Genomic DNA, 121,896 nt, shown 5'->3' with positions numbered 1-121,896 from the left:
GGAAGCCAATGGACTCATTTGTGCACCATGACCCAGAAGTTCGTCACAGGAAGAGCGACGGGCTTCCAGGGTGAAGAAAAGTACTGTTTACCCTGACCCGGAAGGAATAAGGACTTGTGGAACTGTTGGGCAGAAACACTTCCGGGTCAGGAGGAATAAAAGGACTCTGGGAACTCCCAGACAACGAGCTGAGCTGGGTGGTAGGAGGGCAACGCATCTGGGAGTGGAGGATTGTGATTATTATTGATTATTGTGATTTATGAATATAGTGGAGTGGAGGGTGCTTGGTGCACATTATTATAATAAATATAATTATTGTGGCAATTTTACCAGGTGTTTTGCGTGGTACCTGAGGGTTCAAGGGAGCGCTACTGCCCCCTACTGCGACACTGCATAATGACTGCCTTCTCTAGAATTTTACTTAAGAAGGGCAGGTTAGAGATGGGTCTAAAATTTTCTAATATCATTAATTTTTTGATTGAAGAATACAGCAATGTTCTCACAGGTTTCATTGGAAGTATTTTGGGGGCATTCCTTTGTGTTACCTGGGTTTAGCAGACGATCAATCGTAAAAAATAAGACTCTGGGATTACTAGCATTGTTATTTATAATCTTAGAGAAATAGCAGCATCTCTCAAGACGGACTGTGTTATTGTATTCTGTTATTTTAACCTTCAATATCTCATAATGGATAGTTAGTTTAGTTTTCCTCCATTTACGATCAGCTCTACGACATGTTCTTTTTAAATCAGACACTCTTTGGGTCTTCCATGGAATAACAATGGTAGAAGATTTTTTAACTGTATTTTCAGGTGCAACTATGTCAACAGCAGCTCTTACTTTAGAATTAAAATTTTCCACCTTACTATTTACATTATCCTCGCTATTATAGTTGGCACTATAAATGGACTGATTGCTTAGAATGTTTGTAAGTTTTAAAGCTGCTGATGAGTCAAAGAAGCGTTTTTTAACAATATGGTTCTGATGAATGTTTTCTATCATTATTTCTATATTAAATAGTAGAAGAAAGTGGTCTGATAGACCAATATTAATGATCTGCTTCACATCAACTTTTAGTCCTTTGGTAATTACTAAGTCTAACGTATTACCTGCTTTATGTGTAGGTTGATTAACGAACTGTCTCAAATCAGAAGAGCCCAGGAGGTTCATGAATTCCTTTACTTTTAGGTCACACTGATTATCAATATGAAAGTTAAAGTCGCTGACTATTAATAGTGTGTCATAGTTTGTAATTAAAATTGACATTAAGTCTGAACATTCCTCAAAGAAAGACACATTAAATTTAGGAGGCCTATACACAGATAAAACTAGAACGTGAGAATCTCCACGAATAACAACGGCGAGATACTCAAAGGACTTAAATTTATCAAAACTAACATTTTGAAACTTTAACCGGCTCAAGTAAATGTTTGGTGGTCTGCATGAGTAAAACTGTAATCCTGAGGCGCAGATTCGATTAAAACAGCCGCGCCGTCTGAGTTAAGCCACGTTTCACGTAGTGCAATAAAATCAATTTTTCTATCTATACTAATAAAAGGCAAAGCCCTCACTCACTCACTCACTCACTCACTCACTCACTCATCACTAATTCTCCAACTTCCTGTGTAGGTAGAAGGCTGAAATTTGGCAGGCTTATTCCTTACAGCTTACTTACAAAAGTTAAGCAGGTTTAATTTCGAAATTCTACGCATAACGGTCATAATGATCAACAACATCCGCCATGTTGAACTTTCTTATTCATGGCCCCATCTTCACGAAATTTGGTAGGTGGCTTCCCTGCGCTAACCGAAACCAATGTACATACTTATTTCGGTGGTATGACGCCACTGTCGGCTGCCATATTGAACATTTCAACGGTCTTTGTTACATATGGGCCCATCTTCGAAAAATTTGGTACACGGGTTCCCAACAATAACTGAATCCTACTTACGTACATATATACGTCCATAGCCTGCAGCTCGGTCACTGTGTGAGGCGGCGTTGGGACCCCCATCCCAACGCCTCCCACGTTGTTGGCTGCCTGCTTATATAAGGCCATCCATCGCTCCGGTCTCTACATTCCCTTCCTTGCTTTGCCACGGGATTCACGTCTCCCTGCTGATAACTACAGCCTTTTTATTTAATCCACGGCTTCTCCGCTGTTTTATTGTTCATTTATTACGATTATAGTTATTGTGTAGGTATTTTAGACTTACTTTACATTGTTCAGGTACCCATTTCCTTTATCATTTCAACCGTACCCCCATTAACATGTCTATCGAGGTGATCACCATCGATCAACGAACTGTCACTTACCGATTGGTTTCCATGCCCAGAGATGGCACCTACCTTTTCCATTCTCTTTGTTACATATTGCACGGCCATATCAGGCTCACTCTTATATCCGGAGGAACATTGTGTCTTATGTATTGAATGACTGGGACAGGTTCAAGGTGTGGACTGATGATGGTACAGGAGATAATTATACTACACAGGAGCACTAGAAGAGTGAAATGCTTAAGCCCTTCACCTATGGATCTACATGTGAATTGTTCAGTTGTCACTTTCAAGTGTACCGAAATGGCCAAATATTTTACACCTTTCGACAACCGCCAATGCCTCTTAAACATCTTAGATTGACAGGTGACGATTTCAGTAGTGGACACTTTGATGTTTATGAATGTTTAAACTCTCAAAAGCTGGATGTAAAGTTATCGATGAAACAGGTTGTATACTTACAACGCTTGACAGATGCCGAATGTCTCTTCAACACAAGTCCTACAAATACTGTCTTAATTGAAACAAACCATGAAACTCAAACCGATTATGACAGCAGCAATCCAAGCTGTGAGATTTGAAACAAGATTACTGTTCACATGGCCAACTGTACGTTGCATGCTCAAGAGTAAGCTCAGCGCACAGCTTTGTCATATTACAACTGGAGGGCCGAACTCATAATGTGGTATACAAAGAGATCCTTAACAAATAATTATTGGTATATTTTCCCTCAGTTTAAAAAGGTTTAATTTTCTTCTTAATAAAAATTTTAAGGCAGTACTTTGCCGCTGAGAAGCGCGGGTATTTTGCTAGTCACTAATAAGATCATTGATAAAAAACGTCTTGTTAGTTAAAGCTCTAACATTTAAAAGTGCCATATTTAATGTTTCGGAGGGGCAGAGCTGAATTCTATGCATGTTATTGGTATTTGGAACAGAAACTGTTATTTTTGTTATCACCGCTCTGTGTGTATTTTTTATGTAATCTACAATCTGTTTTTATAGATTGTATAACAAAAATGTAATATCTTGGAGACTCGATTTCAATCACTATAAAATGGAACTATGCCACAATTTACTATTTATATTTTCCACCTTGAACATACATATTCATTCAGAGGTACTCAATGTTTTAATGCATGTATGTGTAGTTTAAAATGCAGAGTATATGTTGGATCTGTTGAAGATTCTGTTTTTACTATTGTGGCAGACCGCCGGGGCCCTTACCTTATTCCAGACACTATCTCCCCCAGAACACTGGAGGGCAGCCCCCTAGCATGTACCAGGGCATGGGTTTGGAGCATGAAAGCTCAACCCTGCTGGGGCCTGTGAACACCTCCCGGAGGCGCCTGAACCTTTCTCAGGACCTATGTAGCAGGAGTTCTGCCACACCTGGTAGTGCTTCCAGAAGAAACTCATTGGACACTTAAAAGGAGCCAGCCACCAATACTCGGGGACCCGGAGTCTGGAGGAGGTGGACGAAGTTTGCCGGGAAAGGAGTGGAGGCAGAGAAAGAAGGAGAAGAAAAGGATTTTGTATTGGATTGTGCATTTGGTGCTTTGTGTACTGTGCTGTGGGGAGCAGAGGAAATGGGCTTCCCCCGGTGAATAAACGTGTGCTGTGTGGCAAACTCGTGTCTCTGCCTGTATGTGTCGGGTTAGGGTGGCTGTACGTGCCTCTGAGGTCCACACTATATTTTATGCGCTATTCACGGGACACTTTAAATTTCGTTGTAAAGGGTGGTACAGATCTAATTATGTAATTTTCATTACGCTATAACATTTTAAATTGATTACATAGAAAATCACCTGAAAAATCCCAGACCATCGAGAAGTGTGTGAAGTGACGACATGAAGAACTGTCTTTGCGCCGAACTGGAATCATTCCCACATAAATCAAAGTCATCCAGACAATCTGGATCTATATAATTAGAACTGGACCACCCTGTACATTTGTGCAATTACAATAAAAGGCATTCTATTCTATTCTACCCTATTCTATGTTTTAAGCACCCTTTGATGACAACAGGAAATCTATGACTGGCTTAATAAGTCATTGGCGAGTGGTAAGGCTTTGGTATTCGCTTTTAGTTTTAGAAGGGAAAGCCGACTGATGGCTGAAATGACTAATGAAATGCAGATTCTGATATCATTAGTGAGGGGCACCTTCACACAAATCAGTGCACTTCTCTAAATTAATATCACAATTGTGGGGTTTTAAATAATATTTTAAAAAATACACACTTGCAAATACATTGTGCACTTAAGCTAGTGTGTAGAAAATCAAAATTAAAATAAAATTCTTTTTGCTTTTATTTTTAGTTTATAAAATGATTATTTTTTCATTAACATCATGTTTTGTTTTAGTTTTTGTTAAAGGGAATAACACTGCTTTCAGGACTGGCTTAAATCATCCTAAATGTCTTGTCTCTTGCAACTTCCAACAGTCTTATTACATCGTCTTTTTGACAGCTATGCAAAGCTCCATATACTTTTTTTTACCTTTATTTGATCAAATGCAGTCCTTCTCTTAATTTATCTTCTATTTTCCAATAACTTTAGTGTCTCACTGCTTGTTCATTTTTTTTCCTTTATTTCCTTGCTTCTATCATTCCTTCTTCCCCTTTGTCCAGCACCTCTGATCCCCTTTCTTGGCCTTTCTACCAGACTTAGAGTTTCCTTAATTTCCAGGCTTTCTTCAATGTGTTTTGTCACCTCTTCTTTTTCCTCTAGAAAATCCCTGCTCTTCCACCATGCTTTACTACTTCTTTCTCTTCATCTGCATCTTGATATTGCATAGCCCTAGTAGATGATTGAATACAATGTCTGCACTTGGAATGTTCTGTTACCATCTTATTATCTGGTGGCTTCCATGTCTACTTTCCTGTGTCATCGAACTTGGTGTTCGCCACTTATAAACCATTTTCTTTGCAAATTCAAGGAGCCTCTCACCCCTTACATTCCTCTATTTTCTCAACTTTGCATTCCAATCTCCAATAAAGAATTTCACATCTTCTTGGGTATGTTTTTCATTGCCTCTTAAACTTTCATGTAGAAGTGTTCTAGGTCACTGTCACTATTTGGTGAATATGGAATGATCAGTGTCATGTTCCTTAAGTACCCTCGGAATCTGGCTTACAGCTGATTTTACCCCTTCAATGACTCCATTGCTCTTTCTCCTAGTACCATTCCAATTCCAAGTGCATACTTATGTCCACCTGATCGTTTTTCATTACAGCATAATTTCTAGTCCGGTACAGTTTCTTCATACTCCATTCTTCCTCTATCATTTATTTTCATCATTTTCAGTTTCTTTTTCCCTTCTCCCCTTTGGGACTCAGTATGACAATAACCACTACAGGCCCTAACCCAGAACACAATACTTATTAAGTTTCACCCAGTATATTGGTCTTTGTTTTCTACTGCCACCATTACTTTTTCACACATTTTGCATGGCACATGAATGACCTACAGCCAACCCTACTCCTTTATCACGGCTTCACATTAGAAATTAATCTACCTGACAGTAAGATTGAGGTGCATAATAACTGACCTTCCGAAAAATAATGCTAACTAGCAATGAGGCAGCAGAGGCAAATTACTATAAACAAAAAATACTTAATGATTCAAATAAAATCTTAACATAAAACAAACCAAATGACTCAAGTAAAATTCTGACATGAAAAGATTTAAAAGACACACATAAAAATATAACAACTATAAACTTTTGATAGATTCCATCAGTATAGCACTTAGAAAATTCATGAGAACAAGTGAAAGGATTGGCACACCATTTTCAATACCTTCACTAAGGCAAAAGTGATCAGCATTGATGCAATGCTCATGTAGAAACAACTATACAGGGTAGACCAATTCATTGCGAATAACCCCTATCTCCTCACACAAGTCATCCTGCTGAGTTAAGAACAGATAACCAGGATGGCCAGACGACATTGATAAATATACATCTGCATTAAGTAATTTGCCTGGACATTCCAGTCGCAAACTTAATCTCCTGCCCCTACTGTCCCAAGGTGTCTTGGCTTAAGCAGACACATGTAACCTTAATAAGAAGAGGTATGTGGTGAATAATCTATTGCTTACTAAATTTAAAGAAAACACTGCTTTTTTGCATTCTGTTTATAAAGTCTATTTTGCTTCAAGTCTTGCTGTAGACATTTGAGATCAAGGCGATTAAACAATCTCTGTATAAAGCTGACTCATCTGTAACAGGCATTCCCACCATATTGAATTCTTTAAGACTGAATATAGGCAGCATCCAAATTAAGGCTAAAATGAGAATAGAAACAAACAACAGTCATTGGGTCAAATGAGCCAAGCACAACTCCTTCCAAGTCTCCTCAGCTCCTTACCCATCACTTGCTCAGCTGGCATTTGCCAGACAGCTTGTGGTGGGTTGTCCTCTTGTCATCCTTCTGGCTTACAAAGTAGTTCCTTGGATCCCTGAAGAGGACACCATCTTTAGCGCTCCCACTCTGCTGCACAATCAGTGGTGGCCATCCATCCACAGAGCAATGATCCTTTGCTCCATCGTGGAACCACTGACCGCGCTGTCTTTTCTCACTCTGTCACTCTCTGCCCCAATTACGCACTCTTGCTTTACATGCCTTTTTCTCTGTTTGTTTTCCTCCTGTCCCTTCTTTTGTTTGTCCTTCTCCTCCCTGTGCTGGCCCGTACTTATACAGCTCCATGGGGACAGCATCTCAATCATGCACTGAAGGAAACCAATGAAGCAATTGAGAAAGATCACACCCTCATGTGCAGGTGTGCCTCACCCCAATTACTTCACCAACTCCCCGCAGTGCGCCCACGGAGACTGACACGGCCAATGGAATATTTAAGGACACTGTCATTCTTTCAGAGCCCTGCTATACCACAGTGACTGCAACAGGCAGGGCAATAGACAGGGCCACATGGGTACAGGCATGAGGAAAACTTCACAAAATGACAGTATATCATCTTCTGAATTGGCACTGCAGTAATATCACTTAATTGGTTGACCTATTTGTAATTAGTATTTTAAGGAAATTATTATATTTTTTTACTTGGAGAGCTTAGCTTTAAAATTTAGAGTGAGAATAAACAAAGCTTTCAGAGGATGCTTGCAATTCTCTGCTTTTTCTTTGATTCTATCAGGTTGTAAACTCTATATTCAGTATTGGTTGGTACATCAGTTGCTATTCAAGATCCATGACAAATCATGATCAGTGATGTGTCCTAATGTGCCTCTTTTACAACCACTGTCATACTCGGCTCTTAGTTGATTGATTGTAACCTATTTACTGCTGCCCACAAGTCATGCCATCCTCTGCCTTATCCTTTAATCAATTATCTATTTCTGACCATTGGACCAAAAAAGGTTTGGTGTTTTTTGGTGAAATAGTCCTTCTTCATTCCACTTATGAATCAGTCTTGCAAAACAAAAAGTTAGTTGGCTTGCTATTGTTCATCCCAGTGTAACCTGGCTGTCACTACCATCATGACACATTTTAAAGTCACATATATCTGTCGCCTTGACCATTCTCCCCCTAAATTACACCCACACAAAATCTGATGGTATCTTCCTCCCAGCATTAAATAGCAGGGACAGCATATACAATGTTGTCACTGGCTGAGCAGTCAATTATCTGGAAAGGACAAGAGTAACTGCAGCAGACTCTTGTTTGTGTGAATTTCACTTCCCTCCATTGCTCTTTTGCTTAAAGATGTTTAGATTAACTCCTGGTGCACAATTAGAAATATAGGCTAGTTTGGTGAGAAGCATTAGCAATATGCCCTGATTTGGTTTAATATGTGGCAGAAATTTATCAGTGATTGTTTCAATAAAGTAGCCTAAAGAGCACAATTTGTGTTTTTAATTTCTTTCTTTGTTTTTTTTTATTTGCAGGATTCTTGTACTTGCTCCTTTTGTAGACTATGTCTTAACACTCTTTTGTGCTCGAACTTAATTCTATAAACTCAAAATCATAGTGGTTTACCAGCCTTATAATGCAGATAATATTAAATTGTCACTACATGTACATTTATTATTTCAATTTCTTATTTAGAATATTTCACACAAGATAAATAGAAAAAAAGAAGAAAGTATTAAACATTTGTTAACAGTGTAAGATTCCTTTAAATAGCAACATTATGCAGAGCACTTGTCTTTGTTTATGGCTGACAAATTTGTTGAAATGTTGCAAAAATATTAAATAGAATAAGCATTATATAGGATTTACTTTTTACCCTGTCAGGTCGCTGCTCATTATAATGAAGATGCATGCCACAGGCTTGGCAACCAATCACAGGATCCATGGGTAACATTAGCATAGATAATACTTCAGAATGGCAACTAAATAACCAAGGAGACAAACTTAGAGCAGCTATTTGAGGATTACTGCACATTAGTAAACTGTGAACGAAGGAAAAAAACAAACCTCAAAGTAGTAAGTACCCTTTACCTGTACAATAATAAAATTCAGATTAATTTTCCATTTCCATTTTTCAAAGATTTTCCTTACTGAAAAAAAAGAAATTATTATCACAGCCTGCTGTATGTTACCAAGTAAGCTGAGTTTACCAAGAACACAGCCTTTAATACAGCAGAATAGTTTTTGCATTTCTTAATCCAACTCAGTTTATTTGTTACCTTCTTCAATAAGAGGAAGATATAAGAATTATAAACATGCATGCAGTAAGTGAAACTTTTTTTTTCTTTTCCTGACATGGGATTCCATGAAGAATGCTTAAAGTGAATAGAAGAGAATGAAATCATGGTGGTCCAGTCTTTGAAAGGCTTTAGAGAAGGACTCTGTCAGCCTGGATAATTAGATAGCTGTGTGAGAGAGTTTTAAATGTGAAATACAGACTTCCTCTGTGCACAGCCTAGAGGATATTTGCATGGACTGAAAGACAGACCACAAAAAAGGTAAATACAGTTAAAGACTGTTTTAAGTAACATAAATAATGAAAGCTATCTACATGAGTATTATCCTCAAATGTTTCATATACTGTACACAGTATGTTCTTATTTCCAAAACACATTAATGTTAACTTCAATATAATAATTTATTTTAAAAAATTATGTTCATTTAGTAATGTTGATTAGTATTCAACATAAACAAATAAATATTCTGTTATTTAATACACATATTTATTGATGAGTGGTGAGAATTCAAAATGTCCAGAAATTCGTAAAATAAATTTTTGCCATGTGTCCATATACCAAAGATATCATCAAAATATCTAAGACATATGTATGTTAAAATTTGCATTACTAAAAAACTAAAGTTGGGGTGAATTTTTACCCATTGCTGCGCCATGAGTTAGTAAATAGATTTTATTATTAAATTCAAAATCATTGCAAGTTAAACTGAGCTGTAAAAATTGGACGAGATATAAATCGGGCCAATTTCGACAAGTGAATTTTTGAAGGATAGTTTTGACTGCTTCCAAGCCTAATTGCGTTATATATGGAGTATATAGAGATTTGACCTCCAGGGTAAAAAGGAAGGACTGTGAAGAGATAGAAATATTTTAATGATTTGTAAAAAGACGATATGTTTATTTAATATAACTAATATGTTTTTGTGAAAGTGGATTAATGTACTGATTATTAAATTCTGCTATTGTATACAATTCAGATCCACAGTCAGAGACAATAGGTCTACCTGGTGCTCTCTCAAATGGAACCATCCATAATTCTGGAGATTTATGTATTTTGGGTAATAGATATAACTTTTGAGAAGAAGGATTAGCTACTGCGGTGGACTGGCGCCCTGCCCGGAGTTTGTTTCCTGTCTTGCGCCCTGTGTTGGCTGGGATTGGCTCCAGCAGACCCCCGTGACCCTGTAGTTAGGATATAGCGGGTTGGATAATAAATGGATAGATGGATTAGCCAGTCCAGATTAATATTTTCTTTGTTTTGAATTAATGTAGCTGTCATTATAGAATTTTGAACTAATGGAATTAATTTTTGTATTATAGATTTCTTTTAAGATAAGTGATGTTGTGTTGCTGTTTAATTGACATGCAACTTCAAATGTGTATTGGGCTTTATTTAGGATTACTATGATAAGCCCTTATCTTCTGGTTTAATTATAATATTTTATTGTTTTAAGTTGTTTTAGTGATAATCTTTTGGACTGTGTTAAATTATCAACGATACTATTAGAAAATGACAACTAGATTATTGTATTAAAATCTTTTTTTATTAAATCTAAAATGAATTGAAATCTTTTTTCTGAAGGAGGGAACCAAACTGATTGGTCCACAAATTGTCTAGACTGTACCTCTGTTATCATAATAGTCTAGTAATTTTAACTTTCTGTTGTATTTATACATGTCCCTTGTCAGCTCATCCAAATTCACCCCAGATGGATAGAAATAAAAGATAGTCCTTTTTGGAGAAGAGAGAAGTAGAGAGACTGTAAATGTTTACGTCACGGGCGAAATAGTATTTTCTTGTTCCATCAATAGGTTTAACTGCTCCACCCGATTATCAAATAATGCAAAAGCTGCTTGTTTATCACAGTGGACACCATCGGTTAAGTCTGAGTAGTATATATATATATATATATATATATATATATATATATATATATATATATATATATATATATATATATATATATATATATGCATATGAGCTGAGGGAAGGGTGTTTTTTCCTATATATATTTCTTTTGTTTACTATCATGTCTAATTTTTATAAATTTAATTTCAGTTTGATTAAAGCATAATCTATTTAGAGAAGTGTGATCAGATAGGGATTCAATATGACACATAAACCAATTGAATCTAACAAAATTTTAGTACTCTCTTTAATTTCTTACTGCTTCTAAATTTTAATCAAAATTAAACTTCACTGTCTTAGTTTTTGAATATGCACTTTGCCAAAACACTAAGAAATGTATTAAATTATGGTCACTGATTGTAAAGTTTCATTACATCCAAGAGCTCTTGTTCTTATACTCTGCTATTTGTATGGCTCACTCAGTTAATATTGGGGTAAATAGCATTCACCATTCCTATAATATTCCCCTCAAAACCTCCCTTTTAAGTATTAATTAAAATATGTAAATTAAATGAATTGTTTGCATTAGTGAAATCCAAACATCCCCACTAAGTTGTGGGCTCACCGTCTAATTAAAGCCTCTTTCATTTAAATCCTGTAGTCCTAGGGTGTTGTACCATGTTAGCCATTATGGCTGGAAAGAGAAGTCAAGCAATATGACAGCTTTTATTGGCTAACTTAACCAATTACAATATGCAAGCTTTGGGGCAACTCAGGCCCCTTCTTCATGTAGTTTGTAACACATAAACTGGATTTCTATTTGTTTATATAGACATTAGGACAGAGACACCATTGGGACACCTTTAAGTGGGTCATCTTCAATGTCAGAAATTAAAAAACTTCTCCAGCCTAAGATTTACTTAGCAGGAGAGGAGAACAATGTATAGTCAAGATCTTTTGATAAGATCTTGAAAAATCTTAAGTCTTTTGAAGATTTTGGTGAATCTATACTAATAAAAGGCAAAGCAGTACGAGTGATCACTTCCATGAATCAAACCTGTTCAAAAAACGCAATTACACAATTGACAAGGTAGGAAAAGAATATGCTCCGAGTTGAGCTCCACAGCTAACGCGGTCTTGCGGAAGCAACTTCGTCACGCTGCCACCAAATACTCACAGAAAAATCCACAAGTTAATACACACGCTGTCTCTAGAGTTTCTCCACACTCAATGTATTCCTCGCATCCCCATTATACCCTCTGATCTCCCATTTCAATTCAAATCGCTTCGCGTAATACAAGTAATAAGTCTCAGGGACAGACCCTACAAAAAGTTGCCATTGATTTGAGGCAAGATTGCTTTTCTCCTGGACAACTATACATTGCATTCTCAAGAGTAAGCTCGCACAGCTTCGTCATATTACAACCGGAGTGCTGAACTGACAACATGCTATACAAAGAGAACTATAACAATCGTAATAAATGAAACAATAAAACAGTACAGAACCGCGAAACAAGGAGAAACGATGGCCTTATATGGTGTTTGTTTATAAAACAGCGGAGAAGCTGTGTAAAGGCAGCTTCACAAAAAAACAGCAGAGCGCCACACTCTGAATGTATTCCTCGCATCACTGTTATACCCTCTGATCTCCCATTTCAATTCAAATGCCTACAATTTCCAGTAAGGCTCTGCTTCGCGATGACAATTAATAAGTCTCAGGGACACACCCTACAAAAGGTTGCCATTGATTTGAGGCAACATTGCTTTTCTCCTGGACAACTATACATTGCATTCTCAAAAGTAAGCTCAGTGCACAGCTTGGTCATATTACAAAGGGAGTGCTGAACTGACAATGTGGTATACAAAGAGATCCTTAACAAATAGTTATTGGTATATTTTACCTCAGTTTAAAAAAATTTTCTTTTCTTCTTAATAAAATTTTGCTATATACAGTATATATATATGTAGATATGTATATATATATATGTATGTTGTCACACACGTGTGCATGGGAAGCAGCTGAAGGGCTTAGAAAATACTGTTTATACATCTGCCCGGGGGGGTGCACTGACGCTCTTTCTGAGTTCTCTGCAGGTCTTACCCGGGAAATCCCACCAGGAGCAGCCATTTTCAGGAAGGACACATCACTTCCGGTTCCGGCCCCAAGAATGAGGTCACTTCGGTTCCGCCCCAAGGATGATGTCACTTCCAGTTCCGGCCCAGAGGACGACATCATTTCCGCCCTCTGTGCTATAAAGCTCACTGCCTTTGCTTAGGCAGGCAGTTCTGTTGTGGACTCTGTTGTGTAAACAACCGTTTAAATATGCCTCAAAGACTTTTGCAGCCGGGAAACCGCATTAAACGGGTGGCTGCCCCAAACCTTTCTATGTCTCTGGTCTCCTCTTCTTACAGTAGCGTAGCCGGCAGGATGGTGTCCCCGATGAACCCGGGACACGAACATTCATGGAACCAGGTGGGTGAGTACCGGGGCCGAGTTTCAGGGCAGGGAGTGCGCCGGAGGGTCAGGAAGGACGCGGTGCAGGCTCTGCTCCATGAGCATAACCCGGGGTTGACCACCCATCTCGTGGAGAAGGTAGAGGGGACCCACAGGCGTGGGCTGGCTTCTGGGGAACACACACGAGTGGCTCAGTATGCTCTCCTTGGCAGGAAAGCCGAGCTGCCCATCGGGACCAAGGTCCCTGTTAACGATGGGTTGTCCCCAGGCTGGCAGGTGAAGGAAATAATAAACTGGGAGTTTAACCCAAACAAAGGGCTGTCAGAGCAGGCTATGGCTCTCTGGCAACAGGTGGGTGAGTGGCTACGGCCATTGAGTTGACCCCTTACAAATAGTGCAGCAAGTGGCCTGTTTTTGCTGCTAAAAATACCCCAGGATTTTGCCCAGCCGGCCTGGGGCGAATTCCATTCTATGGACGAGCTGCTACACCTTGCAAACCCAGAGGCCGGCTGTGAAACCTGGGAGGCAGAACAGCCGCTCTGTGGACTACCCGGAGCTATGTCCTACTAAAGCAGTCCCTTCCACGCAATCCAGAGCCTGTTCCGAAGTCGCCGGGCCGTCTGGCTTGCGACCTGTCGGGGACAAGGCGGACCGTAGGGGACAATGGCGGGTTGTTTGTGTGCCCTTAGCAATCCCTGGCGGATAAACATACGGGAGCTTCTTATTAATGGACATAAATAACAGCGCTGTTCGATTCCGGCAGTAACGTGTCTGTCGTTGCTCGCCGCTTTATTCTACCGCAACAGTGGATTAAAAGAAGACCAGTCTAAAATGTATACACGGAGATATCCGCACATACAATACCGCCCGGTGTTACGTATGTCTCGGAGGAACCCTTCGACAGCTTACCGTGGCGGTGCATCCGGATCCTCCGCTTTCCCGTAATCCTCGGGCGAGACTGGTCTGATAGTAACGGCGGTAGTTTAGAAAGCATTCCCCGAAAACTTATGGCCTCGTTATAGATGACAACGATTCATCTCAAGCTGCTTCCACACCGTGTAATCAGCCGACAGGGAGTGGGGCGGTAGGCCAAGAGAGTGACGAAGACACTCCCGGACCGTCGCGGGCTACTACGTCATCCACTAGCGCCCGGCAGCGAGGAGGAATCTCCGCCCCTTGAGGTCAGACCGACCCTCTCTCTGAGTTGCACTTTCAGTTTAGAGCAACACCGGCTTCTTTCAAGAGAGAACAGTGGAATGACGACTCTCTGAAACACATAAAGAATGCAGTGGTTCTCGTTAACGCCAACCACGCATTTGCCCATGCCACAGGGACCTCACTTTGTCATTGATAATGAATTGTTGTATCGGGTCGCTGAACATGAGGGGAAGGTCCGGAAGTTGTTGCTAATTCCGCGGACCTACCGGCGGCAGGTTTGCGAGTTAGCACACTCCCACCTTCTTGGAGGCCATCTCGGCTCCGATAAAACATTAGAGCGAATTAAGCTCCGTTTTTTCTGGCCGGGATTAATGAGGAGGTTCGCGCTTTTGCATTTCCTGTCCGGAATGTCAACTGCGGCAAATTCCTAGGAGGACCGTGCTCCTCTGGTTCCCCTTCCCCTTATTGACGTTCCTTTGATAGGATTGGGGTTGATATAGTAGGACCCCTAGAACCCTCAGCCCGAGGACATAAATATATACTCGTCCTCGTGGATTATGCTACCCGATTCCCTGAAGCCGTTCCGTTGCTCGGCTACCACAAAAAATATTGCACGGGAACTAGTAGGAGTCTTTTCGCGAGTAGGCATTCCTAGAGAAGTCCTGACGGACCAAGGAACGCCTTTTACCTCGGAAACGCTCAAGGAGACTGCAGTTACTGAAAATAAAGCATTTAAAACCTCGTGTATCATCCTCAAACCGATGGGCTAGTGGAGAGATTTAATCAAACTCTCAAGCAAATGCTACGTAAGGTAGTCAGCAAGGATGGGAGGAATTGGGACCAACTCCTCCCCCTTGTCCTCTTTGCATATCGGGAAGTTCCTCAAGCCTCTACGGGGTTCTCTCCATTTGAATTACTGTACGGAAGACAACCCCGGGGTTTATTAGATATTTTAAAAGAGGGCTGGGAAGGGAAGGCACAGCCCTCCACTTATATTTTGGAATATATCCCCAATTGCGCGATAGATTTGATGCAATAAGACCGATTCTAAAAAGTCATATAGAGGAGGCGCAATCAGCACAGGCCCGCTTTATGACCGTGGCACGACTCTCCGGAGTTCCAACCGGGGGATCGCGTCATGGTATTGGTACCAACTTCTCACTCTAAACTGCTTGCACATTGGCTAGGCCCCTACGAAATTAAGGAAAGGAAGGGATTGGTTGACTATTTGGTGAAACAGCCCAATCGCCGACCAGCTGAGCGAGTATATCATGTAAACCTGCTGAAACCGTGGAAGGAGAGGGATCCCGATCCCTCCTCCGACAGCCCTTCTCTCTTCGCTGAAGTAAGTTCCCTTAATTTCGGCGAGCAGCTATCCCCCAGACAGAAACAAGAGCTCGAAGCAGCTATCCGCTCTGTCCCAGAGGTGGTAAGTGAAAAACCCGGTCGGACCTCTCTGATTGCGCACGACATATTGACTGACCCGGGGGTGATCGTCCGTGAGCGACCCTACAGACTCCCGGAGGCAAAGAAAGTAGAAGTGGAACTGGAAATCAAGCGAATGCTGGCACTAGGAGTAATCGAGGAAAGTAGTAGTCCCTGGTCCAGTCCCATCGTCTTGATTGCTAAGCCTGACGGCAGTTGGAGGTTTTGCAATGACTTCCGTCGGCTTAACCAAGTTTCCAGATTGATGCTTATCCCATGCCTCGTGGATGACCTCCTCGAGAGACTGGGACCAGCCAAATTCTTGACTACACTTGACATGACAAAGGGGTACTGGCAGGTTCCTTTAACGGAGTCCGAAGGAAAAAACCGCGTTTAGCACTCTGGCAGTATCGTGTCCTTCCATTCGGGTTACACGGGGCGCCTGCGACTTTTCAGCGTCTGGTGGACAAAGTGCTCCGGCCCCATAACTCGCTCTGTGCTGCCTATCTGGATGACGTCGTCATCTATTCCAGCACCTGGAAGGAACACATACAGCAGGTCACAGCAGTATTACGGACACTGGGAGAGGCCGGGCTCCGAATCAACCCCAAGAAATGTTTCTTTGGATTGAGGGAAGCCAAATATTTGGGCTACCTAGTGGGCCGGGGTACTGTGAGGCCACAGTGTTCCAAGTTGCAAGCCATAATGGCCTGGCCCGTCCGCAAACCAAGCGGCAAGTCCAATCCTTTCTCGGTTTGGCGGGTACTACCGCCGGTTTGTGCCTCGCTTCTCGAGAGAGCGCGCCTTGACCGACTTGACAAAGAAAAGAGCTCCTAATACGGTGGTATGGTCTGATAAAGCGGGAGCTGCATTCAGTGACTTAAAAAGGGCTCTGACTTCAGCACCTATCTTAATCTCCCCTAACTTCTCTCTCCTTTTGTCCTCCAGACGGACGCCGGACACAGGCTTGGGAGCCGTGTTGAGCCAAAGCGCCGACGGTGTTGAACACCCGTTATGTACCTGAGCCGGAAACTGTTGGACAGGGAGACCAGGTACGCGGCAGTGGAGAAAGAGGCTCTGGCGATCAAATGGGCGGTAACTCAGCTGCGGTACTACCTCTTGGGTCGTGTGTTCACTCTGGTGACGGATCATGCACCTCTGAAGTGGATGGGCCCTTCACAGGGAGTCAATCCACGGGTCACGAGGTGGTTTCTTGACCTGCAGCAGTACAAGTATACGCTTCGTTCATCGACAGGGGTCTCTTCATGCCAACGCCGATGCCCTCTCCCGGCCCACGACCTCTCGGTGCAGGTCGCCCGACCCGACGGGTCTGGGCTGAGGGGAGTCTTGTCACACACATGTGCATGGGAAGCAGCTGAAGGGCTTAGAAAATACTGTTTATACATCTGCCCGGGGGGGGGCGGGTGCACTGACGCTCTTTCTGAGTTCTCTGCAGGTCTTACCCGGGAAATCCCACCATCACTTCCGGTTCCGGCCCCAAGAATGAGGTCACTTCCGGTTCCGGCCCCAAGGATGATGTCACTTCCAGTTCCGGCCCAGAGGACGACATCATTTCCGCCCTCTGTGCTATAAAGCTCACTGCCTTTGCTTAGGCAGGCAGTTCTGTTGTGGACTCTGTTGTGTAAACAACCGTTTAAATATGCCTCAAAGACTTTTGCAGCCGGGAAACCGCATTAAACGGGTGGCTGCCCCAAACCTTTCTACGTCTCTGGTCTCCTCTTCTTACAATGTATGTGTATATATATATGTGTATATATATGTAGATATGTATATATATTGTGGAACGGCACCCGGACACAGACAAACGGACAACTGTTTATCACCCAGCACACTCATTTATTCAATATATACAAACAGTTCAGTGCACGTCCCAGTGCCTCTTTTCTGCCTTTCTTCTGGCCGCCTCCAGTCCTCTCTCCAGCTCCGTCCTCTTTCACCCGACTTCCGCTCTCGAATTAAGGGAGGCGGCCCCTTTTATCACACCCCGGATGGGTTCCAGCTGTTTCCCGGCATTCCTCCGCAGACACGCCCCAGTGTGGCGGAAGTGCCGGCTGCACACCCGGAAGCCCTCCGGGTGTCCCCTGTTTTCTTCCCCCCAGCACTTCCTGGTGTGGCGGAAGTGCTGGGCTCCAGGTTTCTTCAGGCACCGGGGCACGGCCTGGCGGTGGCCACAGGCCCCTACAGGGTTGGGCTTCCAAGCCCCTTACCCGAGGCCACCAACAAAACCAGGTGGTCGCCCCCTCGTGGTCGGGAGGAGGCACCAGCCCTCCTCCGGTCCCCTCGGGCGTCCCAGCTGGGCTCCACCCCCAGCCGCCTGTGACAATATGTAGATATGTATATATATGTATATATATGTGTCTGTGTGTATGTATGTATATATGTGTTTATATATATGTATGTGTATGTGTATGTATGTATATATGTGTTTATATATATGTATATGTGTGTGTGTATGTGTATGTGTATATATATGTTGATATGTGTATATATGTGTATATGTAGATATGTATATATATGTATATATGTACTGTATATGTATATATATGTTTATATGTTTGTGTGTGTGTGTGTGTATATATATATATATATATATAACAGCAACACTCATAACAGTGACAAAACAATTACATTTACAATCATGTTACGTTATTTTTAAAATGTTTCCTTTTCTTTTTCATAATTTCTTTAACACACTACTTCTCTGCTGCAAAGCGCGTGTATTTTGATAGTTTTTCATAAATGTTTTACATTAATGGCGACTTCTCCACCTTTCTGGTTTTGCCTTCCTTTCCTAAATAATTTGTACCTTCCTATGTTATCATTTGAATATTTGCTATTCCATCTGTCCTGGGTATGACGTTAATCTGCATCTAGCTCTGCATGTATGCCCTCCATTCTGCAGGGAAAAATCCTTGGGGTTGGTGGCAGAATTGGCACTCTAGCCACCATAAACAACCTCACATTGGTTCCATTCTATCTGATCTAGTGTGGTGCTGAGGTGTCACCTGTTGTATGGCTGTACTCGGGTCTTAATCTGGAATCCTGAGCTGGTTTGTCATGTGGTGGGTGTGGCAATGCGCTGTATCAGGGTGTGTTCCTAACCTCTCTCTCCTCCATGTTACCCTCCTGCCCATCTCAATTATTTACCCAGGATTCTGCTATTTTTATTAGGCTTTTGTTATTGAATTACAGAAAAAGTTGCACTAAACAGCACAACATGGTCTGAACTGACTGTAAAACTTTACAATACGTAGTACAGCTTAAAGTTATGGGGACCCCAGTCTCTGGCAACATTAAAGACGCCCTATTAGTCTTAGAATTTAATCAAGACAGGGGATTCATTCATTTGGTATCTTGTTAGAACATTTGGAGGTTTCTCATATTAGGTTTCAGTAATTGTGTCAGTCATTCTCATTAGATAGATGGATTATTTTACTTTTTTTTCTTTAACATTCTGTAGTGTTATTTAGAAGCACTGGCATTTAAATCAAGATATATCCCGTCTCACATAGAAAGAATATATTATTATTACTAATAGACCCAACATCAGGTCAGGCCTTTATTGCATCTTGATAAATCCATTGACATTGGAATAAACCATAATACAGTATGTCATTTGCTATTTGTAACTCTCAGAAGTTCATGGAGGTTTGTGGTATCTAGAAAAATGTCATGAGTATTGCATTTTAATGCTTCTGGTTTATTGGATTCTTTGCTTCTGCCTTTGTTTACTGATTTCAGTAAAGTTGTTGTATTGGACTTGTTTGCCTTGGATTGCCTTTCCAGGTATACCTTTTTGCTTTAGTTTTGCCTTTGCCATATTTTTGTGCTTCCTTTTATTTATGTTTGCCTTTTTCTTCTCAAGCCTGATGTTTGTGGTCATCCACCCCTTTGAAGGTAATTTTTATGTATTTGGGACATATAAAACTATTTTAAAATTTTATGGCCTGAAACCCATTTTGTAGGCCTCTAATTATAGCTTTTGAGTTCGGGTCAGGCTGCTTAAAGTTGTCTCTTAAAGTTCTTTTTTATTATTTTGTGCTGCAGCTTCATAACGCAAAGAGGAAACCAAGGATGTATGTCCATAAAGTCACTGTGGGAAAGTAGAGCTGTCAATTAACCTAACATGAATGTCTTTGGTATGTGAAAGGAAACCAGACTATCCAGTAAATTTCTAAACAATCCCAGTGAGAAACTACAAATGCCAAACAGTAGCAATGTTGGTTTTCAGCCCTTACATCCAGGGTTGTATGGTAGCAGTTCTAACCACTCCTACACCATTCAATCTCTCGATTAATAAAGTGTTATGATGCCTCCTATGTAATATATGGAAGAATAAAAATAATTTGTTTAAAAATTAAACACTATATACTGTATGTTCTTAGAGCTTATCAATTTGCAAGACTAACATGTAAGCTGCAGATGCACCACCTTTGTGCCACATTCTCAAGTTTTATTTTACAATTTACATTTTGCTTTTTACATTTTTAACGGCTTTTTAATTTATTTATCTTTCATAATACAGTAACTTGATTTACAGTTTGATGTTAGGTATTTTAGGTATTTCTTCATCTCATACTCATGTGCATTTTTAGAAAGAGTATGTTGATATGTTCCATTTAAAAAGTCCATATATATATATATGTAACAAAGAAAAAATATTGATTGACTGATTGGCTGACAATACCAAAGATAGGCTCTTATTGATTGAAAGAGTTGCTGCTTTAGCTGTACAGATCTAGAAAGGTTAAATTTATTTGGCACTGGAGAAAATCTCTTTCTTGTTTAAATCTAATCCTAAACTGTGAGTAGTTATATAACAACGTGCAGAAGTCTATTAACTGGTGACCTCAGGTCAGCATACGTCTTATGTGAAGGCAGACACACAGTGAGAACATTAATTATTCCAAGCTGTTTGATATTGCTCTTAGGCCCAGGTCATCATAACCTACTTGAAGTCTAACACAGTGTTTTATTGATTTTTAACATAAGTGCACTTAAAAGACCACATATCTTTCCTGAAGTATTCTGTAGTTAATGATAAGCCATGCTTTTCACTTGATTTATGTTGCTTCATTGGCATATAGATATTGTTTAAGTGCTGTAATAAAAACAGTCAGTTCTGTCAATATGTTGGACTGGCCAAGGGGATAAATTATCTGTTTTTTAACCTTTAATTACAATGTTGCTCAACATACGTTGAAAAGAGGTGAGACAATGTTTAAGACTAAGAACATTTATTTCAGTTTCAATTGTTTTTTAGTCTTGAAAAACGGAAAGCAAAAATAAAAATATGTTTATAACATTCATTGTGGAGAGCAGTGAATTATTGTCCCTGCCTTCCCCTGCCCAAACAAGCTGTGACTCTAAAGTGGATTCAGTGGGTTCACACAACTGATGAAAAAATGCATTTAATGTTTATTGAATAAATAACTGAATTTAGTTGCAGTGATCTTGTGCAAATCTGGAGTAACAGTATTTGTACAAGGAAACATTTAACTATAACTGAAACAAAATGAAATGATAATACTGAATCTTTTTACAGGTTATAGTAAGTTTCAATTTGATTTATTATTATTTTAGTTCTGTTTACTAGGCAGTGTTGTATAAAGTAACCTGCAGCCATCTTTCCATAAAAGCAGAGATACCAGCCATCCAAACGTTCTTATTCTGAATAGGGTTGCAAGGAAGCTGGAGCCAATCCCAGCTAGCCTCAGAGGCAAGATATGAATAATCCCTAGATAGAAGAACAGTCCATTGCAGTAAAAGTAGACTTTCCTTACTGGAAAATGACTCAAGTGAAAGTAGAAGTTTTAACATATTAGATATCGTGTGTACTTAAGTATAAAAGGTACAAATAACTGTAGGACCATTTCTTCTTTTATTATTGTCAAAAAAAAGTTCTTACAGACGTATTATTATTCTTCTTATTAGCACTAAAATATGAGCCAAGAAAGTGACTTCACTTGAAAGTGAAGAACTGATAATTCAGTTCAAGATGGACATCTTAATAATTGTGTTCTAATTCAATGGGGAAGGCACTAACTGGAAAGACATACAGGTTTCCACACTTTATAAACTAATCTATTCCTGAAAACTTCTTTGTAAGGGAAACTTTTGTATCACAGACACTTCCTTGTTGTTAATGTGAATGTTGAAAAAATGTAAGAATTTGTGGGTCTCATTTTTGTTCACTTAACACCAAAATACATGAAAACTGGCAGAATTAGTTTAATAATGACATTAGTCAACAAAACAAACCATAATAAGACATTACCCTTTATTAAATTAATACTCCACCCAAAATGATATTTTTGTGTGTTACTTACCCCATATACTTTGTACTGGTGGCTGAGAAAAAAATTTAAAAAGCCTCATTCAAATGACTGTTAAGACCCAAAATTCATTGCTAAAGAGTCCTGTCTTCCATTAATAAAGTCATTGATTACCTGTTTAATGTTTTTTCAACTTCTGTGATTAGTGAATACTGCACCCTAGCCATCATGGGCCTAGCTGCCTGGACGCTGAGATTTGTTCCTGGACGATTTGCCTATGTCTTTGGTTGTGATGTTGTTGCCCTGTTTGGGCCTACTGTTCCTACTGTCTGTCTTGTGCCTGAGCTTTAAGTAGCTCATGGAGAAAGTGCTTTCAGATTTCCTGCTGGCCTCATCTACCCCTCTGCTGTCCGAGTGTTGCTTGGAGGTCTCCACTACCCCACTGCTTGAGAGGGCCGAGTCATCCTCATTATCAATGGGCCCTAACAGTAAAGAGGCGAGTATCTGTCCTATAAACTCACCTTATGTTTATTGTTGTTTATGAATTGTCATTTTTCATGTTTTTATGTATTTTCTGTGATGTTTGTAATTATGTACTGCTCCTTTAAATGTCCTGATATTCTTTGACCTTTGTGGTTGGAGCCCCATGATATGGAGCCTCCTTGATGTCACTGTTCCTGAGCCCTCCATCTGGCTATTTATCCAGAGCACAGCAGGTTCAGTAGTAGGAATACATTGTTGGTAAAAGAGTTTATAAGCTCTGTTATTTTCTTTGGATTTTTGTTTTCTTGAATTATTTTGCTTCTTCCCTTGGTTTCCTATTCTGGAGTGTGGATTTGGATTTGTTTGCTTTATGACTGCCTTTTACACAGCTCCTTGCCTATTTTTGCTCTTTTGAGCATTTACCTTGTATTTGGCTGTTTTTTTTCTATTAAATCCTTTATTTATGAAGATTCTTTGGTTGGGTTTCAGTCATCCTTGCAATTTTGGGACTTTTACTATATTTTGGGTTTTTCTTGTAATTTTGCCAGCTTGACTTGTTTAGAGTTTGCTTGTCCAGGTACCTGCAGTTAGCATTTTTGAAGCTAACAGAATCTGGGTTTGGTTAAGTTACAGTCCATTTTTCTATGTTTGATGCTCCAAATCATAACAGAAATATTATCAAAACAATCTCAGGTATAGTAACAAAGTATGTTTACTTCATTGCTCTAAATTGCTAATTGTTGTTCTTAATTTACAGTGTTAAAATGTATCTAGGATAATACTATACATGTAAGAAATGCCCGCATTCCTTGGCCTAATGTTTCTGCTCAATCTCAACTTATTCCCTACTGGAAAACAATCTTTACCTGTGTATACAGTATATACAATAGCTCCTTATCCTCTACTAGCTCTCTTCTGTGTGACACCAGGTGGAATGTCATTGTGCTAATACTCCTTTTGACTATTACCTTGCCATCTCACTTTGATTAACTGGAAGAATCCTAACCCACATAAAATTTTTGTACTGTACTATTTAAAACAAAAAAAAAGTCAAATTAACTAGAAAGGGAATGACTCAGAAATTCTTAAGTATATGAGAGCTATTTATAAACACAGTCTTTAGCTAACACACCTTAAACTAAGGGCAGATTATACTCAATAGAATGAAACTTTCCGTCCAGCCTCTATAATACTGTATATTACTTTTCTTTTCTTTTTTGGATCAGAATAAGGGATTTGAAGTCGACTATAAAAATATATTGATATTTATAGAACAAAATGTATTTTAAACATATGATAATGCAACCCGGCTTGGTCTTTCAGATAAAGAATGAGATAAATAACTAAATAACTAAATTAAGGTCATGTCACTTTACATTACTTTTCCAGCAATCTTCAGTTGTAGTTCAATTCAGTTCAGAAGGCATGGTGTGCTATTGTGACTGCTAGTTGTAGGGGGTGAGCTTTTTGTGCATGAGAGCTAACAACTAATGAGTGCAGAGCCAGATGTACAATTAATTCAATTCAGATATGAGGAGTAAAGAACACAAATGTTTTGGACCTTGGAAACAGAGGAATGGCTCATCTGTCTGATGGCTTGTGTTTTATGTACCACAACAGAATGGAAAAGGAAAAAAGAAGGCAGAGATTGCAGCTGAACTCTCTGTCTCTGTAATGCATTCATACTACACGGGTTCTGTCATTCAGCATATTATTGGCTGTCAGAAAAAGGGCATAGCACACAATTCTTTAGAATTATGAACCTGTACTGGAAAATCATTACATAGTCGGGTAATTAGACATGCCCAGTGATCTCTAATCTAAATTAACATATTTAGGTGAAGAGATCAGCAACTGCAGGTGACAGGTTTGACATTCTTTCCAACTAGAATTCATGTAATGTGACATCAGCTTTGGTGACTTTCTACTTGTGACTTTACGGTGTAGGAAGATAAGTAAATAAAATCAAGGTAAATAACATTCAATCTGGCTTTTATATAATTAACATATAAATGTTTCTTATGTAAAGACCATCACAAAACATAATCACAAACAGGACTTTGCATGATTGCGGTGGGCTGGCGCCCTGCCCGGGGTTTGTTTCCTGCCCTGCGCTCTGTGTTGGCTGGGATTGGCTCCAGCAGACCCCCGTGACTCTGTAGTTAGAATATAGCGGGTTGGATAATGGATGGATGGGTGGACTTTGCATGATATGTTGGCTAGTTTTGTAAGCTGTGCTGCTTCGTTGGAGGAAAATTGTGGGGCAGACCAACTGGCAGAATGACGCCCGACCTCTGGGTGTATTCAAATGGTGCCATCTTTTGCCTTTACGCATGGTACAGCTGCGTTGTTCTTATATGTGAGTGGACGTTTCTTGTGGTGAGGGCTTCTGTTCTCTTTCTCCGATGTAGAACCCTCGTCCTCATCCAAGTTCACCTCTGTTATAGAACGTCTTTATATAAAAATGAACAGTGTCAGATCGGGAGGAGCTTGAATGCGACTGAGAGAATAAAAGTGAATAAAAAGAAATGCTAACCTTTACAAGTACCAGACATTTACACCGGCTGTTACAGACTCAAATCAAATGTATGTTTTTCTTGTACAATAGCATCATTAAGAGCAGCTCACTGCTCAAAACATTTATTTTGAGATGCGAGGAGGTTCAAACCAGCGACCCTTTAAATAGGAGCCAGCGGCTCTTACTGCTGTACTACCAAAAAAGTGGTTACAATGGCCCACACTAACCTGTTTTCTTTTTCTTCTGTTATACTCTTGAATACAAGCACACTTGTTCTGTTATATTTATACCTTTTGTGAAAGTGCTGATTTGATATTTGGACTTCAGTCCTCACTTATTATACACTTCATATCAACATTTTGTCGTTACTACTAAAACATGGAAAAAGTTTGTCTTTTAGGTATGATCTTTGTAGACACGGAAAACACATAAAATACATGTGTTCCAAATAATGATATATTTTTTAGCCTATACAGCTCTAGGTACTACCTCACTCGCTGATAAACAAGGCTTGAACTGGGAGAGGTTTTTGTAGTTTTTGCAGTGGTGGGAGGATGGGATAGTAGACTGCTTGGGCTTATCGACACATTTACAAGACAAAAGACGCTGACGGAGAGGTGTAAGCAGATTTAAAGTGGGATGGATTTACAAGTTTCTTCGTAAGCTTTGGTAATTCTAGTGTTAAACAGGTTTCTGCCTTAACCGGGTTACTCACCTTATCCCGGTATTCTGCGCACATGTAAAGACACTCACTGTCTTCAGATGACTAGATAAAGATGCAGATTAATTGGCTGTTAGCCAACTCAAGGCAGAGACCTCTGGAGAAACAGCATAAAATAAGCCTCACAATAAAAGATGTTCATTCATCATTGATCCAGAGCATGGAATAGAGCAGAAGAGTGCAACAAGAAGTATCCAAGGAGCAACACATCAAGTAATGTGAACATTAATAATGTTAGTCTGTAGGACAACTATTCTGAGAACAGCGCAGGGCATAGAACTCACTAGTTGCTTTCCATTCATTTTCTCCATCAAACCATGAATTGTAACATACAAAGAATTTTATATATGGTAAATAACACAGCACATTGTACTTTTTTTTGCTTAATTCAAAATAAGAATTACTTTCTGAGAAGCAAAACGAATGGGCATGAAGGTAAGGGCACATAACTTGCTTCTCACATACAGTGCAACATTGTAAAAATCACACAAAGTAATAAAACTATGGAAGGCAAAAATACCCTATTTTATCATGAAAATGAATCAACCTTATCTACCTTATTCCTGACAAAATAAAGGGCATCTATTAGTAGCTTCATACTTCCACTTGCAGACAGAAGCATTCATCATTCAAGGCTAGAAACCAGCAATGAGCTACCAAAATCCACCATTATTGTTTTGGTTAGTGGATTCTACAATAAATGGAAAAAGGAAATCTAATCTTGTGCCACAAGGTTTTATGGTGATCAGAATGTTGCTGCCAAGCACCTTTTGATCTTTACTCACAACTGAAACATGAGGATGGCTGCCATCTCTGGCTGAAGTTTTACATTTGACAAAGCCACCAAAGCAGCCATACATGTGTTCCTTTCACTTTACGGAAAAGAAGCCAGCAGGGGTCCACCCCTGCTTAGAAGAGTGTCTTGGCTACAGTGCCCCAGTTTTTAAGAAACACAAGTTACTAATTAGAAAAAAGAAAAATGTGTGTAGTTTGGTTCTGTTTGTATGGTTGGCCAGCCTCATTGTATTTGCAAGCTGGTATCGGTTTAGTAATGCTACTGCACAGCCACAGAATCCTAGGTTTGAATCCTATTGTGTGTGGCTTCACACGTTCATCCTATATTGGTGCTGGTTTTGCTTTCACATTCCAAAGCCATAAGTATTACGTTTATTGGTAATTCTTTAATGGTTAGACTGATTTTTGGTATGTACTCTGCAATGGACAGGCACTCCATCCAGAGTTAGTTCACACCATGTGCATGCACAGCGTATATAAACAGCCAGCCACAAGCATTTAGCAACATTTTGAATTTTTTAAATCAATTTAATTTGCTTTATGCCACATGTCTACCTTTATTTAAACTGTATGCAACATGAACACATATTAAAACTCAGAACATTCAAAGCTCTCCAAAATACTCACAAAATACATATAGGCACTTTGGTGCAATTTTTTCAGGATTTCATAGGTAATTCATTTCCTTAGGCAGCCAGTGGCTGTAAAGCTTACATTTTATATTACATTTGTATTGCTATATTTCAAAGGATTGCAAAGTCAGAGGAAATCACAATGATTTGATATAAACAAAGGCAGACCACCAGCATTTCCTGATGCCCAGGCCACAGCTATTCCAATAATGTACCTATAAATGGGGCTACCTACCACAGATAAGTTCATTGTAGCAACAAAGACAAACCATTTGCAGATCAAATATGTACAATGTACAACCTGCAAATGCTGCAATCAAGTTCCAGCCTCACTGGGTCACATGTTTCGGGCCTCGACCAAATTAACATCATTCTGGACCAAAATTTTTAAATGCCTGTCAGACAGTCTTGGGGTCCCAATCCCTCTTAACCTATTAACAGTTGTGTTTGGTGTACTTCCACGTGGGCTTAAAGTGGAGAAACAAACTGTAATTGCCTTTACTACACTATTAGCACGTAGACTTACCTTGCTCAACTGGAAGAATCCTAACTCACCTATACTAAGTCAGTGGGTAACTGATGTGATATACGGAAAAAATCAAATTCTCACTTGGAGGATCTGTGCAGAACTTTTTCAAAACCTGGCAGGATCTAATCAATAACATTATAGAATAAACATTTAAAGCACTGAGGAAGCAGATTCTCCCACCATTTATTTTTCTTCTCCATTTATCTTTATTCACTTATTAATTCATCTATTTACTTATTTTTACTAGCTTTAAGTTTTACTCTGCTGGCCATGCACTCTTTCTCAGGAGTGAGGATTGATTTTTTTCCGATCCTATTTTTGTAAAAAATGATCTATTTGTGTGGAATGTTGTGTGATTTCAATAAAATCAGTAAAATTAAAAAAAAATCTATACAATGTATTTTTAATACCATTTTACAATGCTGGTTCCAAGCTACTTGTAATGGATTAAATTCTGCTGACCCTCCTCAAGCTTAGCCTGCATTTGCTCCCAGCTGATCTTAGAGGAATTTTGTGATCCAGAAAGAATGGTACATCATTTTGAGAGTAACTTTGAGAAAATGGAAACAGTGGAGAATATTATTGATAAAATGTGAGAGTTAAATAAAAAAAAAGTAATTAGATGAGTAAAATGAAGAACAATTTCATTTTGTTTGGTGTTCAACTCAATGATATGAAACATAAGTTAACATCTTGTGTGGAACAGCTGAAACATATAGTGGGTTTTATTGAAGAAAGTCTAATGGCTTTAGAAAATGTATTTGAATTTCTTTAAAATAAATAAATAAGGTGAATAGGAAGACACAGCAATAATAAAAGATCTTAATCTTCTTGTGATACCTGAAGGTTTAAATAATGCATCTGGTACCACCTACAAATTTATATCTCATATCAAAACTTGAACAGGATCAGATGGAATGGACTTGAAATGTAGTTACTGCTAAGTTTGCAAGTCCATCCATTATCCAACCCACTATATCCTAACTACAGGGTCACAGGGGTCTGCTGGAGCCAATCCCAGCCAACACAGGGCGCAAGGCAGGGCGCCAGCCCACCACAGGGCGCACACAATAGGGACAATTTAGAATCACCAATGCACCTAACCTGCATGTCTTTGGACTGTGGGGGGAAACTGGAGTACCCGGAGGAAACCCACTCAGACACGAGGACAGCATGCAGACTCCACGCAGGGTGGACCCGGGAAGCGAACCCGGGTGTTCTAACTGCGAGGCAGCAGTGGTACCCACTGCGCCACTGTGCCGCCCAGTTTGCAAGTCTTTAACTGATATAACAGGTTAATCTGTAAAATTATGTGCAGAATTAGAAAGCAAATGAGAAAAATACTGTATATTGTATTGAAATGTAAATTCTGGATATACATTTCATGCTTAAGCAACATTTTAATATTAATGTTTATGTATCTCTTTCTTTATTATTCCCGTCCTTTTTTATTTTACATAACATTTTATTAGTCCTGAATTTTGAATACTAAGCTATTAATTAGGGTTTCAATCTCAATATTTACAGTATCTAACAACATATTAATATTTGTTTGCTATTATTATTTGCTTGCTGTTATTATTTTCATTCCCTTTTTATAATTATTTAACTATTTTTTTTTAATATTTACCTTTTCTCTTTTAACTTTGTGCTCTTTTCATGTTATAAGTGCACAGGTTGTTATACTGAAACTTTTCTCGTGCCATGTATTACATTTTTTTCTTTTTTCTCTTTTTATTTGCAAATATGAAGTGTGATCAAAAAATATGGCAAACGTTTATTGCAGTAAAAGATTTACAACTACTAGTCACATTCAAAATATTCTTCTCCTCGAATGCATTTATCCCATTGCTCCTGCCACTTTCTGAAGCAGTTCTGGAATTTTTCTTTCGAGAGTGTCTTTAGTTGTGCTGTCGTGGCTGCCTGGATGTCCTCAATGGATTGAAATCATTTGCCTTTCATGTTCATTTTCAATTTAGGGTACAGCCAGAAGTCACACAGTCTCAGATCCAGCGAATAAGGTGGATGCGGACGGTGCATAATGTTTTTATTCGACAAAAATTGTTGTACTAGAAGGAATGTGTGACAAGGAGCGTTGTCATGATGATGAATGAAACCATTTCAATATTTTCCTGATATTGATGTTGAAGGACGTCCTGATCTTTTCTCGTCTTCAACCGAGTCAGATCCATTACTAAATCGATAATAGCACTTGTAAACAGTCTTAATTGTCAGTGCAGTGTCGCCATAAACCGATTTTAACATCTGATGGGTTTCCTGAGCTTTCTGAAATTTGAAACAAAATTTCATGTTAATGCATTGCTCGATTTCCATTATTAACGACAAACTTGAAAAACACACTTGAACTCAACAGTGGCTCACAAACGACTGACAGTATCACACAAGTTGAAACTTGTCACAAACCAGACTCTAGGATGGTCATGTCAGTAAGCTGCATTGAATTGGGTTGCGTTACTCTTGGATGGTGCTCTGCATCAACATTCACCGTATTTTTTGATCACACCACATGGGTTGTATTGAGTTAAACAACCTATGTTTCACATGTAGTTTCATTAAGTTGCTCCTTAAATAGTTTTTGCATGTGATATTTATGAAACATGACACTCACTGAAAAGATGATAGAGGGTTTGGGGAGTTAAAGTTGTTTCTCTAAGGATCATTGTGTTGCTCGGCCCTCCAACAACTCCTGATGTTCCACAGCTCTTTCCATGTGGTTCCACACACTCTCATCTGCCTCATGCACTACTTGCCTGCATTGCACATTCATGCCTCTGACCTGAAATGAAGGGTGCAAGCAGGGATCCTTTTAGAGACTCACTGGAGTCTACACACCCAGGCCAGTCTGTTTTACCAGAGAAGAGGTACCCCCAAAAATGTATGAAGGTGTGTGTTCTGTATGAAAACACCTCCTTTTCGATGCTCTGCAGTAGAATAAAACACAATATGGTTTTGCATATAGAGAAAAAGGCATGGTGAGAGAAATCGCAATGGCATTGTGTGTGCAGCAATCTAAATGCAGTTCTACAGAGATACAACTAAAAAAATGAGGAACCTTGCTGCAAATAAAAACATTGTTCAAAGAAGTCTGTGGCTTATAGTTCAAACCACTTAAAGTACAAAATAAATATAATACAGTATACATTATTTCTTCTAATCTTTTTGGTTTATATTTACAAACCATTTCACAAATACTTTTTTAAATAATACTTAATTTTTCAAAATACAGTAGTAACAAAGAAACATTAATTTAATTATATGCATAGTTACATTATTTATGTTGTTTATTTTGGAACTTGTTTGGGGAGTCAGGATTATTGTGGGTGGGGCCGGGAGGGAGAGAGACCAATCTGTACTCATCCCTTTAAAGTCCATATTGCAACTGTATGAGCAGTCATTTTTTTCTGTTCCATTATAGGAAGATGAATTCTAGAAATTAAACACCACATAATATTGATTTAAAGCATATATAAGCATACAAATAATTTCATACAGTATATCTCTCACGTAAAATAAATTGCAAATTAGACAGATATTAGAAGTCTTTGAAATTTCCAACATTGCTAAAGAACATGGCATGCAAATTTATTTAATGGCTTGCTGTATAAAAAGGTTGTCACCACAAACAGAATTTATTTTTCTACCTGTAAGACAAACATAGTAATTAATCTTTAAATCACTCTACTCCTATTATGATCATTGAGAAAAACTAAAAAAAAGTTAGCTCAACAAGTACATAAAAAGCCAGTGCAAAACAGATTATCAGAGAGTAAAAGGTAGATGGGACAAAATTCAGTGAACATAAAGTAGAAAGTAATATATTTAAAGAATAGTAAAAGTCTCTTTACACATCAGAGTGTAATGATGTAGAAACCCATGGTAATGCCTATCTTGATAAATTACAACTGCTACAGCTCAATGCATTCCTCATAGAGGAAGTGGACAAATCACTGAGGCTCACTGAAATTCAAGATGCTATAAATTCCTTTCAAAGCAGGGAAGCTGCAGCTCCAGATGGTTAGCCGGCAGAACATTTGATAAGGATATCTGCTAAATTAGGCCTGTTAATGCTATCGGTGTTTGAAAAAGTTAAAGATGACAATAGTATGCCCAACACATCATGCCAGATATTGATTACTGGCTTACAAGAAAGAATAAAGACCCTTTGGAATGTTCATCTTATAGCCAAATCTCATTACTGAACAATGATATCCTGATATTGACAAAATCTCCAGCAAAATTAATTGATTACGCATTCCATATGTTACTATCACAGGGTCAAACTGGATTCATTAAAGGGAGACTGCTATCATCAAATGTCCGCTGCTTGTTTGATGTACTAAATGATTTCTTAGCAACTAAGCTTCCAAAAGTCTTATTGTCTATGGACACAGGAAAAACTGTTCAGGGTATAAGGGATATATTTTTACTGTACTGTGCAAATTTGGCTTTGGTTAACTTATTTGTGCCTGGGTCAAGTTAGTTTTCTCAAGCTCAGTGGCCACCATATAAGTAAACAATATAAATTTTAATTATTTCATATTAGATCACTGAACTCAACTGTGAAAGAAACTTCTCTATGGATATCTCAAATAAGGGTTGGTATTCAGTTCTTCTTAACATTCAGTCTTTATCAACTTGTGCAGAACATGCTCCAGATTATTTTAAAATTATACAACAGATACACCTCTTCAAATTAAGGTCATATGTTTTGGGAATGTCCTCAATTAAAACATTTTTAGACAAATGTATTTTCTTATTTGTAGAAGTCAACAGCCCTATAATCATCCCAAATCCTCGTACAATAATGTTTGAAGCTATTTTAGATAGGATTAGATTGTCTAGTGACAAACTCACCATGATTTCCTACAATAATTTTAGCATGCTGACTAATCTTGTTCCAATGGGGGAATCCTGGATGCAAACTTTATTATTCAATGGAGGGAACACAACACAAACAAAATTTTAAAAACCTTTCTGCAGAGCTTTGCAAAGGTTCTTTAGAATCTGGTAAGAATTCATTAATGATCATTTACAACAAGTCCACTGGGCAACAGTTTACATTTCTGCTTAAATCCTCTTGTTTTACCCAATATGAGAAGGTATAATATATAAAGTATACAGTGACAGACAGTTTGCTACTAATTATTTCTCTGCGTTGGGTCAGGTTGGATTTTACTGGTAAAAATTGTCTAATATTTTATCTTGTATTTATAGCAGTGTGAGTTTGTTGTATTACAACTATTCTCTTGTAATATGTATATCTGCAAAAAATCTGAAATTTCTTAACAAAAATGGAATTCTTGCTTGGGGAATAATACATTTTTTATGATGTTACAGAATTAGGGAAGAAACAGATGCAGGTTCATTCGTGTTTCTTCCAAAGTATGCTGTACAGAGAATATGCAGCCATGGATGACAGCATAAAATGAAAGTAAATACAACCTTTCTGGATATGTCTTGTATAAAAATTGCCAAGATAGGAGGGCAGGGATACAATTTTCCTTCAGTTTCCTACACATGCTTTCTTTAGTCCATAATCATAAGAGGCCAGGGCCTTTTTGGTATCAGTTGACTTAAGGCCAGAACCAAACTTAAACAGGATCTCTTCCTGTTGCAAAAACTCTCAAGCTTCAAACTTGTGCAAATATGAAGAAAATGTCCAAGCCAAATATAAAAGCCACAACAGTGTAAGCAACAGGCTGGAATAATATTCGGGATAAATAATTCAGAAAAATGAGGAAGGAAAAGAACTTTAAAGTGGTAGAAATATTTCAAATGACTAATAATGGTTTTTCACCCACTTATGTGACTCAGACTGTTAGTAATATTTATATATACAGTATATGATCATTATTTAGGGAGGGAATATTATATTCCTGAAAGTATTCTTTGGTGGTGAATGAAAATTTGGATGTGCATTACACTGTCCCTTAAGTATTTACAATATTATATATAAGTTTAAGGAAAATTCATTTGGGGTATTACAACACTGATTGTTTAATAAAAATGAAATAGAATGAGCACTTTACAAGAAATGCCAATAAAAGTTTAACTTTATCTTAAAAGGAAAGGGATGAGAAAAGATTATTACTGTCTGAAAATGTCTTATACATCTCTTTTAACATTAGAATTACTAGAGCCTACGAAAAAACTCATAGATCCTTCAAACCTTAAATTACTTTGCACCTCTCCATCAGTGTCTTTTGTCCTGTAAATGTGTCGATAAGCAGCAAGCAGTCTACTATCACATCCCCCAACCACTGCACAGTTTTCTTAGCTAAAGTCTGTTTACCGGCGTGTCAGTTGCTTAGAGTTGTATAGAGTGAGAAGTCAAGCAAAATGACACCTTTTATAAATACTATATGGTTATTTGGAACACATGCATTTCATGTGTGTTCCGTGTCTACAACAATCTATATAAACACATCGTTAAAACAGAAACGTTTTTCATGTTTTAGTAATAATTGACAAAATGTAGACATGAAGTGCTTAATGTGTGAAGCCTGAAGTCCAAATATCAAATAAACACTTTTCACAAAAGGTACCAATATAACAGAACAAGTGCGCTTCTGTTCAAGAATATAACTGCAGAAAAAGAACCAGCGATAGGGTCCAACATTCACACCCCTTTGATGTGATTCGGTGGAACAACGGTATCAACTGTTAAGTGGTAAACAAAACTTCATGGGTTCGACCTCGGACGACTCCGTTTTGAGAAGTGAGCTGCTCTTATTCTTACTATTTTTGAATAAAAACATATATTTGATTCCAGTCTGCAACAGCCGCTGTAAATTTATGATACTTGTACAGGTTAGCTTTTTTTTAATTCAGTTTTATTCTCTCAGTTGCGTTCACAATCCCATCCCCTGATCTGACACAGCTGTTTGCACATAAAGACACGCTATAACAGAGGTGAACTCAGATGATGACGACGGTTCTACATCGGAGAAAGAATGCACATCACACTTTTGCCGTCGCCGTACTTTGTATATGTACACGGGAAGCTCTGCAGTCTACTTGTCACTTTATGCTGTCGCAAATGCCACAAAAATGCAGCCTCAAAAATGACCCCAGAATTGAATCAACACCTGTGTGGCATAGTCGACAGAAAAACAGTGTGTAGTGATCTTCAGAAACCTGAAATTTATTGTATTAGTGGCATTCAGAAACTGCTTGTGTCCAAAGCTAACGCACAAAAATGCATAACCTGGTGTAAGCAGCATAGAACCTAGACCCCTGCACAAAAACATGGAGTAAAATGACCTGAAGTATCACCTTAACTGTATGTCCTACATATGAGCTGATTTATGTTGGAAAAAGGTAAATGATGCTTTCAATGCAAATTATCTCATGCCAACTGTCACTAGAGCCAATGTTTGCTAGGCATGGCTGTAAAACAGCCAAGGAATACAAGGCCATTATACAAGACCAAGTGCACCCTATTGCGTATTCCAGGATGATAATGCCCCAAATCACAATATTAAATTAATTTAAGTGTGTTTTATTTAATGTTAAGATGAGGTCAAACACTCTCCCATAGCATCCTCAATCCACAGATCTAATCATCTTTTTAATCTGTACAAGAACTTCTGGAGTGCGGAGCACCCAGTTTATTTCCACTTCTTTAATTTCTCAAAAAACTGGGGGCTTTTCTCCTTGATGAGTGGTACAACATCCCAAAACCACATTCCAAGAAGGACTGAAGCTGTTCTGAGGAGAAACAGTGGCTCTAGCCCCTGTTAGGTCCTTCATATATTGTTACGTGTTTTGGTTATTTTCTCCCACTCTTTTAGGTGGCACTGCTCCTTTTTTTGCTTAAGTGCCCTCAGTTTTATTTCTGTTCTCTTTACTATCTGTTATGAGTGGATGTGATCTTTCAGTGTATGAGGGGGTTGTTTTGTCACTAATCAGATTTCCTCCCAAATCAAAGATGCTAGTGTCTAACTCTGAGAAATAATGTCGACTGTGCCCTAAACTGAGATGACATCCTATCCATGGCTGATCTCTGTTTTACACACTGTTGCCAGGATAGATTTCAGCCTCCTTTAACCCTGTAAAATGGTGTGTTGTTAAGTTTTTGTCATCATTTGTCAAAACTACCAAAAAAATTCACTTTCACTGAACATTTTTCTATAATTACTAACCACATTATATTTAATTCTGTTTTGTACCAGCAATTATTTGTGAATTTCTTGCTTCTTAATTTTTAATGAATATCAGTAAAACCATATGTCATGAAAGCCCTCTATTTATCTCAGTGAAATATGTGTCCATTATTTGCAAACATGTCCTGAAGTGGCAGGCTCCAGCTAGCTAGATGATTGTTTTAAATCATGTCTATAAAAAGTGTTGTGAAGGAAAAAAAAAAGTGTTATTAAAATAACTTAACTTCAAACACCTCATCTGTTCTTTCCTCGATTTAAAAGGAAGTGTCAAAATAAAACTGCCTAAGGGAATCTGAATAATGCTGTCTGTCATACATTTCTGAAAACACAGCTATCTTTTAAATATACTCAAGTGAATAAGGTTCTGAGAATCTCGCTCTATACCATACTAATGATCAGTTTATGATATTGTTCTAGAAATGTTGTTACTGATAAAAATGTAGCACAATTATTTTAGAGGGCTATGCATTTTGCACAATATTTTCATTTAAGGGTACACCAAGTCTGTCCCTAACTGTATACTGTGACTGATATTAATGTTGTCTTTATTTTTATTTCTTTTTACAAAACTGTAAAGTTTTGAAACATTTCCACCTAGCCATTCTAGACTGGATTTCCCAGCTGCCTGTTGTTGGGCAAAAGCTACAGTACCAGCCAAAAGCAATGTTGTCTGAAACAACTGGGGATCTGTTGTGGCGGATGGCCGGGACTCTTGCCCAACCGACTGTGGGACCCTATTCGGAGTGTAACATGGCTTCATGGGAGCTGGAGTTGGTTACAGCCCTGTTGGGATCTGGGGGTGCCACCAAGGGGTGCTGCAACAGCTGCTGAGCCCTCTTGGGTGGTTTTTCCGCCATATCCGACAGTGCTGCCAGAAGTAGATTAACAAGCAAATGGAGCACTTCCGGGGGTGTTATAAAAGGAGCCAGCAGTCATTACTCCGGGAGCCAGAGTCAGGAGGAGGAGGACAAAGCTTGCCAGAGGGAGAGTGGAGGAGAAAGAAAGAAGGAAAAGGAAAAAGGATTTGTTTAAAGTGTGTTTGTGCTTAAGACTGTGTTGTGCTTGTGGGAACGACGAAGGTGTTGCCCACAAGTGAAGAAAAAGAAAATAAAGTGCTTGTGTGCGCTGATCCTGTGTCCTATGCCTGTCTGTGTCAGGGCTGGCCTTTACACTGTGCATTCACCATATTTATCTACAACACATCCATTCATTCATTGTCTGTCCTCATATTTTCTACTCCTGTTATTATTAGGCACAGAACCTACAGTATCTTAGCAGGGTCAAGTAAAATTTTAAGTAGCCTAGACTGGGATACAGCACTACAGTGTGTGGTCACCCTCATTTAAAGTGGTCACTGTTACACATGCCTTTGGCATTTGAAAAGAAGCACTATACTCAATGTGGACAATTAGGGGCACTCTCAAACTGACCTTGAACCCAACTAATGCCAAAGTGGCCTCAGTAAATAAAAGAAAAAGGGTTTTATTACAAAATAATAATAATAAACAGGATGGTACATGGTATTGCTTTTTGATACATGCAGCAAGTGAAGCACAAGAAGCCTGCTCACCTCTTTGGGAGTTATTTTATATATTTTGCTCTACTTTCCCCTATTGTATTAATAATATGTAGCCTTAGAATGCCTAATCTCACAGACTTACCACTGTTTATAATGTATTATTGTATATATCTTAACCCCACCTTCCCTTCTATATCTATAACCTCCGGCAATTAGATGTAGTAAAAAGACAAGCAGGAGTTAAGTTACACATAAAATAATGTAATACTAATAATATTCATAAATAATAACCAAATGCAAAGTACATTTGAATATTGGCAACCATACAACCTGATCAAATGGTGATGTGTAATTCAGGTGGCACACAGACTTGTAGTTACTTAATGTCTCTAATTAAGGCATCATTGGTGCTCAGCTTTTAGCCACATGTCTGTTCAAAATGGGTGAAGCTGTGCTCTTCATTGTGTTGTCTTCGGTTCATGGTGTGATGGTCTTCTTCAGTTGTTAGAAAGAGAAAAATACTTATACATCATCACAGGTTAGTAAGAGAGAGATTGTGAGGTTAAGCACGTACATTTATAGATGTTCTGTCCAACCCCTACAGCCAATAGGACATCATGGTACTTAAAGGCCTCTAAGACAAGCCAACTCCAAACAGCCATACCTGAGGCCAATGGGGGAAATAGAACATCTTACCACCTGCAACCCCTCCAAGACCATATGTTAAACTAACCTGGCTTTGTGTGGGGGATGAGAGAAATACTCTAACTAGTTTAAGACACATCCCCAAATCCTGTCGTAAAATTACAAAGAAACTTAGTTGTAAATGGGGGAGCAAACATGAATGCCTCTCACCAAAGTAACACTAAATTACATTGCTTTGCCTAAATTACAAATAAAGACATACAAAACATTTATCAAGTTATATGCAACATCTCACATCACAACAGGAGTCAAAAACGGTTTTGATCTTTCCTTAAAAGGCTGGATTAGAATGGTTTAAATTAACACCACAGTGAGATTGGGTGAATTTATAATAAAATGGGAGGAACATTTAAGTCTAAGAAAAGATCAGTAGACAAGAGAATAAGAGATCAGCTATCAAAACAACAAAATTAGATGGGCTCAAATAACAACAATTAAGTCAAAGTGAAAAGTCAAAATCTCCATAAAAAGAAGTTGTCAAAGAAACTAGCTTTTTTCGACTAATGGACTTTAGTTTATGGCAGCAAAGTTCGGAAGACGTAACCTGTCCTTAAAGAAAATGGCTACCATTATGTCACATGCATGCATTCACAGCACATGTAGTGACTCAATAGCATCTTTGCAATTATGTTTCTAAGGAGGTGATAAATGTATGATGGCAAAACAACAAAGATGGCAATAAAAACTGAAAACAGAAATATAAATATTAAGAATCACACCTGAACCATGATCTGGGCCTAATTAAACATCTATGAGAAATATATCTGAAAAAAGTTTTAGATTTATAAAAACAGATATTTTATCTCAAGAAATCCTTTATTACTTTCACATGTAAATTCCATCTTGGGTAGTCCTCTGTTTTGTGATTATGGTGTAAAACAGAGGCCACAAAGGAATTTGCCAAAACACTTCTGTTTATTTAGCTGTGAAAAAACTATGCCTATGATTAAAGATACATATAGAGTGCTATCACCTGCACATCCAAATTCAAAGTGAATGTATTAAAATAATACATTTTGTTAAATTAACAAATGAAAGAAATGCTATGTGGAACAAGATGGCTAACCCTCACCTCACAGCAGCTATTACAGAACTGAGAGCACACTCAAACGCACATGCCAGTTTCCCTTAGGAAAGTTCACTTTACTTGGCAGGGGTGTCGTGTTAATTACTTCTCAGTTCTGTAATGACATTGTTCCTACAGAAATGAAACAGAATATCCCTGGCCTTTATGCTTCACAATTTAATTAAACTATCAAAAAATAATACTGGCTGGTGTAATTGGAAAGAGACATAGCAGCACTTGAAGCTGTGCAGGGGACAGCAACCAAGTGCATTCCAGGACTTAAGGACATGACCTACTCTGACTGACTCATAGAATTAAACCTGTGCATTCTCAAGCACAGGAGACTGTGTGGGGACCTAATCCAGGTATTTAAAATCCTCAAAGGTGCTGATAAAGTATATCCAGTAACATTTTTTCAATTTAAGGATGAATCTGGTACTCAAGGACATTACTGGAAATTAAGGGTAAGAGCATTTAGGACTAAAGCTAGAAAGCACCTTTTTACGCAAAGAGTTGTGGGACTATGGAACAAACTACTTAGACATGTAGTTGAAGCAGAACACTTGACAACCTTTAAGACTGGTAGCTGGTTGAGATATTGGGACAGCTTGGCCATTAGTTAAACAAGCAAATATGATGGACTGAATAGTCTGCTCTAATTTGTTAAATTCCTTATGTTCTTATGTTCCATTACACATACAATTACTTGTGAAGAATTCTGTCTGTTATTCCAAAAATCAAAATGGTCTATTTAGAAGTTGAAGTTGGCACAGAGATGCAGTGATCAGAGCTCTTTTCTTACATCTCAAAAAGACTGGGTTCAGATTACAGCCTGGCTAACTTTTTTGCACAGTCTGTTTATGAAGGTGTGGACTTTTCAACCACTTCCCATATGTGAGGGTATATCAAGTCAATGGGCAGCTGTCAACTGTCCCTATCAAAGATACTGAAATTACACTGTCAGTTTAGTGGAAGTTGTATTTTCTAACATTACTTTATTGTATTTTCGAGCACTATTTGATTGTAAATTGGACTAAACTGTTTGTTGCTGTTTGTGTTTAACTCTTTTAATTAAAAAAGTCACTACAAGCATGTGTGAATATATAATAGACTGGCACTCTGTCCAGCACTACTGAGGTAGGCTCTCTATAACCCTGAATTGGATTAACCAGATTTGAAAATGCATGAAGGGGTGACTGAAGAAAGTTGCATCACTGATTGCAGAAACAAGCCACACAGCTTACTGAAATGTTCCTTTGAAACGAATGAAGAAAACTGTTAACAGCAAAAACCTGCAGCTACAGCGGTCCTTAAAGAAGGGTGTTTTGTATAAATGATGCTTGAACAGTTTTACATTTATTCAAGGCAACACTTACATTTGGCACACTAGCAGGTTAGTTGACTTATGCAGTGTCACATAAGGTGTCAGAGTCTGGAGTGAAGCATCAGCCCTTTAGCATGCAGACTAACTCCTTAACTGCTAGGCTACCCAGCCCTTTTATATATCCATTTTTCTCCCATGTTGCAAATTGTGAAGTGATCATTCATCCTACAGTCCAGCACAGTCATTTCTCCTGTTTTCACACCTAGAGGTCACTTGAGATAGTGTTATGAATATAAACCATACATTTCAGCTATCTGCATAATATTTAACAAGTGAAAAAATGTTTTTAACACTGTACATGTTGTTTAAAAAGTGTGAGGTCCTTCTGATTATTGTGTTATTTCCTTAAAAGAGTTTGCATAGAATACAATGTTTGTTATTTTTAAAGGTAAATGGTTATAAAAATGAACAAAAAATATATGTATTTTTTACCTTGGCATTTTTCTTCCTCAATGCGAAAAAAATGGGATATGCTGAGCATGTGAAAGCTCCCTAAAGTGTGAGAAGAATAATAAAGGATAAGTGTTTCAAGGGCAACAAGTAAGAAACCATATCTAACAACAGAACACTTGCCAAAGTGATTACATTTTTTTTTCAAGACAAATAAGGCAATGGTGAAAAGACATTTCATGGTCTAATGGAAAGGTTAATATATGGAGGAGGAAATGCAAGGTTTTAACTGCTAAATATAGAAGAAATTGTAGCCTGGAGAGGTGTTATTTTTCTTGCTAATGTGACAGAGACCAGTATTTCATTAATTGTATGAAAACGAGCACTGTGAAAAGGTGCTTCTGTCCCCAAAACATAAACTTGTTTCAAAAACCTGCAATATTCACAAGATGAATAGCAACATATACACAAAAGTATAAAGGAAAAATGAATGTCTTTGTTTTTTAGTACAACCCCAATTCCAATGAAGTTGGGACATTGTGTAAAACGTAAATAAAAACAGAATACAATGATTTGCAAATCCTTTTCAACCTATATTCAATTGAATACACTACAAAGACATTGTATCAAATGTTCATACAGATAAACTTTATTGTTGTTTTGCAAATCTTCACTCATTTTGAATTTGATGCCTGCAACACGTTCCAAAAAAGCTGAGACAGGGGCATGTTTACCACCGTGTTATATCACCTTTCCTTTTAACAACACTCAATAAGTGTTTGGGAACTGAGGACACTAATTGTTGAAGCTCTGTAGGTGGAATTCTTTCCCATTCTTGCTTGATGTACAACTTCAGTTGCTCAAAAGTCCGGGGTCTCCGTTGTCATATTTGGTGCTTCATAATGCGCCACACATTTTCAATGGGAGACAGGTCTGGACTGCAGGCAGGCCAGTCTAGTACCCGCACTCTTTTACTATGAAGCCATGCTGTTGTAACACATGCAGAATGTGGCTTCGCAATGTCCTGCTGAAATAAGCAGGGACTTCCCTGAAAAAGATGTTGCTTGGATGGCAGCATATGTTGGTCCAAAACCTGTATGTACCTTTCAGCATTAATGGTGCCTTCACAGATGCGTAAGTTACCCATGCCATGGACACTAACACACCCCCATACCATCACAGATGCTGGCTTTTGAACTTTAAGCTGATAACAATCCGGATGGTCCTTTTCCTCTTTGGCGCGAAGGACACGACGTTCATGATTTCCAAAAACAATTTGAAATGTGGACTCCTCAGACCACAGCACACTTTTCCACTTTGCGTCAGTCCATCTCAGATGAGCTTGGGTCCAGAGAAGCCAGCGGCGTTTCTGGGTGTTGTTGATATATGGCTTTCGCTTTGCATGGTAGAGTTTTAACTTGCACTTGTAGATGTAGTGACGAATTGTGTTAACTGACTATGGTTTTCTGAAGTATTCCTGAGCCCACATGATAATATCCTTTACTGAATGATTTCGGTTTTTAATGCAGTGCCGCCTGAGGGATCGAAGGTCACGGTTTTCCAGAGTTAGTATTTGGCCTTGCCGCTTACATGAAGAGATTTCTCCAGATTCTCTGAATCTTTTGATGATGTTATGGACAGTAGATGATGAAATCCCTAGATTCCTTGCACTTGTACGTTGAGAAACGTTGTTCTTAAAAATGCTGGACTATTTGTCCACACAGTTGTTCAGAAAGTGGTGAACCTCGCCCCATCCTTGCTTGTGAATGACTGAGCCTTTTGGGGATGCTCCTTTTATACCCAATCATGGCAAACACCTGTTTCCAATTAACCTGTTCACCTGTGGAATGTTCAAAACAGGTGTTTTTTGAACATTCCTTAACTTTCCCAGTCTTTTGATGCCCCTGTCCCAGCTTTTTTGGAACATGTTGCAGGCATCAAATTCAAAATGAGTGAAGATTTGCAAAACAACAATAAAGTTTATCAGTTTGAACATTCGACATCTTGTCTTCGTAGTGTATTCAATTGAATATAGGTTGAAAAGGATTTGCAAATCATTGTATTCTGTTTTTATTTACGTTTTACACAACGTCCCAACTTCATTGGAAATGGGGTTGTATTACTATGATGTAATAGCCTAACGGGGATCTGCTTAAATTAAGGATACTACAGTATAATTAATATATTGTTCAAATGGGTTGCACAGTACCCTCATAACTGAGATTTAACTCTGTTTGGATCTTTGTTTGTGCAAAGTTTTTTATGCTCTTCATGTTTCTTTTTGAGTCTCCTCTGGGTACATTTGTTTCTTCCTACATGCATGTTAGGCTGATAGGTGGTGCTATAATGTGCAGATGTGTACAGGCCCCTATTGATATACTGACGTGCCATCCATATTTTCTTTCTGTCTTAGCTCCAAATGCTGCTGGGATAAGCTCTAACACACTTACTGATCATCATAATATTCTGAGCAATAGCATCAGAAGCCCAATTAGGAAGTAATACTCAATTCTAGTCCTGGGGAGTTCAGTGGCAGACTCTATCCCGATTTTAACTGGGATTCACTGCAATTAACAAAAAATAACTTTCTCAAAATGTTACCTTCACCTCAATGCTGCAGTTTATCTCCTTTTCTATTTATGTTGGAAACAGCTGCTGGAAATTATATAAAGAAAGGTATATCTTAAAATCTGCCAATGCCACTTCATTGTTAGTCTTTTACATAATATGGAAGACCTTCATGAACCTATTGTTCATGACAGCAATAAGTGACATTATAATTCAATTGATCTGTACTGTAAATTTTAGATGATTCACTCCTCACGGAGTAATGAAACTCTATTAATATTTATGGACAATCACTGAAAACATCTTTTTCTTCTTCTTTCGGCTGCTTCCGTTAGGGGTTGCCACAGCGGATCATCTTGTTCCATATCTTCCTGTGCTCTACATCTTGCTCTGTCACACCCATCACCTGCATGTCTTCTCTCACCACATCAATAAACCTTCTCTTAGGCCTTCTTATTTCCACTTGCCTGGCAGCTCTATTCTTAGCATCCTTTTCCCAATATATCCAGTACCTCTCCTCTGCACATGTCAAAACCAATGCAATTTTGCCTCTCTGACTTTGTCTCCCAACTTTCCAACCTGAGCCAACCCTCTAATGTACTCATTTCTAATCATGTCCATCCTCGTCACACCCAATGCAAATCTTAGCATCTTTAACTCTGCCACCTCTAGCTCTGTCTCCTGCTTTCTGGTCAGTGCCACCCTCTCCAACCCATATAACAAAGCTGGTCTCATTACTGTCCAGTAGACCTTCCCTTATTATTCTTGCCGATAACCGTCTGTCACAAATTACTCTTGACACTCATTTCCACCCATTCTGTCCTGCCTGCACTCACTTTTTCACCTCTTTTCCACAATCCCCGTTATTCTATACTGTTGATCCCAAGTATTTAAGCTCATCCACCTTCGCCAACTCTACTCCCTCCATCCTCACCATTCCACTGACCTTCCTCTCATTCACACACATGTATTCTGTCTTGTTTCTACTGACCTTCATTCCTCTCCTCTCTAGAGCATATCTTCACTTCTCCAGGGTCTCCTCAATCTGCTCCCCACTCTTGATACAGATCACAATGTCATCAGCAAACATTATAGTCCTAGAGGACTCCTGTCTAATCTCATCTGTCAACCTGTCATATGCTTTCTCCAGGTCCACAAAGACACAATACAACTCCTTCTGGTCTTCTATATACTTCTCCATCAACACCCTCAGAGCAAACATCGCATCTGAGGTGCTCTTTTTTGGCATGAAACCATACTGCTACTTACTAATCATCACCTCACTTCTTAACCTAGCTTCCACTACTCTTTACCATAACTTCATGCTGTGGCTCATCAATTTTATCCCCCTGTAGTTACTACAGTCCTGCACATCCCATTTATTCTTAAATATCGGCACCAGTACACTTCTTTTCCGCTCCTCGGGCATCCTCTCACTTTCCAAGATTCCATTAAACAATCTGGTTAAAAACTCCACTTCTATCTCTCCTAAACACCTCCATGCTTCCACAGGTTTGTTATCTGGTCCAACAGCCTTTCCATTCTTCGTCCTCTTCAAAGCAGTCTTTACTTCCTCCTTGCCAATCAGTTGCACTTCCTGATTCACTATCTCCACATCATCCAACCTTCTCTCTCTCTCATTCTCTGCATTCATCAGCCTCTCAAAGTGATCTTTCCATCTTCTCAACACACCCAACTTGCTTGTGAGTATGTTCCCATCTTTATCCTTTATGACCCTAAACTGCTGTACATCTTTCCCAGCTCAGCCCCTCTGTCTAGTCAATCTGTACAGATCCTTTTCTACCTCCTTAGTGTCCAACCTCTCATACAACTCATCATACACCTTTTCTTCAGCCTTCACCACCTCTCTCTTCACCTTGTGCTTTATCTCCTTGCACTGTTGTCTACTTTCTGCATCTCTCTGACTATCCCACTTCTTCTTCACCATCATCTTTCTCTGTATACTCTCCTGTACCTCCATATTCCACCACCAGGTTTCCTTTTCCTCCTTCCTCAGTCCATATGTCACACCACGCACCCTTCTAGCTGTCATCCTTACTACTTTTGTTGTAGTTGCCCAGCTGTCTGGTAACTCTTCACTGCCACCCAATGCCTGTTTTACCTCCTCCCTAAACTCAACCTTGCAATCTTCTCTTTTCAACTTCCACCATTTGATCCTTGACTCTGCCTTTACTCTCCTCCTCTTCTTGATCTCCAGTGTCATCCTACAGACCACCATCATATGCTGTCTAACTACACTTTCCCCTGCCACCACTTTGCTGTCTTTAATCTCCTTCAGATTGGCTCTTCTGCATAAAATATAATCTACCTGTGTGCATTTTTCTCCACTCTTGTATATCACCCTATGTTCCTCCCTCTTCTTCAAACATGTATTCACCACAGCCATATCCATTCTTTTCACAAAATCCACTATCATCTGACCTTCTTCATTCTTCTTCATGACACCATACCTACCCAACACCTCCTCGTCTCTTCTGTTTCCTTCACCAAGATGTCCATTGAAATCTGCTCCAATCACCACTTTCTGTTCCTTGGGTACACTGTCCATCACTTCATCCAACTCACTCCAGAAATCTTCTTTCTCATCCATCGCACACCCAACTTGCGGGGCATATGCACTAACAACATTCATCATCACACTTCCAATTTCCAGCTACATAACCATTACTCTGTTTGACACCTTTTCACTTCCACAACACTCGACATATAGTTCTTTCAGAATAGCCCTTACCCAGTTTCTCCTCCCATCCACATTATGACAGAACAATTTGAATCCACCTCCGATCCACCTGGCCTTACTCCCATTCTATTTAGTCTCTTGAATGCACAATATATCAACCTTCCTTCTCTCCATCATATCGGCTAACTCTCTCTGCTTACCAGTCATACTGCCAACATTCAAAGTTCCTACCCTCAGTTCCATTCTCTTTACCTTCCTCCTCTCCTCTTTCCTCCGGACAAGTACCACCCCTCTTCTTCTCTTTCTTCGGCCAACAGTAGCCCAATTTCCACCAACACCCTGGTGGCTAACAGTACTGGTGGTGGGCCATTGTTAACCTAGGACTCGACCAATCCATTATGGAAATTTGTACTGTTGTCTGCATGTTCATTTGGCAGAATTTTACACTGGATGCCCATCCTGATGTAACCCTTCCCATTTATCTGGGCTTGGAACCAGCATGAAGAAACACAGTGGTTTGTGCATCCCATGTGACTTGGTTGCAATCACTGATAACATGCTGACCTTTAATCTGAATGCAGTACAAATCAGTAAGAAGTAAATTGTTTTAAAGTGTAAAAACTATAATGTTACTCATTTGTAAGTCTTTTATTAAACATTTTGATACATTTGATTTCTTTTGTTGGCTTGAACATCTCATCATTAAAACTGTCTTAATATAATTATGAAATTTACGTAGTTGTAAAATTATTTGTCTGTAGCATTATGCTCTTGCTGAAATATATTATAAACAGGTCAGAACAAAGACCAAATCAATTGTGTCAGACAACAGGCATCCTTTTTTTCCAAAGTTACAATATTTGTCATCAGTATCAGGTTGATGATTTTGGATCCTAAAGTCAGTGTCACAATTCATGATTTCTAGTCATGGGATATATTAGATTGCTGACAAAGTTGCTGATCTCATTGCTGGAACATTTCAATTTCAATGACTGAAAATAGCTGTGCACACTTAATCATCACAGTCTAACGCTAAGTCAATTAAACTTCAGAGATATCAATCTGTCCAGTTAGGAAGCATAAGCGAATGTGAATCAACTTCACATGCTTTGGTGGAAATGAAAGTCACAATAGGTGCACTGGAGAGGGAACAGCAAGATACCCCCCGAAAAGGGAATAGTTTTTGTAGGAGGTGGCCACAGACGATTGATCTCTCCTTATCTTTCCTGACTTATTGGTTTCTAGTTTTTCATTTTGCTATTGTCTTTGTCACTACTGGTAGCATGAAGCAGTACCTGCATCCTATTCAATTTGCACAGGTAGTCCAACTCCTCTAGGATGGAACATCCATACATGCCATCACAATATTTGCTGTGTCTCCCAGCACAGTCTCAAGAACATTAAGGAGACACTAGGAGATGGGCCATTACATGAGGAGAGTTATGCAGGGAAATAGAAGGGCATCAACTCAGCAGCAGGACCAATATCTACTCCTTTGTACAAGGAGAAACAGGAGGAGCACTACCAGAGCCTTATAAAATGACTCCAGATGGCTTCTGATGTGTTTGGTTCTGACCAAACTGTCAGAAACAGACTCCATGAAGGTGGCATGAGGGCTTGAGGTCCTCTAGTGGAACTTGTGCTCACAGCCAGTCACCGTGAAGCTCATTAGGCATTCGCTAGAGAACACCACAATTGGCAACTCTAGCAATGGCACCCCATTCTCTTCACAGATCTGACCAAGTTCACACTGAGCACATGTGACATATGTGAAAGAGTCTGGAGACACCATGATGAATGTTATGCAGCCTGCAACATCATCCAACATGACTGTTTTGGGTCAGTGATGATTTGAGGAGGCATATACTTGGAGGGTCGTACAGACCTCTACTTGCTAGCAACAGTAGCCTGACTGGTGGTAGGTACCAGGATGAAATCCTCAAAGTCATTGTCAGACCTGGTTCTAGAGCAATGGGGCCTGGGCTGCTCCTGATGCAGGACAATGCCCTACCTCATGTGACCAGAGTGTGTAGGCAGTTCCTGGATGATGAAGGCATTGATGCCATTGACTGGCCTGCACATTCCCCAGACCCTGATCCAACTCAGAACATTTGGGACATTATGTATCAGTGCATCCAATGCTGCCAGGTAGCACCACAGACTGTCCAGGAGCTCAGTGATGCCATGATCCAGGTCTGTGAGGAGATCCCCTAGTACACCATCTGTGCTATAAACATTGTACATGTAGTGGTTGTAGTGGCACTGATGAACAATATATTTTTACATTGTACTGTAAGATTTTAACATTATTAATAAGTAGGATCCTAGATGTATGTTCTAATTGTAAAAAATGGATATCCTCTCTTGTCTCTTGGATTCTTTCTTGCAACTGTAGAACAGTGGTTTGTGTGTGTATATCCAAGCTGTGATAATAAAGTCTATGTATCCTAATGTAACCTAACATAGCAATTAATGTTTGCTGCTTCAAATGAAACTTCTTGTTTGATAATCTGGGTTTTTCGGCTCTCACTCTGTAGTTAAAAACACACGGCAGTGCTCTTTTTGTATTTGTATTGTGTATTTTAATATGCAGCTGTCTTTTTCATTTTTCATCTTTGCAACTCATTTTTAATGTACTGCTTGCTTGTTTAATTGTATTCAAATAACAACTGTTAACAAAGAACTAACCCAGGTGCAAATGAATGCTAAAGTGGGGCAGCCAATTAATTATTACTTTCACTTGTCTCATCATTTGCCAGCAACAGTTTCAATAACCATGATATTTTAATTGTACTTGTTAAATTACAATAAAAGTGTGGATAGACCTTGATGTGAAAATTTGGATTAATACAATAAAGGTATGAACTGTGATTTAAACCATGTGTTCAACTGAAACATAAGTCCAAATAAAAGCAAAAATTGACTAGAAGATAAACCTGCAGCCACTCAAGGCCTTCAAGACCAGGACAAAACACCTTTAGCCAGTAGGAGATTGACTAATTCTTTAGATGTTGGTCTAATAACTATCTTGGGATTTGTGCCACATAGACACAATTGTACCCTTTTTTCTATTAACTATAGATATTTTCTCAGAATGCAGGATATTTTTGCATTCACAGAAAGTAAACTTGGCACAAACACAGCTGCATTTATTGAATCCGTGTGAATTTTCCACACATGTTAATGCCTGTTATGCCAATGAAAGAAATATTTAAAGCTGTTCTCAAGTTATGTCAAATCAATTTGAATGAATAAAATGAAAAGTGCCATAAATATTAAACTAACAGGGTGGTACAATGTCACAGTGGTAGCACTGCTGCCTTAAAATAAGACTTTAGTTCATGTCCCATGTGCTCCCTGCACAGAGCTTCTACAGTACTGTATGTTCTTCCTGTGTCTCTGTGGGTTTCCTCCCTCAGACCAAAGGCATGCAGATTAGCTGGACTGGCAAAGTTAAATTGGCTTATGATTTGTCTGTGGGTGTGTGTATGTGTGCTTGTGTGTATGCTCAAACTGAGATGGACTGTTGCCCTATCCAGGGGCTATTCCTGCCTTGCACCTGATGATTTTTGGGATACGCTCCAGCTTCCCACTTTGGGTACGTGAGCTAAAAAAATGGATGGGTTAAACTAGTAGAAAAATGCCATTTAGTTTTATTAAGGAAATAATTGTCTTTCTATATTACAATGAAAAAATTAACCTCAATAAATATTGTTCAAGCTGAGAGAAGATATAAACAGTTTCCTCTTTTAATCAATTATTTATTTTATTTTATATTTTGCTTTTAAATTCCTACAAAGGTACTGTAGCAGCTGTTTCCGCAATTTATCTGCATCAGCAGTTGTGTAGAAAGATAATTTGAAATAGATTTTTTTTTCAGTTTAACTTATATTTGAACTTTCCATAGCCTTCAAGACTATATATTAAATCTGCTGAGCAAAATTGTCTTTCAGAAAAATGTGAACAGGCTCTGTGAATTTTGAAAAGGTCTCTGCCTTCCTACCATGAATATAAAAAAATTCTAAAGTAAACCAGAGTGAATACTCAATTGTGTTTTACCTACTTATATATGTAGCGATTTTTACAGATTCTCTGAACAATAAATACATAAAGAAAGAAAGAAATACAGGAACCAAAGAGACAAAAAATTAAGAATCCTGTGCTTTTTTCAATAATTTATTTCATCAGCACTTTCATGTATTAGCAAAGCACAGAAATTAAACTTTGTTGGTGACTACAGGCATTGTTTAGCCAATGTAATTTTTGATTTATCCAATAATAACACAAATTGCATACCACATCAGAAGAAATTATTGTTAAACATGATGTGATCTATGTGGTCATGGTAATTAATATTTTAGTGTAGACAGAACGTGTTTGTGGGCTTACATAGATGGATGAGTAGATAATGCCTCCAATTAATGCAATAGCATTATCTTAAAGAAAAAAAACAAGTGAAAGACAAATTTTCTTTCAATGAAACTGTAGAATTGGTGCCTGAAGTAAAATACAGGGACGTCCAGTTTATTTCTCTTATTAAAAGAAGAACTTTTTGGTTGTTGTGTGGCAGCGGAATACTTTGACCTCATACTGTGAATAAGCAGCCTAATAATATTTTGCGTTCTCTCAGACTTTGAACAGTTCAGATCTTTACCATGTTCATTTTAACAGAGGATATTATGCTCTTCAATAGGAAAGACAGTCAATTCAACAAACATAGTCAGACAAACACAAAGTATTGTAAATGAACTAGCCGCTTTTTAATCTAAAAGATGATACGTTTTTTTTTTCTTTTAAAATAGTGATATAAATTTATTCTCTCATACTGTTTGTATGCCAATATGCTAATTTGAAAATTAGCTCATGTGATACCCATCTGGTGGAGATCTTCTAGGCATTTTGAATTCAAAGTGTCCAACGTTGTAGACTGCCAAGAGGGGCACCCAGAGAATACTGTGGCAGAATACTGGCACATCTGTGAGATATGCAGGCAGTGAAACAGTGACATTTTTTGTCTTCTAAATGTCATATAAAGCTGTGGCACAAAAAGATAGCTCAAAAGCAACCAATGCAGACATTGTATGGATGTTGCAGATTAAAAATAAGTTACAAAACGTATGCATGAGGTAACATTAAGGTGTTTTGGGGTGTTAAGGTACAATATTTTGAAAGCTGAAGGTTTTTTTTTAAATTTACTTCATGAAAAATACAGATACCACATTTTTGTTAATGAAATATTTTAGTAATAATGAATCATAGCCAAAAATAACTTCAGAAATTATAATTTAATACTACATATTAGTAGCATAAGTAAAATACATGATTTTGTGATTGCATTTTGCAGTATTTTACAGTTAACAAGCAGGAGTACTGTTTTGAATACCATTGTACATTTTTTAAAACTGGACCCTGTATGGGTTTGCGTTGGCCCAAATAGAATTAACATACAGCAGATTCCAAATTACGTGATGTAAAAATTCTGCTGTTAGTTGTTGGCTGTGAAGGGTCTTTGTCTAATTGTAGTTCACAATTCTTAAATATAACAATTCTGAAAAAACTATGCATTTGCAAAGTATATTCTATGTTGAAGTCTCAAGCCAAAATTCTGGTTCACAACAAACCACGATGAACAGCTGGCCATTGTATTGTCTTAACAGTAAATTATTGAAGTAACATTGAGTCATTATAATATGTTCATAATTTAGGCAAGAGATTTAGTTTTTAGTTTAACATAAATACCATTTATTTACTGTATGTATAACAAGTTATTGAGCCATGTTGAGGAAGTTTGTTTCTTCTTATTTCAGGATAAATTAAGTTGTTTGCATGTTTTACTTATTTGGTCATGTAACTTAGTTGATAAAATTTCAGGCAGGAGATGTGAACTGGTGAGATAAAGTTTCATGCATGCTGCTGCTGCCACTTCTACATGTGACATCAGGCACAAAGTGATGCCATATGTCCATCTCAAAGGGCATTTCACTAACTTGAATTAGGAATCTGTTTTGCTGTCTACTAGATAAATAAGAAAATAAAAATATTAAAAATCTGAAGTAACTGCCCTCAAGGTAGATTTGAAACAGAAACCTAACCTGTGATTAAAGTAACACAGAATATTTTATCATAGATTATCTGTCCCCTGTGGCTCCACCCACGTAGTAGTGAATCAGAACAAACTTTTAAAAATAAATAAAAAAAATAATAATTCTGGCCAAGTGGACATCAAATGTTGGCACTGTATCTGATCGTGTTCATCTCTGACAGGAAAGCGTCAGAAAAGCACGTGACTGTGATATCTCTGGGAATCAGGAGCTACCCTCTAAAACGCACGTAGCTCTAATCTGTCTCTCAAAAACATCAAATGTTACTTCTTAACAATGTGTAGATGATAATGTCTGTTGAACAAACAGGTATTGCTAGCTAAGCGGTTGCAAGGTATGCTCCGACACGTGGTGAGATGTAGACCGTCTCGAACGGAGGCAGCGCGTGAGTGAGGAGGGCCCCGCCCCAATTCCTTCAGCCCGCAGCCTCTCTCTCGGTTTCTTGCAAATAAGAAATCACTAAATCAACCGGAATGTTCAAGGAAATTATAGAAAAAACCCAATCTTTATCTGTTAAGTAGTTCTCTTGTGAAAAGCAGACAGACATACATTTTCAGGTTTATCCTTCTATATAAAAGCGGTCGGGATTGTCCTTCCGTCCCGTGAGTGCTACGCAGGCGCGGAGTTTCACACGCGCCCGTCCATTTTGCAATGCACGATGGGATTTGTAGTTTCGTTTTTCCAGGTAAAAGATGATTTTCTACTCCAGACTGTGCGATATATTCTTCTTCTTTCTTACTATATAAAAGCGGTCGGGATTGTCCTTCCATCCCGTGAGTGGAAAGCATAGCGGTATTCCGCTTATCACAGACTTACTACTTGCAGCTTGCGGTACGAAGCGACATGATGTGAGCAGAGTTCTGGTGCTCCCATCGTTCCCTTGCTTTTGTGTGCGATGCGCTGGAAAAATAGACAAAATTATGTCTCTGGAAATAATTAATGTTGATGGAGTACAAATACCTCACCGCATAGTAAATATCAGGGGGGTTCAAAAGAGTGACCTCAATATAGAAAAAAAGTTTAAATTTCATCACAAAAATAACAGAACTATGAGTATTAAAGTAATACCGCTCAAATGCTATATAACCAAATTAATGAGTTTGTATAAAATATCAAATTGATCTACATATTGAATTGCCTTAAGAAGTGGTCAACTTAAAAGTCGGTCACCTTAAAAGGCGGGTCAGCCTTGTATATATATATATATATATATAAAGAGTTTATATATGAGTTAATAACACAAATTGTGAACTCCTTATTCATGAATTGTTTGCATCTTTCATTATCTGGCTTGTGATGGCTGAAAATTTGATTGATTAATGTACTGTTAATAGTTGATTGTTGTAGAAAATGTATGGCTAATTGTACTTCATATTTCAACATAAAATATGTATGTGAGAGGTAACATCTAAGTTGTAGTCTCAAGCTAAAAATGTTGACTATGAAAGACCATGATGAATAGCAGGTCAGTGCTTACAGTGCCAGACTGCAATACTGAACTATTATTTTGTGCAAGTAATGCAATCGTGAGTGTGTTATTAAATAACATAATGTAAATATTGGGTAAATTAATATTCACCATATGTGTTACAGCTTACTCAGTCTTGCTAAAGGAGTTCCCTTCCTTTTCAAGTATGTTCTAAATAAGTTAAGTACATTTCTTTCTTTCCTTGCTTGATTTTTTATTTTTATGATTACTCAGAACATTTAACTTAACAGGTACAACTTCAGAAACATAAAATGTGAGTTGATAGACATGGGTCTATCAAGAATGATTCTGGTAAATAACAGTAATTACTCTTTTCATTCTACATACTGTAAGGAATTACTCACCACTAATAGTAACAGAATATACTGCAGCTGAAATGTGTATCTCACAATATTGTAATCGTAACACTCGATATATATGTATATCAAACATGGAAATTGCCAATGAAATCATGATACTGTAACAATAATTGATAATTGAATTAAATTCATTCCAAAAATAGTGTCAGTATATTACACTAATAAGAATTAGATAATTATAGATAATTACCTTTAGATAATTACCTTCAATGGTTGAAATATATTTCAAGAATCTCAGCAGTCTTCACATTCAGAAAAGTATGTCCGTACATAAGATGCAGACAAATTGGCACACATTATTTAAATTTGGTTATGAGTCTTTTAAAATATTATTTGACTATGTACAAACATGCTCTTAAAATTATTGGAGATACAGATGTACATTACCATAAGCTATACCTGAATACATTATTTAAATAAATCATTAAACTTTAATACTAAATAAAACATGTTGAACACTATTCACTTCCATGTTAATTTGTAAAGGAAAAATTTACTTCAAACAGAACATTTCTTGTTGGCTTCTATAGCTGCCAAACACAGTTTAGCTTCAAAATGGAAATTGTCCAAATTGGGCATAGTTCCACTTTGTGGTCTGTAACTCTTTAAATTAAGCCAATTAGAATGATCCACACCAAAATTAATAAACCAGCTTTAAAACTTCTATAATTCTGTATAATGGCAGTAAGCTTCTTCAAATCATCTATATCACAGGATGAAGATATTTCTTTGAACTCTTCTCCTTCTTTGTGGGGCATTGCTCTGATACTGTCGACTATTATTATACAATTATTAGGATAGGGGTAAAGGGTGAATTCTTGGGTGGGTTGGGGCACATGAAATGAATGGAATTGAGGGTGGAATTTGGCAAACAGAAAGTTATCATTTAACCTTAGCGTCTTTTACTGTTGTCAATTCACCTATGATACTTTATATACTTGTTACAATCTTTATATATAATACGCTACCGTGGCTTTTCGTTTGTCTGTCCAGGATTTTAAATCACCTGTAACTCGCAAACCGTTTGACCTATTGACCTGACATTTGGTACACATACACTACGTGATGTCTACTATCCACTTTCGGGGTGATGATTGACCTCCAAGGTTATTCCTCTTTTTATTTTATTGTAAAATCAGCTCTCGGCAGTGGCCAGGAGGGCAGCAGTGCGGCACATGTTTATGGGTGCTGCTCCCATCCTTACCACCTTCACTGTCACTTCCCCTATCTGTTCATATCTTAAATCATTCTTGAGGCAGATTGCAGACTTAAGTGCCAACTTAAGAGAAAAATTAAAGAAAACGTACTAAGTAATTGCAACACAAACACTGACTTCATCAGTTTTAACATGAAAAGATGCCAATGAAAGAAAACAAGAAGCAGGCCACTAGTGTGGAGAAAAGAAGAGCTGCTCAGCAAACAGCAAGTGCATCAACCTCTGAGAAAACAAATGCTAAATGTACAGATAAAGAGTATGAAAACTAGGAATGATCAAGTCAAGTGTATTCACTACGCGTTATCGTGCAGAGTGCAATTACTGGTTTATAAATATTTATTTTAAAAACTTATCCTGCTGTGGATACATGAGTTTGAAAACAGATGGATGCAGTTATACATTTTTAAAACCACTCAGCAATACGGTACAATTGTATTTGCTCAGACCCGACAGACCAGGATAAACCACTGCAGGAGCTCATACAAGATTTCATCAGACAAGGTTATACCCCCAAAACAACAAACACTCAAATAAGAAGAGCTACTGCCATACCCAGAGACAATCTTCTGGAAGATAAAAATAAAGACAACAAGAACCGCATCCCCCTTGTTGTCACCTACAACCCACATCTTGAAGCACTTCAGAAAATTATAAAAGAACTTCAGCCAATGCTAAACAATGACCTAACGCTGAAAAATGTATTTCCTGAACCTCCCCTCCTGGCACACAGACAACCACCAAATCTTCAGCAACTAATTGTCCGAAGCTCCCCAAGTGAACCAACAGAAAATGGCACATCTCCCAGCCTACAGAAAAGATGTAAAACATGTGCTCACATTTATAATACAGACCATATAGTTATACCACACTGCCGACTAGAATATCACATAAAGGGATCATTTTCCTGCAGATCATCTAATGTGGTCTACCTAATTCTCTGCATGAAATGTCCTGACACTGCACTCTACGTGGGAGAAACTGGACAAACACTCCGTCAGAGAATGAATTTACACAGATTCCACATTAACGTGGCCACACAGATTTTCCTGTAGCAGCCCACTTCAACAGCCATGGACACTGTGAGAGGGACTTTAAAGTCACAGTGCTTATGGGCAACTTCAAAACACAGCAAGAGAGAAAAGAATGGGAAGTTAAACTCATGTTAAAATGTAATACATTACAACATGGCTTGAATAAAGACAAAAGTTTTATGGCCAGGTATGAGGATTTTTTGCATCTCTCAGACTGACACAGACAACCTGACTACAGATCCACATTGTATTGAAAAACTCATTAGAAACTTCAAAAGACTTTGTTGGACAGTTATCTTATCCAAAGATCTTGACCATACATTGTTCTTCTCTCTTGTTAAATGAACCCTAGCCTGAAGGAGTCTATTAATTTTTTACATTTAAGATTTCTCACTTAAAGATTTATCAATGTTGTTTCTTGTCCTAGTGTGTATATAAACACAGGGTACTCCAGTTTCTGTATTACATCTTGCCTGAAGAAGGGGCCTGAGTTGCCTCGAAAGGATGCATATTATAATCTTTTTAGTTAGCCAATAAAAGGTGCCATTTTGCTTGACTTTTCACTACGTTCATAATGGCTAACACAGTATAACACCATAGTACTAAAAACCACTCAGGCTAATTCAGGTTCAAGGGTTGATGCATTTCAGACTTTCTAATACCTGAAATACATTTAAGATATCAAGAAAACTCTGGATCATTTCCTAAAACATGCACTATATTTTTAAAATTCCATACATCAAAACATAATAGGAAATTGGTCATTTTCAAATTTCTCACTATGTACTTCAATGTACTTAAGAATATCTAGGCTCTCAAACTGAATTTTAGGTCTCCTGAAATGTAGGTATTCTGAAACTCATTTTATGATAGTTTGATAGTGTTAAACATAGATTTGCACAATTTGATGCTATCTGGGGAAAATGAAAGCATGTGATATGAAGAGCAATATGTTAGTATTTCACTTTTTTTATGCTGCTATTGAGAAAAATAAAAGAGTAATAAACATATAAGACTTAATTACATGAGTTTTAAAATAAAACATTTATTATATACATATTGAACAATACTTAAAGTACTGCTCCTTACAAACAGTAACATGGATATTCATTCACTAACCCACTGAATCCGAATACAGGGTCACTGGGTTCTGTTGGAGCCAATCCCAGATAACACAGGGCACAAGGCAGGAACCAATCCTGGGCAGGGTGCCAAGCCACCACAGGACACACACAAACACTAGGGCCAATTTAGAATCACCAGTCCACCTAACCTGCATGTCTTTGGATTGTGGGAGGAAACCCACGCAGACACGGGGAGAACATGCAAACTCCATGGAGGGAGGACCCGGGAAGTGAACCCGGGTCTCCTAACTGCGAGGCAGCAGCGCTACCACTGCGCCACCGTGCCGCCCTAACATGGATATTACCGCTTACAATATAACAGACAAATGTTGCTGTGTTCTTTATAGGAACATTCTATTCCTTCCAGATGATTTAAAAAATGTCTTAAACTTTAAATTTTGTAAGACCCTTATCATGGAATTTGGTATGTATAATGTTTAATACAAAAGTATGACACATTATTTTTGGCCAGACAGAATGTTCCAGTAAATTATCATTCTAATTCACACAATGTGTATTCATCACACCTTGCATTTACAATGTAGTTGGCAATGTACACTACGACATGTACCATTGTGCCATTTTGAAGGCAACCAGTGAGGCCACTGTACTCATAAAAGATGACAAATTAGGTGTGCTTATGGCTAATCATAAGACACTGACTTTGTTACAAAGACTGTTACAAACTAAATTAAGTTTGCACTTGGTCATGTTGTGAAGGGGGATGAGTCAGTTTGTGAATATGTTTCACAATTTACAGTACATCCTTAAAATGTCCCATTTCACATATTTCAGTTCTGGACTTTGGGGTTTCAAAAGATTTTCTATTGCAGGATCTAGTCTGTCGCAGGGGCACATTTGCACACATACACTTATTTTAATTTACAACTTACTCATTATATACCCTGTCCACAAATCTTTCTAGTTTGCAGTTTTTTTATATTCTAGTAGTAGATGACAAAATGTAGGCATAAACTATATAATGTATGAAGCCTGAAGTCCAAATATCAAAGAAACAAATAGAATATAAAAAACGTTTCTGTTTTAACAATGTGTTTACACAGATTACTGTAGAAACGGAACAGACATGAAATGCGCGTGTTCCAAATAACGATCTATTATTTCCACTCTAAAACTTCACTTCACTCCCAGATACTCAATCAAGGCATGAGCTGAGAGAAGTTCGTGCACGTTCTAAATTGGTGGGGGGGATGGAATAGCCGGCTTCTTCTATCTTCTTTTATCAGCACATTTAGAGGACAAAGGACGCTGGCGGAGAGGTGTGAAGGGATTTAAGAAGATTTAAGGTGGGACGGATTTACAAGTTTTTTCGTAGGCTCTGGTAATTCTAGTGTTAAGAAATGACAAAGAGGTGAGATGAGGGTGGCAGCTGACAATAACATTAACTCTGTTATACTTTCATAATAGAGTTTTAGCAAATATACACCATATATTCTGACCATTTACTGCAAGACAAAACCTTCACATTGTAACAACAAACAACAGTCTGGAAAAGAAATTACCACCCAAGCAGCATATCCTAAAAAAAACATGCAAATGGGGTTTCTAAGAGAGCTATGGAGAAGGGCAGGTAAAGGAGCCTCATCGGCTAATCTTAAATAAAGCAGCAACTGGGATTTTGGGGGCGGGGGTCGTGAGACGTTGTTGAGGAAGTTCTATTTTTTTTTTGGTAAAGAAAAAAAGAGGTTCGATGTGGTGTAATGAGTCTGAGAAGTTTTTGACACGTGGTTATTCTTCATCTGTTTTTTTGGTTATTTTCGGGCATTGTCCAGTTTAAATTAGAAGAGGATTAAAAACCTTTGTTTTTCGACTGCATCAACAACTTGCCTGTGTGGTTTACTTCTCCCACCTGGAAATGGACATTACCATATCATTTTTCATCCATTTGCTAGCCCACTTTCATTCATTCATTCATTTTCTAACCCACTGCTAGCCCACTTATTCAGCTTAATGTGAAGGGGGCCAGAGCCTATCCTGAAAGCATTCAACACAATGCAGAAAACAACTCTCTATGCAGTACCATTCCACCACAGGTCAATATGGGGTCAACAAATGATGTAACGGACACTGATTTGAAATGGGTTTGCAAAAACCCAAGAACCCAATGGAAAACCTGCGGCTGGTCATTATGTGAGTTTTCCTTTCATAGTCCCAAAGATGTGCTAACTGGTGTGTCTAAAATGGCTATAGCAGGAGTGTTTTTGGGTGTGCATACCTGTGTCCTGCCTTACAGCCAGTAGTGCCGCAATAGGCTCCAAAGCCTGTCTCACTGAATTGAATCAGCTTTTTTTGGAAATTTTATATTATGTATATTTCTATTTATTCAGCAATTTTCCACTGACATTCAAATAGTCATTTAGCAGGATATATTTCATCTGTGTGTTATGTGAATTTACTGCAAGATTTTATTAAGGGATTTAAAAAAAACAGGCATGCCAATGTAGATCATTTTACTGACTTATAAATTTAACATGTCTTGCCTCAGCATTGTCAAGGCAATAACAGTGTATTCTAGGAGCACACCTCACTAGCTTACAGAAATGAGGTATAAATTGTTTTCATGGCTCCTTTCAGCAATCAAGATGCCATCTATGACATGTGCTGATGAATTGCTTGGCCACATATCCCACCCACTTCTGCCATGGTATCTATCAAATGGCTATGTATTTTGTACAGAATATTAGTCTTGTAGATTCACTGTCACTTAAATCTGACATCAGAAACAAACACTAATATTTTGACAACCCTGCGGCCCTACAACTTACAATTTTTTTTTCTAGTGGTCTCTCTTGTTAGTGCATTTAAAGGCACTGAATTAAACAGATTGGACTATAACAGTACAATATTAGTTTAAAATTGTTAATTTTTTCTGCTATCCAGAAAATAGCCATCATAGTTTATATAAATGTAATATCATTGAGGAAAAACTGACATGATTTGTGGAATGCAATAACCTTTTTTGAAAAACACCTCTTATGTAAATGCTTATTTAATTGTCTTCTAGAAAACACCCTTTGTTAACTATATTATATGAGTCATTGTAATATTCATTACTGAAGATTTTTTATTGTACTTCTCTTGTTATTTCCGAGACGCTAAATCTAAACTGGAGAAGTAACAGGGCACATTAAAAAAAAAACAAAAACAGCCAAACAGTGGAAATTAAAATCAAGGTCTTAGTATTAATATCAAGATGACAGAATTGCATCTGAAAACACCCATTATGTTACCTTGGACCCCAAAGGAGCCATGTGAGGTGGAACCAGCAGTGTGAATGTGTAAGCAGCCATTTTATGAGATAGTTGAAGCATGTGGAGCCTCATAGAAGGTGCCATGGAAGATCAGCTTTGAGTTGGAGGGTGACTGAAGCAGATGAATACAATTACCCTGAGGATGCAATATCCCCTGTTTTCCATCCCAAAACAGCATAGCTGATATTGTAGAAAAATCATGTGTAAAAAGAATTTTAGGGGCAATTTCACAAAACTGTCATGAGATGAAACTCTGTTGTATCACTCATCACTCATTTGGAGTTTTTAGTTTTCTTGGAATCCACAAATCTGTACAGTACCCATCCACCCATCCATTCATTTATATATTGAGTAAGCACCGTTATTACATGTACGTCACTTGTAACAGGAGTGATTTTTTACACATTTTAGTTTTGTTGTTCATTTTTATTTCCACATTAAACTATTTAATCATTTTCACTTGAATATTTTAAAACATCAATCAACCTGCCTTTTCAAAATTACGTTTTTCCCGCATGAAAATAAAATGTTTATAAACTGTATAAGAATGAAATGTTTAGATTTTAATCAATCAATCAATGAATCAACATTTATTTATATAGCACATATTCATACAAAAAAATGTAGCTCAAAGTGCTTTACAAAATGAATAGAAAAATAGAAGACACAATAAAAAATAAACATAAGTCAACATTAATTAACATAGAATAAGAGTAAGGTCCGATGGCCAGGGTGGACAGAAAAAACAAAAACAACTCCAAAGGCTGGAGAAAAAATAAAATCTGTAGGGGTTCCAGACCAAGAGACCGCCCAGTCCCCTCTGGGCAATCTATCTAACATAAGTCAAACAGTCCTCTTTGTATTTAGGGTTTTCATGGAAGGACCTGATGATGATGGTCACGTAGACTTCTGGCTTTCAGTCCATCAATGTTGGTGCATCATGATGCTTTGAGTGGGAAAAAAGAAACCGGAAAAAGAAACAGAAGAGAGAGTAGGGGTCAGTATGGATTTTGGAGCCACTGTGAATAGTTATTATGAAGAATTGAACATACAGAGTATCAGTATTAAGTTAAAGTGAAGTTATAAAAAGGCCATGTTAAAGTAATGTGTTTTCAGCAGTGTTTTAAAGTGCTCTAATGTATTTGCCTGCCGAATTCCTATTGGCAGGCTATTCCAGATTTTAGGTGCAAAACAGCAGAAGGCCGCCTCACCACTTATTTTAGGTTTAGCTTTTGGAATTATAAGGAGACACTCATTTGAAGATCTAAGGTTACGATTTGGAATATAAGGTGTCAGACATTCCGATATATAAGATGGAGCGAGATTATTTAAGGCTTTATAAACCATAAGTAGTATTTTAAAGTCAATCCTGAATGACACAGGCAACCAGTGTAGTGACATCAAAACTGGAGAAATGTGTCAGATTTTCTTTTCCCAGTTAGGATTCTAGCAGCTGCATTCTGCACTCGTTGCAAATGATTTATGTCTTTTTTGGGTAGTCCTGAGAGGAGAGCATTACAGTAATCTAGTCGACTGAAAACAAAAGCGTGAATTAATTTCTCCGCATCTTTCAATGATATAAGAGGTCTAACTTTAGCTATGTTTCTTAAGTGAAAAAATGCTGTCCTAGTGGTCTGATGAATATGCGATTTAAAATTCAGATTACAGTCAACGGTTACCTCTAAATTTTTTACTTCCGTCTTAACTTCTAATCCTAGTGCATCAAGTTTATTTCTGATAACCTCACTGAATCCATTATTGCCAATTACTAAAATTTCAGTTTTCTATTTATTTAGTTTGAGAAAATTACTATTCATCCATTCAGAAATACAAGTCAGACATTGTGTTAATGAATCAAGAGAATCGGGGTCATCAGGTGCTATTGATAAGTACAGCTGTGTGTCATCAGCATAGCTGTGGTAACTCACGTTGTAACCTGAGATAATCTGACCTAACAGAAGCATGTAGACACACAACACAACACAATTTAAACACACAACTTGCTGTGTCATGTCAAGTGCTCCATGAGAATGCTTTTATGCCTTTGGTGTTCTTTTCTGACTACTTAAAGGCGTTGCAATTTTTGATTGAAGTTATTCTGGTAGCATGCAACATTTGTTCTAGGTATAAATTAGTTTTTATTACACTTACTCAAACCCCAGATTTTCTGAATTTTTTTTTGTCTTTTCATTGTATTTAAAAATAAATATGTAAATAATTCAATTAAATTGTTTATTGTGAAGTACCATATACAGTGAAATGCTTATTTGCATGTGCAGCTGCAGACAAGAAACAAACACCATAGAAAAAATAAATATACAATAAATACAAAACGTGACAGTGAGTGCATGTGCAAGGCAACAGTAGTAGAAGCAATGGAGGTAGTAATAATAATAATAATAATACATTTTATTTATACAAGGCGCCTTTCAGAGAACTCAAGGACACCGAACAAACAATAAATAAATAAATAAATAAATACAAAACACAATTATAAACAACTTAAAACATTAGAAAATCTAAAAATTAAAACCAAACAAAACCACTATAATTAGGAGGAAGAAGAAAAAGCCATTTTAAACAAATGTGTTTTAAGTTTACATTTGAAAGATGAATATGATTTGATATTTCGGAGATCCGCAGGTAATGAGTTCCAGTGCTTGGGAGCAGAACGGCTGAAAGCTCTGCTCCCCATGGTGGTTAGACGGGAAGGAGGAATGGTCAGATGGATGGAAGAAGAGGATCTAAGGTTACGGGATGGAATGGCAACATGCAGAAGGTCAGACAGATATGGAGGTGCGAGGTTATGGATGGCCTTAAAAGTTAGTAGCAGAATCTTAAAATCAATACGAAACTTGATCGGGAGCCAATGAAGCTGCTGCAAGACCGGAGTAATATGGTGAAAAGATGGGATTCCAGTGATGATACGTGCTGCAGAATTCTGGACTAACTGAAGCTTGTGAAGAGATTTATTAGGGAGACCAAAGAGGAGTGAATTGCAGTAGTCCAGCCGAGAAGTAACAAGACTATGAACAAGAATGGCAGTAGTATGAGGAGTGAGGGAGGGACGAATGCGATTAATATTACGTAAGTGGAAGTAAGCAGACCGGATGATGTTATTAATGTGACATTGGAAAGATAGAGTACTGTCGAGGATGACACCCAGACTCTTGACCTGAGATGATGGGGAGACAACAGAGTTATCAATAATAAAAGAAAGATTATTGGTTTTGGATAATGATGATTTTGAACCAATGAGGAGAACCTCAGTTTTGTCACTGTTTAATTTAAGAAAATTTGAAGAGAACCAGGATTTAATTTCAGAAATGCAGTCAATAAGCGAGGGTGGTGGAAAAGAGGAGGTGGGTTTACCAGCTAGGTAGAGCTGGGTGTCATCAGCATAACAGTGAAAATTAATGTTATATTTGCGAAAAATATTGCCAAGGGGAAGAAGGTAAATAACAAAAAGAAGAGGCCCCAGGACAGAGCCTTGGGGCACACCAGAAGTAACAGCGGTGGGTTGGGATATGAAAGTTTTAAGCTGTATGAACTGAGGTGACAAGATTACTGGTTGTTCATGAGTCTAATTGTAATTGAGTAAAAACTGTTCATGAATTTGGAGGTGCAAGTACGTATAGACTTTAAATGCTTCCCAGTTGGGAGGAGGGTGAAAAGTGGCAGTGCAGGATGGCTGGAGTCCCACCTGATACTGTGTACCTTTCTAAGTCAGCATGTGGTGTGGATGTCATGGATCGCAGGGAGCTGAGTGCCTGTGATCTGCTCTGCTGTTTTCACCAAATACTGCAAAGCTCTGTGATCCTGAACTGAGCAACTACTGTATCAGGATGTAATGTATACTGAGAGGATGTATTCCACAGCACACCTATAGAATATGCACAGGATTGTGGGTGATATCCAGGCCTTCCTCAGTTTCCTGAGGAAGTAAATGCATTGTTGAGCTTTCTTTACTCCTGCTGCAGTGTAACATGACCATTTAAGGTCAGCAGTGTGGGTCACCCCAAGGAACCTGAAGCTGCTACTCTGCTCCACAGCCTCTCCTCCAATGTAAATGGGTCAACGTTCTCTCATCTGCTTATGGAAATCCATGATCAGTTCCTTAGTTTTGCTAGCATTGGTGGTGAGATAATTGTCCTGGCACCATTCTGCCAGGAATCTGATCTGCTCTAGTCATCTTGTCATCCTTGCTGATCAGACAGATTATGGTGGTGTCATCTGCTAACTTAAACTGCATGCCACACAGTCATCAGTACAGCAGGGAACTCCTGCTGGGGGCCAGTGCTGTTGATGATGAGATGGATGAAGTTTTTCCACCATTATGCACATGCTGAGGTTTGCCAGTAAGGAAGTGCAGGACCCAGTTACACAGTGATGAGCTCAGCCTCAGATCCATGACTTTAGCAATGAGCTGGGATAGGATGACTGTACTGAATGCAGAATTGTATTTCACTAACAGCATCCTAACATAACAGTTCTTGTTCTCTAGGTGAGACAGAATAGTTTAAAGTGCCATGGAAATGACATCCTTAGTAGACCTGTTGCAACGGTAGGCAAACTGGAGGGGATACAAACTGCCAGAGAAGATATAATAAGTAAGGTGTGATATGATGTACAATGTACAGTACACATCTGCAAATGTCTATGTCCTTCTTAATATGGTCTTGGTCCCCTGGCTGTCAGGAAGAAAGTAAGGGACCAGGATAGTAAGCATAGTCAACACCTTTGCTCTAAGGTTTCTTTATTCATAGGGCTAATTGTGTTGGTCTCTGACTTTGCACCTGCTTGAAGTGTACTACAAAATAAGGAAAATCCTAAAGTATTTGATTTATATGGATTAATTTCACATACAGTAGCATTCTCAGTCACTTGTAATCCATTTCAGGGATACAGGAGGTCATCCATTTAAAGTTTTTAGAATGTCATAACTAATGCAATTAACAGCCTGCTTTTTTGATTACAAACAGTACATTGTTAAAGGAGAGATGGGGTGCAGGATGAGGAAAGAATTAACCAATTAAAAAAATAAAGTAAGGTAAATAAGGCAATCATCTGTCATATAGAGTGGTGGTAATGTAGGTTCTATAATCTATACTAATAAAAGGCAAAGCCCTCACTGACTCACTCACTGACTGACTGACTCATCACTAATTCTCCAACTTCCCGTGTAGGTAGAAGGCTGAAATTTGGTAGGGTTATTCCTTACAGATTCCTTACAAAAATTGGGCAGGTTTCATTTCGAAATTCTACGCATAATGGTCATAACTGGAAGCTGTTTTTCTCCATTTACTGTAATGGAGATGAGCTTGAAACCCGTGGGGGCGGAGTTTCGTGTGACATCATCACGCCTTCCACTTAATCACGCAGTACGTATTAAACCAGGAAGAGGCCCAAAAAGCGCTGAAGAAAACATGCATTATATAATTGAGAAGGCAGCGAAACAATAAGAAGCGAGCGAGTGACATATACAACCATATTCATGAGTTCTGCTACTTGGAAACAAAGCACGATGTAAACCTAAACTTTAAATTAAGTTCATAGACAGGCTGCCGCTGGCGTTTGTAATTTAGTGCCTACCCATATAAGGCCATCCGTCAGCGGCAATCCAATAGCAAACTGCCACGGGTAAATATTCACAGGTGAAGGACTGTCCTTATGCAGAGGAAAATGAGATGGTCAGGGTGGTGTTTGGCACAAACTCAGCGAAACTGCGAGAGAAAGTTTTAAGTGCCGGGAGTTCGGTAACATTAGATACAGCCATGGACATAGCACGACATGGCACCAACACAGCTGGGAAACTTCGATGCATGTACACCGAGCGCCTCACGTGAACTGACGCAGTGCGCAGACAAAAGCAACAGTTCCAAAGAGCTGAACAAAAACGAATTACACAATTGAAAAGGCAGCAAAAAATATGAAGCGTCTGATACATACAAGCATATTCATAAATGCAGCTACTGTGGAAACAAAGCACACGGTGGAAAAAGTCAATGTCCCGCTAAAGGAAGACAGTGTAAAAAAAAAAAACCCGTGCATGCAGTGTGTTGGGTCTCAGATAAAGAAGAAGACGAGCTGTTTATTGATGCAGTAAGAAACGAATCGATGAATGAAACCTGTCATCTTTACAACGATTGACAAACACGGAATGTAACTTGAACACAACACATCCTACAAATACGAACCTGATTGAAAGAAATAATGATAATCAAATCCTTGATGACAGCAACACTCAGTAAAACTCACAAAACAATTACTGTATATTGACAGTCATGTTACGTTATTTTTAAAATGTTCCCTTTTCTTTTTCATAGCCTCTTTAACACACTACATCTCCGCTGCGATACGCGGGTATATATATATGTATATATATACCCGATCTACATACTCGAATAATGGATACTTTATTCGCCATCAATGATTGTTTTGGTAAAGCCATACTCAGTGTATTCATTAGATGAACGGTAAAAAAGTAAGAGCGAGGGGAGGATGACTTATTGAGGCATGCAAGCAAAACCACAATAGCACGCTGGCTCGATGTACAAAAAATATATCTTTTCAAGTTCTATTTACTCCATATGTGTCAAACCAAGGCCCGAGGCAACATCCGCCCGGCGTGTAATTATATCCGCCCGAGATCATTTTATATACTGTATTATTGTTATTAATGGCCAGGGGATATGAAGCACTGGTAACACAATAAACTACAGATCCCATAATGCAGCGCTTCAGCTGCCTTGTAACACTTACCGCCCCCGCTGTCTCTTCAGTCGTTTCCTTACTTTGCGAAGGAAGCAGCTTTCTCAGAGCTTCTGCACTGTTTTATAAACGAACGATATATAAGAAAGTCCTTTTTCCTTGCTTCACCAACGAAGCAGCCTTTTTATTTAATCCACGGGTTCTCCGCTGTTTCATTGTTCATTTATTATGATTTTTTATAGTTATTGTGTAGGTTTTATTTAATCCACGGGTTCTCTTCTGTGTTCACTGCGGTGTCTTCTTTCGTTTACGAGCTTCGCCAAGAAAGCAGCTTTCTCACAGCTTCTGCACTGTTTTAAAACGAACGACATATAAGAAAGTCCTTTTCCTTGCTTCACCAACGAAGCAACCTTTTTATTTAATTCACGGGTTCTCTTCTATTTTATTGTTCATTTGTTACGATTCTTACAGTTATTGTGTAGGTTTTATTTAATCCACGGGTTCTCTTCTGTGTTCACTGCGGTGTCTTCTTTCGTTTACGACCTTCGCCAAGGAAGCAGAAACTTACAACCACTGAAACTTTGTAACGGCACAAGACTTCAGGTTACATCTCTACAAAACAACCTAATTGAAGCAACTATATGTACTGACATCGCACGAGATGGCACCAGCACAGCTGGGAACCTTCGATGCATGTACACCGAGTGGCTCACGTGAACTGACGCAGTGCACAGACAAAAAGCAACAGTTCCAAAGAGTGCTGAACAAAAACCGAATTACGCAATTGAGAAGGCAGCAAAAAAATATGAAGCGTGTGACACATACAAGCATATTCATAAGTGCAGCTACTGCGGAAACAAAGCACACGGTGAAAAAAGTCAATGTCCCGCTAAACGAAGACAGTGTAAAAAAAAACCCGTGCATGCAGTGTGTCACGTCTAAGATAAAGAGGAAGATGAGCTGTTTATTTATGCAGTAAGAAACGAATCGATGAATGAAACCTGTTATCTTTACAGCGATTGACAAACACAGAATGTAACTTGAACACAACACATCCTACAAATACGAACCTGATTGAAAGAAATAATGATAATCAAATCCTTGATGACAGCAACACTCATAACACTCACAAAACAATTACTGCATATTGACAATCATGTTATGTTATTTTAAAAATGTTCCCTTTTCTTTTTCATAACTTCTTTAACACACTACTTCTCCGCTGCGAAGCACGGGTGTATATACACTGTATATATATATATATATATATATATATATATATATATATACCCCGATCTACATACTCTCAAATAGACAAACCACACGCCGTGGCGCAATGGAAGAGGCTTCGGCTCTAGTGCTGAGGTTCGATTCCCGAGAGGGGGTGCACTGAGTATGTACGCCTGATGACCCCAAAATTAGGGCGAAACATGTGATGTGTACTCTTTGCATTATTTCACAGTAAAACTATTTCAATATATATATACATACATATATATACACACACATACATATATATCAGCGCTTCCCGATTCATTTTACCCTCGCATCCCCTTCGTTTGAGACGTATGAAAAAATATGCAGTTAACGCAGAAAGACAGATCACCAATTGAAGCTTTATGAATAATGGATACTTTATTCGCCATCACTGATTGTTTTGGTAAAGCCATACTCAGTGTATTCATTAGATGAACGGTAAAAAAGTAAGAGCGAGGGGAGGGTGACTTATTGAGGCACGCAGGCGAAACCACAATAGCACGCGAGCTCGATGTAGTGCGTGTCAACTCGATCTGAATTGTGCGATCACATTCAAAAAAATATATCTTTTCAAGTTCTATTTAGTCGACACAAATATCTTTGGTTAGAATGTAAGGCGAATTTACTCTTTACATTTGTATGGTGAAGAAAAATGTATGCAATGATGCCTACATTTAACTTACATTCCTACCAAAGACATTTCTGTCGACTAAATAAAAATTCCTTCTATTTAAAATTTAAATAGAACTTGAACAGAAACGAATAGTTCATAATATCCACGCAGACTTTCACGTAAGAGCGGGAGTCATCTGTTTCAACAAGCAGCGTATTGCACTGATACGAAATAGCCTGCCCATTTAATTATTTAGGAATGGATAAATAAATTAAGATTTTGTACAAATAATGTTTTTCATTTTTCTTCCTTCATGGATTCTGGCACCCCCAGCAACAGCTGCTCGCACCCCAAAGAGTGTGTACATATATATATATATATATATATAAATACTAAATTGAATTTGGCACACTCCAAAACCTTTACAAAACTCAAGAAAAATTGAAAATAAAGACAAAGATGGCAGCAAACTAAAATAAAAAACTTCAAATTAATGATACAGATAATTAATTAGAAATTGAATGGAAAATGGTTTCTTTTTCACTTTAGGAGCCAAAATGATGAATGGAACACAACTGAGAGGGGGGCATTCATTGAAGAGTGAAACTTATTATCAGCTGACAACAATAAATATTATTACAGGGTAAGTAAAAATAATTTGACAATTTAATTCACATCAATGTAAAGAGAAGCTCAGTATTATGTTACATATATTCCATTCCTCATTTCTTCCTTCCATTTCTCTCTGTGCTATAGCAACTGCCTTAACATTTCTGTTAATTATGATATTGCTTGTAGTTTTCCATTTCATTTTCAAAAACAGCAAACTCCACAGGTAGTTGCCTGGCATACTCTGGCTAAGAGTAAATTGGACAGCCATGTTACACAAGCAAGTCACCACAATGCAAGTTATGATCAGACTGATTAGGGATTAACTCTGTATATCTAAAGTTAAACAATGTAGTGAGATATTGCAGGGTTAATAACTCATACAGCATATCACCTATTTATATGGCATTCATCTGAAATAGCATCCTGTAAAACAGAATATTTTTCATATGTTTGCTTGGATTTTAAGCAATTTTAATAAGATGTAAGGAATTGCATTTGCATTTTGCAAATACTTTTATGGTTTTAGACTCTGTGTAAAAAAGTGTCAATATTTGAAGAAAATAAAACAATGTTTGATGAATAAAATGAAAACATCAATCAATTGGTGACTTAAAATTAGGCATTAAATTTCAATGGCAAATTTAATAACTTTGTTAATACAGGGTGGAGCAGGGAAACAGGAAATTTTGGAGCTAGGTGTTGGCAACCCTGGAGCATCGGCAGTTGTTTGGGACAATTGTGACCTCATTTAGAACCCCTTGCCATTAGTTGTAATGAAGCAATGGAGTGATGCGCAATAAGCATTTGCTGTGAAAGCCTTTTATAAGAATGGTGATAGTGTGACTGTGTGTTTACCAGCTAGGACATCATGATCATGTCCTGTCTGCTCATGTGATATCAAAAACATGTGGTTTGAATTGGATGGAGCCACTTCACATACTGCCCGACAATCGATGGCAGCTATTCGACGATTGTTTGGAAGGCACGACATTTCACGCAACGGTGACATTCCATGGCCTCCGAGATCACCAGGTCTCACTGTTAATGATTTTTTTTCTGTTTTGTTCATCTTAAAAGCCACATGTAATGCACACGTCCTGCAACCATTGCTCACCTAAAAAGGAGCATTGAATAGGAAATTGCTGGCATTCCTCTTGACATACTCTGACAAGCAATATAGAATTTCCACAACAGACTGTCAAAATGTGTAGGGAGAAATAGACAATACCTTCATGATGCTTTCTTCAAAACATGAATATTGAAGGAATATTGATTACCATTAATTGCATATCCTGTACAATGCATTTCATCATTAAATGTGTTTGAAACTTTCATGTTTACTTGAGCCACCTACAAATAGAACAATCAGACACATTGCAACAAAATTTAACATGAGTCTTCCAAATGTTTTAATGTGCCCCTTTGTGTAGTATAAAATGAAAGATTTATGTCTTCATTGGTTTGATCAGAATTAGCTTATTATAGGCAGGGTGGCAATAACTCCTTTGATTATTATAGATACAGATATATTATAGACTAGCAAAATACCCGCGCTTCGCAGCGGAGAAGTAGTGTGTTAAAGAAGCAATGAAAAGAAAAGGAAACATTTTGAAAATAACGTAACCTGATTGTCAATGTAATTGTTTTGTCACTGTTGTGAGTGATGAGTGTTGTTGTCATATATATATATTTACACACACACACATAAACATATATATATATACATATCTATACATATACACATATATACATACATATATATATCTACATATATACACACACATATATACACACACATACATACATACACACACATATATACACAGAAATACATATATATATATATACATACATACACACACACATATATAAACATATATATACATATACATACATATCTACATATATACACACACAGCTATTTCGTATCAGTGCAATACGCTGTTTGTTAAAACGGTTGACTCCGCTCTTACGTGCAATAAAAAATCAAATCATTCAGTTGTCTTTGCTCATATGTCATTTTAGAGCTGGACGCCTGCCATCTTTTTTTGGCCACAAGTTCGTTTCTGTTTGGTGTGAGGTTCTGTGTTGTGGAGATTCTCAGGATGGATTGCAGGTGCTCATCAGTGAGGCGACTCCTGTGTGCTGTTTTGTTAGTCTTTATCACTGAGAAGAGCTTCTCACACAGATATGTGCTACCAAACATGCACAAGGTTCGAGCCGCATGTAGACGGACTTTTTTTGTTCTTCAAAGTCACCAAAGCGCCGTGCAAACTCAGTGCGCAATAACTCTAGCTTCGCAATAACTTGCAGCATCATAAGGTAGACTTGATTAACGCGGTAAATGTTCAGCAAGGCAGCTGAAGCGCTGCATTATGGGATCTGTAGTTTATTGTGTTACCAGCGCTTCATATACCCGGGCCATTAATAACAATAATACAGTATATAAAATGATCTCGGGCGGATATAATTACGCCGGGCGGATGTGGCCCGCGCCCTTGAGTTTGACACATATGGACTAAATAGAACTTGAAAAGATATATTTTTCAAATGTGATCGCGCAATTCAGATAGAGTTGACGCACTACAGCCTGCATGCCTCAATGAGTCATCCTCCCTGCTCTTACTTTTTACCGCTCATCTAATGAATACACTGAGTATGGCTTTACCAAAACAATCATTGATGGCGAATAAAGTATCCATTATTCGAGTATGTAGATCGGTATATATATATACATATATATATACCCGCGTATCGCAGCGAGAAGTAGTGTGTTAAAAAGGTAGAAAAGAAAAGGGAACATTTTAAAAATAACGTAACATGACTGTCAATATACAGTATTTGTTTTGTGAGTGTTACTGAGTGTTGCTGTCATCAAGGATTTGATTATCATTATTTCTTTCAATCAGGTTCGTATTTGTAGGATGTGTTGTGTTCAAGTTACATTCCGTGTTTGTCAATCGCTGTAAAGATGACAGGTTTCATTCATCGATTCGCTTCTTACTGCATCAATAAACAGCTCGTCTTCTTCTTTATCTGAGACCTGACACACTGCATGCATGGGTTTTTTACACTGTCTTCCTTTAGCGGACATTGACTTTTTCCACCGTGTGCTTTGTTTCCGCAGTAGCTGGATTTATGAATATGCTTATCAGACGCTTCATATTTTTGCTGCCTTTTCAATTGTGTAATTCGGTTTTGTTCAGCTCTTTGGAACTGTTGCTTTTATCTGTGCACTGCGTCAGTTCACGTGAGCCACTCGGTGTACATGCATCGAAGGTTCCCAGCTGTGCTGGTGCCATCTCGTGCTATGTCCATGGCTGTATTTAATGTTACCTTAGTCCTGGCACTTAAAACTTTCTCTCGCAGTTTCGCTGAGTTTGTGTCAAACACCACCCTGACCATCTCATCTTCCTCTCCATAAGCACAGTCCTTCACCCGTGAATATTTACCCGTGGCAGTTTGCTATTGGATTGCCGCTGACGGACGGCCTTATATGGGCAGGCACTAAATTACAAACGCCAGCGCAGCCTGTCTATGAACTTAATTTAAAGTGTAGGTTTACATCGTGCTTTGTTTCCGAAGTAGCAGAACTCATGAATATGGTTGTATATGTCACTCGCTCGCTTCTTATTGTTTCGCTGCCTTCTCAATTATATAATGCATGTTTTCTTAAGCGCTTTTTTGAGGTCTTCCTGGTTTTCTATGTACTGCGTGATTACGTGGGAGGCGTGATGATGTCACACGAAACTCCGCCCCCACGGCGTTGAAGCTCATCTCCATTACAGTAAATGGAGAAAAACTGCTTCCAGTTATGACCATTACGCGTAGAATTTCGATATAAAACCTGCCCAACTTTTGTAAGGAAGCTGTAAGGAATGAACCTGCCAAATTTCAGCCTTCCACCCACACGGGAAGTTGGAGAATTAGTGATGAGTGAGTGAGTGAGTGAGTGAGTGAGTGAGGGCTTTGCCTTTTATTAGTATAGATAATATATCACCTCTATATATTGTTTAAATCATATTGGGCAAAAATGTGGTAGACTGGGCTTTTTACATTGGTGTAATGCAATAAAGATAGATTATATTGTATATTTAAGAGAAAAATAACTGGAGAGGGACTAGTGTGAAACCTGACATGCTTTTGTATCAACCAGATGAGATTTGTATTGCTTCTTCTATACTTGAAGATCAACTTTAAAAATTATTGGACTGATTTTATTTGCATATCATATTGAAAATTGATGGGAACTGGGGAGTAATTAAGGATGAATCTCGCCTCCTCTTGCCTTACAAGGAAAAAAAACAAGAAAACTGCAACCTTTGCCTCAATTTCATGTCATTAGTTATACAGAATAGGACTATGTGGCTTTTTACTGTTTTGTAAAACTTTCGTTTAACTTTAGTTAATTACATAACTCTGAAGCTCCAACATGCTCCAGTACGGAGTTTGTTACACTTTGGACACCTGTATCACATTATTATCTGCTGGGTCTGACAAAGAAGCATCAATATGCACACACAAATGAGTTTATAAATAATTAAATACAAGGTGAGCAGATCTGCAAGGGTAAAAAACAGTGGATATATTTTCAAATTAATTCCTATAAATAGTCTTTCTTAATGTGCAAGTACAGAGAGAATAAATGTCTCCTTAAGACATTTTCATAGTATTCTTTGAAAATATCAATCAAGAGGAATATTAATTTAGTTTTTCCTAGGACCACAAGAAAAGACACACTGACACTGAGTTGCAGAGTAACAACTTGACCTACAGTCACTCACACAATGGTTAGCCAACAGTCAGGAGCAGAAGACAATTTGATATCTAGACTTCATCATTCTCTTCAGGAGTATTAGTAGTAGGTTGTTGTACCATGTTAGTCACTATGGATGCAATGAGAATTCAAGCAAAATGACACCTTTTACTGGCTAACTGAACAGATTACAATATGCAAGCATTCAGGACAACTCAGGCCCCTTCTTCAGGTAAGATGTAATCAAGAAGAAGGAACATGCGCTGCCTTGAAAACTTGCATATTGTAATCTGCAAGGTATCATTTTGCTTTACTTCTCAAGGATGAATGCCCAGACCGGAATTTCACTTAAGTAGATGGCCCCAAAATGAAATCTTCAAAGATAAATAATAATAATTGTTAGAGGGACTATTTTTGGACTGTTTTAGGCAGGCAGTAATAATATGAATGCAGGCATTTATCTGGAGATTTGTCTGTTTCACCTGTTGAGGAAGAAAGGCTGCAATAGTTGTTCTTTCAGGCCCTTGTGTCACATGTTTGAAAGTAACAACAGGAGCAAAAAAATTGAAGGCAGTCCCTATAGAAGGGGCAAAACAGACTAAAGAAAACATAAGAAAGGGAAAGAAACATGAAAGATAAAATCATCAATGACTTGATTTGTAATGATTTTTAGCATCCTGAGATTAATATTTGCACAATTGTGCTGTTTAAATAATCTTTGGGTTATGCTTTGTTCCTATCGTTATGACAATTACATCATCCATTGCCATTTTAGAATGAGTTTTCCTTGTGGGCACACCCTTTTTGCTCTTTTTGCATAGCCAGAGCCATTTTAATTTATGACTACAGTATAAGTAGCTAACCACATGCAAGTGTGGCATCAACACTCCATCACTATTTAAGGCAGCAGCACAGTAAGATTATAATCCAAGCTCTAGAAAATTGTTGTGATTGTACAATCATTTTACTTTGGTTGGAAAAGTAAAATGTACTTGGAAAAGTAGACCTGCCTTAAAACAATGATTAGCCTGCTCCTTTAAACTAGGTTATCTTACCAGCTTCATAGGCCCCCGGGCAATGTAGTATACTGGAGACCCTGTTTTGATAGCAAAGCAAAAACATACATAAGCATCAGAAACATCATGGTTCCCTATTCTCCTGGAGGCCCTGGCCAGTGCCCATTGTGCCCATACATTAAGATGACCCTGCCTTTAAATTGTTTTCATCTCCCAGCCATTTCTCAGTATCTAACTACTCCTTTCTTCCAAAGTGTGAACATCCGATATAGGTTTACAATATCATAATTTAGGGTAGATCCCTAGAGAATCATCATAGGGCTTTAAAATGCCTATCACCACAATAGCATCTACCTCATCTACCTTTAGCGAGGATGCAAGGTGAATTGATCAATGTGTTTTATCTACAGTTCAGCTGAAATAGTTTAGTTATCACTGACGCACTCAGCAATTCACAAAACTCAAAGATTTTCTGATTTTCCTTTAGAAAGGAAATAAAATGAGAAATTAAGTGGGCACCTGGAAGCTGTATAAAAGCATATTACCATCCTATTTTGAAAAACTTGGAACAAACTACAACTGAGGAAGACTCTCCTTTAGAAAAAGCTAACCATACCATGCTGGTAAAACTTACAGATTTGGGAAATTAACAGCATAAAAAAAAACCAGAGAATTATGGGATCCCAAAGAGAATAGAAACTGGACATTCAGTTATATCCATGTTAGAGGAGTTCACCACAATCTCAGAAAATACTAATAAAAAACAGGAAATTGAAATAGAATATTGCATATCTAGCAGCCATAAGAGTTTTCATCTTCAGATTTAATCATCTTTTATACTTAATAAATGAGGTATGGATTAGTCATACATAAATCAGTAGATCAAATTCTTGTGCCGGAAGGAGAAAGGAATTGATTTATTTGTCAGATATCAGCTTCCTTGACTTACATGTTTTAGACGTTTTCTCAGTGTATACACCATTGGAACAACATTTTGACTTATTTATCACACAGTTATTAGATCACACTAATTCCAAATCATCTGACAAATCTGAACTGTCTATTGTGTCGGCATTCATTGTATGTCTAGTATGCCATTTTATAAACTGGAAGAATTAAAACTTGCCTATCATAACAAACTGATAAAGGATATCTCATTTTAATTACAAAAGTTAAATTCATTTTATCACCAACAACTTAAATGTTTCTTATTTTTTAATTTGGAAGAGTTTATAAATGTTCTTCTGTATTAGTCTAAAATGCTGAACCACTATCAACTGGACATTTTTTATTTGTTCTGCTTTGTATTAGATCTTTTTCTTTTTTTACTTTCTGGACTGTTTTTTAATGTGTATTTTAAGGAATATTTGAATAAATTAAAATAATATAACAGAGAAAAGCTACTGATTAAGTCCATCATATCCAGTTCCGCAGCACTAGGAGATTCTAGTTGTGGTATCTCTTATGAATCAAGAAACGTATTAGATTGTGTCTTGTCTTCTTTGAACTGAGGAGAATATAAGGACTTATAGTACTCTCTAAACGTGTATGTTTTATTTTTATGGCCAATAATTTTATCTGTGGTATTAATTGCTGTTATTGCATTATGGGTCTCTTTGCGGATTTATTGGGCTAAGATCTTTTTGGCCTTTTCCCTGTGTTCATAATAATGATGTTGCGATTTAAAGATAAACTGTTCTGGTTTTTTAGTAGTCAAGAGGTTAAATTGTAATTGCAAAACATCTCTTTTCCTATAGAGTGCCTCATTTGGAAACATGGCATATTCTAGATCCATTCTGGTAATTTCACTAATTAACTCAGACACCTTTGTTTCCAGAGTATACCTGCTGAGACCTCTGAGGATGAATTTGTCTCAAGAAAATAATCAATTTGCTTGGAGATTAATTCTGTACAGTTCTCATCAGCTGATAGCAGGGAGTTAAGATGCCAGCAACGAGAAAAGTGTGTAGAACGCAATAATTTACGCAATGATCAGAGTGGCATGGTCAGAGATAACAAATTGTCATACTTACAAGATCTGATAGTGGGCAAGAAAAATATTATCTACGAGGAAATAATCAATTCTTGAGTAACAATCATGTATGGGTGAGAAGAAGGAGCATGCTATTAGATTAGAATTTATGAACCTCCATGGGTCAGATAAGTTATGATCTGTTGCAAACTGTGTAATTATCTTTGCAGTATTAGATATTATCGGCGTTGTATCTGAGGATCTATACAGGTCTGGATTTAAAACACAATTAAAGCATCCGGCCATTATAATTTTGTGAGTGCTCACATTAGGGATAGATGAAAATACATTTTGGAAGAAAACTATGTTATCTTGCATTAGGTACATAGATATTAATCAAAATCATTTTAGTATTAGATAAACTACCCGTCACCGTGACATATCGCCCTTCAAAATCAGATATTGCATCTTATGCTTCTAATGGTATAGTTCTGTGCATTAAGATTTCAATACACCTGGTTTTCTTTGTATAGCTAGAGTGAACAATTTGGCTGGACCACTCACTGGTCTTTGCTTAATAAGTGAGTCACCTGTAAAAATACTATCATGGCATTTAGACTTGTTAAATGCGAGAATACTTTCTTTCTCTTTACTTCATGGATGAGACCCTTGACATTCCAGCTCATGAAGTTCACTATTTGGTCATGGAAATATTTCTTCTGAACTTTTGTTGACATTTTGTAGTCTTAGGGTAAGGTAGTGCATTTTACATACAATATCTTTGACCAATTTCATGTTATTGCCAAGTATAACAGCTATAGAGCTGTATTGTTATGTTGTCATTAATGGTTATTAATGTATAAGGGATAAAATAGAAAGAGCATTGCTTTCTTTCTCTCCATGCCCTAATCCAAACCATTCCCCCAACAAACCATTGTGCCTCTGCAATTGAGACAAGCCACACTTTGCAAAGTTCCAGTCCTCTGACATGCCAAGAGAAGGAACACATCTAGAGCAAAATGAACCCCCGAACAGCAGTGTGAAGAAGATACAGTCCAAATACAATAAACTAATGATATAATCAGGGTACAAGAGGCTGTATCTGATTTCAGCTCAATGTAGGCACTGTTTAATGATGTAAAATGTGGTACATTTAGCAGCTGTTGCAGGTGAAAAATCTAGGAAAATACAAATACGGATATTTTAAATAATAGTCTCATCTCTCTGTCTGAGAAAGAATATGAAATTTTGTTTGGCCTGTAGTTTCTTCAAATGGACAGTTAGTCTTTTTGGTTTGGAAGCATTAGATCCACATATATGGTAGGCTGCAGAGATCACAATGTCTGATTTAAAGTCCTCTCCAGTTATTTTAGAGAATATTTCAGCTATAAATTTCATAGGTTTGGACATTCCCATTTTTCAAGAAGACCTTCAATTCTGATGTTGTTTTTCCTTCTATACCTACCTTCTAGTGCTGCCAGTTTGTCCATGAGCACTTTGCATTCTGATTTTGTAGCCGTTGCTTTTTCATCTACGGCGGCAGCCGGTTGTTCAGCTATTTCAATATGGTTTGTAAACGTTTGCTTAACATCTTCAAAATGAGCAGCATCTACTTTAATTCTATTCTCCAACTTATTTGTATTTTTCTGTATCTTTTCCTCAATTTTTTGTAGCATTTCTGTAAAGGTTATAGTTAACTCAGTACTTAAACATTGCTCCAGGTCTTTTGTATCCTGATGCAGTTTCTCATTTTTCTCATTTAGGACTTTTATTTCATTCTTTACTTCTCTATTGTTCTTCTTGGCATCTTGCCTTATATCATTTATGTTCCTTCCGGCGATCATTACCTTCAGCTTGGAAAGTATGTTTAGATCTTCCCCATTCTGCGTAGGCAGAGTTGTGAGTTCAGTTGAAGATGATGTGGCAGACACTTGGGGGGAATTTGCTCAAGTTGACAGTGGAGATAAGGCGATGCTGGGCTCCAACGATCCTCCTGGAATCACCGAATACTCCTTGCCTGCCTTCCTCGCAGTTTTGCTCCCTCTAACACTCTCAACTGGATTAGATGCTGCCATGTCAGGTCCTAGCAGGTCTATATCTTTGCTTGTCTGTTCAAGGTCAGTCTCTTGGAGGCCGTGCTGTGAACTTGAGGTCGGTTTAGACTTTAATGGGGCTTTTGCTGTCTTATCGTTTTCCTTTTGAGTCATTTGTTTGCTACTCATGCTTATTTGTCCTTGCATAGTATTATTAAATCCCCTTGGGATGAATAAACACAGAATATCTCAAAATGATATATAAAAAACGTTAAAATAACACTGTTGCTAATGGAGCTCCCCCCTGCACATCCATCTCCAACAACAGACAAGAGCAAAATGCCACTTGTTTTATAAATGCTACTACTGGTTCTCACCCTAAGTACTATTTAGATTTCTAAAGTTTTGTTCTTTTTTAGATGAATTGACTTATAGTTTGCATTTTTGGTTTGATCCATGCCCTGATCTTTAGTGCCAAGCCCTTAAACTATCAGTCCTGGATTTACATGAACAATAACAGCAAGCTCCTGATCTTCTTGCCCACAAAAAATCCTGTCCTTTCCAAGGTCTTACTTACTTATATAATTTTATACTTATATAATTACTGTATTTTAACATTAATAGCTAGATGGGGAAGGTATTTCAGTTCCTTTTCTCCTTTCAGGAGCATATTGGTTAATTTTGATATTGATTATATACTAGTATTGGTCATTTTGTATTAACAGATGTTTTCAATTGCTAATTATTGTAAACTAGTATATTGTATATACTTTTAAAAATGTTATGTTTAAGAAAATTGAATAACAATTAGTCACAGACCCTCAACCATTAAAATACATTTTAACATCGACTGAATCACTGTCTGCTGTGTATGAAACTTATTGAGCCACCACAAACCCATTTTTGGTCCATTTTGAAGTCCATTGTAAAATGCTGTAATTACACATTTTTGCTAATACTTATGAATATGGCTCATTGTTGCAAAACAATTTAATAAGCAAAAATGCAATAACTGACTCATGGATGGAGCAAATTAAAAGTGTGAAATGCACCAACCTCTTATATTAGCTTAGTTGCCAAATGTTAACTTAATTGCTGAATGCACCTGAATGTCATGCCATATGAACATTGTCTAAATTGTTCTTCTTGTATTCTGTACTTAGAGATTAGAGATACAATAGTATGATATTTACATTCATAAGAAATGAAGAAGTATTGTATTTTTCACATAGCTTTAAGTTCTTTGCTCTCTATTCATTACTGTTAATTTTCTGTGGTGTTTGTTTCCCTTAATTGTATCCCAATAATGACAACTAAAAAACAAATGAAGTAGATCCTGGGTAAATGATACAGAAAGATGAGGTAAAATTGCACTTTACAGCCATAGGAATCCCCAGGACCTGGACTGGAAATGAGTGGTATAAGCTTGGCTCTTCTCAGTATGGCAACTAAACTATTATTGAAAATAAAATACTCTTTTTTTTAATGTTCTTAGGAGAGGTATCTTCTTCTGCTCTGACAATTCAATAGTGATAATTATGAGCAATATTGCCCCTCTACTTGTTGAAATGAATTAGGCATTAGGCAGTGGAAGCAGCATCCAGCTAAGCAGAATCCATAACAGAACAATTATTTCAGATTTTACTGGGCATCTATTGAACTCAAATTGTATACTATACAATTGTTATTTTTCCTAAGCCATTTCAAGACCCCATTAACATGCTATATATCAGTGAAAATACAAAAATGAATTAATACACAAATCGCATGGTGATCGTGACAAAGCTACAGTATGACTTGAGCAATAGGATGTTCACCGGGCATGCACTGGCACTCATTGTACCCTGTTGCTGTTCTGAATTTAGTCTTCTCCCCTGAAGTACAATTGAGACTGTGAGTTCTCTTCACATTCAGTATTCTAAGAAAGAAGAAATTGTCTCACTTGGCTCTGAAAGAGTGTCTTCTGAATGTATGTGCATTTTAAGGCACATTTCCAACTAAAGAATTGGTAAGGGCTTCACAAAATACAACATTAAAATGTATTGATATTCAAAATTATACTTGTAAATTTTAATGCTATACTATTTGCATAATATTCATGTCATATCCTAAATAATGTAAATACGGATTTAAAAAAGCAAATAAGTGGAATTTTCTCACAATTAAATTATATTTTAACAGTTATATGGGGTCTTTTGAAATAAATTCAAATTTCAGATTATGTATTTAAATATTAAAACCAAGTTATTCCTAACGTCTGTTCCTTTTGTATTTTTCCTGCGCATCTTGTAATGTTAAGATTTGTAATGCAATGAGAATACAGTAAATTATTCATGTTCTCTCAAGCTGCATTGCCGTCAGTGAGACTTGCTTGAAACTTTTTTGTTTTTTAATTGTTTCTGTTGTCTTTGACATGACTGTTTATCACAACAAATGAATCCACTGGGCAAAATGAATTTCTAGTGCCTTAATAGTTTGGGGATAATAACTGGATGTTTTAAAATGGAAAATGCTTTATTTATTTTCTGCTCTGTGTTTGTCTGGTTCTGAGATTTTATTTTGGTATGCTTGGTACGTTGATTCTATTGTATGCTTACTACTCTTTTTTCTTAAGTGAGTTAGAGACCCTTTCATTTTTATGTAAGTCAAAAGTAACTCAATCTTCTTTGTTTGAATAAGCAACACAATATTATAAGTAATATTATTTTATTTTAAACAGAAGGGACTACAAATACAGAAGCACAACAGAAGCATTTTCTCAAACCCATTTAATCCAATTCAGGGTCATGGCAACAAGAGACTGTATTCATAATATTATGTCATTCACAGCACAACAATTACTATGGCCAATGCTCTAGAGATTACCCTCTCTCTCTGTCTCTCCCTTGCTCTGTAAAATGAATCTTCATTAAAAAATTGATTGCTGTGTAAAAATGAAACAGACAAGAACATTTAAGATGATTTTTGCCTGCCAGAAGATATCCTGTATTGTCATTGGTAAGGCTAGTTGTTAAAGCAATATAAAGTCATTAGCAAGAAACAATATCAGGAGTCCCAATCCAGCACCTTGATGACTGTGGGTGCAAAATGAAAAATGACTTCCTTGGAGGAGGTTGGAGTGAAAATCAAAACTATTGGTCCTTATCTTTAACTCTGGAGGTGGGAAAGAAGATACAGGGCATAAGTGGCAGTGTCACATACAAATCTGTCTACTGGTCTACCCTTGAAATTAGGCCTAAGTCACAGCACACTCACATTTTTTCTTTTATTTTTTGATAGCTCTTTTGTCAGTACTAGTCTGTGTAAAGTCACAGGAAGAGTCATTGAGGATAAGCCATCTTGAAACTTTCTCACTGTAGGGGGTTTGCATATTAGGGAGTAGATAGACTTTTCTGTATTTATTGAATTTGGAAAAGCAAAGCTAGCAGACTAACTTCAAAGACACATGTTAATTCTTTCTGTTACAAAAATACCTCAAATCAGAAACAATACTTTCTGATACATTATCTAAACATTTGCTTATGGCACTATGTTTTAGCAAAACTCACACATTAGTTTATTAGAAATGCTCCACATGTATGTATGCCATGCTTGCCATCATCTTATTAGTTGAATGGTTCATGGAACTGAAGGCGCAGCGGTGTTGATGTAACTGTTAGCCCATTTTAATATATATTCACCTTTTAGTTTTTTCACTTTGTTGCACTCTGTATATACCTAAATTCATTAAAATTTCAAGAAAGGTATTCTCAATGATAACTTTAAAATTCTCTGATCTCTTTTATTTGGCAGAAGGAAATTGCTTAGTAGGTTAGAAGTGGGTTGCCCTTTATCTTACATGCATTCAGTGTTCCTTTTACCCTCTGATAGATGGACATCCATGCATAATTAACTTGTTCAATGTTCTTCCCAATAGAAAGATTTTGCTGAGTTTTTTCTGGCCACTTACCACTTAGAAAAGGTAGTATCACTGCTCTCAATCAAACCAACAAAGGAACTAATAGCAGTTGTTGTCCACCTCACCCTCATCACATACAAGATGAAGGAGATGATAGTGGACATGAGGAAGGAGAGGAGAGGAGCATTAAATACCTGGGCATCTACATCAGTGAGGACCTCACTTGGACACTTAACACCACACAGCTGGTCAAGAGGGCTCAACAGCGGCTGTACTTTCTGAGGAGGCTGAGGAAGTTTGGTATGTCGACTACGAGCCTCGGCAACTTCTACAGCTGAATTTTTGAGAGCATCTTGACCAGCTGCATCACAGTGTGGTACGGCAACACTACTGCTATGGACCGCAAACGCCTGCAGAGCGTGGTAAATACTGTTGAGAAGATTACCAGAACCACACCGCCCTCTCTGCAGAGCATCTAGAACTGCAGAGTCTGCAGGAGAACTGCCTCGAGCCTCAGGGTGGACCCCACCCTCCCTCAACACGAACTGTTCACACTTCTACCCTCAGGCAGGAGGTATAGAAGTATGAAATGCAAGACTTCCAGGGTAAAGAACTCCTTCTTTCCCAAGGCCATTAGACTCCTAAACAACTGACTGGAGTTTATAACCATGGGCCATCTCATTCTATCTACCTCACACAACTGTTTTTGACTCGTCCATCACACACCTACCTGCACATTACACTTTTTACTTCTATTCTGTTTTTATACTTTATGCTGCCTCTGTTACTTATTATCTATCTGCTACTTATTATTTATGTTTATATTTATACGTTGGTTTTGTCATTTGGTGTGGACAGCAAAGAAAGAATTTCATTGTACAGGGAAACGTGTTTCCTTACTGTGCATATGACAATAAACGTTGAACTTTAGAAAGATCTGAATAAAACAACAGCATTAACAAATTACAAAATTGCTCTTTAAATGATTATCTTTGGAGGATGCATCAAATTTAAGTATTGTGGGGAACCAAGTAACATGTGAACTCACCCAGGGAAAACCTGATGTGAGTCATATACCGGTGAACCAATTGTTGCCTAGGACAGAACCGCTCCACTTCTCTGGGCTAGCACAGTACATTTAGTGCTGCCAAGAACCTACAGATTTATGGTTGTATGTTATGGGCCTCTCTCAACCAATGATACTTGGCTGCGCATGTTATTGTTAATATACTATGTAATCAGTATGCCTTAATATCAGAGTGCTGTGAGTCTCTGGGTAAGGAGAGGTCATCATTGGGCAGATTTGATTACAACTGGAACATCCACTGAGACTTACATGATCTGAGTGCCAGCGTCCCCTACACACAATACACTGTTATTAGATGGTCTGTGAGTTAAATATCCACTTCTTAGGGTTAAGGTTAAGGTTTCTGTATTTACCATTTGTGCATAAAACCGACAGTCAAAGCACATTGGAATTCTTGTGCAGAGCTTTTTTAGAGTCATCATAATAAACATTTAAAAAAAAAGTAAACAATAAAACAATATAAATACATAATATGAATTATACCAACACTATACAAAATGGTGGTGATATCTACACGAGTATATTGCATACACAGATATTGCACAGTTAAAATACTTCACATTTATCACTTGTCATTTACATGACAAGTGAAGTGAGGTAATGTGGGGTTATTTCACATGTTTAGTAATTTTGTTTTTCCATGTCTGATTGTGGCAGGAAAAAAACTATTGAAAAACCTTGTTCTGTGAGTAATGATGTTGTCCGCTCTGCTGTGTCTCAGATTGTACATACAGTTTTTGTGCCTGAGCAGAGAGTGAGCTAGATGGAATGAATCCCTGATATAAATACTCTAATAATATTTAATAAACATGTAAGAAAGGGCATTTTAGCTTAATTAATAAGTTCATTCTTAGATGAAAGCCTGTCTTAGTTCCCTGGTATTTGTAATATGAATGCATCAAGTTGCCCATGACTCAAGTCCTCCACCAGGAAGCTCTCATTTTTTCAGCTCGTCCAACAATTAAGTCAAGATATCGCTAAGTATACTCTCCAAAAGCAAACTTCTGCTGTGATGTAGTTTTCAAAATGTTTCAAGATCTCCTTTGAAATGCCAAAGAAATAAAAAAAAACAATGCCAGCTTGGTTCTGCAATGTGCAGTAAATAAAGCATTTATTCTAACAGAACAGCTGGTCAAAAGCCATAATTTAGCAATGTGAAATACAGGAGTTCTGCTAGCAAATATTTCTGCCAACACTGATTTGCAGTGTGAACGTGTGTCCACTATGCAGTGCTAACATGGATTTGCCAATGTGCCAGTGGTGTTTTTTTTTTGTAATTAGCTGTAAGATGCTGCCTGCTCTAACCTCTCCATTCCTCCTCCCTAAGACACCATCACAACCATTCATCCATCAATCTATTACCTTTTTAATCTAATTCTGGGTTGTAAGGGTAACAAAAATATTTCTACTTAAAAATAGCAAAAGAGAGCATTAACTTTAAATAAGGTACTGGGATTTTGGATTGAAAATTGAACATTATTTTACTGTTAGTATATCATGTTGAAACACTGAGTAGCACTGCCATTAAAAAGATCCTGCATCCTGTTCATGTGGAGTCAATACAATTTGCATGTATTTTACTCCAATTCTTATCCCACATTCCCAAGGATGTGTTGGTTTGGCTAATTGGCAGCATCAAACTGGCCCTGCTTGAGTGGGCATTGGTGTGCCTGTGATAGTATAATGACATCCTGTCTAGAGCTGTTTTCTACATTGTGTCCAGTGTTGCTGGGATAGCTTCTGGTTCCCCTGGCCCTGAATTGGAAACACACTTTATAATATATTATGTTACATTAGGATCATTGTTTTGTACATTTTCTTTTTTAATTGTGCAGCTGGGATCGTAAGAATAGAGCATCTTGATGATAAAATCCTGCATAACTGCACAGCTTAAATGCCAAATAATTTAGGATAACCAGGCAGTAATTTAAGTTATTTGAATTGTGGGTATCTTAAACTTACAATGGAAAATATTTTATGCCTCTACTGACATCTGTGCTAAGTGATGCTAATGCTGCAGTAATGGGGTTAACCAGCATTTTTATACTGCTCTGTGAAAATTGTTCATCTCTGTATTAGTAGTGCTGGGGCTTTGCATCTCCCTTAGCAGCTGTTTTGGATCATGCCAAAATCTCTTCTTGCACAGCATTACCTATATAAATCTCTGATTGTTTAACCAAAAAATGTAATATAATTAATATTTTGATTTTTCTCAGCACTTAAAATAACATTCTGGCTAACACATAAAGTAAAAATCTAAGATAATTGTTATGCCCTGGGCATTGTAACATTTAAAGGAGAATCACTTTTACAGAATCTACATTTAGTAATGCAGCTGGTGGAGAGGCCCAACTGTATTGCATCCCTTACATTAAAAAGCACTACCAAGGTACCTAACAGAAACACATATTGGTACAGCAGCTCAGTGGAACACATTCTGACACTCAAATAGAGCACTTCAAAATAATAGCTGTATACATTACAGTAATTGAAATTACATATTTATAGTACATCAGAAAATTATTCATGAATCTTTTTAAGTTTATGTGATCTGTTTTTAACACTTGGACTGTAGAATAAACCACAGTTTGTGAAAATGTGCACCATTTGCCAATCTGATTTGTAAGCCTGAAGATATTCTTTATGAGTATGTCAAGATAAATTTGCACTGTATATTTGACCTAAGTCACACACGTGCGCATGGGAGGCAGCTAAAGGGCTTGAGTGAAGGCAGTTCTGAGGCATGCCGGGATGTGGCAGAGTGCACTGACTCTTTGTCTCCCTTTCCTGTAGACCATTCCCGGGAGATTCCACCTGGCTCTCTTGATGTCTCTTCCGGGACCGAACCAATGGAAGTAGACCTTACAAGCTCCGGCCCCTCTGATGACACGTCCGGTGTGATCCAATGATTGAAGACCACGTGCCTGATCCTTATGACCTCACTTCCTGTCTTCCCCTTTAAAAGCCTGCCCCTTTCCCTTTTTCCTCAGTTCTGTATTGGACTTGGTTTTGAGCACAGTGCTGCCATTTAAAAAAGACGATTTGCAGCCAGGATACCAGATTATACGGGTGGCTGCCCAAACCTTGATATGTCTCATTGTGTGCTTTGTGACACCTACAAACTTGTCTCCCTTAAACAGAAACATTCTTTATTTTCATTGTTGTTAATACTATATAATCAGTTATAGAATTGGAATGGAAGTGACTATTCAAAGCTTCCAAGTTGAAGAATGATGCACTATTAGAAAGAGGATCTACGAAGAGTTACCAAGAGGTAAAGAAGCTATCATAAATTATATAAAGAACCTGCTACCATAAATTTAAGTACAGGAGCATGCCTATAATTGATTTATAATTGCTTAATGTTGATGGGCAATTTTAATAATGACATACATTTGTAAACAGACACCATAAGCAAATGTTTTACACTCTCATTAAAATATTTGTAAATAAAAGGCCATCTCACTCTCATAATCATAATATTAGATCTAATGATTACCTATGCTGTTGACATTCAAGGTATAATTATTAGTCAGCTAAATGTCATTAGTTCTGATTACAACTAAATGATATTTGACTTTTTAATTAATAATACAATCACAAATTTAATACAGGAAGACCAGTGCATCATCTGGACTTCACCATAACATCTAAATTAACATCTTTACAAAACCCAAGCTTAATGCAGAACACAATACAGATTAATTGATATTTGACTATAGATATTATAGTTCCTCTGAAAAAAAACAAAGAAAGTAATCATTACTTCATGATTGCAGTTGTGCTCTTAAATTAGAATGGCATAAACAACAGCATACAGGAAGATCAATTAAATACAAAATAAATAAATAACTCCAATGCACTGTTGTAAAAAGCTGGTAATCGGCAACATGACATGCCTGAATTGCTATACAAAAACCCAATAAATGAGCAGCACAGATTTTATTAATTTCATTAAAGATACAAAAAGTATAATATCCAAAATGTCAATTTCATTTGAAAGATTTAATGTAATAAAACTTTCTATAACCCCTTCTCTCCTTGTGGACACAGAGATTATGTTCATTTCACACATTAATAAAAGATCAGGGTGAGAAGTTCTAACTTTAATTTCTAAACTGTAATCCATTTATCATTTAAACTCAGACCCAACAATGCTGGTTGTTAGAAAGTTGCCAGGAAAATTTAAGCAAACAAACCAAAACCTGTACGCGAATGATACTGAGAAACCTAAACCTAACCTAAAACTGATCCAAGAATTGAGAGTCAATAGTATGCTAAAGTATTTTCCCTGAACTTTTAGTAAAATTCTTCTAAACAACACAAATGTCTTGGTATGTTATCCATGACGTTGGATAGTTACTGATAGTAAAATGCTGGTTTAAATACCTTACCCCGCTGACATCATTCCATGTGACTTCTGGGCACTGCCCCTTAGCAACCCATGGTCTCATCCTAACAACAGTATCACAAAACTGCAACAATCACACTAAAAAATGGTGACACAAGATAGATTCTAAATAATTATTATACAGTATATAGTTTAACTTCTAAGACTTTCTCTATTTACAGTACATTTTACCTGCAGGCAAATAACCACTTAATTGATGCTTTGTATATGATAGTAGGACCTAGAAGAAGCCTTTGTTAAGGTCTTGTTTCACAATAGATAATAGTATCATGATATCAGTGATAGAGGTATTTTGTAGTCCGTAAACAATACAAAAATTAAACTGAATTGATGTGAAACATCATCAGTTGTGCAAATTAATGGGTGCCATTCATCATCTCTTGGTTGTTTATTGTAGTTGTATTTGATGAAATAAACAATAAGCAGATAACAGCTTTTTCCAAATGTTGCTGTGTGAGTCCTAACTTGGTCCTGACAAAACAACCACAATGCTCCCCTTTGTCCTCAAATACCATGTAACATTTGTAACGTCTCCACAGTTATATGCATATGAAAAAAGATTACTTATTAATTTATTTGATTCTTAGGATAACCAACTCAATCAATTATATAAAATATGCTTTACAGTGGTGTGAAAAACTATTTGCCCCCTTCATGATTTCTTATTCTTTTGCATGTTTGTCATTCACACAAAATGTTTCTGATCATCAAACACATTTAACCATTAGTCAAATATAACACAAGTAAACACAAAATGCAATTTTTAAATGATGGTTTTTATTATTTAGGAGAAAAAATCCAAACCTACATGGCCCTGTGTGAAAAAGTAATTGCCCCCTTGTTAAAAAATAACCTAACTGTGGTGTATCACACCTGAGTTCAATTTCCGTAGCCACCCCCAGGCCTGATTACTGCTACACCTGTTTCAATCAAGAAATCACTTAAATAGGAGCTGCTTGACACAGAGAAGTAGACCAAAAGCACCTCAAAAGCTAGACATCATGCCAAGATCCAAAGAAATTCAGGAACAAATGAGAACAGAAGTAATTGAGATCTATCAGTCTGGTAAAGGTTATAAAGCCATTTCTAAAGCTTTGGGACTCCAGCGAACCACAGTGAGAGCCATTATCCACAAATGGTAAAAACATGGAACAGTGGTGAACCTTCCCAGGAGTGGCCGACCAACCAAAATTACCCCAAGAGCGCAGAGACGACTCATCCGAGAGGTCACAAAAGACCCCAGGACAACGTCTAAAGAACTGCAGGCCTCACTTGCCTCAATTAAGGTCAGTGTTCACGACTCCACCATAAGAAAGAGACTGGGCAAAAATGGCCTGCATGACAGATTTCCAAGACGCAAACCACTGTTAAGCAAAAAGAACATTAGGGCTCGTCTCAATTTTGCTAAGAAACATCTCAATGATTGCCAAGACTTTTGGGAATATACCTTGTGGACTGATGAGACAAAAGTTGAACTTTTTGGAAGGCAAATGTCCCGTTACATCTGGCGTAAAAGGAACACAGCATTTCAGAAAAAGAACATCATACCAACAGTAAAATATGGTGGTGGTAGTGTGATGGTCTGGGGTTGTTTTGCTGCTTCAGGACCTGGAAGGCTTGCTGTGAAAGATGGAACCATGAATTCTACTGTCTACCAAAAAATCCTGAAGGAGAATGTCCGGCCATCTGTTCGTCAACTCAAGCTGAAGCGATCTTGGGTGCTGCAACAGGACAATGACCCAAAACATACCAGGAAATCCACTTCTGAATGGCTGAAGAAAAACAAAATGAAGACATTGGAGTGGCCTAGTCAAAGTCCTGACCTGAATCCAATTGAGATGCTATGGCATGACCTTAAAAAGGCGGTTCATGCTAGAAAACCCTCAAATAAAGCTGAATTACAACAATTCTGCAAAGATGAGTGGGCCAAAATTCCTCCAGAGCGCTGTAAAAGACTCATTGCAGTTATTGCTGCTAAGGGTGGCCCAACCAGTTACTAGGTTCAGGGGGCAATTACTTTTTCACACAGGGTAGGTTTGGATTTTTTTTTCTCCCTAAATAATAAAAACCATCATTTAAAAACTGCATTTTGTGTTTACCTGTGTTATATTTGACTACTGGTTAAATGTGTTTGATGATCAGAAACATTTTGTGTGACAAACATGCAAAAGAATAAGAAATCAGGAAGGGGGCAAATAGTTTTTCACACCACTGTATATTGCAGCTATGTGAAAACCAATTTAGAATGTCAGCAGACCATAGCAGAGTACTTTATATGGGACTTTTGTATTCTCATTGGTAACCTAATGAGTTAATTTATTATTTGCCACTCTTTTCTATTCCATGTCATTATTATATATCTGAATTTTGATTAAAGCCTAAAAAGACATACTGTAGGTCAGTCATGGTTTCTCTGAGAAAGAATTATTACACTGGGTTAAAATGTGTCTTGTTTATTCAAAGTACAGTATTCTGTGTTTGAGTGAATGGAAGGTGAAATGCAGGCAAAATGTGAGATTTAGATCTTCAATTATAAAAGTGCAGCAAAAGCTTAGTAGTTCACCAGCTTAGTTGTTGTATAACTTTTGGTGTTTCAAGGCAAGACAAAATATATGTCACAAAGTGTATTAATTGCCTGGAAAAATTATGAAGTCAGCACTAGGACTTATCTGTATTTCTTGAGGTTGTCATATTACTTAAAGTCACCACAGACTGGCATTGTTTTTGGGGTCTTTTGCTTCTTTTGTCAGCGAATATACATATCATAACATGGCTTTCTCAACCCCAGTTAATCCTTTGGTTTGTAGGGACCAGAGATTTTGGCCTGGCAGTAAATAGGTTGGTCCGAGACCATTCTTGCACTCTCCAGCACTCAGCCTCACTCAGGGCAATTTTAGACTTGTCTATCATCTTAACCTTTTGAGGATGTGAGAGTGAAAACTTGACTACCTCAAGGAAATACTCACACAGACTCAGGCTAACATACAAAATCCACATAGACAACATGTGAGTATTGAATTCAAACTTTGGATTTGTGGATCTGTGATACAGTAGCGCTATCCACTGTGCCACCAGTATGCATAGATACATTTGAAGAAATAGCAGGGCCTCTGTAACCCAGAAAATGGCATTTAACTTTAAAAGACAGTTCTGTGTGTCTTGATTTTCTTTATATTATTATTATCTTCTGTCAAGGTGAACACAGAACATGGTATGATCTTATTAGCTGAAAAACATTAAATATATTTAAACATAACAGAATATCAGCACTTATATGCTCATATGCAATACATCTCATGAATACATTCTGCTAGCAATATAAAAATAAGGATAATAGATTGTTTTGGTTTTTTTTTTACAAAAAAGACACATAAACACACTGAAAACATTTAAACCTGTAGACCAGTAAGACATTCAACTGATTTGCAGAAGCAAGAGTAAGTACAAAAATTTGAACAGCTATGTCTGTTGCATATGAATTATGTTTTAGAGAACAAAGCATTTTTGCACAAAGGCAACTTGCTGTAGATATAGTAAAAGGATGAAAGCTTAACTCCATTAAAAAACCAGAAGCCAGCAAGAGATTCATACTCAAATAACACAGAAAGAAAAACTTTTTAAAGCTTTGCTATTTGTATGAAGCTTTAATAAGGATGAGTACCACTATATGTCACCTTTTGTTACAGCCTTGCACCAGCACAGCTTGACTCTTTTTTTCTGACTTACATTTTTTCTGTATAAATTAGTCATTCTGCCAGAGAATGATTGCAACACTAAATCCATCATGCTGTCAATCATTATTCTATCGAGTGTAATTGACACCAACAATTTTTCATTTTATTGGAAATTTTATTAGGTACATACATGTTCTCAGTGGAGAAATTCCCCACTTGTGATATTATAGCTGTCATATATTCGTTGCCAGTTAAATTTGAAATATGTCAAGTTGGCATGCCCCTGTTTTGCATGTTCACTCTTTTCATTTCCTTTTGAAGTATATCCTCTTTTGGGTTATAAAAAACATTGAGACAGCTGAATGTATATACTCTTACTAATAAAAGTCTGTTTTTGTTGTTAAAATTTTTGATCATATTACTTCAATACTTCATATTACTGTAAAAAAAAATATATTTCACCCAAGAAAATGAATCTATGTGATATACAATTATCAAAAGAGTATGTCTTTTTATGTATCAGGAAATATAAATGAATCCAATTGCCCATGTACTGTACATAAATTACAGTACAAATTGTGTAAATCTACATTTGTTTCATTATTGTATTTGTACACAATATTTATTTGCAACTTTGTGTACTTGTTCAGATGTTTAAGGGATCATGGGAATCTTGCCTTAAAGCGCAAAGAAAACTTTATGACAATTTACACTGTAGTACCATATGGAAGTTGCTTCAAGTGTATGGGGTTTAGAGCCTGCTGATGCATGACATTTGGTCCATCTATTTGTGTGATGAGAGTTGTGTTCATTCTTAGCATACAGTTTGCTCAGTATGGCCATTAGACACTATCCTGGATACATTTTGTCTCCTTTCTTGTTTATAATTGTCATGGGCAGGATATAAAGATACAGCAAAGGATTGAAGAGTATCCAGTTTTGCAACCTATGGGTTAAGCCTGTATTGTTTGCAAATGTTCTCATGGCCTTGTCAGACAGTGATCTCCAACAGAGACTGGAAAAATTCACAACTAAGTGTGATGTGTTTGGAATGAGAATCAGCACCTCCAAATCTGCAGTCATCATCCTATCCTGAGAAAAAAAGTGGTGTATTCTATTTGAGTGAGGAATGAGCAGCGGCTCCAAGTGGAGGAGTTCAAGTACCTTGCAGTCTTTTTCACAAGTAAGCGGTGAAGTGATTGTGAAGTTGTCAATGAATCAGTGCGTGATAGTAAAGATAGAGCTAAGCCCTTGGAAAAAGTTTTTGATTTAGGAGCCTGTGTACCTCTCCATCCTCAACTATTCTCATGAACTCTGTGTATGACCAATAGAATAGTACTGTGAGTACAAGCAGCTGAAATGAGGTTCCACTACAGAGTTGCTGGCATTAACATCCTTCAGAGGGTGAGGAGCTCAAAATTACAGGAGGATATTGTAATAAAACTGTGGATTCTCCAGATTGAAAGGAGCCAGTTGTGATTTAGACATGATGTTAGAGTACCACTGGGCAATTTCCTTAGGAAGGGTAAAAGGCACAGCTCTCAGAATAAAGACCAAGTCCTATACCCAGGGCACATTAGAGGTATTATATTTCTTGAGTCATCCAAGAACATCTGAACATTCACTTGGAGAGCCTGGAGAAATCTGTTGTGGATTGGGTCTTCTTATTAGCCTATATCAGCATGTTGTGAAAAGGAAAAGCTGAACAAAAATATTCATATAAAAAAGTATGGAAAGAAAAGCTCCATGGAACACTTGTCCAAATTGTAAACTTTATGCCCTGTTTTGACAAGATGCCATTTCAAAGCTAACTCAAAGTCTAGTTTCAAGACCCTGTCTTAGTACCAAGTCTACATTCAGCCTGTGGTATGAAATGCTTGTCCCCCGGCCACATTACCTAAAAGTGCTATCAAGTGCTTCTCTGTATCATAGAGCTTTTGTCTGAATGCAAATATAGAATTAACCAGAAATATTCTTGAAAAGTTAATAGCCAGCAATTCAAAGTAAACCATCTTAAAAGTCAATACTATGATGTCCACAACATTTCCATTTGCATCATGATTTTTCTTTGTCAGGGATGTGGTCATATTTTGTTTCTAACATTTGTTACTGTTGTTATATGCTATTTTATATTACTAATTGTTGACTTTTTTGTGTAAATTTGTTAATATTATCATGTGTATTTTTTTCATGGATGCCACCATTTTGCTTCTTTGGACACAATATACTGCTATACAGGAGATATGTGCATGTTATAGATGATGCACTTAACAACATCCAGACTTTAAGAAAATATCCTTAGTAAGGCTTTGTAAGAAAGTAAAAAAAAAATAGTGCTGATTCTGTCTTTAATATAGTTTGGCTTTTCACCTTCAAGTTTAGCATATTACTTTTACAATGGTAAATGGTAATTTGTATTAAATTTAGCGTGCCAACCTTTGCTAATGAATTTAACTATTCTCCTACTAACTATTCTCCTACGAACACACATACACAGGTCCAGTTTCAAATAAAACGGGTTTTATTACATAAATACCCTGTATAACAATTAAACAGTGTTTCTTCTACAATTCCCAGCATTCCCTGGTGGTGTCCAAATGGGTATCGATATCCAGGGCTGCTGCCATCTAGCATCCTGGGGGAATAAACAGCCCCTAGAGACAGTCCTTCCCAGTCATTCTCTTGTATCCCAGCCGGGAAAGGTATTGTGAATATATCTGGTTGGGACGTCTGTCCATCCACTTGGGGCTTCCCTTCCAGGCAAGGAACCTTCCTCTTTCTGAACCAGGGTATCCGTCCATCTACCTGGAGCCCCCCATCCAGGCAAGGAACCTTCCACTCTCCAGGTTGGGATGCCCGTTCAACCCATATGGCTTATAACTGAAAATGTCCATCAATGGAAAAGTGGCAAAAACACATAGTGATGAATTACTTATTTTACAGAAAAAGTTTCACATTTTTAATAAATAGACAGGGAAGACTTATTACGATACTTTAAAGCAGAAAACATAAACAATTTAAACTAAAATGAGCCATATGTATATACAATATGTTGACCTTAGGCTTAAATCTTCTACAAGTTTTGATAATGTAATATCTCATTGAGTTGGAAAAGGAAAATCGATGGCACAAAAACTGGCTATTGTGCAGCAGAGATGTTCTGTATTTCCTGAGGGATTGCTAAGAGTGTTACCTCCTCCTCCTCCTCCCACAGCTGTGAAATGTACTTAGGACTGGGAATTACAAGTAGTGGGCTCTACTGCTCCAGGTAAATAGCAGACTAATGATCAAACTGCAAAACAGTGACTGATCTTACTGCATGGCTGCACATGTTGCTGGTGATATGTGCATGAAAATGCATAATGATTGAAAATGCTGAAAAGTCTGTAGTGTACATTATTATCCCTCTATGTTAGTGACAGGTCCTACAGATTCAACTGTGTCAAAACTAATTTGCTTCCTTTGTAAATGAAAAAAATATCGGTCATATAAAGAAAAAGAAAATGCATGCATGGTGTCGGGTATACTGTTAAGGGGTTTTTATTCATACCTGCAAATTTGCTGTAATTCAAGACCTGCCTGTAGTTTTCAGCATGGTGACAACAAATAACACAAACTGATAAAGGTATTGTCACAGGCTTTAGAAGTGTTCTAAACAAACAGCAACAACAACATTTATTTATAAAGCACTATGACAGATAGGGGGCGCTATCGCTCCCTTGAACCCCTGTCCACGACTCCAGACACCTGGTAAAAGTCAAATAATTGGCTTTATTAATTTGCCACAGTGCACAAAGCACCCTCTCCTCCACTATACTCATACAAATCAATACTCAATCACAAATAAACAATTCTCCAACTTCCGGGTGTGTTGCCACCCTTCCACCCAGCTCAGCTCCCCGTCTGGGAGCTCTCATAATCCTTTTATATTCCCTGACCTGGAAGTGTTCCCAATCCCCAGTCCATGTGATCTTGTATCACTTCCGGGTCAGGTAAAAAGTCCTTTTCTTCACCCCGGAAGTGCGTCAGAGGAAAGGTTATAGGGCACAAAGGACTCCTTGGTCCTCCCTGCAGCTCCCTCTTGTGGCCCCTGTGGTATCCAGCAGGGCTGAGGATAAAAACTACATAGTCCATGAGTCCCTGCTGGTCTTTGGGGCACCTGCATACTGCAGTGAGGGCTCCATCTGGCGGCCTGGGGGTAATGGCCGGGAGGACAAGCCGGCCAAAGATCACAGCACATTTTCATGCAAGTGGTATAGCTCAAAGTTCTTTACAAGATGAAGAATGAATGTTTATAAAAAATAAAAATATCATTAGGCAATACTGAATAACAAAGAATAAAGTAAGCTCTAATGACTGGGAAGACAGAAAAAACAGGGGTAAAAAGAGGTCTGGAGAAAAAAAATATCTGCAGGGGCTCCAAGGCCACAAGACCACCCAGCCCCCACTGGGCATTCTACCCAACATAAATGATCTAAATCAGTCCTCATGGTTTTCTGGCTCCACATGAAAGAATTAGATGATGATGGTCATGTGGACATCTGGAGTACTGCCTTCTAGCCATCAATGTAGAGACTGCATGGTACCTTGATCAGGTGATGATGGCGCAGATCGTTACCACAGTAAAACTGGAAAAAGAATAGCAGGCAATGTGAAGTCTTGCATAAGGCTAAAATACATTACCAGTGAAATTAGAAATAAATGCAGTGGAAAGATCTTCAGAGGCAATTTCCAATGGTCAGTAAAGTCTTAATGAACTGGAAATGTATGTAAACGTGTGGAAGTCATACAGATTTTGCACAATGCGGAGATATCTAAAATATAAGATACTCATAAACTGCTAAGTGTGATAACACAGATTGAACAGCACAGATTGGCAGATAAATCCAGAAGGACATAGATTGCAGGAAATAAACTATCTTTGGTTAATCTTTAGATTTGGCTGCTTAAAACCTGGGATCAAACTCTTAAACATGACACCTACGTGTGAAATCAGAAAATTGGCCATCTGTTTCAAAACTGGTTCTAAGGAATACAGATTACTCCTTCAGATTTGAATATAAATGAATTTAATGACAAATTTGGAATAAGCTTTTGCAAGAGTCTGCTGAAATGAATGCCATTTTATTTACAATAAATTGTTTTCAATGGAAATTGTAAATGCAACATTTAGTTAGTATGACTTTAAAGAAACGGAACCCTTTTGTTTTCGCCTGATAATTTTTAGAATTGCTTTTTTTATGCAAATATTGCACATCTCAAAGCTTCTAAAGATTTTACAACAAAATTGACTCAGATCATGGTGGAGTCTCTGACTCCTGGCTGATTTGTACTTTAGTTTTCAGGTTTGTTGTGGTAAGCGTGCTACAAGATGACATACCTAACAAATAAGACAGATAATAAACATGTCAGCTCATCCACTTCAATGCTAGTTTGGAGATAAGCTCAATGAAAAGCACAAACACATAATAACAACTATGCATCCAATATAGACTTACTAGATAAATGACTAATTGCCTTGCATGCATGGGGATGTTTCCCCACTTAATGGTTTTTGGTGCAATGCCCATCTTAAACAGACATATTTCTCTTGCCTTAATGTTCAAATGTTGAAATTGCTGAAGTGAAATTATTAATGAAGTGAAGTGTATCTATGTAAGTTCATGTTAGAATCACAGGTTAAACCCAAAGGCTTGTGAATTCTGAAAGGTGTTGTCAATTGTCAGAATGGAAGATCCATTGCAGTAAGACAATATACAAATGAACAAACCATCAGTCGACAATAACAATTACCTGTCCTTGTATGCATGCTTTGGTATCACGAGTAGGTTTTGCTGGTTTTCCTTCTTTGTTCAAAAAAGACTATGCTAGTAATATCCTCATGGTATAATGACCTACTAGAAGTGTCCGTTTACATTGGCAGAGGGGATCAGCCTCATACAGTGCATTTCTGGGACTGCAGGTAGGAAGAACCTGTAGAATACAGAATTAATAAAAATAAATCATTAGCTTTCATTTAGTGGTCACTCATTACATGCAGTCAGTACTGGGAACAAAAACATTCACCAATCTAGTCGTTTTTTGTGCTGTATTGAATTTCAGCAATATGATTACTCCCATACCAATTTGAATTCTATCACCTGTTATAAAAGTTGGATTAATTTTTTACTTGCAACAGTGAACTGTTGACCAATAGAAATACACTTTTTGTTCACATAATATTCCGCAAATTTAAATAAGACAAAATAATATAACATGTTGTGACCACCATGAGGAGCCAGAAAGCCCCAAATCTAAGTCACAATATAATACCACATGTTATATGAATGAAATAAAATTTTAAACAAGTACCTTTAAAGATACTTGATACCCCGGGAGGGGCTCAGAGTAGAGCCATTGTTCCTCCGCATCGAGAGGTCAGATGAGGTGGCTCGGGCATCTGATCAGGATGCCTCCTGGACGCCTCCCTGGTGAGGTGTTCCGGGCACGTCCAACTGGGAGAAAGCCCCGGGGAAGACCCAGGACACGCTGGAGGGACTATGTCTCCCAGCTGTCCTGAGAACGCCTTGGGATTCTCCCGGAAGAGCTGGAAGAAGTGGCCAGGGAGAGGGAAGTCTGGGCCTCTCTGCTTAAGCTGCTACCCCCCGTGACCCAACCCTGCATAAGCGGAAGAGGATGGATGGATGGATGGACGGACCTTTAAAGATAATCCTTTCTCCAGTAATAAGCCACAATATACAGAAATTCAACAATACTAATACTTCTTCCTCCTCTCTTCCTCTGCTGAGTGTTGCTCGTGGCCTCCCGACTCTGATTCAAGTGAGGCAGCAGACTCCTTTTATGTTGGATCCAGGAATGCTTCAGGTGTTTCACCATGTCATTCAGGAAGCTCTTACGGGCCATATAAAAAGTAGGGAAGTCCTTGCCCTGATAGCGCTCTATAATGGTAGCCAAGGACCCCAACAGGGCTGCACTTCCAGATTCCAAGTCCCAAGCATTCCTGCAGGTGTCCTGACTGGGCTCCCATACAAGACCTACTGCCACCTAACATATGGGGAATAGAACAGCTCCCAATTCACAGCTTCTGCTGGTCTATCTATTATTTTATACCAGCCGCAAATCCATCTGCCATTCCTCTTTGTCTTTCGGGTAATAAACTATAATCCTCCCTGGCTGAGATGCCCTTTCTTATCCTACAATGTACAAACATTAAAAAGTTATTGAAAAGGCAGATAATTCGAGTTATGTGAAAATGTTTGTCTATCCAAAAGCGGGCAGACAGAAAACATTGTAAAAATGTAAACAACACTGAATTAAAATGAAGATTCTCTTTTTTCCAGTTTTTCAGGAGCAACATATAATAATATTCAGTATACGATTACACTCATAATGACTATGAAGAATATTGTGGCTAAAGAACTGGTACTCATATTTAGAAGAAATGTCCATGAATGAAATAATCTCAGTAGTCCAGATTTTTCTTTTTCAATTTAATGAAATTCCAAGCACTGAATATAAAGACTATTGAGGGTGGGCATCCACCAGTTAAATTTAAGACACTGCTGCTGTAGCTAAAGTCTTGATTTATGTCACTGAATGAAATGAAATCTTAATAGCTAATGTACTTGCTAGTGACCATTTCTCTGCTTATGCATGGTGCCAGCCCAAATGAAATTGCCTCAGACTTTTCATCAGACCTTTTGGAAACACATTATGAAGAGAGTGCTGTATAGTTTCACCCTTCAATGATGCTCTGAAATTTTCCAACTTCTCTTTATTTTTTTTGAATGCTTGGTGCATATAATATACCCATTTTATTTTAAATGTGAGAATATCCATCCATCCATTATCCAACCCACTATATCCTAACTACAGGGTCACAAGGGTCCGCTGGAGCCAATTCCAGCCAACACAGGGCACAAGGCAGGAAACAAACCCCGGGCAGGGCGCCCACACACACCCCTGAACACTAGGGACTATTTAGGATCGCCAATGCACCTAACCTGCAGGTCTTTGGACTGTGGGAGGAAACCGGGGCACCTGGAGGAAACCCATGCAGACACGGGGAGGACATGCAAACTCCAGGAAGTGAACCCAGGTCTCCTTACTACGAGACAGCAGCGCTACCCACTGCACCACCGTGCTGCCCAAATGTGAGAATATGGTCAACCTCACTGTTGATACTGGTGTTGGAATTTTTCCTGTAATGCAGATAACTTTATTTTCAGAAAAACTTTAAAAAACTCATTTGACTTGGTATAAACAATATATGCAGCAGAAATCAGATATTTTAGATTTTTCCTCACTATATTAACCTACTGGACTTTATGTTGCAAGGTGCTAAACTTCGATGTGTTTAGGGTGAAGAAATGAAAGATAAAGTGGCACTAAGAAAAGATAAGATTTATTAACTTTTGAGTTTGTGAATGCATAAAATAAATGAGGGTAAAATATTGGAGTAGAACCATGGTGTAATCAGAATATAAATTTAATATGTTACTGTGCTCTGTGCAAATATTTTAAATCTGCTTTTCTTTTCTTCTCACATGTACAGCTAACACAAAGCCAGATTTAGTACAGGGGCCCAGCATTTATAATTACTAAGCAAGCATCTTAACACAAGACAATTTGAGGAAACTGCAAATTGGGCAATGTGCACTATTTCTGTGTGTTAGACTCAGCATGATATTGGATCTTCTTTTCCTTGTTTAGAATGGCATGATTTACTTAAGTGGTGGCCTGCACATGGAGAAAGAGTTTAAAGCCTTGGAACATTGCCTGGCACACCTTTGAAGCCGACGGACGAATGGGAGATAACATCATCTGATTCTGAAAATCCTTCCAGCGCAGCAATGAAGATGGCAGACTGTATACATCGAGCTCCCACTTCAGTAATAGTCTTGCCATTGGCTTCCTCATCTGTTATGCCGTGTAAATTGTTACTAAAGGAAACTAAGTTATTCCTCCTATGTGATTTCTTACCGCCGTATCACAAAGGGAGGGGTATCGCCTTATAATATCTATAGTTCCTGGTTATGTAACATGCCACAATAAAAAACAAACTTATTCCAACCAGGGAGCTATCCCCCCCTGCTGGATAGACATGGAAAAGTGAATTGCATTGAATATTCACAGGTCCATAAGTCCTAACCCAGTTACTCTTAGTGTACAGGTTCCTGTGGGTCCACGTAATGCATAGATGGAAAGACAGATATACATCACAAATTTATCTTCTGTTATGTTCTTTACTTGTGTAACTTTTAGTTCACATTTTTATCCAAATTGACCTTCAAATTACAAATATTGTTTAGGGCAGGCATGTTAAACTCACTACCATTGGTGGGCCGCTTTGACTGCCATATGTGCGTCAGTGGGTCGCACTGTAACAAATACTGTTATACTATTATACAAAGTTACTGTAGCTTTCTTTCCAATACTGAAAACTTTAAAAAATGTAACACTTAAAGTTTAAAGAAAAGCAATTTATTTCCATACAATCTCCATGCAACAGCGTACAATTAGAGTCTTAGCCTCTTAGCTAAGTCCTTATATTATTATATTACTAGCAAAATACCCACGCTTCGCAGCGGTGAAGTACTGCATTAAAATTTTTATTAAGAAGAAAATTAAACCTTTTTAAATTGAGGGAAAATATGGCAATAATTATTTGTTAAAGATCTCTTTGTATACCATGTTGTCAGTTCGGCCCTCCGGTTGTAACATGACCAAGCTGTGCGCTGAGCTTACTCTTGAGTATGCAACTTACCGTTGGCCATGTGAACAGCTGTCTCAAATCTCACAGCTTGGATTGCTGCTGTCATAATCGGTTTGAGTTTCATGGTTTGTTTCAATTATGACAGTATTTGCAGTATTTGTTGTATTGAAGTGACATTCGGCATCTTTCAAGCGTTGTAAGCACACAACCGGTTTCATCGATAAAATCACATCCAGCTTTTGAGAGTTTAAACATTCATAAACATCAAAGTGTCCACTACTGAAATCGTCACCTGTGACTCTAAGATGTTTAAGAGGGATTGGCGGTTGTCGAAAGGTAAACCGAAACCGAAAAATTCTGCGGCAGCCATCAACTCACATGCAGAACCATAGGTGAAGGGCTTAAGCATTTCACTCTTATAGTGCTCCTGTGTAGTATAATTATCTCCTGTACCGTCATCAGTCCACACCTTGAACCTGTCCCAGTCATTCAATACATATTGTAAGACACAATGTTCCTCCGGATATCAAGAGTGAGCCTGATATGGCCGTGCAATATGTAACAAAGAGAATGGAAAAGGTAGGTGCCATCTCCGGGCATGGAAACCACTCGGTAAGTGACAGTTCTTTGATCAATGGTGATCACCTCGATAGACATGTTAATGGGGGTACGGTTGGAATGATAAAGGAAATGGCTACCTGAATAATGTAAAGTAAGTCTAAAATACCCACACAATAACTATAATCGTAATAAATGAACAATAAAACAGCGGAGAAGCCATGGATTAAATAAAAAGGCTGTAGTTATCATCAGGGAGACGTAAATCCCATGGCGAAGCAAGTAAGGGAATGTAGAGACTGGAGCGACAGACGGCCTTATATGGGCAGGCAGCCAACAACGTGGGAGGCGTTGGGATGGGGGACCCAACGCCGCCTGACACGGTGACCGAGCTGCAGGCTATGGACGTATATATGTACGTAAGTAGGATTCAGTTAGCGTTGGGAACCCGTGTACCAAATTTCTTAAAGATGGGCCCATAAGTAACAAAGACTGTTGAAAAGTTCAATATGGCGGCCAACAGTGGCATCATACCACCGAAATAAGTACATACATTGGTTTCGGTTAGTGCAGGGAAGCCGCCTACCAAATTTCGAGAAGATGGGGCCATAAATAAGAAAGTTCAACATGGCGGACGTTGTTGACTGTTATGACCGTTACGCGTAGAATTTCGAAATGAAACCTGCTTAACTTTTGTAAATAAGCTGTAAGGAATGGGCCTGCCAAATTTTAGCCTTCTACCTACACGGGACGTTGGAGAATTAGTGACGTTGGAAGTTCAATATGGCGGCCGATAGTGGTGTCATACCAACGAAATAAGTACGGACATTGGTTTCCGTTAAAAGTTCAATATGGCGGCCGACAGTGGCATCATACCACCGAAATAAGTACCAAATTTCAGCCTTCTACCTACACGGGAAGTTGGAGAATTAGTGACATTTGGAAAATTCAATATGGTGGCCAACAGTGGCATCATACCACCGAAATAAGTATGTACATCGGTTTTGGTTAGCGCAGGGAAGCCACCTACCAAATTTCGTGAAGATGGGGTCAGCCTTCTACCTACACAGGAAGTTTGAAAATTGGTGACATTGGAAAGTTCAATATGGCAGCCGACAGTGGCGTCATACCATCGAAATAAGTAAGTACATCGGTTTTGGTTAGCACAGGGAAACCGCCTACCAACTTTCGTGAAGATGGGGCCATAAATAAGAAAGTTCAACATGGCGGACATTGTCGACCGTTATGACCGTTACGTGTAGAATTTCGAAATGAAACCTGCTTATCTTTTGTAAGTAAGCTGTAAGGAATAAGCCTACCAATTTTCAGCTTTCTACCTACATGGGAAGTTGGAGAATTAGTGATGAGTCAGTCAGTCAGTGAGGGCTTTGCCTTTTATTATTATAGATGAATATAACGTCCGCCATGTTGAACTTTCTTATTTATGGCCCCATCTTCACGAAATTTGGTAGGCAGCTTCCCTGAGCTAACCGAAACCAATGTATGTACTTATTTCGGTGGTATGACGCCACTGTCAGCCGCCATATTGAATTTTCCAACATCACTAATTCTCCAACTTCCCGTATAGGTAGAAGGCTGAAATTTGGCAGGCTCATTCCTTACAGCTTACTTACAAAAGTTAAGCAAGTTTCATTTCGAAATTCTACGCGTAATGGTCATAACGGTCGACAACGTCCGCCATGTTGAACTTTCTTATTTATGGCCCCATCTTCTCGAAATTTGGTAGGCGGCTTCCCTGCACTAACCGAAACCAATGTACGTACTTATTTCGGTTGTATGATGCCACTGTCGGCCACCATACTGAACTTTTCAACAGTCTTTGTTACTTATGGGCTCATCTTCAAGAAATTAGGTACACGGGTTCCTAACGCTAACTGAATCCTACTTACGTACATATATACGTCCATAGCCTGCAGCTCGGTCACCGTGTGAGGCGGCGTTGGGTCCCCCATCCCAACGCCTCCCACGTTGTTGGCTGCCTGCCTATATAAGGCCATCCGTCGCTCCAGTCTCTACATTCCCTTACTTGCTTCGCCATGGGATTCACGTCTCTCTGATGATAACTACAGCCTTTTTGTTTAATCCATGGCTTCTCCGCTGTTTTATTGTTTGTTTATTACAATTATAGTTATTGTATAGGTATTTTATACTTACTTTACATTGCTCAGGTACCCATTTCCTTTATCATTCCAACCTCCATTACCATGTCTATCGAGATGATCACTATCGATCAAAGAACTATCACTTACCGAGTGGTTTCCATGCCCGGAGATACCACCTACCTTTTCCATTCTCTTTGTTACATATTGCACGGCCATATCAGGCTCACTCTTGATATCCGGAGGAATATGTATTGAATGACTGGGACAGGTTCAAGGTGTGGACTGATGACGGTACAGGAGATAATTATACTACACAGGAGCACTATAAGAGTGAAATGCTTAAGCCCTTCACCTATGGTTCTGCATGTGAGTTGATGGCTGCCGCTGAATTGTTCGGTTGTCGCTTTCAAGTGTACCGAAATGGCCAAATATTTTACACCTTTCGACAACCGCCAATGCCTCTTAAACATCTTAGATTCACAGGTGACGATTTCAGTAGTGGACACTTTGATGTTTATGAATGTTTAAACTCTCAAAAGATGGATGTGATTTTATCGCTGAAACTGGTTGTGTGCTTACAACGCTTGAAAGATGCCGAATGTCACTTCAATACAACAAATTCTGCAAATACTGTCATAATTGAAACAAACCATAAAAATTAAACCGATTATGACAGCAGCAATCCAAGCTGTGAGATTTGAAACAAGATTACTGTTCACATGGTCAACTGTATGTTGCATGCTCAAGAGTAAGCTCAGCGCACAGCTTGGTCATGTTACAACCGGAGGGCCGAACTGACAACATGGTATACAAAGAGATCCTTAACAAATAATTATTGGCATATTTTCCCTCAGTTTAAAAAGGTAAAATTTTCTTCCAAATAAAAATTTTAATGCAGTACTTCGCCGCTGCGAAGTACGGGTATTTTGCTAGTTGCTTATATAGGAGTCTTACTCTGTGAGATTTATTTCTTTTGTCCCAACACTTGGCATCTCTTGTTAGTAACCAGTTCGTCAATATCAGGCTTGAAATCTTGTGCAGCTACAACTTTTATGAGGGATGAAAGGTGCTTGGCAGTAAGTCTTGAGCGATGTGGGGTTTTGGTAGCTTTCATTAATGAAAACAATTGCTCACAAAGGTATGTGCTTCTAAACATTGACAGTACTCTCGATGCCAACTTATGGATCTGCACATATGAGGGTGGCAGGTAAGCATACAAGCCTGGCACACCAACTTCGTTGTATTTTGCCATCAGAATAGAATCTGACGGCAGCTCAATCAATTCCATTTGGATATTCTCAGGCGCATTCTCAACGTTGTAAGAGTATGGTGACGTAAACAGCGCAAAGTCCTGTTCGTGTGAACTGAAATTGCGAAAATGCTCACTGAATTCATTGCTCAGTAATACATGTTGGAAAACAAATCCTCCGAAAATCTAATTTTACTTTACTAAGTTTACTTTAAAGTTAATATTGTAAAATAAGCCGATATGCAAAAAGCCCCCTGACCTACACTAATTAGGCTATACAAACTCAAAATCAGAAAAATCTGTTAATAAACAACTCCCCAACTTCTCACGTCCACTTCAGATCATAAGCTGTAGTCTGCACTAACTGTTCGTTACAATATCCATCCATCCATCCATCCATCATCCATCCTCTTCCGCTTATCTGAGGTCGGGTCGCGGGGGCAGCAGCTTAAGCAGAGAGGCCCAGACTTCCCTCTCCTCGGCCTCTTCTTCCAGCTCTTCTGGGAGAATCCCAAGACATTCCCAGGCCAGCCGGGAGACATAGTCCCTCCAGCGTGTCCTGGGTCTTCCCCGGGGCCTCCTCCCGGTTGGACGTGCCCAGAACACCTCACCAGGGAGGCGTCCAGGAGGCATCCTGATCAGATGCCCGAGCCACCTCATCTGACTCCTCTCGATGTGGAGGAGCAGCGGCTCTACTCTGAGTCCCTCCCGGATGACTGAGCTTCTCACCCTATCTTTAAGGGAAAGCCCAGACACCCTACGGAGGAAACTCATTTCAGCCGCTTTCTTTCGGTCACTACCCATAGCTCATGACCATAGGTGAGGGTAGGAGCGTAGATCGACTGGTAAATTGAGAGCTTTGCCTTACGGCTCAGCTCCTTTTTCACCACGACAGACCGATGCAGAGCCCGCATCACTGCGGATGCCGCACCGATCCGCCTGTCGATCTCATGCTCCATTCTTCCCTCACTCGTGAACAAGACCCCGTGATACTTAAACTCCTCCACTTGGGGCAGGATCTCTCCCCCAACCCTGAGAGGGCACTCCACCCTTTTCCGGCTGAGGACCATGCTCTCAGATTTGGAGGTGCTGATTCTCATCCCAGCCGCTTCGCATTCAGCTGCCTCAACAATAGAGGTACGGAACATGGCCCATTCGGACTCAATGTCCCCCACCTCCCTCGGGACGTGGTTGAAGTTCTGCCGCAGGTGGGAGTTGAAGCTACTTCTGACAGAGGACTCTGCCAGCCGTTCCCAGCAGACCCTCACAACACGTTTGGGCCTACCAGGTCTGACCGGCATCTTCCCCCACTATCGAAGCCAACTCACCACCAGGTGGTGATCAGTTGACAGCTTCGCCCCTCTCTTCACCCGAGTGTCCAAGACATATGGCCGCAAGTCCGACGACACAACCATCGACCTGAGGCCTAGGGTGTCCTGGTGCCAAGTGCACATATGAACACCCTTATGCTTGAACATGGTGTTCGTTATGGACAATCCGTGATGAGCACAGAAGTCCAATAACAAAACACTGCTCGGGTTCAGATCGGGGGGGCCATTCCTCCCAATCACGCCCTTTCAGGTCTCACTGTCATTGCCCACGTCAGCATTGAAGTCTCCCAGCAAAACGAGGGAATCCCCAGAAGGTATGCCCTCTAGCACCCCATCCAGAGACTCCAAAAAGGGTGGATACTCCAAACTGCTGTTCGGTGCATACGCACAAACAACAGTCAGGGCCCTTCCCCACCCGGCGGAGGGAGGCCACCCTCTCGTCCACCGGGGTAAACCCCAATGCACAGGCTCCGAGTCGGGGGGCAATAAGTATGCCCACACCTGCTTGGCGCCTCTCACCGGGGGCAACTCCAGAGTGGTAGAGAGTCCAGCCCCTCTCAAGGAGATTGGTTCCAGAGTCCAAGCTGTGCGTCGAGGTGAGTCCGACTATATCTAGCCGGAACCTCTCGACCTCGCGCACTAGCTCAGGCTCCATCCCCTTCAGAGCGGTGACATTCCACGTCCCAAGAGCCAGTTTCTGTAGCCGAGGATCAGACCGCCAAGGTCCCCGCCTTCGGACACCACCCAACTCACACTGCACCCAACCTCCTTGGCCCCTCCCATAGGTGGTGAGCTCATGGGGAGGAAGACCCACGTTACCTCTTCGGGCTGTGCCCGGCCGAGCCCCATGGGTGCAGGCCCGGCCACCAGGCGCTCGCCATCGAGCCCCACCTCCAGGCCTGGCTCCAGAGGGGGGCCCCGGGTGACCCACGTCCGGGCAAGGGAAGACGTCGTCCAAGGTTTTTATTCTTCATCAGAGGTTTATTGAACCGCTCCCCTCCTTGAACCGTCACCTTATTGTGGTGGAGGGGTTTGCGTGTCCCAATGATCCTAGGAGCTATGTTGTCCGGGGATTTATGCCCCTGGTAGGGCCACCCAAGGCAAACTGGTCCTAGGTGAGGGATGAGACAAAGAGCGGTTCAATAAACCTCTGATGAAGTTCGTTACAATACTAGCACAAAATTACATAAAACTATAGCAAAAAAAAATGTTTTTCCCCAGTTGCCAGTCTCAGCAGCCCAGCCAGTAGTGTAGCCCAGTGGTCCGCAACCTTTTGACACCAAGGACTGCTTTACTGGAAGTAAATTTTTCCAGGGATGGATGGGTTGTTGGAGGTTGGAGTTTGTAGGGTGATTATGGGAGGGTTCGTAGGGCAGTTTTATACACAATTTACATTACATTTCTATTATTATTAAGTTATAATATAGTAATAGAAATTATACAGCTTACCATAATGCAGAATCAGTGAGAGCCCTGAGCTTGTTTTCCTGCAACCAGACGATCTCATCTGGGGAGGATGGAAGACAGTGACACGCGAAGTGTGTTGCTTGTGTTCAGTATACTCCTTAATCTCATTTTGGTTGTTGTCACTGCTGAAAACGTGCATCACAAAGATAGGACGGTGGAAATGGAAGCAGCTTCAATAGCTTCTTTCGCGTTAGTTTAATCTTCTCCTATCTACAAGTTATGCTGACTAGAATTTTTCTCAGCATTTCCTTGCGTTAATACATTTTCAGGGTGTGAATGATGCCCAAATCCAATGGCTGAAGCACTGCCGTGCAATTGGGCAGGAGGAATTCAACGCAAACATTATCTGAATGTGGAAGCATGTTGTAGTCAGCACCGTTATCAGTCAGAAGCCAAATTATCCTTTTCTTCTTCTTCATATTGTGAGGTTTCTGAACTCTTTTGGGATCTGGGGGATCCCCCCCACCCAATGAGAACGACACGCTGAAGTGCGTCCCGAAACACTATTACCACGTGTGAGATTGTTTGTCCGGGTCCAAGAGAATTTAAAAACCTCATATATTCTTGAATGAGTGCCGCATTAATTGGAATGTTTCTTGAACAAGCATCACTGCAACCACATAAAAACGGCTTTTTCGGCGTCTTCAAATGCAGCAGTTCGCATACGTTTGCAACCCGAGATTTTTCTTCTTTTTTGCATATAACAAGTATGCCGTTTCTATAGAAGGGTGATATTGAGTTAAATTCTAAGGGATGTTTTTCAAATGTTGACGAGCAATAAGGAAAATGTATAACTTAAAACCACACAAAACAAAAACAGCAAAAAAACAGTACGAGGAAAGTTTGAAGAAAGAACATTTTTTTACAGTGTTTCTGTTTGGGGATCGTTGTGCAAATGGTCACAACTGAGCTGTGACCGCAGAACTAACTGCTCTGTGGATGATTCAGTCAAGCATTTCACAGTCACTTTGTTGTAATGAAAGTATCTGCTTCTGAATGTACTTCGTAGTAATGAGATTTCTGTGGACTCATGTCATATGGGGAAACTGTCAGAAACATAAAAATACTTTGTTGTAATACTCTCTCACCGCGGTCTCTCTCCTCTTTCTGCACTGCTGCAAAGCCCAGCTTTCTGAAAAGTGTCCTTAGTGATGGGGGCAGCCTTTTTGCTGTAGCCCTTCACTGAGTGAGTCTCTGTTACTGGCAGTTCTCTCGAGGCCTGGTAGTGGGCCGTGGACCGCAGCCTAGCATTTCAGTTGCAACTTCGCGGCTGCAACTATACTAGCAGATGACGTTTCTGGTACCGTAATGCCATGGGAAAACGTGCTTTAATCAGAAGGCAGAAGTAAGAAAAGTCAATAAGTAACGCCGAAGATGCAGAATGATTAAATCACAAATGATAGTAATCATTTTGTACAAGTTTAGTGCTAACTTGGATCTATCATGCGGGCCGCATGCGGCCTGGAGGCCGCGTGTTTGACATGCCTGGTTTAGGGTATGCAGTAAATCAGTGGAGAAGACCAAACTGGAAAACCTGTAGTCAACAGACAGAACCTTAGACACTAGGCACATTGTATACTAGATACTAACAATTTATTATTCTGTGTTTGTTTTTCTTACTGATTCAAAAAATTTCACCATCATATGAAATGCTAAATGAGACTGTTTTTTTACCATGAATGTCTTTGATCTTTTAAATTATGCATGTAGTGTGCATACACATAAACCTTGGAGGCAAGAAAGTTTTCCACCATTTTAAGGTTGGCTTTGAAAATCAAGAATTAGATCTTGGCAGTGTCTGTACATTTCTTTAGTCTGGAGAGAGATGACTGTAGAATATATTCTCCAATACATGGGTTTGAGAAATAAAAAGAAGAATAGTAAAACAACTTGTATCTTTTGTAGGTTATGAGTTAAACCAATGCCATTTTTTAATAGCTGAAAAGAAAAATACATTATTGAAAACAAACTGTCATCAAAATGCACATAATATGAAGCACTACTGTACATTGATCTGATATCAGGTAGGCAATGTTCATTCATATATGTTGTGTTGTTAAACTAATTATGGCACTGATTTTCATTTTGAAACATCACTTAATATTGAAGGTAATATTCAATTTATCCATCTTCATAACTCTCATTTGGACAAACACAGTAATATTTATAGAAAGATTCCTTAAGTGTAGGATTTAAAGACAAGTACATTACATATCTTTAGCATATAAAATAAAAATTGATAACTCGTATGCTACTTTTGTCCCCAATTCTTTATCCCTTTTCTGAAAATAATTGGAAACCTCTTGAGTCATGTATCCACTCCTTGATTTTATTCTCTGGCCAAAAATAGTTCTCAGAATGAAGATATGCATTAGATTACCCATTATAAGAAGTAAGGTCAGTCAGTCATTTCCTAACCTGGTTAGTCCTGATCCAGGGTTATAAGTGGTCTGATGGAGTCTATCCCAGCTAGCACAGGGTACAAGGCAGGAGCAAACCCTGGACAGGGTGCCAGTCCACCGCAGAGGAAGTAAAGGCTTATTTTATTAAAGATAATTTGCTATATTTATATAGAGGTTTTTGAGGGATAAAGACCAATTGCTCTTCTGAACCTCCAAGGGTCCCTTCTTGATGGGCAGGGCTGGTGCTACTGGCTGAAATGCTAAAGGCTGGCATCATCCCTTCAAAAGATCTGTCCTATCTCCATAGCTTTGGTTTGAAGAATTTTTGGACATTTTCCCTGTCTTAATTTGTGCCTTATGTGGTCAACAGTGAGATAACTACATTGAGCACACCAAAAATGACACATTAGCATGGTGTGCACAATAAGGTGTCAAATCATGGAGTCTTAAACATGGTAGGGTGTGGTGCTTGCAAAAAGTCCCACAAAATAGGCCAAAACCTTTAATGACATATCCATATAACGCCTTACGCCTGGAAGCCATCCCCAGCTACTACTTATAGGCCAAGCAAGCCCAGAAATGGAAAGCTGATTTTAGAAGTTCAAAACACTTCAAATTGGTTCAAAATATATGAAATGCTCTTCAAGAGAGAGGATTACTGTTAACCCATGGCTTGAACAGATAAGTGCAAAACAATAATCTTTTTAAATTAAGAGTTTATTATAGTAAAGCAAAAGGAAGCATAAAAAGAGAAAAACAAGTAAAGAAATGAAAAAAGGATTTGGCTAAAAAAGGCAATCCAATGCTAACAAGTCTAATCTGCAATCCACTACTCAGGCTCCAAAAAATAGCACAGAATCAACAAAGCCAGAAATGTCAAATTAAATCAATTCTTACAACAATGAAATCCTACAAATTTCAATGATATCCTGTCTGATCTGCCAGAATGTAAAGGTGGAGGGCGGTCCCTGAGGTGAGATGCCAGGTGGGAGTGGCCTGTTGGAGTTATACTCACAAAACAAAAGAAATATATACAAAATTAAGACCAATGTTACAGAAATTTTGCAAAATTATGAAAACAATGATTCATAAATAATAATAAAAAAAATCCAAAATAACATAACATAATTGAACCGCTATAATTAGAAATAAAAACAGCTGCCTTTAATAGTTTTCTGGAAAACTTTTTCAGTAAGTTCTGTATGTTCCATTATGGGGTAAAGTGCATTTTTGGCAATAACATTTTTGTTTCAAGTTTGTTTATTTAGAAAGTGAATTATGCCAACTAATTTCAAAAGATGTGAATATTCCATATTTCTATGTATTTTATGCTATTTTTGTAATTTTTTTTTTTTTAAAATGTGCCTCCATTTCATGTGCCGCAGAAGGCAAGTCCACTCTGACATCATCACTGTTGAGTCGTCCCTCTGCTTTTACCTGAAGCCCAGAGCAAGAGATTTAGCTAGAGGTTTATTTGTATTTAGGATCTTTTTGGGACTACTTGCTTCATTTTGACAATGTTGGGAAATTTAATATTTTGATATGTTAAGCCAGTTTTCCCCACTTTTGGCTTTGCAAGACCAAGGCCTGTAGGTAGTTTTCTGTGGCAAGCCAATCTGGGGTGAATCTCTTCTGGGCTGGTCAGTTAAGGTCCTGGGGTCTCATGCTTGATCACTTTGATTCCCAAATTTGACCTTTTCCCTGCTCTCTGGCTAAGATTCTCCTGGTCATTTTTCATTTGTGTTTTACTATCCCTTTCAAGATAGAACATGGATGAATGGATGGATAATTTATTCACATAAAATATATTAATAGCAGTCACTATTTAAACATATGATAGCGGAGTAAAAGAGATGGTGTAGCCATGTCCTAAATAATAAGGCAGAGCAACAGTGACAACACTGCATAACCACTGTGTTTCCTTCTCCAGGTAGAATAATTCTCAATGATTCCATTATTACCTTCACTGCTTGATAAACAAGAAAAGCTTCATTTTTGCACAGGCACATCAAGTAAGAAAACAGTTGTACTTTGAAGACTTGAATTGCAAAATGTAACTTTGTTGTAAGATTTATTGTAATGGCTTAGTAGTATTAGTTTTCTGCACTTTAATGTTTTAAGTTACAAATAAATGATAACATTATGAGATGATATATCTAATGACCGCATGATCCATCTGAGTAAATGCTTATAATTCTTTATGCCAGATACTTTTTGAAGGTCTTTTTAAATATTAAATATTTCATTTCAATTGTCTACTTTGTATTACTTGGATTTCAGTTGACAAACAGTAAAAAAATGGACAGTATTTTGGATTACTATGTCTGTGATTTGCAAACCAATTAAACAAGTATTTTTTGTTAGGATTGTGCTAGGAATATGTACAAGTAAACTTACCATGTGTTGTCCATCGACAAAGTATGTATATGTGTTTAAAAATTGAACTGTCATGCATGTTTTCAGTAGTATAACCTCCAAGGGTGTGACATCTGAATCCTTTTGTTCTCAGTACTAGGCCATCAGAGAGAGATTGCATCCCTATTGTGTTAATCCACATAATTATAGGTAGTGTAAACCATTTTGAGTTAATGTAAAAATAAACCATTTCCTGACACACAGCTTCATGTTTGGATATATTTTTGAATATTTGCATGTTCAGGCCTGGCCAGTATTTGGATGGGAGAGCATGTAGGAAAACCTTCTGGAAGGGGTGTTAGTGATGCCAGCAGGGGGCACCTACCATGTGGTCTGAATGTGAATCCTAGTGCCCAGTGCAGTTATGTCCTTGTCGTTTAGATGAGATGTAAAAACCGAGATCCTGGCTCTTTGTGGTCATAAAAGATCCCTGGGCATACTTCATAAAGAGCAACGTGTATTCTGATGTCCAGATTAAATTGCTGTCTATGGGCTAGACATTTTGGCCCCTTAATCATCCCCTGTCTGTAATTGGCTATCACCACTCCACTACATAACAGCTTCTGTGTAGTGAGTATACTGGAACAAAAATAGCTGTCATTGAATCATCCAGGTAGATGCTACACATTGGTGGCAGCTGACGTGGCTTCCCACATACTATGAAAAGTGCTTTGAGTAGTGAGAAAAAGTGCCATATGTTTAAACAGAAAGTGGCATGTAGGCTTATTACAAAACAGTTCACTACAGCAGTCAACACTAACTGTCATCTTTCATGAGCTGTTGTTGCATGCAAAAGAGCAACACTTTGCACAGTTTTCTTTTAATGTATTACATCTGCATCTTTCTACCTGGCATTGTGTCATTCTGCCAGGACCAGAGAGGATGCAATACTTCTACTAAAACAATTATATTTATTTAATTATAAAAATAAAAACAGCACAACAGTTTTTAATCATCTGGGTGCTTAAAATAACAAACTGTCCACATCAGTAGACTGTACATTTTTGGTGTCCACTGTGAGCAGCTCCCATAAGCAAAACAGTGGCACTTCATTCACTTTTGTTTTGTTTCAATTGCATCCTCTCTGACACTGACTCTGCAAGTTATCGGTGTCTACCTCCATGATGATCTTTTGTTTTACCTTTCAGAGAGGGGTGGCAGCTCCCATCTAATTTTTGTTTACAGTATGGTACAGAGCAGGATTGTATTTTAAGTAATTAGTTTAGATGATGTGAAAATATTTCCAGTGGTAACACTTCCAACGAATGTCTGAGACCATTAAACTGCAAGTAATCTGTCTCTGGACATTGCTGAATTTTGAATTGAAATGGTACAGTCACTCTTTATGCTCCAGTAATCTGTCACATCTTTTGTTTTGACTATGTGCATGTAAAAAATTAAAGCAAGGTAGTCAAAAAATTAACACATAGTGTGATGTGTGGGTAATAAACCTGCACAAGAGAGAAGGAGTTAACTACAGGTTACTGGAAAAATCATCTTTACTGTTGTGAAGACAGGAACATTCTCAAAGCATTTATTCAAACGGGAGCTGTCTCTTAAACATATGCAGCATGCAAGCAGTGACAATGGCGTTGTCCTGCATTTTCTTCCTTCTCAGATCAAAAGAACAGACTCCCTTTTTTGAACAAGAGAAGAGATAGAAAATGAGCCCATGGCCAGGTCAGCAGCCAGGTTTAACTGTTCTCTGCATTAAACAATGGGCAACAGACACATTACGGGGTAAGCTAGTGAAATTGTATTTTAACTGGCAGCAGACAACCAATTCCTGCCTGTTTCAGGGCACAGCACAGTTAGGGGGCTGTCGAGCACTGTGCATTTGGAAAGGTGTTGGGGTCTCAAAAATCTCACAGAAAAATGAACACTTACTGAGTGGAGTCCATTATTTTTCCCCAATATAATGCTTTTGGATGCAAATTTATTAGTATTATCACCAATGATGTTTATAGTGGGTGGCACGGTGGCGCAGTGGTTAGAGCTGCTGCCTAACAGTTCGGAGACCTGAGTTCACTTCCCAGGTCCTCCCTGTGTGGAGTTTGCATATTCTCCCTGTGTCTGCATGGGTTTCCTCCGGGTGCTCCAGTTTCCTGCCACAGTCCAAAGATATGCAGGTTAGGTGCATTGGCGATTCTAAATTGTCCCTAGTGTGTGCTTGGTGTGTGTGCCCTGCAGTTGGTTTGCGCCCTGCCTGGGGTTTGTTCCCTGTGTTGGCTGGGATTGGCTCCAGCAGACCCTCGTGACCCTGTAGTTAGGATATAGCGGGTTGGATAATGGATGGATGTTTATAGTACTGCTGCTAAAAATACTTGAAACAACTGAAATGAAGAATAGATCTATGACAGTGGCCCTGGAGGATGCTTGGGTGCAAAACTTTCCTGATGTGGAACATCACAAACATCATCTGACATGCAGTACCATGTTTCTTTGTCTTTGCATTGACCAGTAGCACTCTTTGCCTTTTCTGTTGTCTTCTCATTTTTGAGGTTGTTGGTTTGGGAAATGGCAGGGCCTGTACCTATGGTTAGGTGTGAAGATTTCACAGGTAAGTTGGTCCTTTCCATTTTTGATGAGGAATGTGAGAGCTTTTGAGTTTAGAATGGTTCATCATATGCCTTAGATGTGAGCAGATGTTTCTCTTTGGAATCATCAATTTTATCAACATGTTTATGAAATGCAATAAACAACTATAAGAGGTCAATGACAGCGAGACAGCACATTGACAATAACTAAAAAACTGACTTTTTATATGAAAGCTATCAATGCTTGTGGATAAACAATTTCATGCATTTCAATATACATATTATATTTAATATATACACAATATCCACTTAAAAATGTATATAATGACTGCATGATGACAATCATTACATATAATAATTTATATGGCAGGCAGCGTGGTGTAGTGGTTATGGTTTTGGACTGAGGTTGTCAGTTCAGTTCCTGCTACTGACACTGTGTGACCATGTGACCTTGACTTGCTGTTCTCCAATTGGAAAACCAAAAAAGAAATGTAACCAATTGTGTCATAAATGTTGAAAGTCACCATGGATAAAGGCATTAGCCAAGTAAATGAAAATGTAAAAGTAATGTAAATTTCCAGTAACATAGGTTTGCATTTGTGAACAGTACTTGAAGTTGAAACAAATTGCTGTTGGTACTCTGACAACTAATCAGTCGTGGGTCCCTATAACACTTACAATGCAGTGACAGATTACCAGTTGATTGAATCCCCATGAATCTTCAAGTACACAAAAAACTTACGAGTGGGATGGAGTGGGGGGCTCTTGTGGAACCTATGAGTAGCATTAGTGCTGGGTACTGGTATTCACTGATTCATTAACAACGGGTGCTGGTATTCATGGTACAAATTGAAAGAAGTGTTAGTACTCCAGCCTACTTCCAGCACTGCTGATTATGGTGAAACTAAATATGAAGTATTTTGATTTGTACAAGTTTGGTAAGTTTAATTCGGGAACATATTCATCAACACTGCTTTCTTTATTGAACTTAAAATCCACTAGTTCTTGATCATTGTTTTGGTCTATTTCCTCGAAATCTTACTTAAAGTCTAATATTTTAGATGAATAGAATCCATTTCTTCAAAAAGATGCCAAAACAATTCTATTGATCCTTTGTATACTTGCCAAAGTTGTGCTTTATTGCTTTGCGTCCCTCATTATACATGGCTTTAGATTGTGCTCCACATGCTCTTTTATGGACATCCATATGTCATTAGAAAAGTCTGACTCTGTGCTATCCAATGGTAGAACGTTTTCAGTGTATGACCTTATGGGTCAAAACCAATTACCTAGATAGACAAAAGGGTACTAGCCAATGTAAAATCTTGTTGCGTTTTATTTTTAGGATATTTCATTATGTGTGCATTGTTAAAGATTGTGTTTGGACTCATTTTGATCAGGACATTCTATTGTAAGAGCTTGTGCCATTTTTAGCACGGAAAAGTCTGAAGCGTGCTTCTAACTGTATTTTCAGTTTTTAGGCTATAGCTTGCATAAGCCAGCTCAGTAGGTGGGTTCATCACATTGGTTGTATTCTATTGGTTGAGACTGTTTTGAATGATATAAAACATGTGGGTATCACCTATACAAATTAATCATTATGTTTTTTTCAAAATATTTTTATAACAGTTTAGGAAATGGCACATTATATAATTTCTTACCAAATTAAAATAAAGTATTGTAAAAATTTGATCACTGGGTTTGTGAAGTTGAGATCAGTAAATATTAAACAAGGTTTGTGTCTGTGTGTGACAGGTGGGTGAAGTAAGCTCTTTCAAACTCTGCAATGGCTGCCATTTTACTAATGGAACAAGTCTAAAAGTACATCATATTTATATACACACCATTACCTTACATTCTTTGTATATGCCACATCTAATGTAACAAGGTAAAATGTAATTCCTCCTTTATAAATTACTACTTACATAATGCATAAAGATACAGATTTGTTTACACAAATAGTCAAGCAAGTAGTTCCAAACCAATTAATATAAACACAATCTAACAATATCTGTCCATCACTGAAGTGTTTATCAAATGTTAACAGTTGAATTAAATAATTTTCTGACTATCCACCGATATGCTAAAATCATGGTTCATAGCAAATACTTTAAATATCAGTGTTTTCAGTGTTTCTGAATTAGTTTTTATTTACACTACTGTATATTTTCACTGGAAAACAGTATTGCAGTATTCTTTCATTCAAACATGTACAGTATTTTTATAACATACATAATTTACTTCAGGGTTAAAGGCTGGAGGAATACTCTATATATCTGACAGCAATAGGTTTAAGGCATGAACCAACTCCAGACAGTCTATTCAATTAAGTGGCTCAGCCAAGTATAAAGTTAAATCAGCATAACTGAGAATCTTTGCACTTCCCTTGGAGCACAGCATGTCTTTGCACTATGGAAAAACGTGTGTTCCCTAAACTGAAGGAAGGTCACCCCAGAATAAAGATAGGGGCATGCATTGTTCACACTGCACCATTCTAGCATTGCAAATTAATTTTTCCAGCCAACACAGCCTTGGTATTTAATAGATTTAGATAGATAGATAGATACACACTATAGTCTGAACACACATCTAAAAATGAAGAAAAATAAAAAGAAAGAAAATTTCTGATTTGGTAGGAACAGTCACAGTGAGGCATTATGCAGACATATTGCTGTTGGTATAAAGGAGCCCAGTAGCGTTTCTTGACAACTTCTGCTGAATTATTCATTGGCTGAAAGTCCTCAGTGTGTCAGAGAGAGGATGTGCAGCATTGTTCATAATGGCACTCCGTTTTGTTTTATAATTTCTTCTTTGCTACTACCTCCAGGGGGCCCAGAGTGCATCCTAAAGCTTGCCTGAGCTTGCCTTTTTCATCAACTTGTTGATTCAGTGGGCCTGTCTAGAAGTGATGCTACCAGCCCAGCACACCACAGAGTAGGAAGTCAAATTGGCCATCAGAAGAAGATGTGAAGGATTTCAGTACCCACATTAAAACAATGCAATCTCCTAAGAAAAAAGAACCAACATTGCACTTTCTATATAGTTCCTCTGTGTTATGAGACCAGTCCAACCTGTGACTGATGTGGACCCCTAAGCACCTGTAGGAGTGCACCACCTCGACATCCATTTCTTGAATAGTGACCAGACATAGAGGCTCTTTGATGTGATGAAAGTCAATAACCACTTCCTTGGTTTTGCTAATGTTTAGTTGTAGACCATTCTTTTTTTGCACCAAGAAACAGAGCTCTCCACCTGACTTTTATACTCTATATCATCCTCCTTATCAATATACTCAAAAGTACAGAGTCATCTGAGAATGTCTGGTGTTATATTTATAGTTGGATCTGTACAGAGTAAAGAGAAATGGAGACAGGACTGTTCCTGGTGGCTCATCTAGAAGCATAGTCATTGAGTCTGCCTGACAGATAATCCATAGTACTGAAGGTGCTGGAGAAATCAAAAAACATAATCCTCATTGTGCTGCCAACCATCCAAAATAAATAATGTTCCCCTGGGATGCTGCAGGACAGGCGACTTTCATAAGTGGTGGGAATGTATGATCTTCTGAAGAGAGAGAAGAAACTCCTGGTTGAAAACTTCCTAAGAAAAAACATGGACAGGCATCTTACTCCTTTAAATGTGAGGACTGGCAAGAGCCTAGTCAATTACCTCCAGCCAAAAAAAGTTGAAAGTATACTAACATGGACTGAAAATGTTGGAACTGTACCATCTCTTTAAGGCCCTTTAAGGGGAACTGAAGGCTTTGCAGGACAAGTATTCTAGAAGCTGTGAAAGGGATTTGCAATTTCTGTAGTTAAAGTATCTTCTGGTGCAGAAAATGTTTTAAAGTCTTGATTGGAAATGGCCCCACAGTGGGGTTAAAGCCAGATCAAGAAAGAGAAGAGAGTACAGGGTCAAACAAGAAAAGGTGAGAAGATAACTTCTTGATACTACTTACATGGTGGACATGTTATCCCATCTTACAAACCGAAATCAACAATCAGAGACAGCTGCACTTTGCATGTTCCTCTACTTATTCCATGTATTTTTTTTAAACACACCAATTTTGTAATTTTTGCATTATTAAGTCTTCAATGTGAATGTTTGGTACTGTAAGGGCTCCCTCACTTTGCAATAAACAATACTGTATGTCCTCAACAGCAAGGGTGACTCTCCTAAAGTATAATGTGCATTCTACTTCACAAGATATAAGCTCTTGAACATATTTTATTTAGTAATCTTTGCTACTACTAAATAGGGTCATTATTGCATGGTAACATTTGTGTTTATCAACCACATTGTTTGCTTTTGCTATTTTTTAAATGTTTTTCAAGTTTCGGTTTAAATTGGGTTAGTACTTGAAATTGCTTAGAAGATTTGACAATTAAATAGTCACATTGCCAGTGAAGTTTTTTATTTGATCCATTACTTCATCCTTAACATTCACACAAAGCCTTTTATGATCTGTTTTAACAGCCTGCTAATGAGACGAACAATCAGAAATTAACCTTTTTAAGACTAGTGCAAGAACAATTTTGGTAGAACAAAACACATTTAATATTTCTTTTTTGTTTACCTTGGCATTCACTCTGCCTCTCGTCAACTGCTCATTTCAATCAATGTCAAGAAATACTAACAAACAAAAAAGGCACAAAAAGGTTGAGACCTTTCAGACTTTAAGCTTCCTAAAAGAGAAAACAGTTTTAATTAGATCCTTTGGGATTGTGGATACTCAAATACAAACAGTCTGCCCTTAACTGGTAAAGTGTAGATATTTTCAACATGTAAAACATTAGGTGGGATGACGGCACAGGGGTTAGTATTATTGCTTTAAAACTTTCAATTCCATGTTTCTGATTGCCCACACTGAGTTTGATCAACAGGTGTCTATTGTGGGGGTTTACTATTGTTTATTAGAGTAAGTGACCCCCTATGTGAATGAATGTGGGTATGTGCATAAGAGTATTCACTCTGTTTCATTGGTTTATTCCTGCCTTGTGTCAGGTGCAGCCAGGATAAGCCTCCTTGGCACTGTAATAGACAAAAGAAGGCTGAAAAATTGATAGAATGATAGGAATAAAATATTTAAAATCAAGTTTAATATTTAATCAACAAAACATGTTACAAAATTTACAGCAAGCAT

At 38.3% G+C, this 121,896-nt stretch overlaps 1 long non-coding RNA gene across 1 annotated transcript; it reads left to right on the top strand.

Annotated features, from left to right (window-relative positions):
• The first annotated feature begins 9,051 nt into the window (after nucleotides 1-9,051).
• On the top strand, nucleotides 9,052-114,008 carry LOC120533612. Its single transcript, XR_005634572.1, has 3 exons — nucleotides 9,052-9,206; nucleotides 70,047-70,140; nucleotides 113,732-114,008. It is a non-coding gene; the product is annotated as an uncharacterized LOC120533612 (long non-coding RNA).
• The last annotated feature ends 7,888 nt before the right edge of the window (nucleotides 114,009-121,896 follow it).

The sequence above is a fragment of the Polypterus senegalus genome, chromosome 8 (genome assembly GCF_016835505.1).
Source record: "Polypterus senegalus isolate Bchr_013 chromosome 8, ASM1683550v1, whole genome shotgun sequence".
NCBI lineage: Eukaryota > Metazoa > Chordata > Cladistia > Polypteriformes > Polypteridae > Polypterus > Polypterus senegalus.
This window is presented reverse-complemented; position numbering and strand designations above follow the sequence as displayed.